The 142,484-nt window shown below is 46.5% G+C and overlaps 3 protein-coding genes and 1 long non-coding RNA gene across 12 annotated transcripts; 2 read left to right on the top strand and 2 right to left on the bottom strand.

Annotated features, from left to right (window-relative positions):
- Window positions 1-13,830: 13,830 nt before the first annotated feature.
- Window positions 13,831-20,825, bottom strand: NCR2 (natural cytotoxicity triggering receptor 2). The gene is made up of 5 exons (XM_042937289.1): window positions 20,771-20,825; window positions 20,283-20,624; window positions 14,835-14,964; window positions 14,615-14,727; window positions 13,831-14,026 (listed from the first exon to the last, which is right to left on the bottom strand). The coding sequence occupies exons 1-5, from the start codon at window positions 20,823-20,825 to the stop codon at window positions 13,896-13,898; spliced, it is 771 nt and encodes a 256-aa protein (XP_042793223.1). The 3' UTR covers window positions 13,831-13,895.
- Window positions 20,826-76,665: 55,840 nt separating this feature from the next.
- Window positions 76,666-124,558, top strand: LOC122219891 (trem-like transcript 2 protein). Of its 5 annotated transcripts, none has more exons than XR_006202597.1 (9): window positions 76,666-76,773; window positions 80,048-80,401; window positions 82,003-82,213; window positions 94,217-94,332; window positions 106,192-106,293; window positions 115,367-115,687; window positions 119,607-119,990; window positions 121,041-121,147; window positions 121,452-121,541. XR_006202597.1 is itself a non-coding variant. In XM_042938702.1 (9 exons), the coding sequence occupies exons 1-9, from the start codon at window positions 76,725-76,727 to the stop codon at window positions 121,544-121,546; spliced, it is 1,773 nt and encodes a 590-aa protein (XP_042794636.1). In that variant the 5' UTR covers window positions 76,666-76,724; the 3' UTR covers window positions 121,547-124,558. The 5 variants fall into 5 exon arrangements, 4 of the variants coding, with proteins under 4 accessions (XP_042794636.1, XP_042794637.1, XP_042794640.1 ...); XM_042938702.1 differs by having other exon boundaries at window positions 119,607-120,024; window positions 121,452-124,558; XM_042938703.1 differs by lacking the exon at window positions 121,041-121,147 and having other exon boundaries at window positions 119,607-120,024; window positions 121,452-121,565.
- On the bottom strand, window positions 103,135-115,360 carry LOC122219893. 3 transcript variants are annotated; one of them, XR_006202599.1, is made up of 4 exons: window positions 114,350-115,360; window positions 113,827-113,938; window positions 111,018-111,167; window positions 103,135-106,149 (listed from the first exon to the last, which is right to left on the bottom strand). It is a non-coding gene; the product is annotated as an uncharacterized LOC122219893 (long non-coding RNA). The 3 variants fall into 3 exon arrangements; XR_006202598.1 differs by lacking the exon at window positions 114,350-115,360 and having other exon boundaries at window positions 113,827-114,070; XR_006202600.1 differs by lacking the exons at window positions 113,827-113,938; window positions 114,350-115,360 and adding an exon at window positions 112,555-112,786.
- A 125-nt stretch (window positions 124,559-124,683) lies between the features above and the next one.
- Window positions 124,684-135,163, top strand: LOC122219892 (trem-like transcript 4 protein). 3 transcript variants are annotated; one of them, XM_042938707.1, is made up of 6 exons: window positions 124,689-125,390; window positions 125,584-125,916; window positions 127,511-127,586; window positions 128,905-129,023; window positions 130,983-131,089; window positions 131,963-135,163. In XM_042938707.1, the coding sequence occupies exons 1-6, from the start codon at window positions 125,330-125,332 to the stop codon at window positions 132,209-132,211; spliced, it is 945 nt and encodes a 314-aa protein (XP_042794641.1). In that variant the 5' UTR covers window positions 124,689-125,329; the 3' UTR covers window positions 132,212-135,163. The 3 variants fall into 3 exon arrangements, with proteins under 3 accessions (XP_042794643.1, XP_042794641.1, XP_042794642.1); XM_042938708.1 differs by having other exon boundaries at window positions 124,693-125,390; window positions 130,983-131,080; XM_042938709.1 differs by lacking the exons at window positions 127,511-127,586; window positions 128,905-129,023 and having other exon boundaries at window positions 124,684-125,390.
- The last annotated feature ends 7,321 nt before the right edge of the window (window positions 135,164-142,484 follow it).

Below are 142,484 nucleotides of genomic sequence, written 5' to 3'. Positions count from 1 at the left end.
ACTACAGTTGGTCAGTGGAAGGGCCTTTGGGCTGTCTCCATTTGGGAGCAATTATGAATAAGGACATTAGGAGCATTTGTGTCTGGGTTTTTGTTTGAACATAAAGTAAACCCACGTGCTGGTTGTACGGTAAGTGAGAAGTCAGGGGTGGGGCGCAGAGCTGGGCTTCCACTGGTCATGTTAAGCGCGCTGGATGTTGGAGGGGATGAAACAAATACACACTTCAAGGGTGAGGCAACCTACGAGAGCACGTCTTGTGGAAGATGAGCCTCCGGAGAGGACACTGAGACCATCCTGTCACCATGGGACATTGTCGGGACAAGATGCACTCATCCCTCCCCTGCATTCCTGGGGGCAGGGGTGGTGGTACCAATCTGCCGTGACCTCTGGCTTCCTCGTTGTCCACTGGTTTCAACAGTCAGGAAAAAATTTCCATCTTATCCTACTCAAGTACACTTTACTGTGAAAATATTCAAACAACACCGAATACCCAGTAAAATGTGAAAGTCCCCCTTCATGCCCACACACCCCCTACCCAGATTTGACTCCTGTTAGCATGGGATCCTTGCGCGCATTCTCTCCTGGTTTTACACACACACACACACACACACACACACGCACTCTCTCTCTCTCTCTTTCACACACACACACACACACGCACTCTCTCTCTCTCTCTTTCACACACACACACACACACACACACACACACACACTGTATCTATGGATACAGCTTTCTCTTTGTATCTTTTTAACTTTCATTAATGAGGTACCATGACATGTCTCATTCAGTAGCTTGATTTTTTTTTTTTTTTTTTTTTTTTTTGGTCCATGCACATCAGTACACATGGACCAGCTTCATTTCTTGTAACCTGCCACACAGTACCTGTCCTAGAGATGAAGCATCATTTATTCTTCCTTTCCTATTCATGGCCACTTTAATTTATCTCAAAGCTTCAGTGTTACGTAGAACGTTGTGACAAACAACCTTTTAAAAATTTTTTTTTTTAACGTTTATTTTTGAGACAGAGAGAGACAAAGCATGAACGGGGGAGGGTCAGAGAGAGGGAGACACAGAATCTGAAACAGGCTCCAGGCTCTGAGCTGTCAGCACAGAGCCCGACATGGGGCTCGAACTCACGGACCGCGAGATCATGACCTGAGCCGAAGTCGGCCACTTAACCGACTGAGCCACCCAGGCACCCCCAAACAACCTTTTATATACCGCTCTGTGCACGCATGATTCTATTCTGCCACCTAAGCCCCAGAAATGATTAACTTGTTTGTAGGAAAGGGATGTGCATTTAATGTTTTGATAAATCTGGACAAATTGATTTCCTAAAAGGGTGCGCTAATTTATATTCCCATCATTTTTTTCACAAACTTATCACCACTGGAAATGACTAAACTTTAAAATTCTTATTAATTTAATGGGAGAAAAGTGATCCTCCCTCCATTGTTTTTAATTTTTGCCCTTTTAATTTTGTTTTAATTTGCACTTTCCCATGTATTGATAACATTGATCCTGCCACATATGAATTTTCTCTGGGTGTCAACTTTGGATTGCAGTTTCTATCCTTTTCTGTTTCTTCTAGTGAGCTGTGGCCCTTTTCTTATTGATTTTATACATTCTTTATACATTCTGGATATTAATCTTTGTGTAACATATACTATTTTCTCTATCCTGTCACTTCAAAAAATATTATTTGTGGTATCCTTTATTATACATATTGTTAAAAAATGAAATTCAACTGAGTGATTTTGAAGATATTGGCTTTATTCAGCGATTCATGAATTGGGTGGCATCCCCTTTAGCAGCTGGAAAGGAGCTTCCAGAAGCTGTATACAATGTGCAAGATGCTTTTCTAGGCAGAAGGGGGCAGAAATAGGAAGTTTCTGGTAAAGAGAGTTTCAGGCAAGGTCACCTTTCTGTGGCGGAAGGTGTGGTCTATCAAGCAATGCTCGCCAGCCAGTGCTGACCAGGTAACTCCATATTGACTGGTTCCTAGGAGGCATGGAAACTAAACTTCGGTTAGGTATTAAGCCTTGGTTTGCTGATGTGGGGCTTAGCACAAGTGACTCCATTTTGTGTCTGTTGTTTCTGTATTAACAACAAAAATCGGTCCTTCAAGAAATCTATCAGTGTTTTTGTCCCTGGCTTCTGTGGTGGGAGACCTGTTTGGAGAGGGCAGTCCTCTGGGGAAAGGGTGGGTGAGTAGCATTCCTTTCCAAAGACTGAAGCCTGTGGGGACCCATTTCCTCAGAGTAGGTGTTTACCTAGGAACACCCAGAATGACTGTGAAAATACGGACAGCTGCAGGGAGCACTGAGTTTCCCTTAAGTGTGCCTGAGCTTGCCTCTTGGAACCCAGTTAGGGTGTACATGAAGCCAGGCATGCTCTTCTGGGTTCAGTCTTGCTTTGTGCCAGTGACCAAGCGGTCACAGAGATTTGCTGAGACTCCCTGTCCCGAGAAACCTTTCTCATTCCCTCAGGCTCCAATCTCTCTCCCCAGCAGCCTGCAGTAGAAGGCCTCAGGTCAGGGGCCCTGTGGGGCTGGGGGAAAGGAGTGGCCTGCTTTGTGTCCATAATCAGAACATACCTCCTGCCTGGCCCCCTGGCTGTAGGGTTGCTTCTCCTTGCCCCAGCCCCCTCCTATCCCCCACCTTCTCTCCTTTCCTCTTCCCCAAGCCCTCATCTCCTGTCAAGGGCATGGGCAGGCCAAGTGGAGGTGGTTTAGCAGCAATAGTAGGAGCAGAGGTCTTCCCAGACAAGCTGCCCCTCTCCTTGGGCTCTTGGATGGGAGTGGAGGAGCTGGGGAGATGATGTGGTCCCTTGGAAATGGGTCTGAATCATAAGGACTCCCCAGCACCGCTGAGAAGGAAGGATTGAGGAGGACAAAGGCCTCCTTCGGGGAGGTGGGAAGCCTAGGCTGGTGGGAATAGGGGGCCAAGAGAACCTGTCCCCTAAGGTGCATGGATGGTCTCTGGGTCCTGAGGGGCATCAGCATCTCCCCCAACCCCGGTCGCTGCACAGCAGCTGCAGGAAACGTAGATGCTCTTGGCTCCCCTGTGCCCAGCTTTCCCCTCCCCGTTTAGGACAAGCAGGAGAGGTGGGTGGGCAGGGGAGGAGCTGAGAAGTCACCAGAGGAAACTGTGGTCAACTCAGCACTGTCCTACTCTTTCTCTTCTCTCTCTCTGCACATTGTGTCTCTGCAAACTCTCATTTCCTGGATGTTGGTTTTACCCCTCTCTCCCGGAAGGATGGGCTAGAGACATGACAGGGTCAGAGGGTCATTTGGGTCCTGACTACAGTCCTAAGTCCCATTCGGTCTCATAGGAGTCACATCCAGGTCTAGGTGGTGGGCCAGTGATGTGTTTCCACCGTGGGAGGTTTTGTGGGCACCGGAGGGGGGAAGAGGGGCGGGGTGGAGGATGGGAGGTGCAGGGAGGGGCTGGGGCGAAGGTGGGGAGAGGAGAGCTGAGAGCAAAGGGGGTAGAGCGTGCTGGGCAGTGGTCCCCAGGGGGGCTGGTGGGAGGGGGTGCGGCTGGCTCAGGTGGATGGAAGCAGCCTGGGGCGCTGGGGCCACTGCCAGTACCTCAGTCCCTACTACCCCCAACCTCCCGCGGCTTGTCAAATATCACCTGAGACAACAAGTAGTTGAAAGAATCTAACGTAGTTTCCTTTAATGAACTCCAGGGCTTTGAGAATCAAGAAAATGTTGATGTTTATACATAATCTACAAAGAAAAGAGAAGAAAAAAACAAAGAAACCTGGTGTGGTATGTGCAATTCTAGGCGCAGCCCTTGCAGAGATCCGCTGACCGACATCAAGCTCAGGGCTTCACAGAGATGTGAGCACATCACCAGGACTGTGGCTTCGATGGTGGCAGCATTTGCTGTCATCTGATGACACCCAGATGGAACCCTTGGGCTCATCGGTCATCGGGGCTGCCCAGGGGCCCCAGCGGGGCTGAGTCAGGCCCCGGAAGTGGGTGCGTTTTTCTAATCAGCGGGCCTAGGAGCATGCTTTTTTGTAATCTCTCCATGGGAAGGGGGTTTGGGGCGGGGGGAACATCTGTCTAACTTCCAGAGAGGAGACAGATGTGCCTACGGCAGACACTCGTTGGAGCTGAGTCCAAGTACTCCACTCCAATTCTTTATTTTTAACTCACTGTATTTTTTATGAGGAAGTATTTTAAAATAAATTGCAGATATCCTGACACTTCACCCTTAAATAATTCAGTATGCAGTTCCGAAGAGAAGAAGAAAGAACTTCTTGCTACATAGCAAATTAACATGATCATAGCCAACGTAATTAAAAATAATTTCTTGCGGCGCCTGGGTGGCTCAGTCGGTTAAGCTTCCGGACTCCTGATTTCGGCTCAGGTCATGATCTCACCGTTTGTGAGTTCGAGCCCCGCATCAGGGGCTGACAGTGGGGACCCTGCTTGGGATCCTCTCTCTCCCTCTCTATCTGCCCCTCCCCTGCTCTCTCATTCTCTCTCTCTCTCTCAAAATAAATAAATAAATAAACAAATAAACAAATAAACAAAATAAAAATAAAACACAACCCCCTCTCCCCCATTTCCTAGTAGCTTGTACTACCCAGTCTGTATTCAGATTTCTCCAGTATGTTCAGCATTTCCATTATGAACAGAAATTCAGGTCTGCCCAAGCAAGTCTGCTGACTTCACCAGAATTTCCCACATTGGGCCTGGTATGGATCCTGGACCTCAGAGGAGCCCAGAAGGAAGGCTGAGGACTGGGAAACAGAGGTGGATTTCTGAGAAAAAAAAAAAAAAAAAAAAACAACAACCCAAAACCTGGGAGCCTGAACAGTCCCTGGGTATCAGCATGCTACCAGACTCTTAGGGGTGAGTGGAGATGAGACAGGGGGCTCCAGCGCCTTCCTGGGACTTTGTGCTCTCTCTAGGGAGCACGTGAGGTGATGGCCACTCCAAAGACTGATGCGACTTCATAGCAAAGTTACTCATTAAGCTGTGAGTTTTTTTCCGTACCACCAAGTAATTCGCACAGTTCTTCATGGACACTGGCTGGGTGTCCCACACGTGACCTTGACTCTGACAGTATTGACCTGGAGTTAGCATCAGATCCCGCAGGTGAAGGGCTCGCCCCCACTTCAGATATCAGTCACAGGTCTTGGACTACAAACTGGGGGTTCCCATAACCCCTCTTCAGGCTCGACTAATTTGTAGAGTGGCTCACAGAACTCAGGAAACTTGTTTACTCACTAGATTACTGGTTTATTACAAAGGATTACCAGTCCGTTCCAAAGGATATTAAAGGGTACGAATCAACAGCCAGATGAAGCAATACATAGGTGAGTTTCCAATCGCAGGAGCTTCTGTCCCCGTGGCTTTTGGGCCCGGGACAGCGGCATGTGGGGGCATTCTGGTTCCCCAAGGTAAGGCTCCAGAAGCCCCCTCCTTTCTTGTTGGAGGCTCCGTTACATAAGCACAATTGATTAAATTATTGGTTGTTGGTGATTGATTCAACTTTCAGCCTCTCTCCCCTCCCGGGAAATCAGGGGATGGGATTAGAAGTTCCGACCCTCTAATCATGGTTGGTTTCCCTAGCAACCAGCCCCCTTCCTTTGGGGATTTCCAAATACCACCCTGTTAGCATAAACTCAGAGGTGGTTGCAAACGGCTTGTTATGACTAACAGGGCACCCATGTCACCCTTATGGCTCTGAAGCCATTTTGGGAACTGAAACCAAGAGACCAGATGTGACAAAAGATACTTCCATTTCAGGAGCAAATGAGGCTTTGATCACTCAGGAAATTCCAAGGATTTCGGCAGCGGTGAACAGGAACCATGAATAAAGATCACAATACACATTTATTATAAATTGCAATATCACACCCATCCTTGCTGGGATCCTTCTGCCACTCTCTGATGCCCACTAGTGTCCTGCTTCTTCCATCCCTCCCCAGCCACCTCCTGTCCAGCTTTGCTCCTACACCAGTGCTCCTTCCCTCAGCCACCACTGGAATCTTCCGCAGGGGCCCCTGGACTCGAAGCTGTGTTCAAGAGCTGCTGGCTCTTTTGTGTCCCATGGTGCTCTGTCTTCGGCAGCCCTAGTTGGGCACCAGAAAGTGTCTGTATCATGCTCATCAGCTTAGCCTCCTGTGGAAGGGGCTTCAGAACTGATCTTTATCCCCTTCTTTTTCCAGAGAAAGAGACAGAAGTTCAGAGAGGGATGGTGACTTGCACCAGCTTATGCGGGGCTGAGCCCAGAAAATTAATCAGGGTCTCGTTTCTAAGCCTTGCTCACCTGTGTCCCTCCATTCACTGGGCTTACATGCAGCGCCTGTCCCTGCTCGGAACAGTACCCACGGGGGCTCCAGGGCATCCAGGGGCCAACTAGAGAACTGAGGATAAAGAAAAGCAATGGTGGAGGGGCGCCTGGGTGGCTCAGTCGGTTGAGTGTCCGACTTTGGCTCGGGTCATGATCTCACAGCTCGTGGGTTCGAGCCCTGCATTGGGCTCTGTGCTGACAGCTCAGAGCCTGGAGCCTGTTTCGGATTCTGTGTCTCCCTCTCTCTCTGCCCCTCCCCTGCTCACGCTCTGTCTCTCTCTGTCTAAAAAATAAATAAACTTAAAAGAAGAAGAAGAAGAAGAAGAAGAAAAGCAACGGTGGAGAAAACAAGGCAAAGCAGAAAAGTTGGTCCCCTGGAGATCAAATGTGCGTATCCAGGACAGTTTTAGAATTGGAAGAAAACTTAGGAAACAATATATATTAACATAATTTTATAATTTGCAAGGCTTGTCCACTTGCACTGTTTATTTAAATCCTCACAGCAGTGTGGTGGTAATATGTATCTCCCTACAGGTGAGGAAATGGGTCTGGAGAAGGTCAATGACCAGCTGAAGAAGCAGGTGTCTTAACTGGCATCTGGGCTCCTGAGTTCCAGCAGGGTTTCCAGTGCATTTCCCACTTGCAGCCAGAGCAGGGTGGGGGGGCAGGAACTGCTACAGAATGGCACCAGATTCAGAGGCAGCCCCTTCTTTGTCCCGTTACACCGGGTTGGTCACCACAGCCTCCTGGCAAGGAGGAAGGCTGCCACTTCTTCTTTTTTTTTTTTTTTAACATTTATTTATTTTTGAGACAGAGAGAGACAGAGCATGAACGAGGGAGGGTCAGAGAGAGAGGGACACTCAGAATCTGAAACAGGCTCTAGGCTCTGAGCTGTCAGCACAGAGCCCGATGCAGGGCTCGAACTCACGGACCGCAAGATCATGACCTGAGCCGAAGTCGGATGCTTAACAGACTGAGCCACCCAGGAGCCCCAGAAGGCTGCCACTTCTGGCCACTGTTGGCCAGAAGAGGGGTGGTAGTGAATATGCATGTGTTCTCAGCCCAGGCTGGTCAGTTTCCTCACCCTAATTCTTTCCTGTGTTCCCTTCTGCTCTCCACCAAGAAGACTGGAGTCCATTCCCCATAGGTTATCTGTCCCTCCAGCCGAGATCAGCTCTGAGTTGCCTCTGCTGTGTAACAGGTGGGTCCTCTTTCTACTCTACCCCACTGCCTCTGAAGCTCGGCCTTTGTTCAGTGTCCTCCGTATGCCTGATGCTTTATGAGTATATCTTCCTACTTAGAAATGTAAATAGCTTGGTAACGTGGATATTATGTTCTCCTTTTTCTACTGATACAGACCTTAAGAATGTTCTCCAAACTCGCTTAGCCAGTAGCAGAGAAGGAAAAAGGATCCTTGCGATGAAGTGGCAGAAGGTTTAGCAGCACTGCCACCTGCAGTAATGTGGCACGTAGAAAAAATACCTAATGAACTGGGTTGGTGTAGCCGAGATTTCCGGTCGAAGTGTTGAGGATGCTGCCTGGTTTCTTCTTGTGGCTTATTGGAAATGTGAGAGCAGGGACATAAACTATAGGCAGGGTTATTCAACACGAAGGAGCCGGAACCTGATGGCTTTGGAAATTCTCGGTATCTTTGGACAGTAATGAGGTTAAAATGAAATCCAGAGTGCTGTCAGGAAAATAGGGTCTAAAGATGAAACCAAAGGTGACTGTGAAATCCCTTGTTGAGACCTTAGGAAGAGAAAGGTAATGCCCTCGAAGGATCTTGACGGTATGTGCCTCACAGATTCTTTCAATGAAACTAGAGGGCTTCTAAAGAGTTAAAAGTCATTTTCCCTCAGCTTCTCAGCAAAAGCCCAAGGTATGGAAGAGACATTATCTTCACAAATGAAGACATTTGTGAGTGTGGCTTTTGTCTAATTGAGTGGATTTCAATAAGATTCACAGGAGACCCACACATTTTTAAAAGAAAATGCTATTCACAAAACACTACCAGTGTGGACTGAAAGGACCAGAGTATAAAACTAAGAAAAAAGACCCTTGTAGACCCTTGTGCCCCCCAGATTCTATTGGAAAGAAGCAGTTGAGAAAACTATGAAGCTGTACATATAGGCTGCCTTCCTGGAAGGTGAAGGATGCTTCAGAGGGCAGAAGCAAGACCCCAGGGGGTGGAGCCAAGACCCATGATCAATTATTCCCAGGTACATGTAGGCCAGAGTCCAGATCATGGAATTTCCAACATCTGCCTGGCCGAGCTCCAGTTTTTCTGTGGATCAGTGCTCCATTTGCCTCCAGTCTCCCCCTCTTTTGACCAGGGATGTCTCTTGGTGCTATCCTAGGCCCATATCACCATTGTATGTTGGGTTTGCATCTGGCAGATAACTTGTCTCTTCAGCCCACGGGTCCTCATACTGAAAACTGAGGAGCTGTATGCCAGGGACTGTCCTTGAGGTTCCTTTGCCATACCTGGTCCTGATTTATACGACAGTCTTCTGGACCTAACGCTGATGCCACAATTGGGTGAGATTTGCGGAGGCCTTTGTGGGAGGGGATGTGTGTATCTTTTTCATTTTTACCTTTCAACTCCTTTCACCCATGAGTGTATTTTGAATGTGGGAGAAATGTCAATAATTTGTGGCCAGAGTATATACGGTGTGGTTCTGTATCCCTTCCTTCAAGAGATGGAGTCCAATCTCTCTCCCTTTGAGTGTGGGCTGGCCCCAGTGACCAGCTTCTAACGAATAGAATGGCAGAAGTAACGATGTATGACTTCAGGGACTAGGTTATGAAAGGCACCATGACTTTCCCCTCAGTCTTTCTTGGATCGGTCACTCTGTGATCTCCCACATCATGAAGTAAGGCTCACATGGTGGGAAACTGAGGCCTCATCTTGACAACCGTGTGGGTGAGCCATCCCCATTGGGTGAGCCATCTTGGAAGTGGTCCAAGATGTCAAGTGTTCCTATGACTCCAGTTCTCGCCGATGTCCTGACTGCAACTGCATGTGAGATTCTGAATCAGGAGCACCCAGTTAAGATGTTCCCAGATTTCTGACTCCCCCCAGAGCTGTCTTTGAGATCATAAACATGTCATTTGTAGTCTTATTCTACCGAGTTTTTGGGTAACTGATTACACAGCATCAAATGAGTTGGGAGGCAAACATGATTTTGTTGCTGGTTGTTGGAAACCAAGGGAACAAAGCATTTCAAGAAGGGGGTGTGGTGGGTCACATCCAGCACAGTTCATCTTTCCAATATGATGAGTTTTGAGGACTGGCCTCTGGAGTTAGCAATGTGGAAGTCACTGGACACTGTGGCAAGATGTTGCAGGGAGTGGCACAAGGGCCCGATTGGAAGGGGTTCAAGAGACAACAAGAGGAGATATATTGGGGGCTGAGAGTGTTTCCACTCCTTTTATGGTTGGGTTGTAAAGAGCAATAGAATGTGGAGGAGTAGGTAGAGATGCTATGGGGTCAAGAGAGGGTTTTTAAATATGTCATAGCCCATTTATTTTTATTTATTAAAAAAATTTTAATGTTTATTTTTGAGAGAGAGAGAGAGAGAGAGAGAGAATGCACACAGGGGCGGGGCAGAGAGAGAGAGAGAGAGAGGCCCACAATCAGAAGCAGGCTCCAGGCTCTGAGCTGTCAGCACAGAGCCCCATGTGGGGCTTGAACCCACAGACCAATAGGTCATGACCTGAGCTAAAGTCGGACGCTTAACAGACTGAGCCACCCAGGCGCCCTTAAGCCCGTTTATATTCTGACTGTTGTGACATGTGAGAGGGCAAAGAACTTCTGGAGTGATTTTCTTGTGTAGGCAAGAGAAGATGGGATGGGTCTTATGTGGAGAGGTTGGCCTGCATTGGGAACAGGGAGAAGAGAGTGAGCCTGGGGTAAAGAAGGGGGATGATTGACAGGTGCAGCGGGACCGAATAGGCCTCATTGTTTTTAGTGAGTTTGGGTGCAAGGACACCAGCAGAGGGTGAAGAGTGGGCACTGGAGTTTGAGGGACCAGAGGACGGCATGGAATAGAGGCCTAGGGTGGAGACCATGTGGTTACAGGGAGACACTTCAGCACGATAAGTTGCTTTTCTCCGGCCACATTCAGCCTTAGGACAAGCTGCAGGATGGAGAAATGGAAAGCTGGATACAACCAGGGCTGGAGGTGTGCCAGGGGAGTTCAATGACAGCAGAGGGGGAAGAGGAACTGAGACTCTGTGCCAAAGAGTGATTGTGAGTATAGGCCATGGAATCCAAGGGAAAGGAAGGCACGAGTGAGGTAAGGGAGAGGGATGAGCTGGCAGGACTAGAGGGTCAGGGATCCCAGTGGTGTTGAACAGACACCATGATCAGGTTGGCTTGAGCTAGAGAGACAGGTGGGGGCTGGCAGGTGGGTGCTCAGAATTGAAACCAAGGAGGGGTGCTGCTATTCCTGCTGACCATCTGAATGGGAGGCTGAGGCAGAGAAGGGGATGAGATCATTGCAGGAGAGGAGATCAGGAACCAGGTGGCCAGGGATTTGGAAGGATCATCTATGAGTCCAAATGGGCCTCAGCTCACCAAGCATTGTGACAGTAGCCATGGGAAGTTACAGTGAGCCAGGGGTTAAGACCGGTGAGAAGCAGGGGGCTCCCGATTATATAGAGATGCCACACTGATGGACGTAGTCTACGGTACAGTCCGGTGGCAGGAAATCAGATTGTGGGGCTGCTTTAGGGAGGATAAAAAGGTAGGAAGCGGCAGTGAGGAGTGAAAAGGACCCCCCCTTCCCCCGCCCCGGCCTAGTGGTGAAGGAGAGTGAAATGCCACCGTGGGCCAGAATGACAGACAGAGCAGTGTTCTCCTAGCAGACGCAGATTTCCATGAAAGTAGGAAGGTGATGTTCAGAGAGGTTGAGCTCACAAGGGCTCATGTTTCAGAGGGCAGAGCAAAAAGATGTACGAATTTGGGGAAGAGTGGGAAATGGGGCTCATCTGATGAATTCATAAGGTCTTACTGAGATGCCATCCTGGGTGATGAGGGCGGACCAGGGAGCCCCCGGCTTTTGGGACTAGGGTGAGCAGGGAAGGAAGGAATGAAGCCGCAGGTCTGGGGGGTCCCAGCACTGGCTGTGATGGAGGGTGGAGAAGAGGCCAGGAGTCTTTACAGGAGCAAGTGGAGATCTGGGATCTCGCTCTTTCCTGCCCAGGGTGGTGGGAGCTGGAAGGGGTGATTGGATGGAAAATTTGAGGCCCCTCTGCTCCTGCTGAAGAGATGGGCAAGCTGTGTGAGGGAAGTGGTGATAAATGGGCAAGAATTGCATAAATCCATCCTCAAGGATGAAGGGAGAGCTCCATGGAAGTCTTAAAGCTGGGTAACATTTGGACGACTTTAATGGACCAGAGAAACGTGGGGGAGGGAGACATAAGAAGCAAGTCTTTTTTACCTTACAAACCCAGGAAGCCTTAGGAATCGGAGGCGGGGGGACCTCAAGACGCAGACTACAAGCTGGGGACTAGGGTTGAGATGCAGTCTGGCTCCTAGCTTCTCTGCCCCCCTGTGAGACAGAGTGGGTCAGCTGCCCACATCCTTTCTCCCTCCTTGCTCTCTCTCTCTCACCCGACAGAGAACCCACAGGTTAGTCTCTGACGAGGGTCTGTCACAGAGATGCCCTCCCAGGGCACCAGGCACCTTGGAGAAGGACACTGTGTTCCACCTGGGGCCCGAGTGAGTGAAAATGGAAGTTGCTTTGCCACAGCTGGTGCCTAGAACCAGGCTTATATCCCCAGGAGGACGGTTCAAAGCACCTTTTTGGAGACACTGAGCTGTCAGAAAAAAACGAAGCGGTGCTTGTCTTAGTCTGCTTAGTGGCTGAGACAAAAATGCCATGGACCGAGGGGCGTCAGCAGCTCTTATTTCCCACAGTTCTGGAGGCTGGAAAGTCTGAGGCCAAGTTGCTGGCAGATTGTGTGTCTGGTGAGACCTTCCTGGTTCCTATAGGGCTGTCCCCTCACCACGTCGTCACAGAGTAGAAGGAGCCAGGGAGCTTTGCAAGGAGCTTTGTAAGGGCAGAATCCCATTTGTGAGGGCTCCTCCCTCATCACCTTGGGAGTTGGGATTTGAACATATAAATGGAGGGGGGCACATAACAGCCCGTAACAACACCCTTGCCAAATCAACGTAGAGTCCACAAATCTCTGTAACACGCACAGGGCCTCCAAGCTTTTAAATACCGGTGCTCTGCCAAGAAGCAGCAGAGGCTTCCAGAAAGTTCTGAGGAAAGACAGCGGTCAACGAAAGGAGAAAACGAAAGATAGAAAAAGGTATTTGGGGGAAACAGAAAACAGACAAGGCTTAAAAAAATAAACCACCACAACCCTCAAAACGTTAAAACTTTAACACTGCCCGAGAAAAAATGGCGTCGCCAAAGCAAACACGCATGTCGTAAAGGAACATTCGGAGAACAAATAGACCCTTTAGACATTTTAAGGTGTGAGAGCACAAACGGTAAACCTTTGAATAGAAGGACCGGAATGCAACCTTGAGAAACTTTCCCAGAAAGTAGGAATAAAGAAAAACAGAGGAAGGACAGGAGAGAAAAGATAAATTTAAAGGCTCCGTCTGGGAAGTCCGACACCGAGATAGTAAGTGTCAGAGACACAGCAGTCTACAAGGGGCAGTGCCTCGGGTCAGACCAGGGTGGTCTCCACTGTGGAGCCTCCCACTCAGCTTGTGCAGGACAAGGTGGGGTGACTCCTCTCCAGAGCCTGTGGCCATCTTGGTGGCTGCAAGGGCAGTAAGTGTGGAACATAGTGACGTGGTGATGGTGACCGGGGTGGCTGAACTTGGCAGAGCAGAGGCCCCCACCTCCTGTGCAGTAAAAATGCACAGAAGTGTTGTTGAGAAAGGACGGATAAGGGGGAACAATCTAGGAGGTGGAGACCAAAGGCAGGACACCAGTTAGGTGACTGAAAGAGTGGCCTGGGTACAGGTGCCAGGTGCTGGGGATTTGCAAAGGGGGAGGAAGAGGAGGAAGAGGCAGAAGCCACAGAGAGAAGCAGAACAGAGGTCTTGGCAGAGTGTGGCTGAGCAAACAGGGATGGAGAGAGAAATGCTGGGGGTGACCTGGGATCCTGGCTGAGCTGTGGGGCCACAGACAGGAGGGGAAGAGGAGGAGGAGGAGGAGGAGGGAGAGGAGGGGGAAGGAGAGGAGGAGGGGAGGAGGAAGAGGGGGAAGGACAAGAGGAGGAGGAGGAGGAGGAGGAGGAGGAGGAGGAGGAGGAAGGGAGCAGGAGGATGAGGGGGAGGGCTAGGGGAGAAGATCGTGGGGGGAAGAGTCAGAGTGGCCCGCTGTGGTGGCTCCAGTTTGGTGGACAGCCACTGCACTGTCTTCGGCTCCCATCCCTGGATGGTGCTGGACCAGATGCCAGCTGTGTGTGAGCAAGCTGTGGGCCTGGACCTTGGGAGGAGGCCAGGCTGAGAAATCCTCAACACTGGAGTGAGGGGTGTAGCCAAGGGTGTTGGATCAAGTTCTGGGGGACTTCCGCCTTTTCTTTGCAAGGAGCGAAGGGTTCAGAGGTCAGGGAGGTGCCCCTGGGGAGCCTGGGGGATACTGGCCATCCTTCTTGGGCCCTGAGGCTTGGAGTCTGGACCGAGCTGGGTGCATCAGAGACCTCCCTCTGTGTTGCGCATGTCGACTCCTTAAGGCCCTAACATGGGAGGGGTGAAGAAATACAGGAAGTGACTCAAACCCACTCTTTGAGTCTGTTGCCCTCTCCCCACAGGCTGTCCCCCCTTCAGCAAGCCTGCGCTCTGCCTGATGGGTCCCTGTCCCCACACCTTTCCCTCAGCCCAACCTACCTTTGCCTTGTGCATCCCCTTCTCCTTGGATGTGACCCTCTCTCCTGTGCATACCCTCCCTCTGTCACCGCTTGGGAAGGGGCTGTGCCCTGGGTTTGGGCAGGCATTCCTGGAAGGGCAGGCAGTGGGAGGGATTTCCTGGTTGGACAGGTCAGTGATACTGAATCAGAGGGGGAGAAGGGTAGGGGAAGGAAAGGAGGAGGAGAAGAGGGGAGGAGAAAACAGGCGGAAATATGTGGACAAAGCATCTGAGTTTTGGAAAGACAAAGGTGATCTTGTGGTGAGCAGGCAGTTAGTGAGGGTCTAATTTGGACAGCCCTGCTGGGGATCATTTTTCTTGCCTCTGTGTTCACTGGCTGATTCCCTGTCTGACCATCTGTCCAGGGACGGAAGCCCCTCCCTGCTTCATTCTCTCCCAAGCCCAACCCAAACCCACTCACCAGACAAGCAGGGCTGACAACACCACGCTCTTGGCCAGAAGGAGTCCACAGAGCACGGAGACCAGAGTGCTGGGGGTTGCAGGGTGACAGTGGAGGGTGCAGTTTTGTTGCCTGGAGAACAGAAAACAGAGGGGAGGGGAGCTGGTTGGGGTGGCAGCTCTCTGCTGTGGGCCCCTGAGCCAGGGCCGTGTGCGTGAGGGTCCCACCCTTGAACTCACTGTGAAGGGGCAGTGACGGCAGAGGAAGCCCTGGGGGCCTCTCTGGCTCTTCCAGTGGAGGACACACAGCTCTGGGTCTGTGATGACATCAGGTCATGGGAAGCCCGGGTGGCCTGCGTGGAGGCAGAAGCTGTCAGGGAAAGAAAAGGAATCTGAGTTAGCTGGAGGGACAGCACATCTGTTCTAGCTGGCAGGAAAGCTGGAATGGGGACCTGGGCTGAACTGGGAACAGAAGCTCAGAGCCTGGGAAAAAACCAATTCTGGGGTCGGGACTGGGCTATGAAGTCCCATGGCTTAAGACTAGACAGATCTGTGGTTTAGGCTCTATTCAGTGCCTGTGGAGGTGTTCTTGGCTCCAGGAAGAGCACTGGAATGGGAGTCAGGAGGCCGGGGCTTCTCTCCAAGCATGTCTACACGTTTGGAAGGGCACTGTCTAGCTCCGAGCCTCCCCAAGTGGGGAAACAGTCACTGTCTTTAAGTGGCTCTCATCTCTGACATCCCTTCCCATTCTCGTACTTCTGGTGCTATTAGGGGGAAGGGGCCCCTCCCGGGGAACTTTCAGACCGCTTTCCCACCCCTGTCCTTCCTGGTTCTGCCGCAGAACTCTGGGTCCCTCTGCAGACCCCACTGCCTCAATGACCTGGGTAAGTACATTTTATGGGGTCTCCTCTTGATTCTGAAACTTTTGCAAGCTCCCTGTCCCCTACCTCCACTGCCCTGCTTTTCCAGTAAGACCCCAGACCTACCAGTGGTCAGAGCTCTTGATGGAGGCTGGTGGGAGGCCATCTCTGGAAAGGTGATGGGGGCTATTAAGGATGAAGAGAGAATAATGACTACTGGGGGTGGGTGAGGCCCAGAAGGGAAACGAGTGCTGTCAGCCCCAATGCTGTGACAGGAAGTGGGGACTCTCGGTGTCCTCAGCTAGGTCTATATACCCATCCACCCAGGATCCATGAAGGGAACAGCTGAGGGAAGGGCTGGGAGAGGCATGGGGGAGAGGGTACCTGATGTTGGGACATCCCATGGCCCAGGGGCTTCCCTGGAGAGAGTCCCAGGTCAATGGACATGTGGCCATGACCCTGTCCCACAAGGGCACTCTCTCTGAGGCTGCCCAGAGTGACTACTGGGAGCAACCCGTGTGCCCAACCTAGAAGAGGTTCTCATGACACTCAGGGAAAATTCTAGTCCTGAGCTACAGCATGTGATCTGTGGGTGGATGCTGGTCCACAAATTATTTATAACCTGCCTGCACAAGGTAAATATAGAAATCGGGAGTAAGGATCTTGGAATTTATCAATCTGACATTGCCTCAAGGTCCAAGCATGTGATTAGTAAACCGGTCTGGTGGAACAGGATGTCAATCAGTTTAGGTACTGGCAAACTGTCACGGAGAATCACGCATGGGGCAGGCTGCATGACAGCAGCAGAGCAGGACCATGATACCTGAAGGTTCGTTGCTCGACTATAACCCAAAAGTGTATCAAGACCTGAAAAAGTTATTTTTATAAATTTTTATAATCATTGACATTTTCAATCTATCCGTTATGAATTTATTTTTAAAAATATTTACTTATTTTGGGGAGAGCACAATCAGGGGAGGGGCAGAGAGAGAGAGAGGCAGAGGATCCAAAGTGGGATCCATTCTGGTGGGCTGGCGAGCCCGATGGGGGGCTCAAACCCACGACCCACGAGATCATGACCTGAGCTGAAGTCAGAAGCTCAACCGACTGAGCCACCCAGGTGCCCCTATCCATTTTTTTTTTTAAATTAGAGTTTAACATGATTAGCTAATGTAGAGTAGTGATTAGTTAATTCGAGTACTAAATTAACAGAGAGCAAAACAAAGTCACTGAGCATTGTGTCAAGAAAAGCCCCATCTTTTCGGGATGTAGCAGTAATAATAAACCAAACGGTGATAGCGGAATTAATTCCAAAGATACTTTTCCTTCTGAGATCATTCCAAAGGGTTTGCATTGGTTATGTCTGAACATGCAATCCTTCACTATGGTAAAGCAGAACACTGTCCACTTCCTAATCTCAGGAGCCCGTGAATGTCACCCCACAGGGCCAGAGGGGATTTGCAGATGTGATTAAGGTTAAGGACTTGAGGTGGAGAGATATTCTGGGCGAACCTAAGCTAATGATTAGTATTTAAGAGCAGAGAATGTTTCCCAGCTGTAGTCAGAGAGCAGTGCAGCTTGAAAACGGCTTCTGGCTTTGAAGACAGAGGAAGGGGGCCACAAGCCAAGGAATGTGTGGAAGCGGCTAGAAGCTGGGAAAGCTCTCAGTTATGTAGCCTGTGAGAAAACGGGACTCTGGTCTTATTAGCTACAAGGAACTGAATTCTGTCCAAGACCTGAATGCGTGAGAGTAGATTCTAAGAGCCTCCAGAAAGGAATACAGCCTGCTGCTGATACCTTGATTTTAGCCCAGTGAGACCCATGCCGGACTCTTGATCTATAGAACTGTGAAGTCATAAATTCGTGTGGTTTTAAGCCACTACATTTGTGGAAATTTGTGATGACAGCAACAGGAAACTATGGCACTCATAAATAGCATGAGGTTTGTAGTTCTAATGAATGGTGAGGCACTCAAACCCATTGAGTTCATTGTTGAGGCTCAGTGAAGAGGCTAAGGAACAAGTACATCATGAAAGCAAGTGACATTTACAAAACATTAAACCACAAGTTCAAAATGAGCTATTTGTTTTTAAAAGAGTCCTGAATTACAACTTTCTTCAAAGCAGTCAGTATTTCACCTAGTAACTCTAGAGTTCTGTGGGCTTCTTGTAAAGTAATGCTTTGTGTTGCTAAGACAAAATGTCTACCTACAGGTGTCAAAACATTATCGAAAGACTGTAACAGAGGTGTCTGCTCTACCTTGTTGAGCTAGTCTGTGGCAAAGAAGGGAAATTAAATATCACTTTATTGACACATTAGCTCAACATACTCAGGAATTGGCTAATGAGGAGGAAGACCAACTCCTGGGACAAATAAAGTTAGCAAGGTGTTTTTCACGGCAACTTGAGCAAAGCACATCGCAAACATAGTTATTCTTTTTAGACTATGTGCAATTTGAACATGATGATAGGAAGGTATTCCTCTGTATCATTTCGTTTCATTGTCAAAAACACAACTAGCCCTGAGCTGAATAGAACTATGAAGGATTTTATTATCGACCAGTGGTTTGTGGCTCCAGTTTCGCATCCGAGTATGTTCTGATAGCTGCTATGTGACAGGAAAACACGCGGGAGCAGTCCTTCAGATGAAGGAGCCTTGCACCAGAGTGTAAGCCAGTGCACCGCCTCCTTCAAATTCTTGCTCTGAGAAAATATCAGCTGAGCTGCACGCGTGCCTACCAAAGTGGGAAAAATCGTGAATTACATAAAGATGAACGCGTTGAATTTGAAATCGTTCTCTTTATTATGTGATCATGTGGAAACCCCTCAGAGTTGTTATTGTATGCCAGGTTGCAATGATTCATTACTGAGGGTGACAGTTCTGTTGAGAACATTTGAGCTACGAAAAGGACTCCCACTATCTTGGCAAGATAGAAACCAGGTCAGTACTAACTTTTTAAAGATGGGAGTCACATGGTCAGGCTTGGTTATATCACAGCTTTGAGGCTATTCCATGCCAGGGAAGGACGCAACATATTTTTCAACGGCAAATGAGATCTAAGCGCCCAAACAAAAGTTAGAGGCTTAGAAGGATAGTTTCTATAAACTTTCATGACATGTTCTTAATTCAGTAACAATTATCAGCAAAATAGGTGATCTTGTCTGCAAAAGTGCTTGTAGAGAAACCTGGATAGTTTGATGGAATGTTTTGCATTTTATTATCTGTCCAAAGAAGATACATGGTAGGAAATTCATAGAACCAGAGACCATTTTTTCATCAAAAGGTATTTCAAATGTAAACAGAACTCTATAAAATAAAAATTTGGAACTAGCCCCTGACGAAGGATCAAGGATGCATTTTGAAAATATAGCACCGCTCGCTTCCTTTTGTAAAAATTAAAAATAAAAATATTGAGCTTGTAGGAATTGATTTAGAATTCCTTCTTGGATTTCAGCTATAATGTTAACAACAACATCCATCACCCACATGCATACTTTCAATAATCAATGGGAACCGTTTTTATAACTGAACTTTTTCCCCCTTATGTTTGTTCTGATTGTCTTTGTTGAAAAGTAATTTTATGTCTGTAAAATCAAATCAGCATTTTGGGCTTGTGCTTTGTATGTGTGTGTTTTTCTCTCATTTAATTTTTCTAGTAATTCATTTCTATTGTGTTTTACCAGGAGATAGTCATTGATGGATTGGAGATGTTTTGAAAAGGTCCTCCACCACTGTCTTAGTCTGCTTGGGCTGCCATAACAAAGTGTCACAGCCTGGGTGGTTTGGAAACAACAGAAATTTATTTCTTACCCTGGAAGCTGGGAGTCTGAGGTCAGGGTACCAGTGTGGTGGGGTTCTGGAGAGTTCCCTCTGCAGGCTATCATTTTACATGGCAGAAAGAGGAGGAGAGAGCTTGCTGGAGATCTCTTTGGTAAGGGCACTAATTCCACTCCTAGGGGCCCCACCCTCATGACCTCATCACCTCCCAGAGGCCCCACCTCCAAATACCATCACATTGTAGGTTAGGATTTCAACCCATGACTTTGTGGGTTGAACATTCAGTTCGTTGCAACCACAGATGCTTTGAGAAGCTCTGATTCAGACTCATGTTGGCCAACTTGTTTGTAAAGGGCCAGAGAGTAACCACTTTAGGCTTGTGGGCCATATGGTCTCTGTTGGAACAGCTGCTCCTGTAGCATGAAAATGGCCTTAAATCATATATAAACATATGGGCATGGCTGTATTCCAAAAAACCCTTTATTTGTGGACACTGACATTTGAATTTCCTGTAATTTTTGTGTGACACAAAATATTATTTTTCTTCGACTTTTTCCCCCCGACCATTTAAAAATCATCCTTAGCTTTCAGACCAGAGTTTGCTGACCTCTGATCTGGGCCAGGAAGAATGGACAGACCAACATGATACCAACATGGTGGGGCGGGGGGTGGTTTGTGGCCAGGGCCACACATTTACTGAACACGTACTCTGTGCCAGGTACAGGTGCCTTCTCTAAGAATGCCAGGCAGTCTCGGGCTGCCCTGTGGCCAGGTCATATGAGCTCAGGGTCAGAATGCTCCCATGATCTGTTTGGGCACCTTTGATGAGGCTTGTAAATCATCAAGACAGTGAGTGAGGGGTGTGTGTGTATGTGTGTGTGTGTGTGTGTGTGTGTGTGTGTGTGTGTGTGTACATGTATTCAAGTCCCTGGGACACCTGTTCCCAACAACCTTCCCAGGAGATCTGAATGGGGGGGGCAGCCTGGCTTCATGACTAAGAAACTAGAAGGCACCCAAAGGGAGCCAGGGGACCCCCTAGGAAGAGGCTTACCTGGAGACACCGTCAGATAGAACCTTATGGACTTAGAGACAGAGTTGCCGGAAGCATGGTAAATTCTACACCAGTAGTGTCCTGAATCTTCCTCCTTCAGCCCAGTCATGGTGACAATGAAGAGGCCGGTGCTAGGGTTGTCCCAGATTGAGAATCGAGAGGCTTGAGCCAGCCTGCGGGGACCGGAGCTGGTGACTAACCTGGTGCACTTGAACACCGATAGCTCCTTACACCAGCTCTTCCTCTCGTAGGGCCAGCCCTTGGGGGGGTACTGGCATCTCACAGAAAGCGTCTGCCCCACCACTCGGTGAAGTGGCTGTGCCTCTGGTACAGCCCACGAGCCTGGAGAGGAGGCAGCAGGTCAGGGCCACACCAGGACCTGCTCCTCCAGCAGCCCCAGGCCCAGAGCACTTGCTCTGGAGCCCGCGGTCCTGTAGTCCCTGTGCCACCCTCGCCTCTCCTCCCCAGGCTCTCGCCTTCCTCCTCACCTGGGATCACCAGTGACAGGAGCAGCAGGGGTGGGAGCGGGGCTCTCTGGACCATGTGGCCATTTCCTCTCGTGCTGGTGCCAGGGGACATGGGGGACGCTGGGGAGAGGGAACCTGGAGCTGGTCTGATTCTCCTCAGCTTTCCCAGCACCTCCAAGATAGATAAAATGAGAAAGGCCAAGGGCAGCTTGGGGAGTGGGAGACCCGGGGAGCGCCGACCTGGCCGGCAGAGGCAAGCGGAGACCAACGGTGGCAGTTGTAAATCCGGACCAGGAGGGAACAGCCCTGCGTGGCGCACAGCTCCTGGGTGTCCATAGAGACTGCTTCTCTCCTCTGTGCCCCACTGCCCCTTCCCCCTCAGGGCCTGACCTTGGGGGAGGAGCTGGGACAGCCAGGAGGAAGCTGTGGTCACGGGCTGTCCACTCTCCTCCCTCTGTGCACTGCCTCTTCTTTGCAGGACCCTGGCTTTGCCCCTCTCTTCAGGGCGAGCCACGCTGAAGGTGGGTGACCAGCTCAGGGGCACTTGGAGATCTGTGCAAGACTCCACTAAACCCCACTGACCCTGGGGGTCGTCAGAAACTTCAAGCCCGGTCCTGCCTGGCGGGTCACTGACATGTTTCCTCCCTGGGAGGCTTTGTGGGTGCTGGAGGGGAGAGGGGAGGGGTAAGAAAGTATAGGGAGAGTCCCTGGCAAAGGAAGGGAGAGTGGAGCTGGGGCAAAGAGAGCCCGGCTGGGTGGAGGGATGGGTCAATGGGGGATGGAACACAGGAGCCTGGACCACCAGTCTCCTATAAATCCTCGACTCCTGCCTGTGGGCACTAGAGCGCTGTTTGTGTCATTGATGTGTAGATAGATGCAGGGCTCCAGCATCTTTAGGGAACCTACTTTTAAAAAATGACGCGGGGCGCCTGGGTGGCTTAGTCAGTTAAGCGTCGGACTCTTGATTTCGGCTCAGGTCACGATCTCACGGTTCGTGAGTCTGAGCCCCTGCCTCAGGGTCTGTGCTGAGAGAGAGGGTTCTCTCTCCCTTCCTTTTTGCCCCTTCCATGCACTCTCGCTCTCTCTCTCTGTCAAAATAAATAAATAAGCTTTAAAAAATGATGCAGTTTACAAAGAGGTTTTATATAAAACATACAAACAAATGTTGGGAGAAAGAAGGGATCGAGAGAGAGAGGGAGAGAGAGAGAGAGAGAGAGAGAGAGAGAGAGAGAGAGAGACATCAGGACCCACAGCCCTGTGCTAACATGTAACTCCACATGCAACCACCAGGGAACTCTACTCAGAGCTCATGCCTGAAGAGGGAATTTGAACGTATTGAGGGTGTTAATTCCAAGTCCCCTGCTCCCCTGCACCCCGCCCCCCACTCCTGCCCTCCTTTCTGCCTGGGTGCAGAGCCCTGCTCCTGCAGTGAGAGGGGGCAGAGACTGAGGATAAGGATGTAAGGGCAGAAAGAGGACGGGCATGGGAGGCACCTGACTCTTTCCTAGAAACGACCAGGGAAAAGCAGGATGGGGTTGTGGCACCGAAAGGACTGCTCAAGACGATGCCCACTACCCGTTTGCACCCATCAGTGCACTTAGGGTGTTCGTGTGTGCTTTCTCCTAATTCCACAGTGGGCAGGGAGGTGTGCTTTGTTTTCCCCCCACGTGGGGAAACTGAGGCCCAGATGGGTCAGTCTGACCTGCTCAAAGTCACGTGATGATGTAAAGATGTAACCAGACCAGCTTCCTGACTTCTGACGGGGACTTTCTGTTGAAGTCTGGCCCGGGGACAGGGCAGGAAACCAAAGCGTACACCCTTGCAGAGGCAAGCTCCTGGCGGTTCATTTCCTGGCATTCAGCCGGGCTCAGTGTTTCCTCTCTTGACCTAATTACAGACAAAATGCGGGGGTGGAGGGCACCCTTCTGAGGGGGAGGAAGGAGGCTCTGGCCCCGGCGGGCATAGATGTGTGTCAACTTGTGTGAGGGTGTGCAGCCACTGGTTCCCACACCAGTGTCCCCTTTGTCTGGTCGCTGCTGACCCCTGGGAAGGGATGCCTCCTCCTTGCAGTCCCCCAAGATCACTCTTTGCCCACATACCACTATGTCTAGGTGCCTCCAGCTTGGGGTTGGCTCTGAGCTGTTCTCTGCCAAGTCAACATGGGTCCGTGGTGCCCAGGGGAAGTTTTTGAGGAAACTTCTAAAGCTCTAAAAGTCTCAGTTTTTTCCTTTCTTGAATAGATAACAATGGATCACTGATATGATTATTCTGGGAATAAATGATTAAGCCCTTCCATTTATAGAAGTGCCTGTTACATGGTATTAATGAATGTCTGCCATCATTAGTAATCAACATTCACAATATCATGTTTCCTTGACTTTTAATTATATACATATATTTAATATATAATTCGATGCCTATATATATATAGACATCAAATAGCAGTACAGCAAACTTCTAAAAGGAAATAAAAATAAAAGTTATGTCATTTAGAGTAGAACATTCTTCTTTTAAATATATTTTTTAAATTTTATTTATTTATTTATTTATTTATTTATTTATTTATTTTTAATTTTTTTTAACGTTTATTTATTTTTGAGACAGAGAGAGACAGAGCATGAACGGGGGAGGGGCAGAGAGAGAGGGAGACACAGAATCGGAAGCAGGCTCCAGGTTCTGAGCCATCAGCCCAGAGCCCGACGCAGGGCTCGAAATCACGGACCGTGAGATCGTGACCTGAGCTGAAGTCAGACACGCAACCGACTAAGCCACCCAGGCGCCCCTTTAATTTTATTTTTTGAGAGAGACAGACAGAGAGAGCAAGCAAGGAGGGGCAGAGAGAGAGGAAGAGAGAGAATCCCAAGCAGGCTCCACGCTGTCAGCATAGAGCCTGGTGCAGGGCTTGAACTCATAAACCGTGAGATCACGACCTGAGCCGAAAGCAAGAGTCGGATGCTTAACCGACTGAGCCAGCCAGGCCCCCCTAGAGTAGAACTTGCTGATCATGGCCCCAATGCCAGAAACGATATAGGGAAAAATGCTGGGTCATCCTATATACAAATTAATACCTGGACATTATAAAAAGATATGGCAAATAACATTTAAAGGCAAATCACAACTCTGAGTTAAGGTTTCCTTCCTAATTGGCAGATACAGGGTTATTCGAGTTCATATAAAAAAAGTTTTTTAAATAATAAGAGAAAATGAATATTTCAATAGAAAAAAGGAGTGAGGTTATGAGCAAGTACTTCCCTACAGAAGAAATACAATGAACCACGTTAAGGAAAATCTATTCAAAGTGGACATTGTTAAGACAAGTGCCAAACTACTCTTCTCCTCAGAGTGACAAAAGTTAAGAGAAATGATGACAACCAGGGTTGGGGGAATTTTAGGGAAAAAACAATCACCTATTCTGCTGGGCAAACATACTGATGCCACCTTTCTGAAAGACAGTGTGGGCGGATTAATTAAAATCCATTTTGAAAAAGAAGTCATCGTGACTCAGTTCTACATCTAGGCACAGAAACCGGGCACAGTGGCTGTCGCGGTATTATTTTGTTTTGAAAATTCGTCAAAAGAATGCACATACATATCTTCCAAACTTGCAGCTCCAAAAATTGTAGGTTTATAAACTCATATTAATAACAATGCGTCAGTTTTATGCCCCAACAGTCTACACCCCAATCCTTTTCTTCCTAGAGAGAACTTTGTTTTTTAAGTAATTAATTAATTAATTAAATGTCTTATTTATTTTTGAGGGAACGTGGGGGGGGAGGGGCAAAGAGGGGGACAGAGGATCCAAAGCGGGCTCCGTGCTGACAGCAGAGAGCCTGATGTGAGGCTTGAACTCACAAGCCACGAGATCATGACCTGAGCCAAAGTCAGATGCTCAACTGACTGAGCTACCCAGGTGTTCCCTTAGGGAGTCATTTTGAAGTATTTTTCGTATTTACCCTGATACTGATATTTCTCTATTAGACAGGGGTAGGTAGTATACATGAAATGTGCCCTGTGGAAGAATGAGGGATCCTCTCTTTCCCATCATGCTCCTGTCGGTCCCTTCCCTCACCTTTATTCTCCCAGTAGTCAAATAGAGTTACTGATAGAATTAATTTTTAGATTTTATACTTTCTGACCATGTACATATATTTTTCAGAGCCCAGTCATGTAGTTTATAATAATTACATTTCCTTTGTGGTACAGCTTTTTACTTTCTGTGAAGTTATTAGTTACCTTATTTTATTATTTTGTTAAAATTTTTTTTTCATGTTTATTTATTTTTGAGAGAGAGAGAGAGAGAGACAGAGTGCGAGCCGGGGAGAGGCAGAGAGAGAGGGGAGACACAGTATCTGAAGCAGGCTCCAGGCTCTGAGCTGTCAGCACAGAGCCCGATGCGGGGCTCGAACTCACGGATTGAGAGATCATGACCTGAACTGAAGTCAGACGCTTAACCGATGGAGCCACCCAGGTGCCCCAACAGTTAATTTTTTTAATGTTTATTTATTTTTGAGAGAGCGAGCAAGGGAAGTGCAGAGAGAAAGGACAGAGGATCCGAAGCAGGCTCTGTGCTGACAGCAGAGAGTCCGATGTGAGGCTGGAACTCATGAGCCGTGAGATCGTGACCTGAGCTGAAGTTGGACGCTCAATGGACTGAGCCACCCAGGCACTTCTGTTGATTGTTAATTTTTTTTAAAGGACCAACAAATGATGGTGGTTAGGGGCACCTGGGTGGCTCACTTGATTGAGTGTTCGACTTTGGCTCTGGCCATGGTCTCTCAGTTCGTGAGTTCGAGCCCTGCATCGGGCTCACTGCTGTCACTGCAGAACCCACCTCAGATCATCTGTCCCTCTCTCTCTCTGTCCCTCCACCACTCACAGGCTCTCTCTCTCAAAAATAAGTAAACATTAAAAAAAAAATAAAAAAATAAAAGGACTAATAAATGGTGGTGAGACAAATCCAGAGAAAGAGGAATTTCCCTAATTATGGCATCTTGGTGATAAAGGTGACCACAAACAATGTCACTATAAAATCATATTTTATAATTGCTTATTTTTTGTGAATACATGTGCAATTAATTTTTGTATGTAGATCTTCTGTCTAGCTAAAATAATAATCTATTATTTCTAATAATTTGATTATACATTTATGATTTGTTATGTATTTAGTTGTAACATAAATCAGAAAGTTACATCAGTGCAATTAGTGTAAATTTAAAATGCATATAATGTTAAATATTTTACAAGAACATATTTATACTTAAGTATGTATACATATAAAATAGATAACATAAACTTATAGTGAAAAACAAGACTGTCCATCCAGAAAGAAAAAATTTGAACTAAAATGAAATGAATAAATAGGCTGCTGGAAAAAGATTTTTAAAAGGAAATACTTCTATGTTCCCTTAAGAGTGACAAATTGGTTGAAATCACAAATATGAAATGCATTAGAAAACACTGAATGAATGAATGAATGAATGAATGTAATTCTTTAATTGCAAAATTGAAAATGTAAAAATCCTGATTGGATGACCTTTCATTTCCTGGGGCCACGGTAACAAATCACCACAAACTGGGTTACTTAACAGAAATGGAGACCCCAAGTCCAGCATCAAGGTGTTGTTAGGGCCACTCTCTCTCTATAAGTTCTAGGGAAGATCCTTCCTTGTTTCTTTCAGCTGCTGGTGGCTGTCTGCATTCCTGCGCCTGTGGCCCCATCATTTTGATATCTGCCTCTGTAATCACACTGATTTCTCTGTGTGAGACTCTGTCTAACCCCCTCTGCCTTTCTCCTATAAGGAGGCAAGTGACCGCATTCAGGACCCACAAGAGAATCCAGGATAAAGGCCATTTTCAAGACCCTTAATTTACTCACACCTTTGGCCATAGATAAGGGCAATACTCATAGATTTTGGCGATGAGGAAGTAAATGTATCTTTGGGACCATTTCTTCTGCCTTCCAGAAATGAGTTTTTTAAGATGAAAATATGAGTTATAATTAGGTCAAGATTTAAAATCATCAGCTGACAATTCACCATGGATGATACTTGTATGGGTGTTAAAAAATCCACCTACAAATCAGTCTACGTGCTGATTTAGGGGTAAGTCCCAAGATACTTTCAAGAGACAGACAGTGCTCATCACATCTGAGCTGTTACAAAGAAGCAAAAAGATGAAATGCTTCCTGGCAGATAATGACAAGATAAAAACAAGTTTAAATTCTTACAAAAACTTGACCAAAAAAGAAAAAAGGCCCAAATTTATACACACACACACACACACACACACACACATATGGCAAATTAAAAACACAAGTATATGGAAAGAATAATATATCATGACTAAATATCTTGTATTATGTGAATATAAGTGTGTCTGGCTATCAAAGTTAGATCAATGCTTGATTCTTTTTTAGTAAATCAAAGGAGAAAATGATATGAAGATATTGATCAATGGGAGAAAGGCATTTGGTAAAATTCAACATCCATTCTAGACAAATCTTTTTACTATTGTATGCATAGGAAATTGTTTTCTTAACAAATAAATGAGTTATTGAATTAATCAGCTAAAATCACACTAGTGAGGAGTCACGTTAAAGGTTAGAATCAAGATAAAAATGCTCAATGTCAAAAGTATTGTTTAACATGTTTCTGAAGTACCAGCAACTATAATTACATAGGAAAATAAAATGGAAAATATAAACTTAAAATAAGAGGCCAAGTCACCATTGTTGGCTGGTTGTGTAGTTATCTCCCTGAAAAACTCAAGGATGTTAGCTGAAAACTCATAAGAACACAAGGAGAGTTGTCAAAGAAAAACCAGAGCTGGGCAAGTCAAGTGGTAAAAAAACCGATTTTATTTAGGAACTGTGGCAGTAGGAGAAAAGAGACCTCAGTACAGCCTCAATTCTGAATACAGCCCGGGCTGCTGGGGATTTACAGCCAGGGAGCAGGTGGGGGTCAGTGCATGGAACATTTTTGAGAGAAAACACCAAGAGTAATGGGGGATGGGAGGTTCTGGCTAAACAGACTTGACCTGACAGGATTCTTTGCTGAGGACAGGCTGGGGTGACCAGAGATAACAGCGGTGATGGAGGGGGAGGAACTCTATCAGATGTCAAGGATATCCATGCAGGGTCTTCAACGGCAAGGTGGGCTACATGTCCTGTACCTGGGCCCTGGAGGACACAGAATCAATGTTGAGCTTTAGAAGGAGTGTAGAACAGTGTGGAAAGAGCAGGATTCTCGCTAAAACTGCACTTTACGGGGAGCCTGGGTGGCTCAGCAGGTTAAGTGTCCGACTCTTGATCTCGGCTCAGGTCATGATCTCACAGTTCATGAGCTTGAGCCCCATGTTGGGCTCTGTGCTGACAGTGCAGAGTCTGCTTGGAATTCTCTCTCTGCCTCTCTCTCTGCCCCTCTTCCCCTCCCCCCCCTCAAAATAAATAAATAGACATTAAAACAAAACGGGATTTTAAAGGATGGGCCTAGGAGAAGTTTCAGGAGCTTAACGTTTGGTCAAGTGAAGACTCTCTCAGTGTTTACTCGTTCATTCACACCTACATTCAACAAATATTTACTGAGAGCCTACCATTTCAGACACAGGGAATAGACTGATACAGCTTGCAGTCATGCAGCCTATATTCAGAGAAGGGTGTTTAGCAGGATGGGGAAGGCAGAAAAGAGAGAAGAAATTAACATACAAGTAAACAAATAATAATAAAGTCATAGTTAAGAGTAAGCACTATGCCAAAAATCATAATACAGTCAATACTGAATTAAACATTTAAAATAAATAATAATCTATTATGACAACAGGAACTATTTCAGACATAGAAAAATTTGATAGAATTTGCCAGTGAGAGCCTCTGGGCCTCTAGCTCCAAGAGAGGCTGAGGAATTAGTTATTTAGCAAGACAAAATGCCACAAATCTTTAAGACACACTATGAAATTTAAACTCTTTAAGGAAATAGACAACACGTCCCAACTTATTTTATAAGGCCAGAATTACGCCGATAAGAGAAAGGAATTAGAGGATGGGGAAATGGCCGACCAATATCTCTCATGATCACGCATATCCTGAGCAAAATATTAGCATACTACATTCGACAATATGTACAAAAGATAACAGACCTGGATCAGAGGGGATTTTTCCTATGCAGCGGCCTGGTGGAGTCCTGTGGCTGGGTGAGGCCAGTGACAGCCGGTGGTGACAGTGCTGGCCCCCGGAGCCCGGACCAGAGGGGACCTCACACCCTAGCAGATGGCAGTATGAGGAGGGAAAAAGAGGAAGAAAAGAGGAGAAAGCCTGACCTGGTACGAAGCTAACCACACCAAAAGACAGGCCCTTATTCTCTCTGCCCCAGACCTGTCTTAACAGTTTCACTGACAAGAAAGTTGTGTGCTTGCTCAGATCAAAGTAAGGGCAGGCTCATTTCTTTAAATGACTGCTCAGAGTGCCTCACACACATGTTTTAAGACCATTCTCATGATGGGGCACCTGGGTGGCTCAGTAGGTTAAGCGTCCGACTTCAGCTCAGGTCATGATCTCACGGTTCGTGAGTTCGAGGCTTGAACTCACAGAGTCAGGCTCTGTGCTGACAGCTCAGACCCTGGAGCCTGCTTCTGATTCTGTGTCTCCTTCTCTCTCTGTCCCTTCTCCGCTCATGCTCTTGTCTCTCTCAAAAATAAATAAAACCTTAAACAAAATAAAAACAAACCGTTATCATGGTCAAGATGGAAAAAAATGGAAAAATTCTATAATTAAGAAAAACCCCTCAAAGAACTTGCGTTTTCCTCTATTGTACGATATTGTAAAACTTGGATAAATATCACATTTGAATCAATGGTGCTAGAGTTTCATATCTGTCCCAAGTTTGTGTCAAACTGGAAAGTTATAAGGGCTTTCAAATATATGATATCCTTTGTCACCAAACCCAGCAGACCTTTATCAGTGTCTGGAATCCTTGCCTCCTCCTTCTACCTAAAAGATAACAAGAGCCACCCACCAGACTCCCACCATGCAGGGTCTTACCTGCAAGTCCTGTACCTGGCCCTGGAGGACACAGAATTAAAGCTGAGCTTTCGGAAGTATGGGAAGATTGATCAGCCTGACCGTGTGTGTGTGTGTGTGTGTGTGTGTGTGTGTGTGTTTGGGGGGCTGGGAGTGGTGGGAGGGGTTGGGAAACAAGAAACTCAGACTCGCTCAACTCAGACATTTGGCCCTGAACATTCTTCTGGACTGCTAGAAACCTCTGTAGGGACCCCAGACCAGAGGGGCCCCAGGCAGGAAAACCCAGGAAAAAGCACCCAGGGAAAGGCTTTAGAAGTTTACCAGAGCTATTGACCTCATGGACTTGATGGGACAGAAGGTGCAATTTTCTTGTTTTATAGCCAGGGAAACTGAGTCCCTGTAGAGAGACAGGGCCTAAGGGTGCGGTGACGAGAGAATCACAGAGCAGGGGGCTAAGACTCTCCAGGAGTCTCCTGGCTCAAGCCTTTTTTATTTTTGCCATTTGTCTGATAACAGCAAGCACATACAATGTAGTATTTGGCATCTTGACAGGCCGTGCACCTGCAGGGTATTCCATACTGGGTCTTGAGTACGTCTGGCACCAGACAAAACATTCTTATCCCAGGCCTGGTGTCCGTATGATGTCCTTCTGGAGAGAACGAGCAGTCCGGCGGCCTTCTGTCCTGGGAATGAAAGTGCTTTCAGTTCCTTGCTGCTCCGTCCCTTCCCTTCAGGACATTCTTATGGTGCCTCCGGCTTCTTGTTCTCCAACGTCTCCTTTTTGTTTGTATACAATGACTGTAGCAGGACATTGTATAACCTGAGCTGTCAGTTGGTCCGTTGACAAGCTCGTTGTCCCCGGCACCAGACTGCACATGCATGGATAAATACACTGCCTATTAATACAAACAGACTAGCAATAGAGACTAAAAATCTTAATATGCTCTACAGGGTTTAATTTTCTCAATCCATCTGATATACTTTCTAAGATCCAAGAATTGGATAACATGTCCAGATTTGTTTTGAAAGTCTCATATATCTCTGCTTGCAGATGTTGAGTGTCCCTGGACACATTAGATTGCCCGAGCAAGTGCCTCGTAACATCATTCCATGGAAATTCAGTGTTATTAAGTGGTAATGGGGTTACACATATTGATGTAATGTCCCAATCACATTTTAATGATTTTTGTGTCTGTAGGCTCACTAATTGATCCCCCAGCAATATCACAGCCTGTTGTAGGCCTGCAATCTCACTGGACAGTCTACTGTCAATATCCCGCTGTGTCTTCCAAAATCGGCGTGATTTCTCATGCCATTGTTGTGCAATCGTAACTGTCTGCACAGATTGGTGCAACGAGACAGCCTCAGTAGCTGTGGCGGCAGTCACAGCAATAATGTTTATAATAGCTGCAACAAGCATTCCAGCAAGCCATCGGGATCGATGAAGAGCCGTAGAGCGTGGTCCATCAGATGCATTTCTGGAGAATGTTGCCGTGGTCGAGACATGTGAACCGGCAGCCACAGGCCAGTTTGTACTGTAAGTAAATATAAGCTTTCGGATGACATATTGAAAGGTATAGAATTGTTGAGACAGGTGTATAATGAGCAATTAATATAAGTTATAAGGGACTCAGAATCATTCCAAACTATCTGTCCTGTCAGTAGGGCGAATGGCAAACGGACACAAGCCTGTATGTACTGGGTACTATGGACCATGAAGGGCAAAGTAGAAATATTGCTGGAGCTGTTGTTATAATATGTGTCCTTCCAGGGATGTAAAGGGTGGAGGGCAGCAGTTAATTTCCATATATGCTTTTGTAACGGTCCTTGTAAATGAGGACTGGGTGCAGAAAATCCCCCACCGTGCCAAACGATTGAGTCATTGGCAGTGGTGCTGACAGTATGATTATGAATACACCATCGTAGATTTTGTAACGAATTTTTAAGGCGAGCTGAGCCCATAGGGCTCCAATCAATCACTGGGATCCCATCCATCCCATTCTGACAATGTACGAGTAGCACAAGACGGAAGCATTGGAGGAGTGTCATTAATTGTAAGATTGGAGCCAATGAGAGAATGGGCTGATAGCAAGAAAATATGTTTGTGGTGGGTCCCATTTTTAATAATAGATAGCCATACTTGAGGCTTACTTTTGAGGCAGTGTTTCCCATAACCAAAACATATAGGAGGACCTTCAATCCCTATAGGAAAATTATCCATAACAGTACATTCTTCGTTTGGCCTATGTGGTCCTCTGCTGTCAAATGGCCCAGATGTCCATTCAATGTTGTTTGTATATATTGGCATGGAGAAGTCATACCAATTTACACCCTGACTGAGAGGTGGATGAGGGATATAAGCCCAGTAAGCATAGTTAGCAGCACTTACCGTAGTAGTGATGGCCGCGAGTGATGACTTGCGGGCTGCGAGTCTGCATCAATATTTTTTCAGAATCATGCGTCAGCCTCTTAACTTGTCCCCAAGTAGGAGGTTGAGCAGTCCTAGTGCACCTTGGGAGAGGGCGTGGTGCATTGGGCACATCCAATTCTGGATGGACATTCTGCGAAACTCTTCGACTGGTGGGGTCATGTCGAACTGAGGTTGCTTGGATTGGCTCATGCCTGGGTTTCAAGCCATGACTGGGTAACCACTGGTAGCCTTGATTTGTAGAGACATAAGCACACCCTCTGCCCCACACAACAACCTGTCCCTTTTCTCAATGTCCCTTCTCATCTTTCCAATATACCGGCTGATGAACAAGGGTGACATTTTGCCTGTGGCAGTGTACTTCAGCAGCAGAACATGTATGGGGTCCTCGTATGTCCAAGAAATTTAAAGTATATAAGGCACGATGTAATTGTTCCTGTGGTGTAGGTCTAAGCCCTTCTTCTTCTCCCCCTTTTTGTTTAATTAACATGTTTCTAAGCACCTGATGAGTCAGTTCTATGATCCCTTGACCTTGAAAGTTATAGGGCCAACTAATCTTTGACAAAGCAGGAAAGAACATCCAATGGAAAAAAGACAGTCTCTTTAACAAATGGTGCTGGGAGAACTGGACAACAACATGCAGAAGGTTGAAACTAGACCACTTTCTCACACCATTCACAAAAATAAATTCAAAATGGATAAAGGACCTGAATGTGAGACAGGAAACCATCAAAACCCTAGAGGAGAAAGCAGGAAAAGACCTCTCTGACCTCAGCCGTAGCAATCTCTTACTCGACACATCCCCAAAGGCAAGGGAATTAAAAGCAAAAATGAATTACTGGGACCTTATGAAGATAAAAAGCTTCTGCACAGCCAAGGAAACAACCAACAAAACTAAAAGACAACCAATGGAATGGGAAAAGATATTTGCAAATGACATATCGGACAAAGGGCTAGTATCCAAAATCTATAAAGAGCTCACCAAACTCCACACCCGAAAAACAAATAACCCAGTGAAGAAATGGGCAGAAAACATGAATAGACACTTCTCTAAAGAAGACATCCGGATGGCCAACAGGCACATGAAAAATGTTCAACGTCGCTCCTTATCAGGGAAATACAAATCAAAACCACACTCAGATATCACCTCACGCCAGTCAGAGTGGCCAAAATGAACAAATCAGGAGACTATAGATGCTGGAGAGGATGTGGAGAAACGGGAACCCTCTTGCACTGTTGGTGGGAATGCAAATTTGTGCAGCCGCTCTGGAAAGCAGTGTGGAGGTTCCTCAGAAAATTAAAAATAGACCTACCCTATGACCCAGCAATAGCACCGCTAGGAATTTACCCAAGGGATACAGGAGTACTGATGCATAGGGGCACTTGTACCCCAATGTTTATAGCAGCACTCTCAACAATAGCCAAATTATGGAAAGAGCCTAAATGTCCATCAACTGATGAATGGATAAAGAAATTGTGGTTTATATACACAATGGAATACTATGTGGCAATGAGAAAGAATGAAATATGGCCTTTTGTAGCAACGTGGGTGGAACTGGAGAGTGTGATGCTAAGTGAAATAAGCCATACAGAGAAAGACAGATACCATATGGTTTCACTCTTATGTGGATCCTGAGAAACTTAACAGAAACCCATGGGGGAGGGGAAGGAAAAAAAAAAAAAAAGAGGTTAGAGTGGGAGAGAGCCAAAGCATAAAAGACTGTTAAAAACTGAGAACAAACTGAGGGTTGATGGGGGGTGGGAGGGAGGGGAGGGTGGGTGATGGGTATTGAGGAGGGCACCTTTTGGGATGAGCACTGGGTGTTGTATGGAAACCAATTTGACAATATATTTCATATATTGAAAAAAAAAATAAAAAGAAAATCCAGGAAAAAAAAAAAAAGAAGGTTATAGGGATTGCCAGTAAGATGAGTAATTTGTTGGGCTGCAAAGAAGCGGGGTACCTTATGAGATATATACACAGGGCCATTATCAGTTTTAATGCGTTGTGGGATACCTAGAATTGCAAAGGCTTTAAGGAAATGAGCAATAACGTGTATAACCTTTTCTCTGGTACCTGTTGTGGCCCACATACATCTGGAGAAGGTATCCACAGTAACATGCACTTAAGAGAGCTTACCAAATGCAGGAATATGGGTAACATCAGATTGCCAAAGTTCATTTGCCTGTAGTCCACAAGGATTCAGTCTGGAGGTGTATGGAGCCACAGTGAGGGGCTCGCAAGAAGGACAGGCACTAACGATGTCTTTTGACTGAGCATATGTTACAGCGTGTCTATGGGCAAGTCCTCGAGCATTAGCATGGTGAAGCATATGCTCCTGTTGTGTCATCTGTAAGGTGCCTTGTAATAAGTCATCTGCAATGGAATTTTCAAAGGCTAATGGGCCAGGAAGGTTAGAATGACTGCAAATATAAGTGATACATAAAGGGTGTGGCCTATGTCATATTAATTCTTGTAAATGCAAAAACAGATGATGTGATTCATTTCGTGGAACAACATGTGCAGTTTCAATATTTAGGACTGTGAGCCACACATATTGTGAATCTGTCACAACATTGAGGGAGGCAGGTACAAGATGCAACGATTCTATAACAGCTGCTAATTCAGCCTTTTGGGTAGATATATAGGGTGTCTGCCAGGCCTTAGAGATAGGACTGTGTATAGAAGCTCTACCATGACCATTTCCATCTGTAAAGTATGTGTCAGCATCTGCTAAAGGCCGGTCTCAAATTATCTTTGGCCAAATCCACGATGTAACCTTGAGAAATGACAAAATTTTGTCCCTTGGATAGTGACTGTCTAATTTCCCTACGTAATCGGATAAAGCTATTTGCCATTGTATATTAGTTTGGTAAGCCATATCAATTTGTTGATACGATAAGGGAATAACTATAGAGGAAGGATCACCACCATTAATCACACGTAATTGGGATTGGCCTCTCCAAATTATATTCCCAATTTTATCCAGCTATATGGTAAGAATTTTAGTGTCCTTATTTGGTAAAAACCGCCATTCGATGATTCCCCCATCCTGCCATAAGACTGCAGTTGGAGAATGTGGAGCAAGAAAAATCAATAATTGAAGAGGAACATTAAGTCGAATACGAGTGAGCTGTATATGATTTTCAATCCATTATAATTCAGCTTCTGCCTCTGTGAGGCCCCTAGGGCTGTTAAGGTTGGGATCACTGGCTAATGTTAGGAAAAGATGATAAGGTATAAGTCGAGATTCCCAAAGCAGGTCGCAACCAATTTGTATTTCCTAGTAACGTCTGGAAAGCATTTAAAGTTTTCAAAGTATCTCGGCAAATCTGTACTTTTTGGGGAATGGTGGTTGCCTTATGAATTTTTGCACCAAGATAAAGGAAGGGATCTTGGGGTTGCACCTTTTCCTCTGCTATTATTAGGCCATATTTGGGTAACAATAATCTAGCAGCCTGATAAAGATCTACCTGTGTAGGCATTTCTGCGGCAAAAAGAATATCATCCATGTAATGGATAATCAACACCTGTGGAAACCAAATGTGTAATTGTGAAAGCGGTGGATTAACAAGATCCTGACACATAGTAGGGCTATTAAGCATACCTTGCGGAAGTACTTTCCATTGATGGCGTTTCACAGGAGCCATATGATTGTATGAAGGTATAGAAAAAGCAAATTTTTCCTATCATCTGGCTGTGGTAGAACTGTGAAAAAACAATCTTCTAAATCTACTATAATTAATGACCAGTTCTGAGGAATCATAGTAGGAGATGGGAGCCCAGGTTGCAAAGATCCCATAGGTTGTATGATCTCGTTTACCTTCCTTAAGTCAGTCAACATTCTCCATTTCCCAGATTTTTTCTTTATCACAAACACAGGAGAATTCTGTGGACTGGTCGACATTTCTCTATGGCCTGCATCCAATTGTTCTTGCACTAATTGCTCTAAAGCCTCTAATTTCTCTTTCGGAAAAGGCCACTGTACCACCCACATGGGGGTGGTTGTTAACCATTTTAATGGTGAGACATAACGTAGTTCAGGAACAATGGCCTTTACTCTAAATTTGAATTCTGTACAGGATATCCCAGCCCTATATAAGGAGACTGCATTTCGGCAATAATTGGCTCCATATGCCCATTTTCTTGTTGTCCAAGCCCTTTTAATGGATTATAATTCATTTTGGACATAATATTGGTTGCAGCAGGAGAAACATAAGGTGTAGTAATATATGCTCCCCATTGACTTAATAGGTCTCTTCCCCACAGATTAGAAGCTATTTCAGTAACATAAGGCTGGATAGTAGCAGCCTGGCCTTCAGGCCCTTTACATAGAAAATTTTCAACACTGTTGGATATCAATAGCTTTTCCTATACCCGTAAAGACTGTGGATACAGGTTGAAGTTGCCAATTCTTAGGCCAAAACTCAAACATCAGCTCCTGAATCTAGCAGGCCAGTAAGTGATTTTCCGTTAATTTGTAAACTCATCTCAGGCCTTCTGTCCTTTAGAAATGTTTGCCAAGATACCTGTTTGCCGGGAGATCCAAACCCTCCCTGCTGTTCTATGGGCATGGAATTTAAAGCAATGTAAGGCAAAAACAATAGTTGAGTAATGCGATCTCCTGCCATGACACAATAAGGAACAGAAGTACAATCATTACTAAAATTTCATCCTTAAAACCAGCATCTATAATTCCGAAGTGGACATGAACTCCCTTGGACGTAAGACTACTTCGTCCAATAAGAAGGCCAAGGAACCCTGAAGGAAGAGGGCCATAAATCCCAGTTTTAACCTTGTAAGTTCCCATGGAAGGTTCAAGGACCAGAGAATCTGGGGCTGGGATATCTAATGCAGCGCTCCCTCCTGTGGCCTGGAGGAGGTCATGGATTTGCCTGATAAGTCCCGATGCTCACAGGATAACAATGTGGAATCTGATTCCCCACATTGTTTACATTTGGGCCCTGGGTGGGGGTGGGGGGGCGTTATCCTGTTTCCCGACCCAGACTGGCTGGGGACCTCCATTCTTATGGAATTTAGATCTACATTGATTTGCAAAATGATAACCTTTATTGCAGGGGCAGGGGGCTTGGGGAGGGGGCGCATAACCCAGGAGGTTTAGTATTTTGTTCTGGTGGCCAAGGTGGATCACCGGAATTGTTAAGACTAGGCTGTTGACAATCCCTTTTGTAATGTCCCAATTTGCCACAGCGAAAACACTTGGACTGTTTGTAAGGTCCAGTGCCTTGAATAGCCGCTGCCAGTAGCCCCATTTTATAGACCTCTGAGCTGGTATCTTGACAGGCCTTTAAATCATCAGTTAAATCACCTCCTTGAGCCTTCACTGGGTGTAAAGCTTGTTGGCATTCCTTATTAGCATTATCAAAAGCCAGCAGCTGTTAAGAGATCAGGTAAACCCATCTGATAACATCCGTTAGTCCAGGGATGAAATCTACATAGGGCTCCTTAGGACTCGGTTTAACTTGAACAAAAAAAGGATGTAGCTTGTCCCAGGGTAGCTATTTTCTCCCAGGCACCAAGGAAGCACAATCTAACTTGTATCACGGCTTGATCATCGTACTGAAGCTGAACCTGTATGCCAAAACCATTGTCCAGCCTGGTAAGTTGTTCCCGGGTAATGGGCACAGGAGCATTGATGGTGGCATCACGCCGGGCCTGTGTCTGTGCTTCTTCATCCCACCAAGTTCTAAATTGCAAAAATTCAGAAGCACGTAGGACAGTGCAACCTAGGACCTCCCAGTCCCGTGGAAAGAGTCGCTTTGAATTCGCTAAACCAGACACCAATCCCAACATATAAGGAGAATTAACACCGAATTGTGTGCAAGCCTGTTTTAAATCCTAGATTACCTTAAAACTTAAAGGAACCTGATCAAATTGTTGCCCTCCGTGCGGATATTGATTAGGAGGAATTTGGGTAATGTTAACGGGATAAACTGCAGGCATACTAGCCATTAATTCAGTGTCCCCCGCAGCCTTAGCTTGTTGAAGCATCTGCATCATGGGGGAAACAGGAACTGTGATGCTCCAAGCAGAGGTATCAACAAATGGGTTTTCTGAATAAGCAGAACATTTAGTTTCCTCAAAAGGATTGACCTGCTCAGGACCGTGGGGCAGTGTGGGAGGCAGGGGTGCGGAAGCTTGAGCTGCAGCTATCTCTGGGCCATTAACCCGGGACCCCCGAAAGTTTCTGTCACTCTGGTGGTGGGCCTAGGGGCTGGGCTCCCAGTCCTCATTATCCACAAGCTCATGATCACTTTCAGCCAGTGAGGGGTTGCGAGGACCAACGCCCCCATCTTCCTCCGATTCTGACTGCAAGGGCTGTAAAGTCAGGGAAATTAAATTACATAAAGACCATACGGGAAGAGAGAGAGGGATGGCTTCTCCTTGTTGATAAGTGCAGTGCAAAGCACAGAAAACCAAATTCCATTGTTTCTGATTCAGAGCATTTTTGCCAGAGGGCGTAAACCAATAACAATGATTCTTTACCAAATAAAACAAATCCTCAAACGCAGAACGGTTCATTCTTACCCTTGAGCTCTTTAATAAAGTCTGCAAGAGCTGAATATATGAGTCCTAACTAGGTGAGGTAGAATTCCCCATATTTACCCTGCAGAAATCCCGAAGGATGAGCTTCCCCGCTCCAAAGTTCCCTTCGGTTCCCGTGGCACTTCTTCAGCCGTGTGGCAAACGGCCACCTTCAGGTCCCTGTTCTGGAGCCAGCTGTAGAGAGACAGGGCCTGAAGGTGTGGTGAGGTGAGAATTGCAAAGCAGGGGGCTAAGACTCTTCCAGGAGCCAAAGCCTGGGTCCCCTGGCTCAAGCCTCTTTTATTTTTTGCAAATTGTTTGATAACAGCAAGCACATACAACATAGTATTTGGCATCTTGACAGGCCGTGCACCTGCAGGGTATTCCATACTGGGTCTTGAGTACGTCTGGCACCAGACAAAACATTCTTATCCCAGGCCTGGTGCCCGTATGATGTCCTTCTGGAGAGAACGAGCAGTCCGGCGGCCTTCTGTCCTGGGAATGAAAGTGCTTGCTGCTTTCCTTGCTGCTCCGTCCCTTCCCTTCAGGACATTCTTATGGTGCCTCCAGCTTCTTGTTCTCGACAAGTCCCTGTGTCCCTGCAGCCATGCTGGGAGGGAGGACTAGGCAGGCGGAGTTGCCTTTCCTTACCTCTCCTGGGACTATTGTGGTTCTCCCAGTTTCTTCTCATGTCCTGAATCTTGGGTTTGGAGGAAGAAGGCAGGTTCTCCCTAGATGGTCAACAGAGTGGGATTCCAGAGGTAACAGGGGCCACCCAAGGCTATTTCCTCTACCAGGGCCACCGACAGCACCATTCACTGACAGCGAACCCTAGTCCCACACTTCCTGGCCACCTCCCAGAGCCCAGTTCCCACACAGTCCTGTGGCCCAGGCTCCTCCCGGGAGAGAGAGAGCTGCATCTCTGAAGAGGTGACCTTTCCAGAATTGGGGGCCAGAGATTGATTTGGGGTCCTGTCTCTGCTGTTTTCATCCCTGGGGATCCCACTGTGCTCCGGCCGGGCCAGGTCTGAAGGCCCAGATGCTGTGCACTGTCTGCACCCTCGGGGAATCTAAGACCCCCGACTGAGACACTGGTGCGGAGCCCCCAGCTCAGAGAAATGGTGACGCCACCCTCCAAGTGCTCCCTGTCTGCTGCGAAGGGGGGATCTCCTTGTCTCACAGCAAAGAGCAGGTTAGAAGGGCTGAGGGCCACGGGGAAGGCAGTGTAAGAGGAAGGTGACCTTGGGACAGTGCAGGGAGGGGGAAAGGGAAGACTCTAGAATGTCATATGTGGTAATGGCCCTCTCCAGCCAGCAGGGGGCAGGGCAGCCCATCTGTCTCCGCCAAGCTCTCTCCTGACTTCGGTGGCGCTGCAGGATAGCCCAACTCCTAATGTGCTCCCTGTCTTGGGGTGGGGTGGGGGGGGTGAGGGGAGGAGGGGGAAGTGAGGGGGGCCAGGGTAGGTGGCCCTGGCTGCAGAAGGAGCTCTGCGATGCCAATTCACCAGGGAACCTTGAGGAAATCACCAAGATTCCTCGGGACTCAATTTCCCTATGGTGAAATGGGGTAGCGACTGCTTCCCAAGGATTTTGTGGAAATTAAATTAGATCCCTGGTTCCCAGACTTGTCTACACACTGAGGTCACGCGGGCAGCCTCACCAACACTGATGCCTGGGCGCATCCCCACTGGGCTAGGTTCCTTGGTCTGGTGGTGGCTTGGACCTTGAGAGTTTTTTCAGGAGCCCCCGGTGATTCTAAGGTGCAGACAAGTTTGGGAACTCCAGAGTTAAATACTCTCGTGACCAGGCTTTGGAAACTCGACGTCGCAAATCTGTTTTTGCTCTTTTTCCTCAAGTCCCTTTTCCCCTTGCTTTGATTCCATAAAACTGAAATCCCATCCCCTCTCTCCTTGTACCTGCTGGGTAACGCCTCAGAATGGAAAACGCAGATTTCCCTCACGATCTGGACTCCCACTACTCAGACATTCCCTCCTAGCACCTGTGCAAAGTTTGTCCAAAGGGCACTGATTAAAAACTCGGATCTGACAAGCCTCCTGCACCAAGGGAGACAGGGTGCTGTGAGTCCAGGAGGGAGTCGGGGGTCCGCCGCCCGGTGTCTCGACTGTTGTCCCCCTGGGATCACGGTCAGAGGTGGATGGTTCAGGTGCCTGGGGGCGTACCCAGCCCAGGTCCAACTTATATAAAATCTTAGTAGCTCTAGCTGATTGCTTCACGCTTATTTCCACCACAGCAGTCACTGTTTATGACAGTGTAGAAGGGAAATGTGCTTTGTATCCAATATCATGTGGAGTCCGGTGATCTTCCTACAAACCTACTCACCAAAGAGACCACTAAACGCGACATCATGTGGGATTTGGCATATGGGCGTTTAATACGGTGCCATAGTTGTTGGAGCTGACCTTTAGGGTGTGTGAGAAGGGTGCGTGATAGTCGGGGGAGTTGCCTTGGGGTTGGACTGCCTGGGGACCTCTTCCTATGGCTCCTATTTGTCACGATGGATCTCAGGGGCTGTGAAGAGTCTACCTGTAGGTGTGCCTGGGTCGTTTCAACCATGCCCTGCAGGCCAGGCAGGGCCTCTCTGCTCTCCCTGGAGACCACAGTTACTTAAGGGCTGGTTCGGCCTCTAATAGTCCCTACCTGCCTTCGGCCAGTTCTTCCCTGGCTTGTGGGAGGTGGGTGGATAAAGTCAGGTGTTTCAAAGGATGAAGGGAAAGGAACAGAGATTGTAAGAAGTGGGATGGTCTCTTATTTACCTAGCTTCCCCTGTAAGTGCTAGGTGGGGTGTGGGGTGGGCAGGGGGAGCCAGCAACAGCCACAGTGTCTGGGCCATCCGGCTGAGCTGAGCGAGGCTGAAGCAGGGATCCCCCCTCCCTCAGCGGCTGGAGGTTCCCCCACGAGGCCCCCACCTTCTCACTGCCCACAGAACCCACCCTGCAGGCCTCATACTTACCCAATCAAGACCTTTCCTTTCTCAATCTTGTATTCAATATGCTGGGACATCTGGGCACGGTCAGACCTGGCTCCTGGGTCTCTCCATCCCGTAGCCACCATGCACACCCCTTCTTCCATACACCCTAGCACAGGGAGAGGGTGGTATGACCTGGGAGGCCCTACACCTGCGGCTCGTCCTGCTGCTGCTGGCCTCAGGTAAGGGACAGGGGGAGGAGGTGGCTCCAGGGGGACAGGGTGAGGGAGGGAGGGAGGGAGGGAGGGAGGGAGGGAGGGAGGAAGGAAGGGAGGTTGGTGAGGAGAGGTGTGCAGTGGACTGTGGGATGGCGGGACAGGGTGGCAGTGTGGTGCTGGGGCTGGAGGGCCATCTGGGCTCTTGCTCTGAGTGTGGCTGTGTCCCATTCCCTAGCCTCACCTGAGGACTTGTTTCCTAGTCTCCTGGGTGCAGAGCCAGAAGGATGAGACCAGGTACTCTCTGTGAAATGCCCATCCGCCCCCCTGCTAGGTGAGCATCAGAACAAAACCTGGTCGAAACCCGGTTATTGCTTGAAGTTAGTCACCAGCACCAGTCCCCAGGTAATGGCCCAAAGCCCTCCACATTTCATCTGGGACAACTCTGCTGCTGGCTTCTTCCGTGTCATCATAACAGAGATCACGAAGAAAAGTTCAGGAGCGTACTGGTGTGGAATAGACAGAGGTCCTATGAAAAGCATCACTATCCTCAAAAACATCAGCCTGGTGGTGACTTCAAGTGAGCTTTTTGCAGAGAGGGGAAGGGCCTGCCTGGGGTGTCTGGTGGGGGAAATGAAACCGTTCACCTCCTTCCCTCACTTCCTTCCCCAGATCCCACCAGCTCCCTCCTCCCTTCCATACTGACTACGGGCAGTTAAGTCCCTAGTCCCCATATTCAGGCCATTGCCTCCATCCTTGGGTGTCCTGTCTCAGCAGGTATAAGATAATTTGGGTCCCACTGGGCACAGAGCCCTTGTCCACACAATGGCTCAGACCCAACCTCAGCCACCGACCCCCAGAACTGGCCACCCTGTATAGGCACGGGGTGTCTGTGTGGGGTCCTGTGGCCTAGGTCTCTCCCAGGCCAGACACGCTGGTTGCTCAGGACCTTGGTTCAGACCAGAAGTGTCTTGAGACTCTGATGGTGAAAGGGCCATACCTTTGGGACAAGTGGCTTGTGCCTTTTCCACAGGAGGGCTCCTGACTCTCCCTGCTCTTGGGGGTTTGGGGACCCAGTATTAGGCTTCTCTCTCAGCCCAGGCCTCCCCTAGCCCCTGCTTGTCTCTTTCTACTAGCTCTGGGAAGCTCCCTAGCTTGGACCCCAGTCAGCCCTGGCCTGAGGGACCCTGGGGGCTGGATCTGGCCCCTCCCCCTCTTCCTCTCAGGCTTTGGGGGCTGACCCTTCTCCCTCTGGGGACTCTAGGCTGCTGCTGCCTTCTCTGTGGTCATCAATCACACTTACTTTTCTAGTGACAACCATTTCAACCTTCATCAATGGCTCTGAGGACTGGTAGATCTGGGGTCCCACCTGAAGGGAGGGGGCTGGGAAGCTGGTGACTCGTACGGGCTCTGATTCAGGAGACCAGGGGGACCTAGACATCTGAAAGGGGTCCCAAGGTCTCAGGTCTCACCCCAAGGGTGAAGGAATGACTCTAAACTTCCCCCATGATGGAGCAGAAATAGCTACATATCAGAATGCAACATTTTCCATTAGTGCTGATTCACAGGCAAGAAGAATGAGGCCTGTCCAGAGTTACTCAGCTACTTCAGGCCCAAAGCAGAACTAAGATCCAGGCCTTCTGTCTCCTGGTCCAGTGCTCCTTTGGGGCTTAGAGATTCTCCATGGGCACCTCTGGGTGCCGGTTATAGTTGTGGGCGCTTTCTCCCTCTGCTTTTCCTTCGGGACCAATGGCCTTCTCCCTGTTCATTGGAGATGTGGCATGCCCTGATAGCATCACCCAGAGAAATGAGAACTTTGATCATTGCTTACTTCCTGGCTAACCTCTCCCTGCACCCAAGGTTCCTGCGTTCTCAGGATTCTGTTCCAGGCAGTCCCTGTGGCTCACCCCAGTGAGCTGGGGGTGGGTCTGGCCCATAAACAGGCTGCAGCCCCATGCTGAGTTCAGGGGCTGCTCTCCCCAGCCTGGATCCTCCCCTCCTCCTTCTCCCTTCTCCCACAGCCTGCCTAACAGCACTTTCGTGGTGCTGTTGTGTGGACTCCTTGTGACCAAGATCATGGCTTTGACAGCCCTCCTCCTGTTTCTGACCTACAGAGCCCAGGTGAGTGGGGCCAGTGGGGCAGGGGGAAGCTTGTCTCCTGGGAGAGAGGTGCTGTAGGACAGAAGTAGCCAGGAGTCACACAGGTGGCATTGTTATCAATTGTAACTTATATCAATTTAAATGTTTCTTTCAAATGTTTCTTTCACCTCGTCTGTCTCTGTGAACTCATTTGGTTGTTATAAGCCACCGTCTTCTCTGACATTCAAACTCATGCCCTTGGGGTCATGTCTACCCACAGCAGCTGGGTTGCCCAGTTTTGAGGCTGGTCTCAGGCATCCTCCCCTAACCATGCTGATGTACCAGACACACGCACATGCGCGCGCGCGCACACACACACACACACACACACACACACACACAGGTATTCATCACCTCCATCAGAGACAAGACCTACACACCCCGAAGTCCCTTCTAAGGGTCATCCTAACCCTTGAGCCCTTAGCTCATGCTCTAGAACTCCCACCCCAGGACTTTGTATCATTCTGTCCTGAAGGGAAAAGCGTGGGCAGGGAGAAGAAGATGAGGGCCTGGTGACAAGGGGAGACTTCAGGAATGGACAGGGGATGGGGCCGGAAGCAGGACAGACGAAGGAGGCACGGAATAGACGGTGAGTGTGTTTCTGAACCCCCTTCCCTGCTTCTCAGGTCTCCGCCGGCATTGTGGGAGTAGCAGAAGTGGCTGCCCCTGGCCCCACAAAGACCCCAGGGCCCTTGAGCACTCCCCACTGAGCCTACAGTCCCCCCACCTCCTCCTGATCCTCCATGACCACTGAGACCTGGGGCCTCCAAGAAAAGTCCATTCCTGTGTTTCCGGAAGATACCTCCCAGCACCTGAATCTACCACTGTGGCGGCACCTCTCACCCCAGAGCTGAGGACCCCCCCATTGCCTTCTCCAACACCATGTCCACAAAGCAAGAACCCACCACCTGTGAGACTCTTCCTGGGCATCCAGGCTGCCCCTTTCCCACCCAGTGGACCAAACCCAACTGGTAGGCACCCTCCCCCTAACTTGTGCCTCTCCCTCCTCTCCTGGGTTACCTGTTTCTCTGCCAGCTCATGGTTCAGCTGGTCTCCCGGTCACCAATGCCCACTGCAGTCAGCTTCGGTTCCTGTTCTTCCCGATATGGGAAATATCCTTCGTTCATACCACATACAAATGTAATATTTGCTATTTCCAAAAATGACGCAAAATTTAAAAGTATACAACCATGAATGAAAAGTGTTTCCATCCTATATGTCAGATGAAAGGGTCAATAGCTTTCGTGCCCGAACATCTTCTTTCTCTTAAATAAGTAAGAATCAGGCAAATGTTTCCATTTTAAAAGGGCTAAGGCTACGAACACATCATTCATTACAGAATAAGGAACGAATGAATGATATGTATGAACATGTGTCCAAAATGGCTGATAATCAAAGAAATGAGAAATGAAGCAAGACCCCATGCTTTGCCTGTTAGTTCAAAGAAGATTAAAATAAATATAATCATATTCCAGGCTGGAGATGTGTAGGGAAAAGGGAAGGACATAATTGATAGCGTCTTCCTGGAGGGGCAGTATGGCAATGAATTAAAAGGCAGAACGAGTAATTTATTCATCCATTCCACTGTTCATGGATATTTGGGTTCTTTCGCATTTAGGGCTGTTGTGAATAAAGCTGCTATGAACAATAAAAAAAAAGAGGCACCTGGTTGTGAAGAAACAGTTTTAAACACTTTTCTAAGTAATTTGACATGTGTCATGATTGCTGTTGTTTAAAAAGCAAAATAATGGTATGTCCCCTAGATGTCAGTTTTAAAAAGTATGCCAACTATACTTGAGTAAAAAAAGTAAATAAAAAAATGAAAAGGCAAATAATTGTACAAGACTTGAAAATCCAAAGCAGTCTCACACTGTACCCCTGTGTGCCCAGGTCCCATTCCTCTGAAGGAACATCTCTTATCTGTTTATTCTGATATTTACGTCTCTGCTTGTGGAAGATAAGAAACAAATCTTAAACTGTTATTTGCTCATTTTCCAGGTTTTGATATTATCTACTAATTTATTTATTTTGAGAGAGAGAGAGCATGCATTGGAAGGGGCAGAGAGAGGAGAGAGAATCCCAAGCAGGCTCTGCACGGTCAGCGCAGAGCCCAACGCGGGGCTCGACCCCATGAACGGTGAGATCATGACCTGAGCTGAAGTCGGACACTTAACCAACTGCGCTATCCAGGCGCCCTTTCAGTATAATTTTTGATTATACCCCAACTTGCCTTATTTTCATTTATTTTATTTTCTGCATATTCACCATGGATTAATTTCTAAACTCTCTACCAAAAGTGTAAAATTCATTTCGGAGTTTCAAACACATGAAGTCATCCATTGGATCATTCCCTTGAGACACCCCAGAACTGCCAGGCATCTTCCTGCTGTGCTGGTTTCCCTGTAAGCCCGATGCACAACCTTCTGTGATTTCTCCTCGCCATCTTCTTGGGCATGCCCTTGGCTTCCACTTGGTGTTGGACGTGCTCTCTCCTGAATTTCCTTTCTCTTTCTGAGTTTATCCTTTTTATTGGAACATTCCTTCCAACATCTTCCCTTACTTTTGAGAAGCCTGATGCCATTTATATTTCCAATCCACTGATGATGAGTTTTGTTTTTTTTCTCTTGCTCTTGGGCTTTTAGGATTGTCCCCCCTCCCCCATTCTCCTCCAGTGCTCTGAAATTCCATGCTGATGTGTATTGATGTGGATTTTTTTTTTTTTTGCCATTTATTGTGCTGAGTGCCCAGTGGGCCTCTTCAGTCTGGAAAATCATATCCTTAATTCTGAGGTGTATTTTCTTTAATTCTTTTATAATCTTTCTTCCATTTTCTGTTTTTTTTTCTCTTTCTATGAAATTTCTATTACACAAACGTTAGGCTTTATGGACATATCCTCCAAGTCTCTCATTTTTTCCTTTTCCTTTTCATTGTTTTTGTTTACGATTTTATTGAGGTTGACATTTTTAATTACTATCTTACATACAGTGAAACAAACAGATCTGAAATGTATAATTTGATGAGCTTTGGCAAATGTACAGAACCCGCTCCCATATCAATATATAGAACAGATTTGCTGCCAGAGGCAACCACATTACTCTGATTTCTTCCACATGATTATTACCTTTGTCTCTTCTAGAACTTCTTAGAAGCACAATAATAGAGTACATGATCTTTTGTGTGGCATTTGCATTCACCACAGTGTTTCTGAGTTTCGTCTCTGTTGCTACATGCGTTCATTTCTTTATGTTCCTAAGTCATATTCCACCATATGAATATACCTCATTTGTTTATCCCTTTAGCTGTTGACATTTGAGTGATGTGGCTAAAATGAAATCATGTTTCTGTGATCATTCTCAAATAAGTCTTTGTATGGGCATACATTGTAACAGTTTCCCAGGGCTGCCAGAATGAAATGCCACAGACCGGATGGCTTACATGACAGAAATTAATTTTCTCGCAGTTCTGGAAGCTAGGAGTCTGAGGTCAAGGTATGAACAGGACTGGTGTCTTGAGGACTCTCTCCTTGGCTTGTAGATGACAGTCTTCTCCCTGTGTCTTCACGTGGTTATTCCTCTGTACTTATCTGTGTCCTCCTCTCTTCTCATAAAGACACCAATTTTGTTAAATTTTGGTCCACCCTAATCTACTGACCTCATCTTGGCTTAACTCTTTAAATACCCTAACTCCAAATACAGTCACACTCTGAAGTACAAGGGGTTAGAACTTAAACATATGAATCTGGAGGTATTCAGTTTAGCTTATCACATGCATTTTCTCCCCTTTGGTTAAATACCATGGAGATGGAATTGCTGGGTTGTAGAGTAAGAGTATGTTTAACTTTATGAGAAAGCTGCTAGGGGAATTTCCAAGTTATTGTACTATTTTCATACTCTCTCATCCCCCAACCAAACAATATATGAGAGTTTCTGGTTCCTTTACATCCTTGTCAACTTTTGGTATTGACAGTGTTTTTAATTTTGGCTATTCTGGTAAATGCATAGAGAAATCTCACTGTAGTTTCTCTTTGCGTTTCCCTGATGAGTAATGATGATGAGCATTTTTCCTGTGCTTATTAGCCACTATCATATCCTCTCTTAGGAAGTTCCTGTTCCAGCTTTTGCCCATTTTTCATTGGATCTTTTTCTTTCTAGTATTGGGTTCTAGGAATCCTTTAGATATTCTGGATATAAATCTTTTTTCCAATCTTTGAATTGCACATATTTTTTCTTGGCCTGTGACTGGCCTATTCATTTTCTTAATAGTGTCTCTGGAGGAACAAACAATTTTAATTTTGATAAAGTCCAATTTCTTTCTTTAATGTTTTCTAAGTCCTAAGAATCTTTGGCCACCCCAAATGTTATAGCAGCATTTTAAAATGTTTTTCTTCTAGAAGCTTTAGAGCTTTAGCTTTTATGTTTACATCTAAAATCAACATCTAGTTAGTTTTTGTGTGTTGACGTTCATTTATTTTCATTTGGATATCCAGTTGTTTCAGATTTTCCTCCTCCATTGAGTTGCTTTGATGCCTTTATAAAGATCAGTTAAATACACAAAATAGATCTGTGTCTGAAATCTCAATTCTTTTCCATAGATATATTTATCTTTTAGCTAATACGACACTCTTTTAATTACTATTGCTTTATAGTAAGTCTTAAAATCAGCTAGTGCAAGTCCTCCAAGTTCTTTTTCCACCACTTCTTGCTGGTTTTTCTAAGCCCTTTGCTTTTCCATAACATTTTAGAATCATCTTATCAATTTCTACAAGAAAATTCTTTATGGGGCATTATGTTGAACTTCTAGAACAATGGGCACCTTAACAGTGTTGAGTCTTCCAATCCGTGAATATAGGATGTCTCTTCATTTATTTGGTTTCTTGGGTTGGTGGTTCATATTTCTCATATTTTCTCTGTTAATTTTCACCTCTTTTTGCTTTATTCTTCCCCAAACATTTTGCCAGTGTTATCTTCCAATTATTCTATTGAATTATCTTATTGTCATTGTATGTTTAACTGCAAAAGGTACTATTTTTATTCTCAGAAGAGCCTCTTTGTCTAGTATTCTGTCCTGGTTTCATGGATGTCTTCTCTTTTCTTTCTAAAGATATGATGTATAAGGCTTTCAAATTGCTTAATTCAGGTCCCTGCATTATTTATTTTCCTCATGTTCCTTTATATATGTTAAAGTCTTTGTGCTATATATTAGAGGCTTTCTTAAGATGTATTGTTACACATATTCATTATTATTTATATTTTGATGTATATTTGTAAATTTTTAAAGATGAAAAGTTAGAGAAGAAAGACTGCAGCATAAAAGTGATAGGGAATTTGCATGTGTGGGTTGCTGAATGTTGCTGCAGACTTTCTCAGCTTTGGCACTATTGACATTTTGGGACAGATAATTCTTTGCTCTGGAGGCTGTCCTATGCTTTGTAGATGTTTAGGAGCACCCCTGGCTTCTACCCACTAGATGCAAGTAGCACCCACCCCCTCAGTTATGACAACCAAACTTGGCTAAACATAGACAAATTTCCCGTTGGAAGGCAAAATCACCCCCAGTGGGAACCACTGATCTAGATTAATCAGGCTAAACCGCTTTTCTTTTTGAAGGACACCCCACTCTCAGTATCTGTAGTACTTTTCTCATGAACTGGCCATTCCCCTTTAAAAATGAATCCCTGTAACATTCCTACGTGGGGTGGGGAGAGTGTGTGAGCCTAGCTGCCAATATTCTTGAATCACAGTTGCTCCTTTGGTTAAGTCATCATGATATAAAATACAGATATTCGTTGACTTACGGTGGGATTATGCTCCCATAAACACATTGTAAGTAAAAAATGAATTTAATACACCTAATCTGCAGCATATCATAGCTTAGCTTAGCCTATCTTAAAAGTGCTCAGAAGACTAACATTAGCTTATACTTGGACAAAATCACCTAAGATGTTGTAAAAGAAATTTGAAGTGAAGCAAACAAACTGCATGTACTGATCAAAAGGAAAAATCAACTTAAAGAGATCTGTATCTTATGGTTAGGATAGGCTCCTTCATGCTGGAGCAAAAAAAAAACAACCGCTAACTTTTAGTGGCTTCCCAATGCCAAAGATTATTTCTCTCCTGTGCAATGTCTCCTGAAGGTCTAGGCACACGATCAGGGTATTATCCTCCAAGGTTAGCTCTGCGTTCCAGGCTGCTTCAATCGTACCATCCCTCCAAGTCAACAAGTGCTTCAACAGCAGGGGAAAACTGCCAGAAAGATCAGCAATTCTGCACTCTCATCTGGAAGTGCATTTCATCTACATTTCTTTGAGTAAAACAAGCAATATCGCCTTGTCCAATTCCACGGAGGCTGAGAAATATGATCCTCCCAAGTGTCTAGAAATAAAAGTAAACTGAATACTGCTGAATACTAGTAGTGCCAACCATATTCTTCTAGGCATATCTAGCAAAAATTTTTTTCTATGATAACTAAGAAAAATCTATGAGCATTAATGTGGGGAGGGGAAGAAAGGGTTACTTCTAAAGGACTTAATAGCAATCTTGGTTTCAGAGTTTTCTGCCGCTGCACTAAATGCTAGAAGACAACAAATTATCCTTTCTTGAGAAGAGGGGAAAATATTGTGAGCCAGTAATTTTATGCCTCATTAAATTGTCCTAATTTTATAAAGACAACCCAAAGAGTTTTCATATGAAAGAACCTAGGGTAACTTTCTTTGAAAGCATAGATTGGAGACTTGCTTCTGTTTACTGAGGTAAAAAGAAAAAAATGAGATGAAAGATGAGGCAGCTGTAGTTAAAAATACGGAATAAATCAGAAGGCAGTCAGACTATAAAGACAAGCTTACATAGCTGCTGTAATTCTGTGTTAAAGATAAACACAACTTACACTCGTAATCGTTACTGGTGAATGGAAACAATTGAGTTTTGTATTTCTATTTTATATTTGTTGACTTGATACTTTCTCTTATTATTTTGGATGATTTATTGTATATGTTTTTGGAATTTCTACGTAGATAATCATATCACCTGCAAACAATGTTGAGTTTTAACACCTGCTTCTGATCCCTATGCCTTCTGTTTTTCTTGTCTTAAGTCATTGTCTTGGCTTTTCAGCACAAAGATGGCTGGAGGAAAGGAGAATGAGGATGCTTGTCTGGTCCCTGAATTGAAAGGAATAATCTCACATTTCAGGAAGTACTCCCACTTCCATTCCTCTGTGAATTTCAACCACAAGTTATTTTGAAATGTGGTTTTAATTTTTCAAATATCTACTTTCAGCCATATTTTTGTTACTTATTTTTAATCTAATTTCATCATGGTTGCAAAATGGGGGCAATATTCTGGGGGTGTGCTGTGCCCAGATTCCCTTGTGGGTAGAGGAGGTTATTTTACTGAGGTTCTACCAGGGTGCTAGAGGTCCAAGTGTTCAGTGTGAATTCCAGGCAATCTCAAGAAAAAAATTTGTCTTTCTCTTCATGCACTTTTGTCCCATGCAGTAAGCCATTACTATTTCCTTTTCTGTATGACAATTTGTCTTAACTGGAATTTAAATAATTGCCTATTAAAATTTTTATTTTTTTATGTTATGATATAATTCAGCCCCCCAATTCTTGGCCACGTGTCTGAATCTCCTCTCAAGACATGTCAACTTTTCTACTGATTCTCCTCTAAAAAATGTCATTCCATGGGGCGCCTGGGTGGCTCAGTTCTTTGAGCGTCCAACTTCGGCTCAGTCCATGATCTCATGTCTCATGAGTTTGAGCCCCATGTTGGGCTCTGTGCTGACAGCTCAGAGCCTGGAGCCTGCTTTGGATTCTGTGTCTCCCTCTCTCTTTGTCCTTCCCCTGCTCATACTGTCTCTCTCTGTCTCTCAAAAAATGAACAAATGTTTAAAAAAAAACTTTAAAAATGTCATTCCTGCTTCTGTGGCCCCAGTGTGGACACCCTGCCCTCAGCACCTGGTGCACAGCCATCATTCAGGGTCTCTCTCCCTCATGACCCCGGGGGCTTCTCTTTTTCTTTCCTGTGCTATATTTTTTTGTTTCCAGTACCTGTGTTTATTTCTTTGTACTGGTGGGACACAGCTGTTGACAACGGAGAAAGAAGAAATGGAAAATACATTTTGAGACCATTTAGATCTAAAAATGTCCTTTTCCACCCTGACATTAGTAGTTTGACTGACCTAATATTTTGAGTTGGAAATCATTTGTCCTCAGAATTCTGAAGGCTTTGCTCTACTACCTTCTAGTTTCCACCATTGTTAAAAAGGCTGAGGCCATCATGAGAACTCTGACCAGTGATCTATCGTTTCCACTTTGCTATACTTGTCTTTGCTCCCAGCGCCCTCCAGTGCCACAGCAAGGAGACTCAGAGCAGGTCTACTTCCATCCGTTTGTTCCGCACAGCGAGTGGCCTTTGCAATCTAGAAATTTCCTGAGTTTGATGAGGGATGGTTTCCTCCTCTGTTTTCTCTGTTTGTCTTTCTAGAACTTTCATCTATCATCTATCTATCTATGTATCCTTTTTACATTTTTTATTAAAAAACACTAGTATAGATAACATACAGCGTCATATATAGTTTCAGGTGTACAACACAGTCTAGAACTTCTTTTATTCAAATAGTAGCCTTTTGGACGAGCTGTCTTCTTTTTTCTCTGCCATTTCTCTGCCTTTCTCATTCCCTCTCCCATTCCCACTCTCCTTATCCCTTACTTCTACTTTCAGGGAGATTTCCTCAACTTACTATTCCAGTCCTTTCGTGGGTATTTTAATTCTTGCTGGCATCTTTATTTTTTAATTTCCAAGGGCTGTTCTGTGATATCACAACCTGTCAGTCTGGTAGTAAAACAAATATGTGCCCTTGTGGTTTTAATTTGCATTTCTTTGATCACTAAGGTATGTTGAACAATTTCACATTGGCTTTTTGTCCGTTTGTATTTCTTCTCCAGTGAATTCCTCACTGATGTCTTAGATCCCTCTTCCATTCATGTTTATATCTTTCTAGTTGATTTCAAAGACATTACATATTACATGTAACAATGCTTTGGATATTACATGTTCACATATAGACTTTTTTCTTAGTTTGTCCTTTTACTTTGTGTTGTAACTTTATTTTATGTTATAACTTCTTTTTAATGTTTATTTCCTGTTTAGAGATAGAGAGAGCACAAGAGGGGGAGGGGCAGAGAGAGAGAGGGAGACACAGAATCTGAAACAGGCTCCAGGCTCTGAGCTGTCAGTGCAGAACCCCATGTGGGGCTCGAACTCACGAAGTTGGAAGCTTAACTGGTTGAGCCACCCAGGTGCCTCTATGTTATAATTTTTTAAAAGTTTATTTATTTATTTTGAGAGAGAAAATGCGAGAGCAAGCACGCATGAGTAGGGGAGGGGCGGGGAAAGAGAGAGAGAGAGAGAGAGAGAGAGAGGCTCCAAGATATCAGCATAGAGCCCAATGCAGGGATCAATCCCACGAACCATGAGATCATGACCTGAGCCGAAATCCAGAGTCAGACGCTTAACCGACTGAGCCATCCAGGTGCCCCTGTTATAACTTTTTCATACCATCAGATTTTCCAATCTTTCTTGTATGGTTTCTGCCATTGGGTCATGCTAAGAAAGTTCTATTACCAGATTCAGCACATGTTTCATGTAATTTTCTTCTAGAACTTTTCTAACTAGTGTCCTTCTAGGAAAGAAGAAAATAGTTAAAAACCAAGCCAATAACTGGGGCTACACTGTACTCCACCCTCTTTCTCTCATGGCCTATATCGAGTCCCTGAGGAAACCTTATTGTTTATCTGGTCACCTGCCACCACCTCTACCGGGCCATCATCATTTCTCACCTAGATTTTTGCAATAGCTTCCCAGCTGATTTCTCTGTTTCTACCCTTATTTCCCTACAGTGCATTGTCCCTACAATAGAAATAATCCTTTTAAACTGTTGATCAGCTCCAAACCATTCAATGGCTTCCCTTTTCAGAGTAAAAGACAAAATTCATAAAATGGCCCACAAGGTCCCCTGGGATCCAGCCCCTCCCTATCCCTGACCCCTCTCCAAACACTCTTCCTTTCCAGTTTGGCTCAGACTACTCACCTCTTTGCTGTTTATTGAACACACTCCCATCCCCGGGTCTTTGTACTTTTCATCCCTCTGCCTGAATGCTCTTCCTCCAGAACAGTAGATGCCTTGTTCCTTCCTTTCTTTCTTTGCTTAGATGTCTCCCTATCAGTGAAGGCCTCTCTGTCCCCTGTATGAAATAGCAGCTTCCCACTTCCAGATGGCACCCTCTGATCAGTCAGGCCATGTTTGGGGAAGTGGAAGCATCTCGAATAATTTGGGATTATGGAAATTATACGGCACAGAATTTACACAATGGTGAGATCTGGGGAACAAGTCTGTGAGGTGAACTTGGCAGCTGGAGTTTGGCCTAACGTCACTGTGTGTCAGCAGTGCTGACAACTGAAAGAAAAGTTGGACTTGAAGGAAGGGAGAGTGAGGACAGATGGAGACCCAGAAAGACAAAGTAGGGCCGGCCATTGCCTTTCACTGCCTTCCAACCTCAGCGGCGAGGGTGGCCTGCCAGAGGAGCTGTGGCTCCAGGCCCAGGACTCTGGAGGCTGAGTCACAGGAGCTATGGACCAGGAGCTGCCCCACATTGACCAGGTGAGTGTAGCAACACCAGTGCTGGTGTAGCCCCGACACCAGCCTTCAGGGCACCATGTCTGCTGTTTCACTTCTTCCAAATCTCATGCAGGTTGCTCTTGTGACAAACCCTAACCTGGATCCACAGAGGGAACTGAGTTTTGAGAACTGCAATTCCAGCTGATCGGAGTTAATAACAGTATAAAACCAGGACACCTTCCCTTTCCCCACTTTCTCTTTTTTCTCCCTAACACTTGTCAGCACGTTATATTCCATTCCCCTCCACTGGAAAGTAAGCTCTCTGAGGACAGGGACTTTGTTCATCTTGTTTATTCTGGTATCCCCAGCCCAAGAACAGTGCTTGACCTATAGCGGTAGGTAGTAAATATTTACTATTTCCGGATCTGGAATTTATTGAATAGTATGTACCAGACTCTGTTCTAAGTCCTTTCAAATTTTTTTTTTTAATTTTTAGAAAATTTATTTGAGAGAGAGAGAGAGAGAGAGAGAGAGAACATGAGTAGAGGAGGGACAGGAAAGAGAGAGAAGGAGACACAGAATCTGAAGCAGGCTCCAGGCTCTGAGCTGTCAACACAGAGCCCAATGTGGGGCTCAAACTCACAAACCATGAGATCATGACCTGAGCCAAAGTCGGATGCCCAATCAACTGAGCCACCCAGGCACCCCTGCTCTCAGTCCTTTCAGGACATTAATTCATATAATCCTTAGAAACACCAGTGAGGGAACCATCAACTGATGTTAAACATTTTGGAGATGAAAAATCAAACACTTATAGAGGTTTTGCAACTTAATTCAGATGGCTCATAAAAGGTGGAGTAGTAGAACTATAAACCTAAATGGTGGGGCTCTAGAGGAATAGGGCTTTGTGATTTAAGTGCCATGAGAACTAAAATTCAGCAGAAGTGTATGGGACTCTATATGACTCTTCTCCCATTTCATACATTTATTTCTAAGACAGACATATCATACAGAAAATAACTTTCTAATCTGGGAAAAGGGGCTAGAGCACTCACAAGGGTTGAGTTTGATAATTTGCATATGATATACTGAAAACTGGATAAACACTCAGTATAAGTAGGAAAATAGTAAAAACTAATGGAACAAAATTTACTTCTGAGCTACTCAAAGTTTTACCCAACAGAGGCAGGACCCAAGCATTTGCAAAAATCTTCAAAAGAGCTACACCCACAATACTTTGAAGGAAACCACTACTACGTTTGATATACATGTTTCTCAGGAACAGTTCTCAATAAGCAAATTGATCCTCAAGGGAGTAGGAGGTCAACTTTAAACTGCTCTGCTCTTGGGAACCTGTGGTGGGGGTGGAGGGCTTTTCTGGAAGTCATGTGACCCCAAGTTTTCACTATACCTTTCTTGGGACTGGAGGCACCTGGGGAAAGCAATGCCCAAGAATATTCAAACATGGCTTGGGACACTGACACTTCATCCTGTGAGGGTGGCCTGACCCTGTAGGACACTCACCAAACTGGAGGCCAAGCCTGGAAAATGGTGGTGGTCCTCTCAAGGGTTCATCTTCCCAGTGACCAGAGAGCATGGTGCAGATCCCAGGAGAGCTCCTGATCACTGGTAGCTCCTCTGTCAGCTTTCCCTGTCCGTCAGCCAGACTCCTAAGGGTTACCATCCTGACCCAAGACAAAAGGCATGTTCTCCCACAGCTCACATATATCCTGCTTTCATCTGGAATGTTTTCATTTCCTCAGTTTTACCAAAAAAACCCGCACACTCAACCCACTCCCCATGGGCTTCAAGCAATGTTATGTTCAAGGCTCTGAGAGTAAGGATATACAAACACCCTCACACATATACCACACACCCACTCATGTATGCACACACACACACACACACACACACACTTTACACAGATGCACACACATACTTATGGGCTAAACACAAACACACATTCATGTGTACACATCCACATGACTTTTTCCAGGCACACATATCACTACTATATTCTGTGCTTTTCCTATGTTATATTCTCTTCTATTCCCATTTCTGCATGTGGGGTTGAATCACACAATGGGAAAAACATTCATGGCTGACCTTTGCATGTTGACATTACAAGGCCAGAATGGATGGGGCATTCTCCAAAATCTTTACAGCTTTCTACTCCTTTGTGGATCATATATTAATTTCTTAGAACAAAAGGTGATCAAGTTGAATAGTGGTTGAGTCACTTCACAGATAAAGCCATGCCAAAGAGATAGAAACTTCTTCTAGTAGCAGTGAGGCATTATGAGAACTTATTTACATTAAATGCCCTTAAAAAAATAAGACTTCTGGTATCCAGTCTGGCATATAAGGAGGGTGAAGTTGTCATTCATCTTAACAGCAATCTTGAACAAACTAAAAAAATCAGCAATTCTTTCTAGATCTGTCAGAGAAGCGAGGTCCCAGAGTGAATGCTGTCCCCAAATCAGAGAGGCATACAGGTGGATACAAAATACAAAAAATCACAACTTACAGAGTAAAACCCCAAGGGCAGAAACCTTTGTTGGGACCAGTACTAGGGTAGGAAAATCTGAACAATCATTGATGAATTGCCGGAGGCTCAGTGTGGACAAATCTGTGAGATAAAGGTTCCAGGGGGCCACTACTAGGGAGGTCTCACAATTTAGTGAGTTTTACTTTCAGGATCTATACCAGGTTCTTGCAGGAAATATTGGAGAAAAATTCCCTTGTGCTCTAGTAGGGGGAGGGAAAAAGGAATCATTTTGAAACATACCAGAGCATTCTGTTCTTCCTTGAGATCTATTCTCAAGAGAAACCATTTTACCAGAGCCTAAACTGCTGGGATTTTATCAGAGTCCAATTACGCTGAGGGAAGGAAAATACTCAACTCCAGTGTCAGGATGCTTTAGCCTTCTCAACTGTAGCTGCCTTTAGCTATCCTGTCCCCGTTAAGGAGGGGAGCAAAAACGGAGAACCAGGTGTGAAGTTCACAGTCTAAGGGCATGAGCTCACTAAAAGACTGAGTTCTAATCAGTCTTGCCCTCCTCCTACAATTTACCACCACATTACTAAAGCCCTCTTTACCGGGATACTTTTACTCAGTACATTATATCTATCTATCAGGAAAAAATTACAAGGCATACTAAAAGGCAAAAATGCACAGCTTGAGGAGACTGAGCAAGCACCAGAACCAGACTTACATATGGCAAGAATAGTGGAATTATCAGACCAGGAATTTTAAAAACTGTGATGAATACGCTAAGGGCTGTAATGAAAAAAGCAGAAAACATACGAGAACAGTGGGAAATATAAGGAGAGAAATGGACATCCTATGAAAAAATAAAAAAGAATTGCTAGAAGTAAAAAACATTGTAACAAAAATGAAGAATATTTTCAGGGCGCCTGGGTGGCTCAGTCAGTTGAGCGTCCGACTTCAGCTCAGGTCATGATCTCGTGGTCCGTGAGTTCAAGCCCCGCGTCGGGCTCTGTGCTGACAGCTCAAGAGCCTGGAGCCTGTTTCAGATTCTGTGTCTCCCTCTGTCTCTGACCCTCCCCCGTTCATGCTCTCTCTCTGTCTCAAAAATAAATAAATGTTAAAAAAAAATGAAGAATATTTTCAATGGACTTCTTGGTAGACTGGACATGGTTGAGGAAAGAATATCTGAGTTTGAGGATATATCAAATAGAAACTTCCTAAACTGAAAAACAAAGAGAAAAAGGAAAGACTGAAGCAAACAAACAAAACCAGAGCCAATATCCAAGAACTGTGGGACAGCTACAAAATGTGTAATGTGTGTAAAAGAAATACCTGAAGAAGAAGAGAGAAAGAAATGAAAAATAGATTTGAAGCAAGCAGGACTACCCATACTAATTTCAGATAACGCAGGCTTCAGAGCAAGGAAAATCATTAGGGATAAAGAAGGAACTTATATTATGATAGAGGGGTCAATTATCCAAGAAGACACAATAATCCTTACCATCTATGCACCTAACAACAGTGTCAAGTTACGTGAGGCAAAAACTGATAGAACTGCAAGGAGAAATCGATACATCCACTATTATAGTTGGAGAATTCAACACCCCTCTATCAGAAATGGACAGATCCAGTATGGACATAGTTGAACTCAACAACCCCATCTATCAACTGAATATAATTGACATCTATACACTACTTCATCCACCAACAGCAGATACACATCCTTCTCAAGCTTACACGAAACATTTACCAAGATAGACCACATTCTGGGCCATAAAACCTTACCCAATTAAAAGAATGCATAAATTATACAATGTCTATTCTCAGATCACAGTAGAATTAAACTAGAAACCAATAACAGAAAGATAACTGGAAAATCCCAAAATACATGAGCTCAAACAACATACTTCTAAGTAACACATGGGTCAAAGAAGAAATCTCAAGATAATTAAAAAACTATTTTGAACTAAATGAAAACACAACTTATCAAAAGTTGTAGGATACAGTGAAAGCAGTGCTGATAGGGAAATTTATAGCATTTTTTATTTAAAAATTTTTTTTACATTTATTTATTTATTTTTGAGAGACAGAGAGACAGAGCACAAGTGGGGGAGGGGCAGAGAGAGAAGGAGACACAGAATCCGAAGCAAGCTCCAGGCTCTGAGCTGTCAGCACAGAGCCTGACACGGGCTCGAACCCACAAACCGTGAGATCATGACCTGAGCTGAAGTCGGACGCTCAACCGACTGAGCCACCCAGGCACCCTAAGAAATTTATAGCATTAATTGCATATATTAAAAAAGAAGAAAGACCTAAAATCAATAATCTAGGTTTCTACCTTAGGAAGTTAGAAAAAGAAGAGCAAAGGAGAAGCAAATTTTGTCTACGTAAGCAGATGAAAAGAAATAATAAGAACTAGAGCAGAAATGAACGAAATTGAAAAGAAATCAATAGAGAAAAGCAGCAAAACCAAAAGCTGATTCTTTGAAATGATTAATAAAATTGACTAGCTTTTAGCCAGGCTTACTAAGAAAAAAAGAGAAAACACAAATCACTAATAGCAGATATGAATGATGGGAATCACTACAGATTTCATGGACATCAAAAAGATAATAAAAGAATGCTATGAACAATTCCATGCCTATAAATCTGATAACCTAGATGAAATGGATGAATTACTTAAAAGACCCAATCTGCCAAAACTCACACAAGAAGAAATAGACAATATGGATAAGCCTATATCTATTACAGCAATCAAATCAATAATAACCTTCTAAAACAGAAAGCACCTATTTAAACCATTTGTTTAAACCCCAAATGGGTTTAATGGTGAATTCTACCAAACTTTTAAGGATGAAATTATGCCAATTCTCTACAATCTCTTCTGGAAGACAGACTCGGAGACCCTACTTCCTACTCATTCTATGAGGTTAAAATTACTCTCATCCTCAAACCAGACAAAGAGATCACAAGAAAACTACAGACCAATATCTCTCATGAACATGAACATGAATGAAGATTTTACCTTCAATAAAATCTTACCAAATTATATTCAACAATATATGAAAATAATTCTATACCATAACCAAATAGATTTACTGCAGGAATATAAGGCTGGTTTCAACATTTTAAAATCATTTAATGTAATTTATTACATCAATAGGCTAAAGAAGAAAAATCACATTATCAGATCAATAAATGGAGAAAAAGCATTTGACAAAACTCAACACCCATTTATGAAAACTTTCAGCAAAGTAGGAATAGAAGGTAACTTCTTTAACTTGATTAAAAAAACGTTAAAAACACTGGCTTTCATCATACTTAACAGTGAGGAGTGAATATTTTTCTCACTAATATTAGAAAAGGGCAAAGATGTCCCCTCCAACTACTGCTTTTCAAATTGTACTGGAAGTCTTTGTTTATGCAATAAGACAAGAAAAGGAAGCAAAAGGTATATAGATTGAGAGGGAAGAAAAAAAACTATTTCCAGATGATATGATCATCTATGTAGAATATCTGAATCAATAACAACAATGAAATTCTCCTGGTACTAGTAAGCAGTTACAACAAGGTTGCAGGTTGTAAAGTTAACATACAAAAGTCAATTGCTTTTCTATGTATCAGTGATGAGTGAGTGGAATTTTAAACTAAAAATACAATACCATTTATATTATCACCACCAAAAACGGATACTTAGATATAATATAACAAAGTTATGTACACAATCCTTATGAGAAATACTACAAAACTCCGATTTAAAAAAAATCAAAGCAGAGCTAAATAAATGGAGAAATATTCCATGTCCGTGTATATATCAAGATTCAATATTGTCAAAATATCAGTTCTTTCCAGCTGGTCTATAGATAGATTCAATGCAGTCTGAATCAAAATCCCAGCAAGTTATTCTGCGGATATTGGCAAAATGATTCTAAAACTTATATGGAGAGGGAAAAGATTCAAAATAGCCGATACATATTGGAGAAGAAGAACAAAATTGGAGAACCGCCACTACCCAACATCAAGACTTGCTATAAAAGGCTACAGTAATGAAGACAGTGTGGTATTGGTGAAAGAACAGACAAGTAGGTCAATGGAGCAGAATAGAGAGTTCAGAAGTAAATCCAGGTGAATATAGTCAACTGATTTTTAACAAAGGAGCAAAGGCAATATAATGAAGGAAAGATACTCTTTTCATCAAATGGTGCTAGACAATCACATGGAAAAGATGAATTGAGAAACAGACATTACACCTTTCACAAAAATGAACTCAAAATGGATCATACACCTACATGTAAAACATAAAATTATAAAACTCTTAGAAGATAGCCTTGGGTATTATGATGACTTTTTAGGTACAATGTTAAAGACATGATCCATGAAAGAATAATTAATAAGCTGGACTTTATTAAAATTAAAAGCTTAGGGGCACCTGTCTGGCCCAGCCAATAGAGCATGAGACTCTTGATCTTGGGGCTGTGAGTTCAAGCCTCACACTGGATACAGAGCCGACTCAAAAAAAAAGAAACCTTATGCTCTGTGAAAGACACTGTCAAGAGAATGAAAAGACAAGTCACAAACTGTAAGAAAGTATCTGCAAAAGATATATCTGATAAAGAACTATCATATAAAACATACAAATAATTCTCAAAAACCAACAATAACAAATAACTCAAAAATGAGCAAACGACCTAGGGGCGCCTGGGTGGCACAGTTGGTTAAGCGTCCGACTTTGGCTCAGGTCATGATCTTGTGGTTTGTGGGTTCAAGCCCCGTGTTGGGCTCTGTGCTGACAGCTCAGGGCCTGGAGCCTGTTTCAGATTCTGTGTCTCCCTCTCTCTCTGCCCCTCCCCCACTCGTGCTCTGTCTCCCTGTATCAAAAATAAACACTGAAAAAAATTTTTTTAAAAAAATGAGTAAAAGACCTGATGGACATCTTCTCAAAGAATATGTACTGATGGCAAATAAACATACACAAAGATGTTGACATCATATGTCATTAAGGAAATGCAAATTAATAATATTAATAATTACTTAATATTTAATAATATTAAAATTAATAAAATTCACTACACATCTATTAGAATGGCTCAAATCCAAAACACTGCCAATACCAAATGCTGGAAGAAGGTGGAACAGGAACTCTCATTCATTGTTGGTGGGAATGCAAAATGGTACAGCCACTTTAGAAAACTGGTGGCTTCTTACAAAACTAAACATATGTTTACCATAGAATTTAGTAGTCATACTCCTTGGTATTTACCCAAAGGAGTTGAAAACGTATGTCCACACAAAAAGCTGCATATGAATGTTGATAGCAGTTTTATGTATAATTGCCAAAACTTGGAAGCAAACAAGGCATCCTTCAGTAGGTAAACAGATAAACTGTGGTACATCCAGACAATGAAATATTATTCAGCACTAAAAAGAAATGAGCTATGAAGCCATGAAAAGACACGTAGGAAAATACATATTGCTAAGTGAAAGACGCCAATGCGAAAATGCTACATACCGTGTGATTCCAACTACATAACATTCTGGAAAAGGTAAAACTATGGGGACAGCAAAAAAGATCAGAGATTGCCAGGGGTTAGGTGGGGAAAGAGGGATCACAGAGATCCTTCACAGAGATTCCACAGAAGACAGTAAAACTATTCTGTGTGATACTGTAATAGTAGATACATGTCATTACACATTTGTCCAAATCTATAGAATATAAAACCCTAAGAGTGAACCCTAATGTAATGTATGGACTTTGGGTGGTACTGATGTATCAGTGGAGGTTCATTGATTGCAACAAATGTACCACTCTGGTGGGGGATGGTCATAATGGGGGACTCTGTGGGGTGGGCAAGAGGTATATGGGAATTCTCTGTGCCTTCTGCTCAATTTTGTTGTGAACCTAAAGATTAAAGGTTATTAAAAAAAATTCATGCACATGGTGACAAAAATTTCCAAACAGTTTAGAAGTGTACAATGAAAAGTAAAGATCTTTCTTGTCCTTCCCTAAAACTTGTAGATTTCCTCCTCAAAGGAAACCTCTGTTAACTGATTTTTATGTACTCTTTCAGAAAATGGCATATCTTTCTAAGAGCATATACTCCTACCTTTTTTCACATTTTTTACACTAAACACACCACGCAATATAGTCCTGCATTTTTATTTTATTTATTTATTTATTTATTTATTTATTTATTTATTTATTATTGGGCCTCGATCTTGGAGATTGCTCTTTATCTACACGTGGCAGTTAGACTCATTCTTTCTATCAGCAGCAGGGCATTTTGTTGCAATTCCATCAAGCACTTCCCTAATGATTGTGCAAGTTTTAAAAGGCTCTTACCAACAGTGATGCAACAAACTTCTTTGCAATTTTGCGGCACGTCTATAGGCAGATTTCTAGCTGGGTTGGTGGGTATGTGCATTTCTTTCGATGTTGCCAGAATTGTTCTCTTCGGGGGTTACACCAGCTTGTACTTCTAACAACCAAAGGTGCACGAGGGTGCCCCCCCCCCCTTGCTAATGCTAAATGGTATCACCTTTCCAGTTGTTTGCTAATCTAATAGGTCCAGATCATATTGTGGCGTTGTTTTGTTTTGCATCTTTTCAGTCGTAAGGAAGGGTGATCCTCTTTCTGATGTCGACAGACTGTTTACATTGCTTTTTTTCTGTGATCTGCTTGTTCATGTCCTTTGCACATCTTTCAGTAGGCTAGTAGCCTTTTTATTATTGACTTCTTTGAACCGTAGATAGTTTCAAATAACTAGGTAGAGATATGCTTCAGGAACATTGGTCTGAGAACTGTGAGCAGCCTGAATTGAAGCAGACAGAATGTGAAGCAAGACCAGCTTCTGGAGGCTCCAGTGGTGGCCTGGGGAGAGGTGACAAGGGAGTAGATGGGAGATGGGACCAGGGAAGTGGCAGGAGGAGGCAAGAGCATTAGGTTGAGATAGAATTGACTGGCCATGGCAGTCAATGAGGGAGAGAACAGGAACTGTAGGTGACTCCAGCAGTAGCTGTGGTGACTGGCAGATTTATGGAGCCAGAGATAATAGAGGGAAACCCTGCAGGAGGGGGTCCTCCAGCCTAAGGCGGAGGTCTGAGATTCCTTGGTCTGGGGGAGGAATGCATCACAGGTGCTAGAGGCACACAAGGTCTGGGACTTTGCCTTCATGGGAGCTGTGTGGCTTATTGGTCAGGGGCTGCCCAGTAGAAATGCATGGGAGGGGAGCGAGTATGCATCCTGAATGTCCAGGCTTGGCTGGAAATGCTCATGGATCCCGTGGTCCAGACTGAACTAGAGGCAGCGCCACTGATGTTCTCCTTTCATTTCTGCATGACCTGAAGAGAAAGGAGGAGGAAAAGTTCAGAATATGGAATGAATCCATTCCCTGACCTGGTCCCCTGAGCCCCACAAACCTGCCCTTCCTCACCAAGCCTGCACCTTTCCTCGGTCCCTGTCCCTATTTCCTGATTTTTCCTTCCCATTCTGCCTCTGTCCCCTTCTTTTGGACCAGGGATCCAGGAGCAAAGATGAGAGGAAATCTATCTTTCTGTGACCAGCCCCTGCATCACCCTCCCAGTACTCTGGTCTGTGTTCTCAGGGCACTTGCCCATAGTCCAGAGATCCTCCCTAGAATGCCAGTCATGACCATGTCTAAGAGCATTCCTGACCTTTACCTCAGAGTTGGTCTGGTGGTGGGAGGTTCTGGAAAGCCCTGAGCAGCCAGCAGCCAGTGCTAAGAGTAGTAGGTGTCCCTTTGGCCTCTGATTATGACTTGCCTGGGCAACTGTCAAATATAAAGCGGACTAATTAGGAGCATGTAGAGAGGAATGCCCTGTGGATTTTAGAAGGATAGAAATGACTGATGACAGTTCAGATAGTGTCTCCAAGTCTAGGAAGACTAGCAGACAATAATTGCTATAGATAATTTTCAGATGCTCTACAGTCTCAAGAGAAAGAGAGGAGAGGACCTGGTCTGATTCTCACCATGGCCAGGATGTAAATTAGGGCTAGATAATTCCTCCAGACTCTGAACCATATGTCCCAGAAGTGTGGATTCCTCAGACCAACAGCACATCATAAAATACGTTGCACGCTGACATAAGGGCAAATTTTTATTTTATAAAAAATCACTTCCATAGTCTTTGATCATCATTTTCTGTAAAGAACAGGCATTTTGAAATGGTGACTGTTGCCTTAGATCATGAACATAAGAACCACATCTGGGGATGGCAGCACACTGAGCTGGAGGAAACACGAGGCCTGAAAAGTTTGGGGAGCACAATCCCCATCCATCTCTGAGACAGCATAGCTGTCTCATTACCTGAGATGGGAATAAATCTCTAAGTTGGGTTAAACACTGTTATTTGGAGGTTTTTTTTTTTTTAAGTTTATTTATGTATTTTGAGAGAGAGAGAGAGAACACATGCACAGGGGAGGGGCAGAGAGAAAGTCCCAAGCAAGCTCTGCACTGTCAGCACAGAGTCCGACACAGGGCTTAATCTCACAAACCGAACCATAAGATCGAAATCAAGACTTGGACGCTTAACCGACTGAGCCACCCAGGTGCCCCGAGTTTCTCTATTCTTATAGCTGAACCCAATCTTAACAAAAACAGCTGTCACTCTTGAGAGTTTTGTTAGGTATACAATTTTAGTTTAAGTTATTTTTCCCAACATTTTGGTGATTTTATTCCATTGCCTTCTGGCTTGCATTATTGCAGCTGAGAAGTCTGCCATTTAATGTTCTTCATAAGTGGTGGCTGCTTCGTCTCTGTTCTGGGCTCTTTAATTTCTCAGCAATATGCTAAGATGTTGGTTTCTTTTTGTTTATGTTGCCTGGTTGATGATAGCCAGTGTCTGTGGCTTACCGACTTTTCATAGCTCTAGAAAATTGTCAGCCAGTACATCTTCACATATTGCCTTTCAAGTTGTTTATGCCTAGGATATGGAGAGCTCAAAGGGGTGGGTAAGAACAATTCAGCTAAGAATTGCTTCCCCTAGTGGTGACTTCAGCTTTATACCAGGCTGTGATCTGAGGGGATTTGTTTTGTTTTTGGATCTCTACCCCAACCTCTGCAAAAAAATCTGAGTTTGGAAATTTTTAACCTAATTTTTAAAACTTTATTCCTTTTGGGGTGCCTGGGTGCCTCAGTCCGTGAAGCGTCCAACTTTGGCTCAGGTCATGACCTCACGGTTCGTGGGTTCGTCCAACTTCGGCTCAGATGGGTTCGTGGGTTCGAGCCCTGTGTTGGGCTCTGTGCTGACGGCTCGGAGCCTGGAGCCTGCTTCGGATTCTGTGTCTCCTTCTCTGTCCCTCCCCCACTCGCATTCTGTCTCAAAAAAAAATTAAAAAAAACCCTTTATTCCTTTAAAACAAGTGAGCTTGTGTTCCTTTTATTTGATAATAGTGTAGTTACTGTGGAATGAATGACATTTTTTTCCCCCACTAAAACTTACACGGCTGAGGGTTTCTGACATATTTTATAAAAAAAGTTTAAAGTTGCCATTGTCAGACTGGTTACTGTATAAATAACTAGTGTCCGTATAAATTGTTTCTTATCATCTATGTAAAATTGAGAATTGTGTAGCACAGTGCTATCATTCTACTTGGACCTTTTAGTAAAGTTTTAAAAACATAGTATTTCTATAATAATTCTTCATATAATTGAATTGTTAATAATAATCTAGTCATATTTTATGAACTTATTTAAAAAATTTTTTTAATGTTTATTTATTTTTGACAGAGAGAGAGACAGAGCATGAGCGGGGGAGGGGCAGAGGGAGAGGGAGACACAGAATCTGAATGCTGACAGCTCAGAGCCCGACGTGGGGCTCAAACTCACAAACCACGAGATCATGACCTGAGCTGAAGTCGGACACTTAACTGACTGAGCCACCCAGGTGCCTCCAATTATTAATAAAGTTTGGACTAATGCAATACTGGGAAAGTGAATACTTCTATCTAAAAAATTTTTAAGCTTATTTATTTATTTTGAGGGGTGGGAAAGGGCAGAGAGAGAGGGAGAGAGAATCCCAAGCAGGCTCCACACTTCCAGCACAGAGCTCAATGTGGGACTGAACCCACGAACTGTGAGATCATTACCTGAGCTGAAATCAAGAGTTGTATGCTCAACCAACTGAGCCACCCAGACACCCCTATCTAAATATTTTTAAGGAAACTAAAGTTCAAAATTAAAATGGATTGTGGTCAAAGAAAATAATACTAGTATATATTAGGGACTGAATCCAAATTAAAGATCTAATATATATTATATATGTAATGCACATATACAAAGACATATACGCATATGTACTTTTGACCAATGGAATAAAGAATAGAGAAGATTTTAATTTTTAAAATTATTATTATTTAATAACGTTTATTTATTTTGAAAGAGAGAGTACACATACACATGAGTGGGGGAGGGGTAGAGAGAGAGAGGGAGAGAGAGAATCTGAAGCAGGTTCCATGCTCCATGCAGAGCCTGATGCAGGGTTTGATCTCAAGACTGTGAGATCATGACTTGAGCCGAAATCAAGAGTCAGACACTTAACCAACTGAGCCACCCAGGCACACCAAGAACTGAGAAAATTTTAGATAAAGCTTCCAAAACTTGTTCTTGTCTGTTTTTTCTCTTTCATTTATCATATGAAATTATCCCTAAAGTGATTAGATGCTCTCCCTAATCCATTCCTGAAGGTAGACTAGAAGTGTTTCTTTACAGTTTACTGGTACTGTGCAAAGGTCATACTAAAAGGGAATATACTCTGGACAAATACCATTGAAGTAAATGTCCAGATATTTGGGCCAAGAATTAGGAAGAATAACTACAGTCTTTGTACCATTCCCACAAGTTCTATACTTATGTATACTTGTCAAAATATAAACATGCTGCTTCTTCCTAAAATGCAAGATGGAAAAGTAAGGAAATAAATCTATAGTGGACATTATCCACAGTAGAGAGTTGGTGGATAGAAGCTTCTACAACCACTTTAGAGGAAAAGGAAATGTGGTGAATTCTGTGCTGACTCTTAAAGCCTCATTCCAACTGAGATGTGTGGTTTTTGCTCATAATTCATTGACCAAAGCAAATCACATGCCATACTTGCTTCAAAGGGCACAGGGCACTGCAATCCCACAATGTGCCAGGAAAGAAGAGAGACCAAGAATTTGTGAAGCATCCTAATGTTACCTTATGTTTGGCACAAGTATAATTCAAATATGGGATGGCAGGACAATATGTGACGTTTTAAGATTAAGAAAATGTTTTTTAAAAGCAAGAAAAAGAGATCATGAAAGACAGAAATCTAATTAATGTGATTTTATATCAAGATTCAATAGAAAATGACAGTCAAGTTCAAGTGGATTTGGATACATCTAAAAGTGCATTTCAGGATTATATATTCTATTTTCTGTTGGGTTTGGCTTGGTATTTGCCATTAATCTTTTTTTTTAATGTTTTATTTATTTTTGACAGAGAGAGAGAAAGAGAGAGAGAGACAGAGTGCAAGCAGGGGAAGGTCAGAGAGAGAAGGAGACACAGAATCCGAAACAGGCTCCAGGTTCTGAGCTGTCAGCACAGAGCCCGACGCGGGACTCGAACTCACAGGCCACAAGATCATGTTCGATCCCATGGACCATGAGATCATGACCTGAGCCAAAATCCAGTCAGATGCTTAACCGACTGAGCCACCCAGGTGCCTCTATTCCTTTGTTTTCTTCGAAAGTTTTATAACTTTAGCTCTCACATTTACATCTTTGATTCATTTTGAGTTAAGTTTTGTATATGGTGTGAAGAAGGGGTTCAAATTTGCACTTTTGCAAGCCAACTGAAAGACTACCCTTTCCCTATTGAATTGTCTTAATCACTCTTGTTGAAAATCAACTGATCACAGATGTCTGGGCTTACTGCTACACCATCAATTCTAACCTATTGATTTATGTGTACATATTTATATACTTGCTGTCAATTTCTGCAAAAAGAAAGTTAGAATTTTGACAGGGATTTCATTTAATCTGTAGATAAATTGGGGGAATATTGTCATTTAAATTATGTGAAGTCTTCCAATCTATGAATAAGGATGTCTTTCCATTTATTCTGATGAAAATTTTTTTCAACAGTTTTGAAGTTTTCAGTGTACAAGTCTTGACTTTCTTTTGTTAAATTTATTCCTAAATATTTATACTCCTAGATGCTATCATAAAGGAATTGTTTTCTTAAGTTCAATTTCAGATTGTTCATTGCTAGTGTGTAGAAATACTAGTGAATTTTGTATAATGATCTTGTATCCTGCAGCTTTGCTGAAATTGTTTACTAGTGCTTCTTTCTTTCCTTTTTTTTCTTTTTTTTGATTCCTTGGAATTTTCTATGTAGAAGATCCAGTCATTTGTGAATAGATATAGTTTTACCTCATTTTTTTCTAATATGAATGTCTTTTATTTCATTTTCTTGCCTAATTGCCCTGGCTACAATCTCTAGTACAGTATTGGATAGAATTAGCAAGAGAGGCATCCTTGTCTTATTCCTGATCTTAAGAAGAAAGCTTTAGTCTTTCACCATTAAATATGGTATCTATCAGTCATGGGTTTTTCATAGATGCCCTTTAGTAACTTGAGGAAATATCCTTCTTTAAAAAAAATTTTTTAAGTTTATATATGTATTTTGAGAGAGAGAGAGAGAGAGAGAGAGAGAGAACATGCATCAGCAGAGGAGGGGCAGAGAGAGAATCTCAAGCAGGCTTTGTACTGTCATTTCAGAGCCCAATGTGGAGCTCAAACTCACGAACTGTGAGATCATGACTTAGCTGAAACCAAGAGTCAGACACTTAACTGACTGAGCCACCTAGGCACCCCTAGGAAATTCCTTTTTTATTCTAATTTATTGAGGGTTTCTTATTTTATCCTGAAAAGGTGCTCGATTTTATCAAATGCTTTTTCTGCATCTGTTAAGATGACCAAGTGGGTTTTTTTCTCCTTTATTCTATTACATGGTGTATTACATTAGCTGATTTTCGTATGTTAAACCAATCTTGCATTCCTGGAATACATTCTGCTTGGTCATGTTGTATAATTCTCTTTTATATGTTGTTGCATTCAATTTGGTTGTGTTTTGTTGAGGACTTTTATGTCTATATTTATAAGAGATATTGGTCTATAGTTTTCTTGTAATGTCTTTGTCTGGTTTTGGTATCAGGGTAGTACTGGCCTCATAGAATTAATTGAGAAGAGGGGTGCCTGGGTGGCTCAGTTGGTTAGGCATCCTACTTTGGCTCAGGTCATGATCTAATGGTTTTGGGTTTGAGTCCTGTGTCCGGCTATGTGCTGACAGCTCAGAGCCTGGAGCCTGCTTCAGATTCTGTGTCTCCCTCTCTCTCTGCCCATTCCCTGCTCATGCTCTGTCTCTCAAAAATAAAGAAATGTGGAAATGCATTTAAAAAAAAAAGATTAGTTGAGAAGTGTTCCCACTTGTCTATATTTTGGAAGAGTTTGTGAAAGATTGGTGTTAACTCTTCTTTAAATCGTTGGTAGAATTCACCAGGGAAGTCATCTGGTCTTGGGATTTTCTTTACGGGAAGTTTAAAAATTATTAATCCTTTTTTTTTTTTTTTTTTAAAGTATTCTGGCTCTTCCTCTGAAGCGGCTTAAAGCAAGATTGCATCAGGGGCACCTGGGTGGCTCAATCAGTTAAGTGTCTGACTCTTGGTTTTGGCTCAGGTCATGATCTCATGGTGTGTGAGTTTGAGCCCTTCATTGGGCTTCAAGCTAACAGTGTGGAGCCTGTTTGTGATTCTCTCTCTCCCTCTCTCTTTCTGCCCCTCTCTCGCTCATTCTCTCTGTCTCTCTCTCAAAATAAATAAATAAAAACCTGAAAAAATATTAAAAAATAAATAAAGCAGGATTGCATCAGTAATAATAATACTCATGAGAAACAACTAATAGTTTTTACTTGGTCCCAGACATTGGTTCCTAATATTGTTCTCCTCTTAAAGCCTTCTCAGCTTTTTGGAGGGTGGTTGACTCCATGTTTGGGAAGAGAGAACTCCAGATTGGCTTGTGCCACCTTGGTGTTGTCAAGTGAGGACGTATTTGACATCCTGTGTGGTGGTAAAAGGCACAAAAGCCAGCTTAAAGCATCCCCCCCCCCCCACACACACACAAGTGGTCAAACTGTCACTATGTGAGCATCAAAAATGAAATAGTTTATTAAGACAAATTGAGTCTCAAAAAGCTGAGTATCTTATTGTATTCAGGAAGAACTAGAATGGATTTTCTTTACAAAATAATGAGTGCTACCTAGAGGTTGATTTTTTTTCACCCAGAGTTAAAAAAATGTTCACATTTAATTGTATGTGTGTTTTCAGAGCGGGCAGAAGAGTTTTCACGTCCAAGGCTGTTCTCCGCTCAAAGTCACTGTCAGCAAGTCTCATGAAAGATTCCCATACCATGACCCGGGGGAGGCTTGTTTGTTCATTGTGAGCAAGCTGGCTATTCAACAATCATCTCCCAGATTAAATCTCTCGCTATTCTGGTCTGAGCTGAGATTCTGAAAGTAGACTTCTTTAGCTGCTGGTTCCCTGTTGTGCTCTGTCAGTAGAGAGGCTGGAGGGAGACTGGGGGACTGAAGGAGGGGGACAGGATGTTTGCATCCTACTCCTCTGAGTGTCGCACAGCAATGCATTTCATCAGGGCAAGGGCCGTGGTTCCAGTGGCCACAATTGGTCCCAGTGTGCAGATTTTTCCACTCCCAGTAAAAGACTCATTGAGCCTTAGAGACACCAGCACCAGATCTGAGAGATCTGTGTCCTAGACCCCGTGGAGCCCTCTTTTGAGCCAGAAAAGAAAATAAGCATCATTTCATTGTTTAAAAATGTCACACATACATTCCAGCTAGGTTAGAACAGATATGCACTTAACCAATCCATATGAAGAAAGAAACTGCTACCTTACCCCATCATGACGATTGGGACATATTGACTTTGGCCACTTGGTGAAGAAAAAAAAAAAAACAGAATAATATTTGTACAGGCTTTCATGATAGTGTTGAAAATAATGTTTGACAAGGAAATAGAAAAAGGCTCACGGTACCTTAAAAATAAACCTTCCTGGTGCTCTGGCTGCCAAAGGACTAAGTGTGAAAGCAAACTTTTGACTCAGCTTCAATGAAATGAAAAGAAACCCCAGGTCACAAGTCCCAAGATGATTAAATGAGAAGCCTTAAGAGATAGCAGCCTGATGGGAAAGCTAGTTTGAGAATTAAAAATTCTCCATGTTGGGGCGCCTGGGTGGCTCAGTTGATTGAACATCCGACTTTGGCTCAGGTCATGATCTCACAGTCCATGAGTTTGAGCCCAGTGTCAGGTTCTGTGCTGACAGCTCAGAGTCTGGAACCTGCTTCAGATTCTGTGTCTCCCTCTCTCTCTATCCCTCCCCTGCTCATGCTCTGTCTCTTTCTGTCTCTCAAAAATGAATAAATGTTAAAAATTTTTTTTAATTGTTTAAAAAATACTTTGGGTCATCCAACCATTCAGAAAACTTGGGGATAGAGGAGTAGAGGATATTTACATTATGTGTACCTCAAATGCACAAAACGAACAGACAGGACAGGCAGAGAAAGATTTTATTCTCATTAAGTGCTCTTGGGTGCTACCTTCAGTTAGGATGGTGTAAAGGAGCAAACTGCTTCTTGTGATAGTCAGGGCTAGTTAGAAATCCTCCTCGGGCTGTTTACAGAGAGGTTCCCCCACGGAAAACAGACGAATGAGAACCAACAGGAAAGAAATAGAAAGCAAGTCCTAAAGAGTAACATATCAATAATTACCTTAAATTTATTTATTTATTTTTTTTTGTTTTATTTATTTATTTTGAGAGAGACAGAGACAGCACCAGCGAGGGAGGGACAGAGAGAGGGAGAGAGAATTCCAAGCAGGCTCCACATTGTCAGAGCAGAGCCTGATGTGGGGCTCTAACTCATGAGCCGAGAGACCATGACCTGAGCTGAAACCAAGAGTCAGACGCTCAACAGACTGAGCCACCCAGGTACCCCAATTACCTTAAATTTAAACTGTTGAAATATGCCCATCAAAAGACAGAGATCGACAGAGTGGAGAGATCACAATTACCGGATACTGCTTATAAGAAACTCCCTTCAAAGTCAACAATCAAGTAAGTTGAAAGAAAAAGAATGGAAAAACTATACCATGCCAACATGAAGTTAAAAAAAATTTTTTTAACGTTTATTCATTTTTGAGAGACCCAGTGCGAGCAGGGAAGGTGCAGACAGAGAGGAAGACACAGAATCCGAAGCAGGCTCCGGGCTCTGAGCACAGAGCCCAACGTGGGGCTCGAACCCACGAACTGTGAGATCATGACCTCAGCCAAAGTCGGATGCCCAACCTACTGAGCCACCCAGGTGCCTCAACACGAAGTTTTTAAAAAGCAGGAGAGGCTATATTTATATCTGATTAAAGTAGACTTCAGAGAAAAAAGAATATCTACAGATAGATGCTGTATAATGATAAAAGCATCAATCCACCCAGAAGATTTAATGATCTGAAATGTACGCACAGCAAATAACAAAGCCTCAAAGTACACGAAGCAAAAACTAATACCACTGAAAAAAAATTCTCTCTTAATCTCGTAGGAAATTGACTCACAAAACAAAGTATGTAAAGACACAAAAAATTAGAAAGTGTTGTGTTATTTATTTAAGTGTGGAATTTGTTGTAAGAAAAGGGATTCGTTAAATGAACTGTACTAATCTGCCTCAACCCTGTAAAAAATCACGTAGGCTCCTCTCTGAGTCAGAAAATTTCAAAACCTCCATCCACTTTTCCTCCTTGTGGTCAGAAGGAGTAAAACAAACAGTGGGTCTGGCAGATTTCAATCCAAGCACAGTCTGAAGACTGGATCCTGATATTATTTATAGAACAAGAAATAGAAGGAACTTTAGTAAAACCTTAAGTACAATAATCTTTGCAGGGTGTCATAATGTGATTTCAGTGTCTCTATTACTATGCATATTTTATAAATTGCTACATTAAGCAGTTTTAGTTTAAAAAGTCAAAGTTGGGGCACCTGGGTGGCTCAGTTGGTTAAGCCTCTGACTTCGGCTCAGATCATGGTCTCACAGATTGTGAGTTTGAGCCCCATGTCGGGCTCCATGCTGACAGCTCAGAGCCTGGAGCCTGCTTCAGATTCTGTGTCTCCCTCTCTCTCTGCCCTGCCCCTGCTTGCACTCTCTCTCTCTCTTTCTTTCTCTGTCTCTCTCAAAAATAAATAAACATTAAAAAAAAGTCAAAGTTAACCTTGGATTTTTTTCTTAATTTGCAGACATAACCGTACCTCTTAGTTGTTTTTATACTCGAATAGCAATCAGTGTGGGCATAAAATTCTAGTCCTAATGTTCTTTATACATCATCCCACTGCCTCTTAGCATTTGTTGCTTAGAAAAGAAGTCTGAGTCCTGTTCATTTCAGTTCTTTTGAAGGAATCAAGGTGTTTTCTCCCCTCTTTGTTTAGCCACAGGAATCTTTTTGTTTTTCAAGTTTTTATTTAAATTCCAGTTAGTTCACATATAGTGTATTATTAGTTTCAGGTGTACAAGATAGGGATTCCACCCTTCGACACCACACCTGGTGCTCATCACAAGTGTATGCCTTACTCCCCATCACCCATTTAACCCACCCCCCTGCCCACCTCACGTCCAGCAGCACTCTGTTTTCTATAGTTGACAGTCTGTTTTCTGCCTCTCTCTTTCTCCCCCCGCTACGTTCATCCGTTTTGTTTCTTACATTCCATATATGAGTGAAATCATATGGCATTTGTCTTTCTCTGACTGACTTATTTTGCTTAGCATTATACTCTCTAGGTCCATCCATGGAGTTGCAAATGACAAGATTTCGTTCTTTTTGATTGCCAAGTAGTATTCCATCGCGTATGTATACACAATGCACATCTTTATCCATTCATTAGTCGATGGACATCTGGGCTCTTTCTATAGTTTGGCTATTGTCGATAGTGCTGCTAAATATTGGCGTGCATGTGCCCCCTCGAATTTGTATTTTTGTATCCTTTGGGTACAATACCCAAAGGTATTATTTGGGTAAGTACCTAGTAGATATGCAATTGCGGAGTCTTAGGGTAGTTCTATTTTTAACTTTCTGAGGAAGTTCCCTACTGTATTTCAGAGTTCCCAGAGTTCCATGTTGCAAAAAACCTTTTTATTGAAATTAAAAGTTTTCACCTGAAAGCTTCCTTGGTCTCCCTTCATGAATTTTTTCCTTGTCTTTGTTGGACTTTCAATCTCCAATTCCAGATTTCTTTTCAGATCTAGCAAGTGTTTTTTTTTTTTTAATTGAGGTATCATCGACATATAACATTATATTAGTTTCAAGCATACAATATAATAATTCAATATTTGTATTATTGCAAAATGATCAGCATGGTAAGTCTAGTTAACATATGTCACCATACACAGTTACAGAATCTTTTGTGTGTGATGAGAATTTTCAGATCTCTTTTCTTAGCAACTTCTGAATATGCAATATGGCATCTTGAGTGTGGTTGCTATACTGTGCTGAAGGTATTTATATACATCCTCATTTATGACTCACTGTCCCATATTATAATTCAGGAGCACCTCTTATTTGTAGACCATTTATTGGATTTCTAGGACTCTCCCTGTAACGTATTTCTGAGCTCTTCAAAATGTCTATATTCATTTCACATTTGGGTGTATTTCTGAAGTGACTCTTTTCTGTTATTTATTGGATTTTCCACAACATGAAATTTGCCTTTTATTGTTTCTAGTATGACAACTGTTGAATTTTTCCTTCTTCCATCCCTGTCCTGTCCTATATCCTTGTTTCCGTTAAAAAAAAAAAATCTGAGTCTATTCTTGTTTAATAGCGGCCATGTCCTCTCCAATCATATCTGGAGTTTCCTACACTTATGTGAGCTCCGAGGCCACGTCTGTGACAGGGGGCTGAGGGCAAGTGCAGGGTGTGGGACAACTAGGAGGAGAGGGGGTGAGCCTCCAGTCAGAAAAAGCCAAGGGAATCAGGGTGGGGGTGAGTAAGGACAGGATATAGAAAAACATGTGCATTAGGTACACTATTGGGCACTTTTCACAGGGACCCCATTTCATCCTCATAATAGCACTAAAAGTGAGGCATTATTATCCCAAACCCACCCCTCCATGTACCTGGTGCACTTATCTACACTGAACTGGATGGAATGGAGACCCGGTCTCGAGAGAGCAAGGTGGCCCTCTAGTTCCCTGATAATAGTGACACATTACTTTTGCTTACAGCAAGTATTGTTCTCACTAAAATTTTGTGAGATTGGCTGAAAAGGTAATTGTCAATATCTCCCGAGAACAGGAAGCTGGGATTCAGAGAAGCCTGAGACTTGAGCCCTGTCTCTGGATTCCTGTGTTGTCCTTGACATTTGGAACCAAGGCAACCAGTGACGGAAACAGAGCATCAACCTCAGTACCTCCCAGTAATGGCTTCATATCCTGTTGTGCAACTTTCTGGAGCCTCTAGGTCAGAATGTCCCAGGCACCACCGTGGCTGTTGGGGTTGGTGCACATGAAGGATGAAGAAGGCTGGGCTCCGGGGGCTGCTGTGGATGGTCTTCATCTCAGGTAAGGTGAAGAACCCAGTAAGGCTTCTGCCCAGAACCTTGGGGATCCCACCACAGGAAAAGCTTCCCTTTTCTTTGGAAGCTCCAGGGGAAGTGGCCACCCAGGATAGAGTCAACCGGTAGACATGCCAGACTGGGTTTCTCTGCCCAAACTTAACAGAATTGGGAGAATATAGAGGGCCTGAGAACAGAAATAAAAGGGGTTGAATTAGGGAAACGGGCTATCTGTGTGTTTTGATGTTGTCAGAGATATGCAAAACCCTGGATGGGAAAATGATAGAGCAAACCTAAATTTGACATGATCCGAGATAATGTTTGAGTTTGAAACTTTTGTTTTTTATAGTCCCTCATGATGCTTTTGATGTTGACCATCTATTTTTTTTAAGTTTTATTTATTTTGAAAGAGAGAGAGAGAGAGACCATGAGCAGGGGAGGGGCAGAGACAGAGGGGGAGAGAGAGTCCCAAGCAGGCTCTGCACTGGCAGAGCTCATGGGGTTCAAGCCCATGAATCGCGAGATCATGACCCAAACTGAAACCAAGAGTTGGTCACTTAACTGACTGAGCCACCCAGGTGCCCCTGATGTTGACCATCTATTAACCCTAAAAGACATAATTAATTAAACAAATATTTCCCAGGGGCCACCTATGGGCTGGGAAATCTGCTATTGCTGAGGCATAGCAGAACAGAAGTGAAGAGAAGGGGCCTGGTGCCCATTTTCATGGGAGCTGTAACCACAGGTGGCTGCTGTCTACTGGTGTTGGAGGGTATTGTTGCCCTAACTTGGTGGGTTTGCCCCATCACCACACCCTCACTTCTCTTGTGGTACAGCTCATGCTTTCACTAAAGATGAAAGCATTTGGGACTTTAGTTGCCCTCCACCCCAATCCTTATGAATAAATTGGGATAAAACCAGAGAGAGGGAAAACGTCAACAGCAAGGAAAAGAAGGCTTTGCCTTGGAAAGATTATAAGGAAAGGGTGTTTTTCGGGAACCAACTACTTTGAGCAAGGTCACAGACACTCACCATGCAGAGCCTGCACACACACGGCATGCTGCATCTGCTCGGAGCTGGGGTGATAACTTAGATGGGCAGACAAGAGCTTGGTTCTCATTCCCTTGTGTCATATTCATGTTTCTCCAAAGGAGAACTGGGAGGAGATGGAGGGTTGATGCTTGTGTATTTGTGTGGGAGAAAACCAGCCCTGTATATGTCATTGTGTCCTATGGGGGTGGGTTGGGGGTGACTTAAAAACTCCATCTAGCTCCAGTATCCTAAAGAACAGAATTGCTAGGTACCTATTCAGGCATTGGCTGAGACTGCTCTCATCCCAACCAGACAGCTTCCTTGGCCAACCTATCTCCGAGGTTTGGAGCTAAGTCTAGGGTCAGACTATTCAGGCTTGAATCCTGACTCTACCACTTTCTACTGTGGAACTTTGGGTGAATCACTTAATAACCTCTGGGTTATGAAATCACCTTTCTGTGCCTCAATTTTCTTATCTATGAAATAGGAATAATGACAGGTATCAACCTTATCTGTTTTGAAGCTTCAGTGATGAAGCCAGGGAGATGAAACAAGATAGTACTTTTAAACACTTAGCAATAAAAGGTATTTGTTCTTTGTTATTTGTTCTTTGTTACTAACATCAGGTATTCCTTTCTCACAGTGGTGTAAGACATGGTGCACACATAGCACTCCAGCACTGATTCCTTACTGTCTCCTCTCACAAAGGACAGGCAAATTTGTGCATAATCTCAGACTCCTGTAACTCCCACTCTCTTCGTCTGTTTGAGCTACTCTAACAAAATACCACAGATTGGGTGGCTTATAAGCAACAGGTACTTATTTCTCACAGTCTGAAGGCTGGAAGTTCAAGATCATGCTGCCTGTCTGGTTGGGTTTTGGTGACGGCCTTCTTCTGGGTGGTAGACTTTGGACTTCTCACTATGTCCTCACAGGGTGGAGGGGATGAGGGAGCTCTCTGGAGCCTCTTTGATAAGGGCACTAATCCCGTTCATGGGATTAATCATGACCTAATCATCTTCTAACACCATCACCTTGGGGGCTTGGATTTCAACATATGAATTTGGGGAGGTGGGAGACACACACATTCAGAGCATAGCATCCACCTTGTCCAGGCAGTTGGCAAATAATTTATCTATAACCTCTTACATTAATGTTACAGAGGGTGGACAGAGGAGGTGTGTATCTTCCTCAGAGCCCAGCACAGTGCCTGGCACACAGCAGGCTCTCAGCCACACATTGATGAATGAGTTAACCAGCCCCCTTGCCTGTCTCTTGGAGGAACATTTCTGACCAGAGTTCATGGGACTTTCCAGGGAGCTTGCTTTTGAGGTTTCCTTAGGAACTGCAGTCTGGTCCCAGAAGAATTGGCCTGGTTTCATTTTCAAAATCCCCAGGAGTCTCTGAGTTGAGACTTCTTAAGGTAAGGCGGAGGGCCCGCTGGAACTCTTGGCCCACGCTGGGATGAACATACAGGTGGGCTGTGATGATAGCCCAGGCGCTCCATCAAAGGGGCAGCTGTTGGCATTTTCCAATGGGCATTCTCAGAGCTATTGCCTGAGGATATGAGTGTGTGTGCATGCGGTAGTATTAATAAAAGCAGTAGTAGTTGTAGGTAGTGGTAGCCTGACCCACAGCGTGACCCAACATTACTGTCCAGCCCATTACTTGGTGTTCTAAAGAAGAAAGGAACCCAGGCTTGAGTGGATAAACCGTAGACCCCCAGTAAAGTTACAGAACCCTGTTGTGTCCAGCCGAAAACATAGATCTGCATCTTCCTACTTCCACTCAACTTGGCCCTCCTGTTGGCAAAGCTTCCTTAGACCAGACCAGAATTGATCTCTGTCCCCTACTTAGATGCAGTTCCCCTAGTTGTTTGGAGGAATCACTCTCGGCTAGTATCATGCCTTCATGTCCACTCATCACTGTGTATGCCCTTCTCTATGATCTTCCCTTCTGTCATACCCCTGTCGTGCATGGTCTTGGCACATGTCTCATGTTCCGTCTCCAATCAGGCATTTTTTTCCTCTCAAAACCAATCATTTATGAAAGTTTGCACAACACCATGCAGTCTATCTCTTGGAGTAAAAGAAAAATTACTCACAGTAAAAAGATCTGGAGTCTAATGTGGCTCGCAGGGAAGGTTGCATGTTCTCTGTAGGCCTTGAGGATCTTATCTGAAAAATGAGTAGTTGAACCCGAAAAAAAAGGATTCCTCACAGGGTCTAACTCTGCTTCCCTGCTTACAGAACTCCAAGCTGAAAATGAATCAACAGAAGAAAAATTTATAAAAGAGGGAGAGACCCTGAATGTAAATTGTCCCTTCTCCACCGAGAAGTACTCTTACAGCCAGAAAGCTTGGCAGAAGCTGATAGATGGAAGGAAGCCTGTGACGCTGGCCTTAACAAAGAGTACTTCAGGCGATCCTAGTCAAGTCCGGGAGGGCAGGTACTTCCTAGAAGACATCCCCAGTGAGGCCATCCTGCACGTCCAAATGACCAATCTTCAAGTGGAGGATTCAGGATTGTATCGGTGTGTGATCTACTACCTTTCCAAAGAGCCGGATGTCCTGTCCCCCCTTTTCCACCTGGTGGTGATCAAGGGTAAGTGACCTGGAGAGAGGTAAGAGGATGGGGAAAGCCAGGGCAGGTGGGGGTATGGGTGGTGGTGGTGGCACCAACAGGGTCGTGGCTTAGGATTTCTAGCATCTTGGTTTCTCCCAGAAGTTCCTCGTCTCTCATCTGAGGTCTCTGAAAGGCATTTGGTCCAATAGTAAGAAGGGCCTTCTATGTATGATTCCTCTTGGGGTAGCAGAGCTTTATTTGGGCTGCTATTGTAGGAAGTGGGGTACAGTGAAAGATGAGTGGTAGACTTGGATAACTTAGTCTCATTCCGTAGGTCCCCATGTGGAAGTAATTTCTTTGGAAAGCCTCTGTGATCTGCTATTTCCTTCCCAAGGGTGCATCTGATGGCCTTCCTGTGTGCTTCCAAAGCAGTGCTTCTCAAACTTTACTGTGTGCACAAACCACCTGGGGATTTTATTTCAAAAGAGTAGTCTCTGACACCATAGGTCTAGGGAAGGACCTAGATTGAGCATTTCTTTTTTTTTTAATTTTTTTAAATGTTTTTATTTATTTTTGAGGCAGAGAGAGACAGAGCATGAACGGGGGGGGGTCACAGAGAGAGGGAGACACAGAATCTGAAACAGGCTCCAGGCTCTGAGCTGTCAGCACAGAGCCCGATGCGGGGCTCGAACTCACGGACTGTGAGATCATGACCTGAGCCGAAGTTGGACACTCAACCGACCGAGCCACCCAGGCGCCCCTAGATTGAGCATTTCTGATCTGCTCACTGGTGATGCTGCCACTAAGGCTGCCTATGGCTCCCATTTTGGGTAGCAAAGCTCCAGAGCTCACCTTGGGTCCCCTCTCATAGGTGATGCAGTCTCACTGGATAGTAGTGGCCAGTTTACTTATCTGCCTCCCATGCTCATCTCTGAGCACCCTGAGAAAATGGCCTGTGCCTTTCTCAGCTCTGTATCCCTAGCAACTAATGTAGCGTCTGGCACACAGTAGGGCCTCGGTAGATGTTAACTGGAGAAATTAAGGAAGGAGAGGAAAGGGAGGAAGTTTCTAGGTCCTAACACCTGGGGAATCCTAAGCCTAAGGAATGCAAAGTTCATATGCAATCTATTACTAAAAGATAATTTGAAAAGCAATATGCTACAGGTTCTGGTGATTGCAAGGCAGAGAATGGTATAAGGTCAAGTAATTGGGGAATTATTCTTGAAGAAGGTGGCGGCAGATGGACTGGTGAAGGCAGACAAGTGCAATTGCAATGACAGGAGTAGCTTGACAGTTCCCTTTGTTCCCTCTCTCTCCCTCCTTACCCTGCTCCCTCCCTCCTCTCCTCTCCCTCTTTCTTTTCGTCTCTTTCTTCCTTCCTTCTTTCCTTTTTCCTGTCTCTGACCCACGCTGACCTCACACTAATTCTTTAATCTTAGCAAAAGCAAAACTTGCTTCATGAATGACCATGTTCATTTCCCTCCTCAGTTTCATTTACCCTGCCATCTCTCCCTCCTTCTTTACGTCCTTCCTTCCTTCCATCCTTCCTTCGTTCCTTCTTTCCTTCCTTCCACCCACCCACTTCCTGACAATTCATTCATCAATTTATCCATCTGTTTATCCAATGTGCCTTCTTGCAGATCCTTTAAGCACCGCTGCCTCGGATAAGAATCATACCTGGAAACTGCAGATTTCCACCTTTCCTCCTACCACCACCAGAGCCCAGGGCACTCTCGTTGACAGACCCAGGACTGTGACCAAACTCCCGCCCAAATCAACTGCTGACCTCTCCTCTCCTGGCTTTGGAGTCAACATCACAAATGTGACAGATGTCACCAGCTATGTTTTCAGGTCTCTGGGCCCCTGGTTTGATTCCGAGTCCGTGTGCTTGAGAAGATGTGGAGAGTGATGGATGGGGGACAGGGGAGGGCAGGCACAGACCTGAGTCCCCTAAGTCTGGTGAAACTTCCTCGAGGAGGAAGCAAGTGGTGCTAGAGTGGGCCGGAGGCTGTTGGAGCGGCTGCCACTCTCCCCAGTTCACCTGTTTCCTTGCACACTAGAGGAGTAAGAAGAGGGAAAGGGTGTCTTTGCTCAATTCCCATGGGTCTCAGCCAACTCCATGGGCCTAATGGTGTAGTGGAGAAAGCACTCAGAGTGAGGGCCCCTGGATTCCAGTGCCAGCCAGATTGATTGGCTGTGTGACTTTGGGTGAGTCACAAACCCTCTCTGGCTTGTTTCCTTGTCTAATCAGAAGTAGGGAGGCTAGAAAATGTGGAGCTGGAAGCCAGAATCTAGCCCAACTGCTCTCAGCAGCTGCTATGTGTTAGGATTACCTGGAGTGTTTACTTTTGCTTTGATTTGTGTTTAATACCGATGCATGTGCCCTCCTGTAGGCCGATAGACCAGAATTTCTGGAGATGGGGCTGGTCTCAGTATTTTTATGAGAACTTCAGGAGATTTCTTAATATGCAGGCAAAGCTAAGAACCATTAGCTTTGTATGCATGCCCCTCTTTACAGTTTATTATTCAATGTAGATTTATCTTTGAATGTGTTTATCATTAAGTATTGAATTAACAGAGAAATATTCCCACTGATCTAACACGTCCGAACTCCACATTCTCTTTCTAGTCTTTCTTCATGTTCATACATATTTAACATGGCAGTAATTCTAATTACAAACTTGCCATTATTTTTCCATGCTAAAACTGTTCTTTGATGTTGCTAGACTTTGTGATTGTCATCTCAACAAATGCATCTTTTTCTATCAGTGGAAAAGCCAGAACTTATGTCGTCACTTGTCTGTCTATAGACACTGAGATTGTTTTTATTTTTTTAACATTTAATTAATTAATTATTTATTTATTTATGTATTTATTTTTGAGAGATAGAAAGAGAGCATGAGTGAGGGAGGAGCAGAGAGTGAGAGAGACACAGAATCTGAAGCAGGCTCCAGGCTCTGAGCTGTCAGCACAGAACCAGGCGTGGGACTTGAACTCACAAACTGCGAGATCATGACCTGAGCTGTAGTCGCATGCTCAACTGACTAAACCACCCAGGCACCCCATCTTTTTTTTTTTTTTTTTTGATGTTTATTTTTAAGAGAGAGAGACACAGTGTGAGCAGGTGAGGGGCAGAGAGAAAGAGACAGAGACAGAGTCCGAAGCAGGCTCCGGGCTCTGAGTGTCAGCACAGAGCCCAATGGGGGGCTCAAACTCACGGACCGTGAGATCGTGACCTGAGCCGAAGTCAGTCGCTTAACTGACTGAGCCACCCAGGTACCTCATCATTTTTGAAAGTATTGATAACTCTGAGATAAACATTTTTGCAGACATCCTTTTTCTTCTTTTAAATGATTTATTCAAAAGAAATTCCCTTCAGAGAATGTGAACGTTTATATCACTCTGTATCCATATTGCCGAATGGTCCTCCAAAGATTGGAAGCACTTTGTGTTGCGATCCACACTGTATAAGTGAAGCAGTTATCACTGTGGGGATCCTTTGCCTATAAGGATTTAGTATGTGGAAAATATTCCTGCTAAATTGGATGTGAACTGACACCTGCTTTCAGCTCTCTCCTACCATGCACGAGGAGCTCCAGGAGGGTACAGGCACTGCCTTCCTCCCCACACCCCTAATGGTTGTTTTGCTGGTACCAGCCTAAGTGCTTGGTACACAGTAGGTGCTTATTAAACCTTTGGGGGCTAAATACACGATCTAGTGAGAATGAATATTTTTCTTTTCTTTTCTTTTTAAGTTTATTTATTTATTTTTGAGAGAGAGAGAGACAGAGAGAGAAAGCACTAGCAGGGGCGGGGTAGAGAGAGAGGGAGAGAGAGAATCCCAAGCAGGCTCCATGCTGTCAGCACAGAGCCCGATGAGGGGCTGGAACTCACAAACCTTGAGATCGTGAACTGAGCCCAGATCAAGAGTTGGATGCTTCACCAACTGAGCCACCCAACAGTTTTCTTTTTATATTAGTTTGATTTTCCAGCATGGAAATTGAGAGTGCATACTTTTTGCCCACTTTGTTACCAGAAGCTGCGTCTCTTCTATTAACTTTATTAACTAATGTGAACAATTCTATCAGTCAGGATCCAGCCAGGGAAGCAGGAGCCCTTGGACTGTTTGAAAAAAGAGATGATTTAGTACAGGAGGCTGTTTGCCCAGGTGATGGGAGAAGTGAGCTTCCAATCTGGGGCCAGATGGGGGAGCATCTCAGGGGAAGACACTGTCCCCCTGCCTTAGGGTGCGTTCCCCAGAAGCAGACAAAGAGAAAGGTCTTGTACAAATATAGGAAGCACAAAAAAAAGGGCAAAAAGAAGGAAGCCTAGCAAGGGTGTCATTACCACGCCCTGTCCCACAGTGGGGAACTCTGGGACTCAGTCCCGCAGGGGGTTTCTGGTGGAACCCATGGGCCTTGAGTACATCAGGGGTTGTAGGAGCTGAAGAATTTATACTCCTGAATTCCCAGTCTTCCCTCAGGCATGGCCCAGGGGCACACGAATTCCCAGGCACTGGGTGGGGGGGGGGGGGGGACAGTGGTCGGGCAGTCTGTGTGCAGCCTCAGAAAGGGGTGCGGTGGGCGCTGGCCTTCAAGAGTGGATGCCCTCCAGGCGCTCCGGGCATGAGAGTGTGATAAGGCTGGGAGGGTAGAGGAGACTTGAACACCCAGTTAGCCCAGCTGAGCAGCCGGCTGTGCCCGCTCCAAGTAGGGCGATATTGTAACCGCCAGCCACAGAGCCCCACAGAGCACCAGGGACTGAACCTGACCATTCTCTGGGAGGTGTAGCTCCAGGTGAAGGAGGAAGGCTCCCAGTCCCCTGGCAGCGTAAAGGGGCCTCTGCCTCTTTCCACGGCCATTCTCTCATTTCTCCCTTTGCCAGCAAGTTCGCGCATTCGATTTTAAGTTTTGCGTGGGCAGATGTGTTGATGTTTAAACGATTGCTTTGTTTTATTCCTTGATGTGCTCGATGCTATTTCCTTGATGTTATTTTTTTTCCCATTTTATTTAAATCTTTAGTCCCTCTTGAGGGGGGGGGGAGGGATGTATTTTGCTGTATGTTATAAATTGTATAAAAGATGACTTTTTCTTCATATTGCGATCCAGATGCCCCAAGATTAGTTCCTAAACAATCCTTGACTTCCTCCTGGGCTGCCAATTTCCTTAGATGTTAAATTTGTACATCACATTAGGTCCACAGCTGGGCTTCTGTTTGTTTCACTGCCGCCTATTTCTTTTTTTTTTTTTTTAAATTTTTTTTTTCAACGTTTTTTATTTTATTTTTGGGACAGAGAGAGACAGAGCATGAACGGGGGAGGGGCAGAGAGAGAGGGAGACACAGAATCAGAAACAGGCTCCAGGCTCCGAGCCATCAGCCCAAAGCCTGACGCGGGGCTCGAACTCACGGACCGCGAGATCGTGACCTGGCTGAAGTCGGATGCTTAACCGACTGCGCCACCCAGGCGCCCCTCACTGCCGCCTATTTCTTTTGACCCTGTGCGTTATCATGCAGATTAGCTGTGCTGTAATCTGTTTCCATATCACTGTCTGTCTAGACAGGTCAAGTTTCCTCACTCATGGGCATCTCTTTCTTATGGTATCCACTAATGCTTTTCCAGGACTTTTATTTATGTATTTATTTTAATGTTTATTTTTATTTTTTGAGAGAGAGAGAGAGAGTGAGCGCGAGTGGGAGAGGGGCAGAGAGAGAGAGACAGAGAGGGAGACACAGAATTCGAATCAGGTTCCAGGCTCTGAGATGTCAGCACAGAGCCTGATGCGGGGCTCGAACTCACAAACCATGAGATCATGACCTGAGCTGAAGTCGCTTAATAGACTGAGGCACCCAGGCGCCCCTCCCAGGCCTTTTAGAATCATTATGCAAAAATCTGTAAAAAATCATGGTGGGATTTTGGTGAGGACTGGCTTCTGTTTACAGATGGGGAAACAGAGGCCAGAGCAGTGAGGCCCTCCAAGGAACTAGGCTCTGCTGCTGAGACTAGAAACCAGGTTTCCTTTCTGGAACTTGGCTCTCTGCTGCATCTCAGTGAGGAAGAGGAGCCCAAGCTGGCAGCCCTCCCCTCCCCTCCCTCCATCCCACCCCAAGCCTCTTCTGCACGTGCCCTATGCTCTTTACTAGATATATTTTTAGTCAGCAGTTTTAGGCAATGGGACACACTAAAGGCACAGGGCTGGTCAGTATGGGGACAGGTGCTGGGAGGACCTAAGCAGCTAAGAGAAGGGGCGTGAAGGACTTTTGTAAACACTCAAGTGTGAGGCGTGCATCAGTGGTAGCAGCTTCATTGTCTCTTTTTCCCCCAGGGTCTCTGTGACCAGCATCATCATTATCGTGTTGTGTGGAGTCCTGAGCAAGAGCCTGGTCTTCACGGTCCTGTTGGCTGTGACAAAGAGGTCATTTGGACCCTAGGCCTGCGAACCCATGAGAGTAACCTCTGACCTCAATTTTGCCTGAGGAGGGGTGTGAGGAGGAAGGGAAGGAGGGACAGTGACAGGAGTTGAATCTGTGACACAGGTTTTCTCTAAGGCTCAGGTCCCACCTTCCCAGCTCGGTTAATTCACTAATAACCTTGGATGTGTGAGTTCGTCCCCTCAGAAGAGAAGATTCAATTGCAAACATGCCCATTCTACCAGCGGCTCCAGATTTGCCTTAAATAAAGACAGAGTCCAATGCTCTTCAGTGTCGCTGTCTTGTGGGGGTTGTGCGGTGTATGCAGAGGGCACTGCTGCTAATTCTGCCCTTGTTCTTGCCCTGGGCCATAACATTTAGGCCTGACCTGGAAGGAGCTCTCACTACAGAAGCATCCTGTTCTCCCTGCCCCTGGGCCTTCCTGTCCTCTAGAATCAGGTGCATGAATTTCTCTTTTCATCTGTGGCCCTTTCCCATACTTCCAGAGAGGGGGGTTGAAAACCATGGAATGAGAAGACAAGACACCATGGTGAGAATTCCTTATTTGGGATAGAGAAACCAAGTCAACCAAAAGGTTGTATCCTGGGAAGGTATGGGATGAGATAAGATCCAAAGCATAGGACTTATAGAGAATCTCATTTGTCGATTGGGTGCATTGTTAGAGGAACATTTGATCTCTGGATCCTTAGAACATGCCCATGAAGGCCAAAACGTAAGTGCGTAGAAATATACCTCAACGTAATAAGGCCTTACATAAACACCCCAGAGCTAACAATATACTCAACGGGGGAAAACTGAGAGCTTTCTCCCTAAGGCCAGGAACAAGAGAAGGATTGTCTACTCTCACTGTTTTTATTTGACATAGTACTGGAAGTCCTAGCCACAGCAATTAGACAACAAAAAGAAATAAAAGGCATCCAAGATGGTAAGAAAGAAGTAAAACTTTCACTATATGTAGATGACGTGATACGCTCTATAAAAAGACCCTAAAGAGTCCAACAACAAAAAACTGTAGGAACTGATAAATGAATCTAGTAAGGTCCCAGGATACAAAATCAATGCACAGAAATCCATTGTCTTCCTATACACTAATAATGAAGCAGTAGAAGGAGAAATTAAGAAAATAATCCCGTTTACAATTGCACCAAAAATAATGATACCTATGAATAAATGTAACCAGGGGTGAAAAACCTATACTCTAAAAACTATAAAACATTGATGAAAGAATTTGAAGATGGCATAAAGAAATGGAAAGATATTCCATACTTGTGGTTTGGGAGAACAAATATTGTTAAAGTGTCCATATTACTCAAAGCAAGCTACAGATTTAAAGTAACCCCTATCTAAACACCAACAGTCTTTTTCATAGAACTAGAACAAACAATCCTAAAATTGTACAGAGACACAAAAGACCCTGAACAGCCAAAGCAATCTTGAAAAAACAAAACAAAACAAAACACATCACAATTCCTGACTTCTATATTACAAAGCTGTAGTAATCAAAACAGTATGGTACTGGCACAAAAGTAGATACATAGGTTAATGGAACAAAATAGAAAGCCCAGAAATAAACCCATAATTATATGGTAAATTAATCTTTGACAAAAGAGGCAAGAATATGCAATGTGAAAAAGATAGTCTCTTCGACAAATGGTACTGGGAAAACTGGACAGCTCCATGCAAAAGAATGAAACTGAGCCACTCTCTTATACCATTCACAAAAATACAAAATTGATTAAAGACCTAAATGTGAGACCTGAAACCATAAAAACCCTAGAAGAAAACACGGGCAATAATTTCTCTGACATCAGCCGAGGGAGGGGAGCAAAAAAGCAACTATTAAACTATTGAGACTATATCACAATAAAAACCTTCTTCACAACAAAGGAAACAACCAACAAAACTAAAAGGCCATCTACTGAATGTCATTATTTGCAAATGACATATCTGATAAAAGGTTAGTATCCAAAATATACAAAGAACTTACATGACTCAACACCAAAAAACCCATAAATAATCCAATGAAAAAATGGGCAGGGGCGCCTGGGTGGCTCAGTTGGTTAAGCGTCTGACTTTGGCTCACGTCATGATCTCACAGTTCATGGTTTCAAGACCCGCGTCAGGCTCTGTGCTGACAGCTCAGAGCCTGGAGCCTGGTTTGGATTCTGTGTCTCCCTCTCTCTCTTTCTGTCCCTCCCCTGCTCACTCTCTGTCTCTCAAAAATAGATAAAAACATAAAAAATTTAAGAAAAAAAACGGGCAGAAGATGTGAACAGATATTTCTCCAAAGAAGACATACAGATGGTCAACAGACACATGAAAAGATGCTCAACATCACTCATCATCAGGGAAATGCAAATCAAAACCAGAATGAGATATTACCTCACACCTGTCAGAATGGCTAAAATCAACAACACAAGAAACAACAGGTGTTGGTGAGGATGTAGAAAAAAGGGGAACTCTCTTGAACTGTCAGTGGGAATGCAAACTGGTGCAGCCACTGTGGAAAACAATATGGAGGTTCCTCAAAAAATTAAAAATAGAATTACCCTATGATCCAGGAATCACACTATTAGATATTTGTCCAAAGAATACAGAACACTAATTTGAATGGATACATGCACCCCTAAGTTCATTGCAGCATTATTTACAATATTCAATCTATGGAAGCAGCCCAAGTGTCCATCCATAGATGAATGGATAAAGAAGATGTGGTGTAGATACACAATAGATATTACTCAGCCATAAAAAAGAATGAAATCTTGGCATTTGCATCAACAAGGATGGACCTAGAGAGTATAATGCTAAGTGAAATAAGCCAGTCAGAGAAAGGCAAATACCATATGATTTCACTCATATGTGGAGTTTACGAAACAAATGAGCCAAAAAAAAAAAAAAAAAAAAAAAAAAGAAAGAAAGAAAGAAAGAAAAGAAAAAAAAGAGAAAAAGAAAAAGAAAGAGCCAAACCAAAGAATAGACTCTTAACTATAGAGACCAAACTGATGGTTACCAGAAGGGAGGTGGGTGAGGGGATGGAGGAAATAGGTGATGGGGATTAAGAGTACACTTATCTTGATGAACACTGAGTAATGTATGGAACTGTTGAATCATTATACACCTGGAACTAATATAACACTGTATGTTATCTACATTGGAATTAAAATAGAATAAGCTAAGATAAAATAAAATAAAATGTTAAGTGAAAAAAATAGAAGTATGTGACTAGAATGAGACCACATGAGTAGTAAGTCACTACTTACTAGCAAGAACAAAGGCTAGAGTTCCTTTGCTGAAGACCAAGGGCCTCGAAGCCATAGAGAATGGACCATGGTGGAATTCTGCCTATGTCTAAATGCCCCTTGTCCTTGTGTCACACGAGGGGTAGGGATGGTGGCCCACAAATAGGCCCCTCTCCCTTTCAGAACAGAAGAAGTAGAAAATCAGAAAATACTGATTTAAATCTGTTAGAGTTTGCAAGACATGGCTGGGCCTGAACATCTATTTCATGGGTGAGCATGGGAGCTACAGGGGAGTTATAGAGCAGACAGAGGAGGAAGGCAGAGTGAGAATAAAAGTGCACACAGGGACAGACTGCAGAAGTCTACCTAGGGAAACCAAGAGGCAACAGACTGCAGAGGCCACAGTTAAGGTCATAGCATGAGACAAAGGGTTGGATCACCGATTAGAATTCTGCACCAAATTCCAATGTGTGTGTGTGAATGTTCCGGGAGGGGGTGGTTTCCCCACATCAACAGGCAATTCTGGGACACCAGCTGGGTGTCCTGAAATTCAACTCAATTCTGATACTATCGACCCAGAGATAGCATCAGATTCCACAGATTGAGGGCTCAGTCCCACAAAACTCTCCCTCCCCATCTTTAGATGCCATTGACAAGTGCAGGCTATTACTTGTGCTTCTGATCTACCTGCTCTGGGAGGTTCCAGTGATCCCCTCCTTGGATTCCATCAATTTGTTAGAGCAACTCACAGAACTGAGAAACATTTTACCTACTAGATTACTGGTGTTTTATAAAAGACTATTAAAGGGTATGAATCAACAGCCAGAAAAATAAATAAGGCAAGGTCCTGAACAAAGGGGTTTCTGTCTCCATGGAATTTGGAGCCCAGCACAGTGGCACATGGAAACATTCTGGTTTCCCAGCCTGGAAGCACTCCAAACCCCCTCCTTTTTTTTTTTTTTTTTTTTTTTTTTTTTCATGGAGGCTCCATTACACAGGAATGATTGATGAACTCATTGGTCATTTGTGAGTGATTCAAGCCCTTCTGCCTTCCCCAGAAATCAGGGGGTGGAACTGAAAGTTTCAACCCTTGTCACAAGGTTAGTTCCCCAGGAAACAGCCCCATTCCTTCCAGGATTTCCAAAAGTCACCACATTGACAAACTCAGAGGTAGCAGCAAGGGGCTTGTTACGAACAACAGGACATCCATGACACCTTTATGGCTCTGAAGTGTTTCCAGGAAGTGAGAACAAGAGACCAAATATGACAAAAGATGCTCCCACTGTTCTAATGGCTCATGAAATTTCAAGGACTTTGGGAGCTATGATCCAGACGATGTGGATGAAGTCCAAATATATATGAGAAATATATTTCGATGATCTGAATGACCAAACACATATTTCTTATAATTCACAATGTCACACAATCTAGTGATGTTGCCATTGGTGCCCCTGCCCTTGCACTCTTGAAGTCACCCCGTCTTTGGCACCATGTTTTTCCTGGGCCCTCAGTGCTTAAACTTCTTCTGTGACAGCCATCTCCAACTGGCTCTGCATCTTGTATCACACCTTCGGGATCCAGAATCCTGCACAGGATATTGCGTCTGGCCAAACTTAGGTCAAGTCACATGCGTGGCACATAGATGTTGGGGAGAGGGGCGGGAGAAATCTCTGCCTCCACCCTCAATAGTAGAGGAAGTAGAGCTCTGTGCCCTAGTGAGAGTCGTGCACTGAAGCATGTCCCCCAGGTGGAGAAGGTATTGGGTGCTGGAGAACCAAAAGATGACAAATATCTGATCTGTCGTGGTTACTGCTAGCACTGTCATGTTTGTGGGCTTCATGCCTCTGCCTGGGCTGGGAGCTTAGGGATGCGCACAACTTGCACACAGGACGGGTACCTGACGAACGCCTCAGGGCCCATCTGACCTCAAACGTAGCTTTTGCAGGCATTGTCTATTTGGACCACTTGCCTCAGAAACCCTTGGGCTGCTGGTTAAAATGCAGATTCCAGGGCTTTCCCAGACCGAGCAAATTGGAATCTCTGGGGGTTGGTGCTCAGGCATGTGTATGTTTGCCAGCCTCCTGAGTGATTTAGCCACGTGCCCATACTTGAGAACCGTGGTGTGGAGTAAGATTAAAGAAGGCAGATCATCAGAAAGGTTTGAGCTCCGTCTTGGAGGACAAGCCAAATTTGGATGCATGCTGTCATTCCAGACAGGGGGAACTGGTAGGGGGGGTGCAGGATGTAGTGGTCAGTGGCCAGGGATGGAATGTCCTGGCAACCTGAGGAAGTGAGTGGAATGGAGGGGTGGGTCCAGACTTGGCATGGTGGAGAACAGGACGCTATTGAGTGTTGACTAATGGGCAGTGACGTAATAGCAGCAGGAAGGAAGATGTCACAAGGGCAGTGTTTGCTCTTTTCTCTTCTTCTGCATTTTCCTGAGCTGCTCTCTCTTCACACTTCCCTTCTCAACTGCAAAGTAATAGTCAAGCCTCTCCGGGAACATGGAAGACATCCCTGAGGGGCAACATCCTCCAACAATGGGAAGAGCCCTGGGACAGCCAGTACCCAGTGGATCCTGGGATAGGATGGAGGGGACAGGGCTCTGGGGTGGCCATGGCTACTGCTGCTGCTGCTGCTGCTGCTGCTGCTCTGAGCCTCGGGTAAGGAGATGCAGGGGGAGGGATGGAGATGGCCAAAGGGGTACTGCTAAGAGGGGTTTCTCTCACTTCTTTAGGAGAGACTGAATGGGATCAGGGTGTGGGCTAGACACAGGAAAGGGAAGAGAAGGTAATGGATGAAGACTGTTGGTTAACCGTGTCCCAGCAGGAACTGGGTGATGAAACAGAATCTGGAGCTTTCTACAGTATACCGTGAAGTTAAGAAAACTACGTGAAGTGAACTGAACAGTCTCTTATCGCTGTCCTGGGAGGTGGAAAGTGTAAGATACAGTCTCTCCTTAAAGGAATCAGGCACTGAGGTAGACGAGGCATTAGTAGAAGGCAAAGGTAAATAACAAAAGGGCAAAGCCACAGCATGAACACAAAAATATGGTGGAAGTTCCTCTAGCAAGGCACAGGGAGGCAGTGTGGAAAAGAGGGTTCAGGAATCAGACAGAGCTGGGTTCAAATCCTATCTCTGCCACTTTCTACATTTGGGCTCTCAGGAAGTCCTCCAAACCCTCTGAACCTCAGGGTCCTCAATATTTATTTGTAAATGGTACCTAAGTGTTGTCCTAAGGGGGTTGTTCCTAAGAGTTAAACAGCAGACTGATGTACAATTCTAATGATCAGTATTTAGAGCATAGTCAGTGCTTAACAAAAGTTATGGTGGGTGATGATGGTGGTGGGGGTGGTAGTGGAAACAGGGGCAGGGTGATCAAAGGTATTGAGGGTTGAAAAGGGAAGGAGATGAGCGCAGGTGGAACTGTCCAGGTAGACTCCCTCTAGGACCAGAAGGGGTGGATGTGGGTGGAGAAGAGTGGGGGAGAGCACTCAGCCTGGGGACGGCAGGGGCTGGGATGAAGTACTGGGTGCTGGAAAGCCAGGGCTGTGTCTGGGGAAGCACAGGTAGAATAGAACATGGGTTGTAAAACGGGTCAAGTTCTCTTTCACTTTTTTTTTTTAACCATTTTATTATTAAAATTTCTCAGTCTACAAAATACGGAGACAATAGCCACCGTAAACTTGTTACCTAGATCAAAACATTCAACCATAATTGATATTTTGCATTATTTGCTCCATATGTGTGTACATTGCTGAGATACATATTTATAAATATGTTAATTGTAAATATAAATGTGTTTATTAATTCATTACATATATTAACACATATTATGTATATTTATAAATATGTATGTTTATATTATATCATGATATATAACTATACAATTGCATATCATATGTATGTATATATAAAATTGCTGAACCATTTCAAAGTAATTTACAGAAATCCTAAATTATTTATTTAAATAATTTTATTTATTTAATATTTAATATTATAATTATTAAATATTAATATTAATATTTATAATTATAATATTAAATATTAATATTTAAATGTTTAAGTGCTTGATGGAGCTGCTAATACTTTTGATCTGCGACCTTGTATCTGTGGTGGGGTCTGTGGATGTAGGGATGGTGGAAGGAACATTTGCTCAGTGCAACACTTTGACTTCTCATTCTAGGATTCCAAGCTGTAGGCGAAGAGGAGAAACAAAAGTGACTGCTAGATGGAGAGACCTTGACCACAGCCTGCTCTTAAAGTGTCATGCTCTACTCCAGCCTGAAGGCCTGGCAGCGGGTGAGGAGCCAGCGCCCCCCAGAGACAGTGGTGTGCTCTTACACTTAGAAACAAAGACCCAGGGGCGCCCGGGGGGGGGGGGGGGGGGGGGGGGGGGGGCTCAGTCAGTTAAGCTTTGGTCTTGGCTCAGGTCATGATCTCGCGGTTTGTGAGTTGGAGCCTTACATTGGGCTCTGTGCTAACAGCTCAGAGCCTGGAGCCTGCTTCGTCTATCTGTCTGTCTGTCTGTCTGTCTCTCTCCAAAAAAAAATATTAAAAAAAAAAAAAAAAGGAAAGAGAAGAAAAGAAAGAAACAAAGACCTAAACTGGCCCAGACCAGGGATACCTGTTGAAGGTTGTCCCACGGAACCCATATTCAAGGTCACAATGGCAGGGCTCCAGTGGCAAGACTTAGGGCTGCACTGGTGTGTGGTTGACCTCAGAACCCCCATGTCCTGTCCAAATGGATTTGGCTGATACAGTGCAAAGGCGAGAAGCAGCGAGACCCTGGACAGGAAAGGAATGGCTTTTTCGGAGGCTGGCCTCAGCCACAGGCTGAGAGGGCTGCTTTGGATGCCAGGTGGCACAGAGAGAGCAACTGGAAAAGCTCCAGACCTGAAAGCAGTGCACCGGGTTCTTCCACGCCCACTCTGTCAGTTTGCGAAAGTCCTACCTAGCTCCTCTCTCGGCCTCAGCTTTCCCACCTGTCAAGACAAGAAAGTTGGGCTAGGTGATCTCAAAAATCCTCTTACTCTATGTCAGAGAACCTGCTAGAGGAACTAGACACCTGAGCAACGACTTTGTGCCAAGTGCTTGGTTCATCCATCTCCCTTCTATGAAATAGGTGCTGCTGTCCCCATGGTACAAGGGAGGGAGGCTCCAAGAAGTCAGGTTACTTGCTGTATCTTTCAGCGGGTGCTTGGTGCAGCTGGGATCCTACAGAAACCCGCCTTGACTGGATGGTTCTTGGTAAATCCTGGAAATGGGCCCAGTTTGCCAATAGAAAGCTGCCCCCTTTCTCAAGGGATTTAAAAAGTAGTGGATGAGGGATAGATTCTAGAGAGCAAAATGAAGGGCCTTTCACTGACCTTGAGTTGCTTCTTATTGGTGGGGGCACCGCCAGTTTATTGGAAAGCCCACCTCCCCACGTGGGGAGACAGAGCTGGGAAGGTGAGGCCGACAATTTTGCCTCAAGCTTCTTGAGAAACACTCCCCTTTGGAGCCGGTGGGCTGGAGGGGCCTCCACCCCACAGGACACTGCTGGCCCATGCCCTGCTAACCCCAATATGTGACTATCACGAGAGGGCTGGGCTTAAATCGGACTGCAAAGTATCTGGAAATAAAGAGTTGACCATGCAAACTGATGGGGCTGTAGGCAGGACGGAGGGAAGCTATTGAGCCCACGTCATAGAATATAGTCATTCCCCAGGACTTTAGAAACATCCAGTGACACCCAGTAATTAACCGGCTGGTTGCAAAGGATTTATGCGGTCAGTTAAGGGGTTTCATTGCCCTCTACTCAGGGACATTTTATTTTATTATTATTATTTTTTAAAGTTTATTTTTATTTATTTGTTTAGAGAGCTAGAGAGAGAGCAAGCAGGGGAGGGGCAGAGCGAGAGGGAGACAGAATCCCCAGCAGACTTTGCACCGTCAGTGCAGAGCCTGACACAGGGCTTACACTCATGAACCATGAAATCATGACCTGAGCTGAAATCAAGAGTCGGACGCTTAACCGACTGAGCCACCCAGGTGCCCCAGGGACATTTTATTAATTTGGTCTTGGTGTCTGGACGCTGGGGAAGCACTAACACCTTGCTCTTCACCCAGGGAGGTGGGGGCTGTAACAGGACAAGGGGAGGTGTGCTGGCCCAATTCCCATTCTCCCTGTGCCCTGAACATCCTCAGTGACCTTGAGTAAGTCTCTCACCCCTTTCTGGCTTCCTCCACGGTGATACTCAATGGCTCCATTTCTCTGGGTTCTTCTGTATTTATTGAGTTCAGAGAAACAAAGGCCTTATATTTTACACTTGGCAGAATTCGCCCACCCCAGACACCAGCAGATGGCATGGGCCCACCAGGTCCGAATCCATCCTTCCGCCTGGTTCCTTTACTCAAATCTTAATAAAGACAATAAGAAAAATAATCAAGAGTGACTGAGCCCAGAATCTTGCATGAAAAGTGTATCAAGTTTAGTACAGGATAAATGTAAACATAATTACTTTCATCAAGCCACAAAAGATGCTGTGGAGGACTAATAAATAGTAGCTTCATCCAGTAATTACAGAGAACTTCAGGCTAATGTGGCTAAGGAAACCGAGTCTAGTACAGATTGCTCCTGCCTGAAGGAATTATTAGTCTCACAAGGGAAACAAAATATAATCTTCTAAAAATGTTTCTTTCTGGGGAGGGGTTTGTGTGCCTGGAGATAGACTTTCCCTCAGTGGATTGTGGGGAGTCCTTCTTTATTCTTCTTGACTTTTTCTTTAGTTTACCAGGTGAGGGAGGGCATGGCAGTTGCCAACCACAGAAAGAAACTTAATATATTGGGGAGGGGGGGAATATTTGGAGGAGATAACATTGTCCACCCAATCCCACTGTAGGAAGGGAGGCCTGAAATGGGAATTTGAGAGGACAGAAGGTGGGCCCTGGAGGGCAGGAGGGAGGTTCTTGGTCTCATGGGCAAGTTCCATGTTGGGACAGAAGCTAGGGCGGAAGGACTATTGTGGCAGATGAGCAATCACGTGACTGTGATGGTCTGGGAGGGCGTGGGTGCTGAGAGCTGAAAGACCCTGAAGGCTGAGACCAGCTGTATGTCACAGGATATATAGGAATGGAGTCAGGAAATGAGGGTCCCAGTGCTGGTTTTGTCTGTTGAGTGACCTTGGGCACTCCCTGTTACCTTGTTCCTTGGGGGGTTGGAGTGGATGCAATTGAACGCCCCTACCTTTGACCTGCTAGGACCGTGTGAATGTTTCCCTCCCAAACAGAGTCTAGTCCCATGGCAACGAACTTGGGAGAAGGCCACTCAGCATGTAGGAGAAGAAGGGCCATCTCTGGCTCAGACTGAGTCGGCTGGATTGCGCAGATAGGCTGGCAAACTCAGGATATGTTGACCCATCCTCCTCAAGCATTATCTGGGCGCCCAGTAGGAACCTAGTGTCAGTCAAGGCTCAGAAAGGCTTTTTATCTCTTCTAGAAAATGGCACTAGCCAAGAGAACCAACAAAGGCAATCTGGATCCAGGGTAAGTTGTGTCTGAATGAGGGTTGTTACATGGAGGCCAGAGTAAAGCAGTGTAAGGGCTTAGTTGGGGCCCTTAGCTCAGGCCCCACGTGTGGACGCCGGAGAGCCAGGCTGGACCACACGGAGGACTTTCTCCTGCTCCAGGTGGGCCAAGGGAGTCCTGAACCCTAGCAGGAAGAATGACCTTTGCTTCTATTTCTATCCTGAAGCCCCAGTGCAAGCCTTGAATGTCATCACCTCAAGGCAGCAAAAGTCCCATCCACCAGCCCCAAAGGAGAGGAGCTGGGGGTTGGGGAGCTAAGGACATACACCACCTGGAAAAAGTGGCCCAGGTGCAGTGGAATATGAGTAATCAAGAGCCTCTTCCTTCCTTGGAGTCAAAGGAATGGGATCAACAGAAGTTCATCCCTACCCAGACTTGCTGGGGAGTGGGGGCCAGAGGTGGGGGTCAGAAAACACTACCTGGAGGAGGAGAAACACTGAAGGCACAAAGGGAGTGGTGTTCCATGCTAGGGGCAAGTTGTGGGAACGCATGCACAGAGTGTGCTGCCTACAGAGGTAGACAGTTGGGCTGAGTGGCGAGAAGAGGGTAAGGTTAACGCAGGACCATAAATTCAAATTGTGGAGAGCTTTGAAGGCCATGTAGTTACATGCACTTTGTCCTATAAGCAATGGGGCACACAAAGGGCTTTTCCTAGGTCCCCTGAGGGGAGGAGTGAGGGTCTGGGTGCAGAGTGACCCAGCAGCTATGCAGGAAGTCTGGAGAAGGGAGGTGTTAGGGGCAGGAGACCAGGTAGATTCCTTTGGGGTGAGAGTCAGGGTTAAGATCCTGGGAAAAGTAGAGGCCTCATCTTCAAAGGGTGCGAACCCCTGTGTGGCTGCTCTCATGGCCAGGAGCAGGCAGATCCCCACCCTTTTGGACTCTGGGGGGTCAAACCTAGGATTCCAGTGCTCGCCCTTTCCCAGGACCTGCCGGTGTTGGCGACTGTTCTGACATGTGGATTCATCTTGTTCTCAGTCCTGTTTGCCTCTGTCCAGAAAGCCTGGGGCTCGCTCAGGCGAGTGAGGGCCAGGGACAGGCTTGGGTGGAAATGAATGAGATGAATGAATGGACACAGGCAACAGCTGCAGATGTGGGTTTAGAGGTTCCCAGGTGTTCCCCAGAACCCATCCCCTGACTTTCCTCACTTCTGTGCTCAGAAGTCTTTGGAGAGGAGGCAGGGCCCGCCCCTGGGGGTGACGTGAATGGGGTTGGGCTGGCTCCCTGGAAGGGTGGAAGGGGCAGGGTGAGGATTTTTGCTACTGGCAATCCAGCCTTCCTTCAGAGGAGGGAGGAAGATGCAGGCTGGGGCTGACATGGACGCATCATTTTCAAATACTGTTCATTTCTGTCCCTCCTCAGGCAAGGCAGCCTCCTGGAGTGTCCCCAGGACACAGCACACCCAGGGAAGCAGACTTAACCTTCCAGGAGCTGACGGGCATGCCTTCCTCCCCTAACAAATACCACACTCCACTCTGTTCAGTGGTAAATAAGAGGCTTCCTGAACTTCTCTTGTGAGATCTCTGCCCAGCCCCTCTCTTACCCAGAGGGAGAAAAGCAGTACCAGGTGGGGGAGCGTGGAGGGCTGGGTGCAAAGAAACCCAGGGAGAGTCATCAAGACCAAGGGCATGGCAATTGATTTCTGTGTTAAGTACAACTGGGACTCACAAAGTGTAATTCAGATGACACTTATATTTGTCCTCTTACTGCCGTCCAGCCTTGCTTGGCTAGAGACCTCATTGGCCCCCTGCTAAAGCCTATGGCAAGACCATCACTCTTCTGGGCATTAAAAAAAATAGACTTTATTTTTGAGAGCAGTTTTAGGTTCCCAGAAAAACTGAGTAGACGGTACAGTGTTCCGCTCTAACCCCTGCCCACCCCTCCATACACCGCTTCCCCTGCCATGGACATCGTGTCCCTGAGTGGTAGAATCAATGAATCTACATGGACACATCAGTGCCACCCAAAGCCCATAGATCACCTTAGGGCTCACGCTTCGTGTTGTCCATGCTATGGGTTTGGACAAATGTGCACTGACATGTACCCACAGCTGGAGTACCACACAGAGTAGTTCCACTCCCTTCAAACCCCTCTGTGCTCTGTCTATTCATCCACGCCCTTCTGGGCATTTCTAAACAATATAAAGTTTATTCCCAAGCTGGCTTCAGTTCAGTCAACCGACTGACTTACCCAGGCACCCGATTCACATTTCATTCTATTATATAATAGAATATAATGTGCACATACAGAAAACTGCATTGTCTCTAGCACACTCTCCCTTGGGTTCTCTGTTTCTGATTCTGTGGGAGCTATTTTATAGTTATGTAAGTTGTAGGTAAGTGACAGACATGCAGATTCTGTCCTTTTCTTCCTTCCCCTGCTGTGGATGGAGGTGGGGGAGGGGCGGGAATAAACACCAAACTGGTTTCCCCTTGTTATTCAACATTGCTTTCCTCCATATAAGTATATGCTTCTTGAATTCCTTTTCTTTTCTTTTTTTTTTTAAATTAACGTTTATTTATTTTTGAGACAGAGAGAGGCAGAGCATGAATGGGGGGAGGGTCAGAGAGAGAGGGAGACACAGAATCGGAAACAGGCTCCAGGCTCCGAGCTGTCAGCACAGAGCCCGACGCGGGGCTCGAACTCATGAACCACGAGATCATGACCTGAGCCGAAGTCGGACACTTAACCGACTGAGCCACCCAGGCGCCCCTTGACTTCCTTTTCTAACCAGATCTAACATCTGCCTGGTTCACTCACTGAATATGAGTTTAAAAGAATCTTTAATGCATGTTTATTTTTATTTATATTTTTAAATATTTATTTATTTATTTATTTATTTATTTATTTATTTTGAGAGAGAAAGTGCATGTGTGCATATGTGCATGAGTGGGGGAGGGGCAGAGAGAGAGGGAGAGAGGGAATCTCTCTGTGATGTCAGCGCAGAGTCCCACGGGCTGAATCTCATGAAGTGTGAGGTCATGACCTGAGCTGATCCAGGTTGGACCCTTAACTGACTGAGCCACCCAGGTGCCCCAACGCATGTTTGTTTTTAACTGTAGTTTTGAAAGCTATAACTCTGTTTATAAATTTCACTCAATCTTGCTTCTGACCCTGTCCTTGTTACTCTATGTAAATCTAAATCTTTGATTTTTTTTAATTTTTATTGCTATGTATGATTCCATTGTGTTGAAACACACCCATATATGTTGTCGCCTGATTACCGCACAGGTGCCTCTGATTCAGTGGCAAAGGTTGGTCTTCCCAATAGATGGTGATGGTTTATGGGATAGTCACTTGGGGCGGGCGGTGGCGGGGGTGGGGGGGAAGGCTTTTACCTTTCTCTCACACCATACACAAAATTAACTAAAATGGATCATAGACATAAAAATGAAAGGTATAAACAATAAAGCTTCTAAAAGAAAACAGAAAATATGACCTTAGAGTGGGCAAATATTTCCTAAACAGGACACAAACAATAGTAACCACGATAGAGTATGCATTCAGGAGTTGGACACTGAATGTAGGATAGTCACACATTTATTCCACGTGGAAGTTCCAGAACTTTCTCACATTTTCATCAATACTGAATCTTACTCAACTTCCTAGTTCCTGCCAGTCTGCTGAGTACAAAGTGAAAGCTCAGTGTTTTCACTTGAGTGTTTCTCTGATAACTCTGATAACTAATGAGGTCAAACATCTATCCGTGGGCTTCTTAGGCATTTGGATTTTTACTGTTTTACAACACTTTCTTCTGATCATTTTGCTGTTGAACTTCCTTTCTCCTGCTTGCTGATTCTTTAAAAAAAATTTTTTTAATGTTTATTTATTTTTGAGACAGCACGAGCAGGGAAGGGGCAGAGAAGGAGACACAGAATCCAAAGCAGGTGCCAGGCTCCGGGCTGTCAGCACAGAACCCGATGCCCGGCTCGAACTCAACAGACCGCGAGATCATGACCTGAGTTGAAGCTCAACTGACTGAGCCACCCAGATGCCCCATGTTCTGCTTGCTGAGTCTTAATAACCTCTTGGCTCATTTAGATATTCATTCATAGTCAGTTGTAGACACTGCAAATAGCTTCCCTCAGGCTCTCATCTGTTACCTGGCAACACACATCAAGCCAAGCCCAGGCCCAAGCCTCAGGGATTTGGTGCAGAAGATACAATGAGTCGTGGGGTGCCTGGGTAGCTCAGTTGGTTAGCCATCTGACTTCGGCTCAGATCATGATCTTGCAGTCTGTGAGTCTGAGTCCCGCATCGGGTTCTGTGCTGACAGCCCCGGAGTCTGGAGCCTGCTTCAGATTCCGGGTCTCCTCCTTTCTCTGCCCCTCCCATGCTCATGCTCTGTCTCTCCATAATAAAGAAATGTTAAAAAAAAAATTAAAAAAAAAAGAAGATAGATACAATGAGTTGTGGGGTCCTTGTCCCATACACCAAAACAAAAGGGGTCAGAGAACTGCCTCGAGCCGTGTGATACCCCGCTGCTGAGGAACCCATTGGCGACTGCCACTCAGGGGTGTTATGGCCTGCAGCTCTGTTCTGAGGGGTCAGCAGAATGCCTCTTCCCTTATCACATTACGGGAGGTGATGAGAAACTGTCTCCCAGGGGCATCAGGCGGTGGTGAGTGGCCTGTGTTCACCGACATTCTCTCTCATTCTAGGAAGAGACAAGTGCGTCCGTCCCGACTCTGAGTAGCTGTAGACCTTTACCCGCATGGCTCCTGTGTGGCTGCAGGCAGGAGGCCAGGGTCCACATGGAGCTGTTCGCCAACATTGCTTTTGTCCACGATAGCCTTCGCTTGGAAAATGAATGTTTATGCTGTGAGCGTAAAGTGCTTGTAACTACAAGCCACATCTTCGCCACATCTCACCGTCTATATTAACGCGCCTTTGCTATTCCACTGTTCTGGTTAGTATTACTTTACTTTTCCAGTCATTTTCTCGCCCAGGCAAATGGTTTCATTGTTCATTATAGAAACTTCCTGGAAGATCCAGTGACTCTTCAATGTGGCGAGCATCAAGAGGTCGTTTGCAACCAATCCTGGAGTGTTGTATTGCCATCTGTCCCCAGTCCTGGTGCAGCCCCTGCTATGCAAAGCCTGCCTTGAACTGAACTTCTCAATAAATTCTGACCTTGCCTTCCTCTAAGATGCTGCCCGCAGCTCTGCCGAGGCGATGTTCTCCCTGACCGCCACCAGCAATAAACTCAGCTTTCTCTTCTCTGAAGGTCATGTTGCTGATATTTGGGAAGCCAGCGGGTGACCATGTAATTAAATCCACCTGTTTTCCCTTTATGACTTGGGTTTGATGATCTTATTTAAGATGTACTTCCCAATCTGCAGCACGATAATATTTTGAATATAGTCTCTTAGAAAATGTGCAAAGAGGGGCGCCAGGGTGGCTCAGTTGGTTGAGTGTCAGATCTTGGTGTCAGCTCAGGTCATGATCTCCAGTTTGTGAGTTTAAGCCCCACAATGGGCTTTGCGCTGACAGCTCGAATCCTGCTTGGGATTCTTTCTCTGTCTCTCTGTCTTTCTCTCTCTCTCTGTCTCTCTCTCTCTTGGAAATAAACAACAACAAAATTTAAAAAAAAGAAAATGTGCAAAGATATTCTCATACGTGATCTTCTATTAGCTTTATAGTTTCAACTTTCACAAACAGCACACGACAAAGAAGTCTGCCCGTCATTAGCAGGGCAGAGTGTTGTTAAAATTGACCTCAGTTATTCAAAGCTGTGCTAACACTCTAGCCACCAACCACACGTGGCTATTTCACATTTAAGTTAATTAAATTAAATGAAAAATAAAAATTCAGTTCCTCAGTGGCACCTGCTACATGTCAGACGCTCAATTGCTCAATGACCACATGTGGCTATTGGCTATGGGGCTGTGCCGGAAGATTTGGGACATTTCCACCGCAGCAGGAAATTCTGTCAGACAACCCTGCTTTTAAGCTTTTTCCTTCAACAGAACCAGTGGGTTAACAAAGCTTTCAGTTCCTTGTTATAAATTTAGCTTCTTATTAACATGGATTAAAACTTTTATAGCACGTGGTACTTTTACACCTGGGTAGTTTGGTTTATAGTTTCCATTCAATTAAAGCAGTAAAAAGAGACTCACACTTTTTCTCAAAGAAAGGGCGCATAAGCTCATATTATTTTGGTGCCTCGATCCTTTCCCCTCTTTCCCCACCGAGTGTTCCCCAATGCTGCCTTGTCCTTGGGTCTGCAAGGGCAAATAGAGCCCATTTGGAGGAGGGATGACAGGGACACGCTGCCAGAAGCCAGGGTGGATGAGGGCCGCTTATCAGTGAGCAAAGCACTGGGTGTGTGTTGGGGGCTAGGGTTCAAATGCACCCTAGCTCAGCTGGGACATCTCCATGAGACCTTGGACAAGTCACTGACCTGCTTTGCAGCTCAGTCTCTGCAAGAGGCTGGAGATGTGCTCCATGGTCCCTTCCCCATCAGATCAAGGGGCATGTCTGGACGATGCCACAGCATTGAGCAAATCAAGGCTCATGCAGTAAATGAAAAAAGCTGCCTGGCCTTCAGGGGACTCACAGTCTGCCTGGAGAGGAACGAAGAGTGTCCACAGTAGGGCAGTGACAGAACACAGCACAGGGTCAGGTACCGTTGTAAGCAGCCAGACACTGCATACAGGCAGTGGGGTGGTGGCTGCAGGCCAGAGTCCTCTGAACCAACTTCTTGCAAGAGGACCCCCTTGGGGCCTGACGCCTGTGAGGCTAGTTAGGGAGCAGCTTTGGGAGGCATTCAGCACGGTTTTAGGCAGGACCAGCATGGCGGTCAGGACTAGGGCTATGGGGGGACCAGACACACTGGGGGCTAGAGACACAGGTGGGCACAGACTGTGGGGTCTTAATGCAAGCTGAGGCCTCTAACAGAGTCTAGAAGTCCAATTAATGAAGGGTAGCTGAGCGCTCACATTAGCTCCGTGGTGAGAGCATGTGGTCACAGACAGGAAGTGGCTGTAGACATCTCCTCCATCTTGTCCCCTCTGATCTGGGCCAGTGAGAGCTTGGGCTCCAGGCCTCCTTCTCATTTTCTTCAGAGATTCCAACTTCCCACCTCCTGCCTCTGCTGTTACTCTTTTCCTGGGGGCTCTCTGGGGCCTAGTTCCACAGCAGGACCAGGGCAGAGAGGTCCAGGAACATGTGCGGTCTTGAGCAGACCAGGGTGTCCACTCGTTTCAGGGAGGTGAGACAATCCTGTTTTACCAGAACAGGACTCTCTGAAGACTGAACATACCTAGGAAGAGCTAGGTTATAACCAACTGGGAAAGCCAGCCATGTGAGTTCAGCACACCCTGGGCCCCACACATGGTCGGTGTGCTGACCTTAGATAAACTCGTCCCTTACATGGCCGCGTTTGCTGTCCTTTGTGCCTCAATCAAACCAAGTTCTTAAGAAATACCTGTTGTTCATTTGAGACTTGTTTGATATTTTCTCTCATGGGGCTAAGGGTTTGGGAGGATACCACAGAGGGAAATGCCATTCTCATCAGATCATGGTGGCAGTACCTACGACCCACGTGATTATCACGGTTGGTCTTAATCTCGATCATGGGGCTGAGATGGTGCTTGCCAGGTTTGTCCACTGTGAAGTTATTCTTTCCCTCTTTCCACGCTGTTCTTTTTGGAAGGAAGGCACCACAGACAGCCCACACTCAAAGGGTGGGGGTTACGCCCTCACCCCCCCACCCCCCCACCAGCTTTGAGGACAGAGTATCTATATAAATTATTTGGAAGTCTTCTTTGGAATTCACTTATCTGTAAATTTATTCAGTCATTCATTTATATCAATATGGACTCACGGATAGTTATTTTACACTTTACCACTTTATTTATCTCGTTGCTCAGTTCATTCCAACGTTGGCTGTCTTTTCTTCTGCATGTTTTACACACACATTTTTCATCTTTCACCCACTCAAGTTTTGTTCCAAACAATGTTGGTGGAGCACCTAGAGGGAACGAGAAGTGATGGAGCTGGTGCTGAGCTCCCCTCCTTGGATCCATCCCTTCCGCCTTCCCCTCTGATACCCATGCTCAGTGCTTCTCCTGCCCTGGCCCCCACCTTTCCCGGGGACCATCCTAATGATGAAACCCCAGGATGAAAACACATCATTGACTCCATGCCTGGGTATGGAGTCCCTGTCTTGCTCTGGGTACCAGGGGGATGCCATGGCCCCCTGACCACCTACAAGCAGTGCATGGAGAGAAAGAATAGAGGAATGGCCTCTTCATTCACTATGGTTCTCTTCTTGGGCATTCTCAGAGCGTTTTGCAGCAACAGTGGAGGAATGTGATGGGGTGGAAGGTGTGGCATGACAGACATGGGGAGAAGCTGGGCAAAAGACAGCCACTGAGACAGGACTGAGGTCTCTAGGCCCAGAGACAGACCCTGCAGGTGGTGGCCCCCTACTCAGGCCTGGTTGCTCCTCCCTCCCCTTTCCCCGCAAAGCCTACCTGTCAGGGTACTCACTTCTCCAATCAAGGTGTTGGTCTTTCTCGGTTCTTCTGGCTCAGAGATGCTGGGAAGCTGGGGCAGAATCAGGCTTATGTTATGCTTCCTTCTCCCCAGAGGCGCCCCTTCTCTCATCTTCAGAAACAGACTGGAGTAGCATGGCTTGGGGAGCCCTACACCTGCTCCTGCCCACCTGTCCTGTTGTACTCCTGGCCTCAGGTGAGATGTAGGGCGTGAAGGTCAGGGTTGGGGCCAGGAGCAGGGTGGCTCTGTGACCAGAGGGCTGGCTGGGTGTCCTAGGAGGCAAGTCTATCCAGGAAGACCCTATACCGTCGTGTCCTAGCCCTATCCCCTTGTTTCCCACCAGCTCAGGGGAGAAACTGCTCTCTTTTGAGCCCAGTGCCAGTCTGGACTTAAGCTGATTACAAAGATCCCAGGCATCAGTTACCCTTGGCCTGAGGGACCCTAAAGAGCTAGCTGTGTCCCCTTTCCATTTCCTCTCAAGGTTTTTGAAGGCCAATAGTATTCTCTATTCTGGTTCCCTGAGCATTAATTACCTTCTTTGTGTCCTCCTTAGTTCTGATCACTTCTCCAGAGGGAACCTCTTACTCACCCTCTCTCAATGGCTCTGAGCTCAGATAGGCAAGGGTCTCACCAACACCAGAAGGGAGGGTCCTGGGAAGGGATGGCTAGATAGCTCATGCACATGTGTCAGAGTCAGGAAAAGGGGACCCAAGTATTCTTTCCAAGGTGGTTGAAGCACAGGGTGCTACAGAGGAGTCCCCAGGGCTCAGATTCAAAATTGGGGAGAGAGGAATAAGGAGGAGGATACAGGTCATTAACCTGAAAGCACTGTAGAAAATTCAGTTAGACATGGGATTTTTGGAATGAGATCAGTGGAACCCACATAATGTGGAAGCCAGAGGCTGTACTGGCATGCAAATGGTAGGTGTAGAAAGTGACCACAGATGGGCAGATGGTAGCCAGAAACATAGCAAAAAAAACAGGTGAGAAGAAATTTTTGATTTCTGCTCTTGACTCTTGCAGTCATGAGCTTTGAGACCATCATAACCTCCCCTTCATTGTAGAAGCAGGCTGAAAAAGCCTAGGTCACAGGTGCTCTAGGGGATCAAGTGGCCAGCAAAAGCAGTGGAGTATTGATGAAGATAGATGATCAACTGCCTATGGGCATTTGATCCCTAACCCCTTCATTCTCCAAACTCCAAGACAGGTGGGTTAGAAACTAAAGAGGATCTCCCAAAGTGTTTGAAGGTGAAACCCTGGACAGAGGATGGGAATGGCAGCAATGTGGGTATATAAGGGGTACCCTTGTGCTCTAGGGCTTACCTATCTCACTTTTTTAAAATGTTTATTTTTGAGAGAATGAGAGAGAGAGAAAGAGAGAGAGAGAGAGAGAGAGAGAGAGAGAGAGAGAGAGAGAGCACAAGCAGCAGAGGGGCAAAGAGAAAGAGGGACAGAGGATCCAAAGCAGGCTCTGTGCTGACAGCACAAAGCCCGACTCGGGGCTCCAACTCACGAACCGTGAGATCATGACCTGAGCTGAAGTCAGAGGCTCAACTGACTGAGCCACCCAGGCCCCCCCTCCCACTTTTAAAGTTTACTAGGTAGAAGGATTTAGCCTTCCATTCTTCTACTATCACCAGACTGGGCATATGATCACCCCAGAGGAATCTGAATTCAAAAGTCCAAACAACTTGGTGTCTTAGGAGAACTACTACCTTGAAGAGTGACACCATACTAAACAAGAGAGACCATCCGAAGGAGAACTATGACAATTGACAGCACAATAATTCTAGGTAAATATTAGTGGTATGCCTAAAAGGGTAAGGGAAGATATAAATTACATGAATCAAGAGCAAGAACTATTAACACTGCTAAATTAAAATAATAGTTGTGAAAAATATTATGATTGAAATAAAGACCACAATATATGTGATATATAAAGAGCAGGAGCACCTGGGTGGCTGAGTCAGTTGAGCATCTGACTCTTGATTTGGGCTCAGGACATGATCCCAGGGTCGTGGGAGCGATCCTGTGTCAAGCTCTGTCCTGAGCATGGAGTCTGCTTAAGAGTCTATCTTTCTTGGGGCGCCTGGGTGGCTCAGTCAGTTAAGCATCCGACTTTAGCTCAGGTCATGATCTGACAGTCTGTGACTTCAAGCCCCGCGTCAGGCTCTGTGCTGACAGCTCAGTACCTGGAGCCTGCTTCCAATTCTGTGTCTCTCTCTCTCTGTCCCTCTCCTGCTCATGCTCTGTCTCTCTCTGTCTCAAAAATAAATAAAAAATATTAAAACAAAAAGAATCTATCTTTTTCTTCCTTTGCCCTTTTCCCCTGCTTGTGCTCTCTCTCTCTCTCTAAAATAAAAAATTTTTAAAAAATTAAAAATTAAAAAAAAAAAGCAGATGTGGCTGGAGCATGAGCTGGAAGAAAAGTCGAGGAATTCTCCCAGAAAGCTCCTGTAAAGCATTAAGAGATTAAAGAATCAAAGAGAATCAAAGAGGAGTGAAGAGACATGAAACATCCAACATATGGTTACTAATAATCCCTGTGAAAGAAAAAGGATGGAAAGGAAGAAATATTTGAAGAAAAAGTCAATATAAATCTCTCAGAATTATAGAAAAAAGAAAGATCTCAGACCAAAAGGACTCAAAATTTGCCAAGAGGGGCAAATAGGAAACACATGCACACACACACAGCCCTAAACCCATCAAAGAACATCCCATCTTGTGTAAGAACATCAAAGACAAAGAGTAAATTATAAAGAATTTCAGATCACTGACAAAAGAGTGAGAATTAGATCTACATTAGACTTCTTAAGAGGAGCACTGGATGCCAGAAGACAGTTGAGTAAAATTATTAAAGGACTGAAGAAAAGAAGTTTATACCTAGAATTTTCTATCAAGCCAAACTGTCACTCAAATATGTGACCGTAATACTTTGGGACTTTGACAGTATAATACTTTGGGCCTCAGAAAGTTTGCCACATGTGGGGAGCCTGGCTGGCTCAGTTGGTTGAGTGTCTGATTCTTTTTTTTTTATGTTTATTTATTTGGGGGGTGGGAAGGGCAGAGAGAGGATCCGAAGCAGGCTCCAAGCTGTCAGCACAAAGCCTGACATGGGGCTCAAACCCACGAACCGTGAGATTGTGACTTGAGCTGAAGTCAGATGCTCAACCGACTGAGCCATGCAGGTGCCCCGAGTGTCTGATTCTTGATTTCAGCTCAGGTCATGATCCCAGGGTTGTGGGATTGAGCCCTGTGTTGGGCTCTGCACTGAGCGTGGAGCCTGCTTCAGATCCTCTCTCCCTCTCTCTGCCCTTCCCTCTCTCTCTCTCTTTATCAAAAACAAATTAATAAACATTTACAAAAAAAGAAAGAACTTTTAAAAAAAGAAACATTTGATTCATATTTTATACAAGATGCTTGCAAAAAATAAAAAAGCAGCAAAAGCTACCCCATTCATTTCAAGAAGCTAATGTCATCTTATCTTGAAACCAGTAAAAGGTAAAACAAGAAAATCAAATTATAGGCTTATATCTCTGATGAACATAGAGTAAAAACCAAAATAAATATTAGCTAACTGAAGTCAACAGTGTGGTAAAAAAAAAAAAGTGAATGCTATGATCATGTGGGGTTTATCTCAGAACCAAAAGGACTGTTTAACTTCAGGAAATCTAAATGAACTAAATCAATAAACTACAAGAAGAAAGCAAACTGATGCATAAAAAGCATTCGGAATAGTTCAACACATTTGTTATTATTTAAAAAAACCTTAATAAACTAGAAATAGGAAGAAATAATTTGGTCAAGACTGTATAGCAATGACTACAGTAAATATAACTAGGTAAAGAAAGTATACATTCAAATCAAGGATTTCCACAGCTACCACCAATGCCTCATGTAGTATTAGAGGTCTTGGCCAAAGCCATAAGGAAGGCTGAAGCCAGGAAGAGGGACACCTGTCATGATTTGAGATGCTGGCATCATCTACTTAGAAAAAATAAGTAGAATCCAAAAGCTATTCAATCTCATGAGTGAGCTTAGCAAGGTTTCCCGGATATAGGATCAACTGACAAAAATCAAAAGTGTTTATCTACACTAGAAATAATCAGCTAGAACACCTAATCAAAATAAGATACAATTCATTGTAGCAACAGAATCTATGACGTATTAAGGAAGAATTAATTTAACTTTGATCTGAATAAATACAAATGATCTATGATCTTGAAAGAGACAATAATATTATAAGATGTCAAATTCCCCCAAATTATAAGTCTCTAACTGTAATCTGAAACACACTTTCAGTTTAATATTTTATTTTATTTTATTTTATTTTATTTTTTATTTTTTCAAAGAAAGGCAGACTGACACATGCACCTCATTTGGATGTGTCTGGAGTCTTGGAAGCTTGACCACCCTACATTCTCCTTCAAATAGACCTTGAGAGTTTGTTTGGAGCCTCTAGCAGGGGAGCACAGCTACTCTATGCCCTTGAGGGAAGAACGGGCCTCCGTCCTCCTCTTTTGGTGAAAGTCATCCTCTTTGACCAAGCAAGCAGCTTCAGGAGGGACTGCTCACGGAGCAGTCAGGGAGGAAGGGAACACCCGCCTAGCCAGCCAGATCAAGCAAATCAAACCTGGTGATCGGTGGGGTGACATATCGCAGCCAGATCGCCCCACATCCCCGTTTAATTTTTAGAGAACTTGATAAACTTACTGTAAAATTATATGGAAAAATAAAGACGCATAAATAGCTATGTCCATTGTGGAAAAAAAAAAAAAGATAGGACTCATCCTACCAAATATTAAGACCTACTACTAAGTAATACAATTGACATTAGGTGCTGGAACAGCAAGAAATGACAAATGGACAATGGCACAGGCTAGACTTCCAGACAGCTCCATATATACACGGGAACATACCTTATAAGGAAGCACCATGAATCGATGGGGCGAAGGGCCCATTATTTGGTAGACATCCTTGAGAAAACTGGCCGAGTCCATGCAGCCCAAAGCACTGGATCCCTGCCTAACACTAAATACAAAGATGGACTCCAGGCAGATTCAAGACATCTATGTGAAAAAATAAAATCACTAAGTTAATGGATTCTGTGATTAACCACTGTGATTAAGTTAATAAAAAAAAAAACCCTGCAGATGAATATCACTGTGATTCCAGGCAACACGTCCCCGCGAGAGATAACTAGGACCCCCCACTCCTGAAACCACTTCGTGCTGAGCTGGAGGGAAGGAAGGAAGGAAGACACCATGTGCTGGAAGGGCAGATAGCCTTTGAACGCCGGGATCTGAGGACTGAGAAGAAGTATTAAAAAGGAAGGGCGAATAAGGAAAGTGTAACACGTCTAGTGCGAGCTGAGAGGTCTGGAGTGACAAGTGTACTCATTCCTATACCCCAAATGCCAGGCGCCTTGCGTGGCGTGTAAGATTGTAGAGACGAACGAACGAATGAATGAACGGAGAGTAAGTGAAGAGACTTAAAGTTTGGAGTCAGCAAAAATCAAACGTCCTTGGTCTGGGATTTGGGAGTTCAAGCTCAGTTTAAGACGTGTTACTGAGTCCCGTCCAAGGAGAAGAAAGTTGGCATGGGTGAGTAGGGGGAGCACACACTATCGTGTAGGTCCCCTCACCCCCAAAGCAGCGGATGACACAGCTCCTGGATGTCAGAAGGCTGTCCTCCTGATTCTTAGCGCTTGGGACTGAGTGAAGGGTGGGGTCCTGGGCCAAATGCTGGGTCATTTCGGCTGCAGCCTGGCGGCTGTCTGGGCCAGATAGGGTTGAGGGAGAGGAAGTCGAGTGGGCATGCGCGTGCCTGCGGGGGGCCCGGGCAGAACCCAGGGTCTGGGGGCGTGGTTTCTGGAGAGGCGGGGGAGGGGAGCCTGCGGGAGGGAGGGGGCGTCGGGAAAGCTGGTGGGCGGTTAGACCGGATGGTAGGAGAGCTGGAGAAAGGGATAAAGGTTAGGAGACATGCGTGTAGTCAAAAGGAGAGACAGCTTGTGTGTGTGTGTGTGTGTGTGTGTGTGTGTGTGTGTGCGCGCCCCCACCTGTGACAGCACAGAAGCGCCTCCCTGAGTCCAAACTGCACTGTACAATTTGCATCTTTTCCCCCTGTCACTCTAACCGTGACAGAAGTAAGATCGCCTGTGAGCACGTAAGGGGTTCTTCGCAAGTGTGAGCGAGAAGGACTGTTCTGACCAGCCAGGAACCTGGAAGAGAGGGGGAGGGGCAGGGCACCGCCAGAAACGCTTTATGAGAGGGCTTGCATGAATGAGTGTGAGTTTACACGAATCTCCTTGTGAATGTGTTTTGGAGAAAACTGTGTGTGTGTGTGTGTGTGTGTTTAGGAACCAAGGTGCCCTGCCCTAGCCCCAAGCCCCTGCCCCTGGGTCTCTAAGCCCAGGGAATCCCAGGGAGTCTGTAGCTCAGGGTCCAGAAAACTCACCCCAGCCCCCTCGACGGATCCCCTGCTTCAGACTAGGGGGCACCCCCGTCAGCCAGTTTCCGGGAGGGGGTTGGAGACGGTGGGGAGTCTTCTGACCCCGAGAACCTTCCCGGGCTGGGGGGATGGGGTGGGCCCAGACTGGGTGGAGCAGCCACACCTGCCCGAAGTTTCGGAGAAGAGGGCGTAAACAGCAACCAGCGCCGCCCTCGCCCTCAGTAGACTCTGCGGGGCCCCACGGTCTGCCGATCACAGTGGGTCCTACAACTTCCTCACTTCCCTAAATGGGCAACTGCGCTTTCAGAACGCCTGGTCCTTCCCTGGCAGACCTAAGTGGCACGTCCTGCAGCGGCCTGGGGCCCTAACCCTGGAGCGGGGGTGTCCCTGGCCCCCTATTGGCCTGTGACTGTCCCCAACTGGATGGAGCCATGGCTCCCGCATTCCTGCTGCTGCTGCTGCTGCTACTGTGGCTCCAGGGCCCTGTCTCAGGTGAGAGAACCAGAGGGCAGGAGAGCTGGCTTGGGGGTGGGGGTGGGGGCGGGGCGGGGAGAGAGTGGCCTTTTCCTAGACCCTCCCCGCTTTCATGCTTTGTGGGGTTGGAGGAGGAGAAGGATGGGGCTGGCCTAGAGGCTCCTGACCAGAGAACAGTGAGAAGGTTGCATCCCTATATTTGGCCCCAGGCAAAGCTACCACAGGCCTCACAAACTAAGATAAAGCTCCAGACCCTCTCTGGTTGGGCCCCTTCATCTGCCAGGCCTGCTCAGGACCTCTGACTGTGGACACTCAGTTTCCTCACACAGAAAGCCTCCCTCCCTTGTTGGGAAAGGGCTGTTTGGTTCTTACAAGAATCATTGCACCACGTGTGTGTGCTTTAACTCCCTCAGTTGTTTGTGCCACTACCCCCTGTCCCCATCCCCCTGTCCTGAGCGGAAGCGATTTCTGAAGGCCTCGCCCACCCCACAAAATGCTCCTTGAGGGGGCCTCACCCATTCCTGCCTCCCTTATTGCCATGGCAACCAAGTTACCATTTCCTGTTCAGTTCTGGTGACTGCCTGTGGGAGGGGTGGAAGGTGGGCTCAAATGGGCTCCAGCACCTTGGAGACCCGTTCCAAGGGCACCCCACCCATGCACCTCCCCTAGGGAGCCTCCTCCTTCTGCTCCTGTGCGGAGCAATCTTGGGGTCCCCCAAACCTCCCTCTCCCCAAATAATTTAGTTTGGTCCTTCCTTTCACTTTGTGCAGGGCAAAGTGATGCTTAGAGAGGGTGTTACCTTACCCTGAGCCTCAGCTCTCCTGTAGCTGGGTTGGAAACAGGCAGATGTCTCAAATCCTGTGCCGGGTCCTTGGCTATCACAGCTCTGGGCTCTACTGGAGAAGTCTGGAGAGACCTGCATTTTAGAAACGGAAGCATGTGATGCACTGGCTACGTTCCAGGCACTATCAATGGTAGAACCAGGGTTTTAACCCATATTTTTTTATTCTTATATTTTATTATTATTATTTTATTTTAAGAGAGAGAGAGAGAGGGAAGGGGCAGAGAGAGAGGGAGAGAGAGGATCCCAAGCAGGCTCCACGCTGTCCGCACAGAGCCCCACAAGGGGTTCGATCCCACGAACCCTGAGATCATGACCTGAGCCGAAATCTAGAGTCGGACGCTTAACCTACTGAGCCGCCCAAGCGCCCACCCATATATTTTTAGACTCTAAAATGTGTGCTCTCTACTCTGTCCTGCTGGGGAGAGACGTGTGTATGTGTGCAAAAGGCTCTGGGGGTGTGAAAGGAGTAAGTACTGAGCTTACCTTAGGCAGAGGGGTGGAGGGAGCGCACCACAGCTTTCTCTCCCTCCCTGTCCCCTGATTGCCCACCCCCACTTCTAGTTCCACTCTCTTCCTGCCAGGCTGTGGATTGTGAAATGCACGGACCACATCTTGTTTCTAGGCCGAGACTGTAACATGCTGTAGACGAACAGTGAATTCTTTGGTTTACACCCCACTGAGAATTGAGATGCATGTTTGGGCATTTGTAATCTATGGATTTTATGCAACTAGAACGTTTTAAAATGAAATACCACGTGAAAGGAACTAAGACAACTTGCTATTTAGAAGATAACTAAAACGAACTTCTTGGTGAATCATTTTTACTCTGAATTTTTTCAAATGCAGGACTTTCTTATCTACTTGAGTTGCTTGTGTTCTGGAGTTTTATAACTTAGTGACTTCTGTTTGCATCTGTGCATCTGTCTCACTGTGCACCTGTGTCAGTGCCTCTGTCTCAAAGACGTGGGTCTTTCCCACAAGACCCTGCAAATGGGGTTGTTACCTTCCCTTTGGGCTAGAAAATACCATGAAGAAAGGGGCTGTGTCAGTTGGAGCTCCCTGAGTGTAAGGGCTGAGTTTCTTCCATTAGTCTGGGGCTCCCTGAGGGCTTTGCCTGTGTCCCCACCATCAGACTGGGACTTCCCTGAGGGCTAGTCCTATATCTTTTGCACCATTCTAGGACTCCCCAGGGGCCCACGACTATTGTCTTCCTCCTCAGTTTGGGAACTCCCAGAGGGCAGGGCTAATGTCTACTCCAACTGACTGGAAGCTCCGTGAGGGAGTGGCTTGTGTCTCCCCTCTCAGACTGGGAGCTAGCTGTTGGCCATACTCGTGCATCTCCCCTTTCTGACCGGGGGAGCTCTTTCAGCGTAGGACTGTGTCTCTCCCCACAACTGTGAGTTCCAGGCAATATCCACCTCCTCTCCCTTCACCTCGACCTTCAAGAGGCCTCCTTCCCCGCCTCTGGCCAGACCTCGCTCACCAGTAGTGTTTCCCCAGGTGTCCCCGCCGAGAACGTGTACACTAAAGTGCAGCACCTTGAAGGGGAGACTCTGTCTGTGCAGTGCTCCTACAAGAGCCGCAAAAACCACGTGGAGGGCAAGGTATGGTGCAAAATCAGGAGGAAGAAGTGCGAGCCTGGATTCACCAGGGTCTGGACGCAGGGGCCACGCTACCTGCTGCAGGATGACGCGAAGGCCAAGGTAGTCAAGATCACCATGGCGGCCCTCAAGCGCCAGGACTCGGGCCGGTACTGGTGCATGCGCAACAGCTCGGGGACCCTGTACCCTCTGACGGGCTTCCTTCTGGAGGTGTCTCCAGGTGAGCTGGCCCGCCAGGGCACGGGAGGGGAGAGGGTGTCCTCCCTGCCCCAGTCTCCGTTCGCAGCAGATATAGTAAGAATAATAATCCATCTATGGGCCTGGGGTGGCGCAGGGTTTTCGCAATTTTTACTGACATCTTCATGGGCGTTATTGTCCCCATTTTACCGATGAAGAAAATGAGATCTAAAAAGCCCTCTGTGGGGGTGCCCGGGTGGCTCAGTCGGTTGAGTGTCCAACTTCAGCTCAGGTCACGATCTCACAGTCCATGAGTTCGAGCCCCGCGTCGGGCTCTGGGCTGATGGCCCAGAGCCTGGAGCCTGCTTCCGATTCTGTGTCTCCCTCTCTCTCTGCTCCTCCCCCGTTCATGCTCTGTCTCTGTCTGTCTCAAAAATAAATAAACGTTAAAAAAAAAATTAAAAAAAAAAATAAATAAAAAACCCTCTGTGGATCTCACCTTGTCCAGGGTCACAGAGCTAGCAGGTGACAGAGACAGGATTCATACTTAGGGTGCTGTGTGCTTTGTTTTTATTCCATCTTCTGTTAAATATATATTCACTGCGTCCCTAGCTATGTGCCAGGGACTGTTCTAGGCTCTGAGGATAGAGGGGTGAGCAAAAGCAGACACAGCCCTGCCCTAGGAGAGATGACAGGCAGTCGCACATCATCAGACAAATAATTGTAGGTAACCATAAACGTTCTTAAGAAAATAAAGCAGGTCAGTGTTTTATTCAGTAATTCAGTGGCAGAGGGAGCCATTGAGGTGCTGGAGACCAGAGAGGACTCTCCTGAGCAGATGACATCAAGCAGAGCCCAGCGTGATGAGAGCTTTTTAGCCCTGTTGAAATATGGGTCCTTCAGAGGGTATTCTAGGTGCATGTGCAAAGGCCCTGAGGTGACAAGGAGCTGGGCCTGTATAAGGCAGGCCTGTGTGGCTGGTCCATATTGAGTGTGGGGCAGAGTGGCAGGAGATGAGGCTGGAGAGTCAAACAGCAGCTGTAAAGTCTCTGATGTGGAGTTTGAGTTTTATTCCAAGTACAATAGGAAGCTATTGGAGAATTTAGAGGGGTGTGTTGTGGCTTGTCTTTAAGAGCCTAATGGCTGTTTTGTGGAGGATGGATTGTGGAAGAGGGTAAGAGATGGGCACAGAGACCGCTGTTGGGTGTTCTGGCTGAGAATGACAGTGTCTTAGAGTAGGACGTGGGCGCTGGAGGCGGGGAGAAGTGGAGGGGCTCAAATCTATGATGTTCAGACCTCCTGCCCCCCGCCCTGTACACTCTGGAGGCAAGACGGGAATCTGCTCGTGTGGGAGGTGAGCGAAAGGGACGAATCAGGAGTGACCCTAAGGCTTTCTGTTCCATCAGCGAGGTGCATGACGGTACCATTTATTGAGTAGGGTGAATCTGGAGAGGAGCTGGTTTGGAGGAGAAATACCAAGAGCTATATTTTGTCCTGTTAAGTTTGAGATGCCTCCTGGAGCCCCAAATGGGCAGTAGATGTGCAGCCTGGAGCTCAGGTGAGAGGTCAGAGCTGGGGATATACTCGGAAGTATCTCTGTGAAGATAGTTTAAAGTCTAGGGGATTCGAGAAATCCATACAGACAGAAAGCAGATTGGTGGTTGTTTAGGGCGGGGGGGGGGGGACAAAAGGAGGAGGTAGAGGAGTCACAGCTAAAGGGTGAGGAGATGATGCAAATATTCTAACACTGGCTGTGGTGGTGGTTGCGGGACTCTGAATATACTAAAGACCATTGAATTTGGTGCTGTAAATGGGCACAGTATGTGGGATGTGACTGGTGTCACAATGAAGCTGTAAAAAAAATCAAGGGAATGTAGGGGCCTCCCGGGTGGCTCGGTCAGTTGAGCGTCCAACTTCGGCTCAGGTCATGATTTTGCAGTTCGTGAGTTCGAGCCCCACGTCGGGCTCTGTGCTGACAGCTCGGAGCCTGGAGGCTGCTTCGGATTCTGTGTCTCCCTCTCTCTCTGCCCCTTCCCCACTCATGCCCTGTCTCTCTCTGTCTCTCAAAAATGAATAAACGTTAAAAAAAATTAAAAAAAAAATCAAGGGAATGTAAAAGCTCTCCCTTGAGTGTGGAAAAGGAGAGTTAGGGCCAAGCCCCGAGGTAGCCCCCCCCCCCCGAAATTTATACGATAGGAAACGGCGAGGAACCAGCAAGAAAATCTGAAAAAAAAGCAGCCAGTGATGACGAAATTTGTTATCCACCCTTCCGCATTCTCCTGATCCCTCTGTATCTCCCTTTTCTGTGGGACTGAGCCCGGGCAACTACTGTCTCTGAGATGTGGAGCCAAATCTCGATCCCCCCTCTCCAGTTCTGCTTCAGACCCAGGGAAGAGTGGAAACCAGTGTAGTGAAGTCTGCCTTTGTAGGGATACAAACACGGAATGGTTTCACTTTTCTCTTTGCGCACCCCCTCCCCTTGTCAGATCTCACGTTCCACCTCTTAAAGGCCATTTGGGGAGATTCCGACTTTGCAGACCTTTTCAGTTATCAGGAAAACAGAAAAATCCACAGCCCGTTTAAAAACTCTAATCTTCTAGCAATATATGCCCCTCCACTCCTTCCTGAAGACCAAGCCACCTGGAGTGGGGAAGGGGGTAGCCTGCTGCCTAACTCCCTCTCCTTCGTCTCGGCAGGTAGGGAAGGTGGGGTTCTTGGCAGTCCGCTCTCCCTGCCATCCCCTGCCAACCCCCTGGTGCACCGAGGCAGGGGCGGAGGCAGGGGAGTGGTAGTGTGTCTTCACTGCCTGCTGTAGGAGTTCTCTCTCCGTGTCGGATGTCACTCTTTTGTACCCAGCCCTTTGGGATCCTCTGTGAGGTGGGTGTCCAGATGCTGGCCCTCCCAAGGCACCTATGCATGAGTTCTCTGGAGGGTCTTTGGGGGTGTCCCCACTGCTGCGTAGGGTGATGGTGGAGATCTGGCTCCAGGTCAGCCTCTTCCCCTATCCCCACTCTCACCAATGTTGCTTGTTCGGGGGTCCCTTGCCCAGAAAGATGGGCACCTTCCATGGTGGCCATTTGGCCCTTTGGAATGTGTCCGTGTGATGCACAGTCATGTCATGTGACAGCGCACGGCAGCCCTCTCTCTCCCCCACTGTTTCTCTCCAGTTCCCTTGTTCTCTGAGGATATAGTTTCCACATTGCCCCAGATGGGACCTGGAGCCTCCTGCAACCCCCTCCTCTTCCACCATCCAGTCGCCACCCTTCTCGAAAATGGGATGTAAAAGGCTAAGGTGATGGGTGAGGGTAGCAGGTGTCTCTTCGTAAGCCCCTGAGAAGGGCATCTGACTCTGCTGCTTGAGGTGTTCTGTGGAGTTTGGGCCTTTAGTGCTTCCCTGTGTTTTGTTTTTTAAGTTTGTTTGCTTATTTTGAGAGAGACAGAGACTGTGCCAGTGGGGGAGGGGCAGAGAGAGAGAGAGAGAGAGAGAGAGAGGGAGAGAGAGAATTCCAAGTAGGTTCCACTTTGCCGGCGCAGAGCCCGACACGGGGCTTGAACCCACAAATCTGTGAGATCATGACCTGAGCCAAAATCAAGAATCTGACGCCGAACTGATGCCCAGTTGCTTCCCTGTCTTCAGTCCCTGGGCCCTACTTGCCAACTATGGAGCACCTGGAAAAGTCCCTGTTCAACATCATAGTGAAGAAGCCTCTTTGGCCCACAGGAATGAGGAGGGTCTGGAAGTGACTGGAGAGATGGGGGCGGGGAGGAGAGTGTCCTCTGGGCCCAGGTGGCCCGACAGGGCAGGCTAAAGAAACAGAAAGTCTCTTCCTTCTCCCTGACCAACAGCTGGTCACTCAGCAGAGCAGAGCCCTGGGTACAAGACCCAGGAGGGGAGACAGGGATCCGCTCCCATCAGCGAGACCCACTCCTGATCTAACGTTCCTCCCTCTCTGTCCCCTTAGCCTCCACCATCAAGAGAAGCACTCCTCTTCCACAGCTGGCCAGTATCCTCCAGAGTGGAATTGTCGTCACCGAGGGCCCAGCCCCCACCTCAGGCCCCAATGCCCCTTTCACCACCAGTGTGACAGTGCTCACACCTGGTCTCTTCACCATGACCAGACTCGTGCCCTCCGCTGCCTCAGGGTCCATCAGACTGCCCTCCATGACAGGCTACAGCTTCACCAGCGCTGGCTCCTCTACCATGGGGCCCGGGAGGACCGTGGGGTCCCAGACTGTGACTGTGCCCCCCAGTGATGCCGGAGCCTCCTCTGCCGGCCCAGTGTCTGTGTCTACCAGGGCTGGGCCCCCGCGTGCCAGATCACCCACCACGGGAATGTGCCATACCAGTGGGTCTCTCATCAACAAATTATCCCCTGACAGGTACCCGGGGGTCGTGGGGCTGAATGACGTTTGACCGGATATGGCGGCCATTCTTGGGGCCTCCACTTAGAGCCGACCTTCCCTTTCAGGAGGCCCGTCTGGCCTGCTGCTGAATGGCGGGTGGGTAGGACGCCAGAAGCTGGGAAGGAGTGGTGCCATCCATACGGGCTGGCAGTGGGAAGTGAGGGTGAGGAGGGGTCAGCCTAAGAGTCTGTGGTTGAAGAGGAGAAGGTAGGGGCAGGACAAGGATGGGCCTCGGGAGTAGGAAGTGGGAAATGGGGGATGCTTTAAATTGGGTTCCCCCGGAAGCCACCTCTGGGACCAGGAATGCTGGAAAGAGCACGGGGAAATGAGACAGGGAGCCAGTAGAGAACCTAATCAAGCCACCACCACTGTGGGCAGCGGAGCTCAGCCCATGGGGTGGGCTCTGGGGCCCTGTGTCAGACGCCCACCTGAAGGGCAAGAGAGCTGTGGTATTAATACACCTACTCCCACTGGCCATTGGTAGAGGGCTGCCTGTCCTGGGTGGCAGAGAGGGCTCCAGTAACAAGAGAAAGTCCTCAGGCCAAAAAATATTTGAATGGAGGTGCCGAGGGCTGGTGTACACGGAGTGATACAGGCAAGGGGTTACAGGCTGTGCCCCTCCCGCATCAGCTGCAGAGGACAGAAGAAGGAAGGGCCACCACGAGAGGCTCCCACTGTGAGGACAGCAAGACTCTCAGTCTCCTCTGTCACAAATGGGGGTCCCTTAAGAGTCCTCGTCCTCAGCAGTGAGCGGGTTTGGGGAAACAGTGGAGGAGATGCTCCCCTCCACCTGGGACTCTTCCCCTGACCCCCAATCTCCTCACTTCCTCCTGCCACAGCTGGGTTCCCAAGGAAGGGAGGCCATCACCCCGGCCAAGACCTGTCAGGATTTCTCCAGGTCTGGCTCCTCTCCTGCCGCACGCAGGAAGACATGGGTCTGGGAGGAGGGAGCCAGGTGCTCACCTCTTCCCCGCTCCGTCCTGTCCCTTCAGGCACCAGGATTCGTATCCCATTGTGCTCCTGGGGGTGCTGACCTTCCTCCCAGTGCCTGTGATGTTGATCGTGGTCTATGGGTTCTGGAAGAAGAGACACATGGGGAGTGAGTACAGCCCACCCTCCCAGCCTCCTGAGGGCAGAGCACTGGGGCTTGACACGCTTTCCAAAGCGCCCGCCTGCACTCCATTCCCAGGCGGTGTGTCCTCACCTTTGTCGGCCAGAAGGACTGCTTGGCGCCCAGGGGAGGGAGGAGGGTGGGTGAACAGGAAGGGTGCCGCATGACCCTCCCGGGGCCGACCCAGCAGAAAGTGGAGGGCAGAGCCAGAAGGAGGGATGGACTGGCCCAGGAGGGTAGGGGGAGGGGAGCACCAGAGCCCTGCCCTTCATCTCTGTCCTTGTCCTTCCAGGCTACAGGGTGTGCAACAATCCTGCTAGAGCCTGGAGGGACCCACTTGGAAGCCCGGAGCCTCCGTGGAAGCCTGCTTGGTCCAAGGCCACTTAACTGTGGAGTAGGAAAGCTGTTCCTGGAGGGGCCCAAGAGGCCAGGGGAGGATTAAGATGGGGACCTGTGTGAACCGGAGCCAGACCGATGCTGGACTCAGGCCCCCCACCCTGCCCCCCGCAGAACCAGAGGCTGCTCTTGGCCCGCTCAGACCCCTTGGGCTGCCAAGAACCTGAGAACGCTCAGAATGGAGGGCACCAGGCCGAAAACCGCAGGGCAAGCCACCGAGGGGACCCTGAGTCCCAGGCCCCCACTGGGTGGCAGAGAAGCCTTGTAGTGAGCTCAGGAGCCCCTTGTATGCAGCAGAGGGGAGCAGACGGGTGGGCCGCTGCTCTCTCCCCATCCCGAACCCTGTGCCTTCAGCCGCCTTCTGCTCCCCTCAAGCTTCCCCACGTGCTTGGGGAGGAGAGAGTCTCAGAGGCAGCCGGTGTCTCAGGGGCCCCGCCCTGGAGGAGAAGAAGGAACAGTGACCAAGAGTTGGAGATCCACAGGGGTTTGGCAGCAGGGGACCCCAGAGCGGCCTAAGCCCCCCACCCTTGGGGCCCCGCGCCCTCTGATGGGCCTCTGGATGTGCCCTGCCTTGACCGCAGTGCCTGTCCCTGAAGTCCTGGGAGCCAGCCAGCAGAGGCCACCAACCCACTGCGGCCTGTCACCCATTGGCAGGCCCTCTAAGGACAGTTGTGACCAGGCCGCCCAGAGCCCCTTGGCTGCAGGACCAGCCTGTCCCCGGACGGGGGCTGTACTCAGGGCTCTTCCCCTCGGTTCCCAGCTGCGTGCCTGAGCTCTCACAGAAGGCAGAGGGCCCTCCAAAGTCCACCGCAGGGGAGGCCATGGCTCAGAAAAGGGTGGATCGCCCACCCGCCCCAAGGACTCATTGTCCCCTGGGAAGAGAGGAGCCACGTGGGACCCAGCAAAGACAGCTCGGAGCTGAGCACAGCCTGGAGGAACGCCTGGGGCTGGAGGAGGGCAGGGAGTCTGGCCTCTGCTTCACTGGCCTCCGCTCAGACTTGGCCTCGCCTGCCGTGAAGGCTGGAGAGTATGGGCTGGATTCCTCCCCTGGAGCAGGGGCCCTACTAGTCTGGAGCAACTGGAATAAGCACCTAGGGATCAATGTGGCATTTCCACTCTCCCCCTGGAGCAGGGCCCTCCCAGGAAGGACAGCAGATGTCATTGTCAGGAGAGTGACACAGCCAGGGCCTCGATGGGTGGCTGGGGGGCCACTCCAGAATGGAGGTGGGGAGACAGGAAGGGACAGAAGGTAATCCTGGAGGACCGCAGGGAAGAGGCATCTCTTTCCTGCGTCCAGAAGGGGGCACTAGAGGAGGGACTCAGATTGACGAACCCACAAGCCCGGTGTCAGGACGTACACACACGCGCGCACCCAGAGTGATATCGGTCCTCTCTACCAGGAGGGCGTGCCCACGACCTTGGTGTGCAACTAGGAGGGGGTTCATTTCCCTGGGGAACACAGCTCCCCCAGAGCCCCACTCCATTCAAGATCCTGCAACAGCACACTTACAGCCCCGCCTGTGGGAGAGCCGCAGAGGGCTCAGGACGGGGACTGAGGGATGCTCCCTGTCACTGTGTGACCCTGTGCAAGTAACTAACCCTATCGGACCTCATTGTCCTCTGTTGTGAAAGAGGACACTAACTCTACCTCCCAAGACTGCTTTCAAGGATCAAGTAGAGTGACAGGAACCTCTTACCACCGAGTAAATGCCTCCTGATTGCTCGTCCCCAAGCTCTTCTCCAGCTCTAGCGTATGGTTTGTCCACACGAAAGCCCTCTGGGCCCTATTTCTCTGTTGTGCCCTAAATTGAAAGGGGCTAGGGAGGGCAGAGGGACACACAGGCAGGCCTCAGGCGGTGGGTGCTGGACCTAGGCAGAGGCCTTCGGCTGTGCCCTGATGTCAGGGTAGCTGTTAGGGGACCCCCCCAACCCTGTTTGCCGAGGATGAGGGGCTCCTGGAATTGGGTGAGCCTGTACCAGGTGCCCACCCTTGGAGCCTGCTCCCACGTGAACTCCCCAGGAAGGATACAGGGTACTGGGAAAGGAATACAGAGCCCCCGCCCCGGGTCTCCAGCCCTGCTGGGGCCTGGGTGGCCTCTTTGGACCTTCAGTGCTCTGGGACATTTTCCTGAAAGCCCCAGCCTTTCATTTTTCTCCTTGTCCTTATCCTTTTTCCCCTGGAGCTGCAGGAGGATCCAGATCCTCAGGACATCCTGGGCAGGGGGTGCATGGTGGGGGGGGGGGGTGGGGGTGGGTATCACACAGGCTGCTGCTGCTGCTGTTAGTGGCTAAGGCAACAAAGCTTCCTGAGCAATCGACTGTGATGACAGGACACGCCCATGGAGGGCTTCTTGCCGTGACCAAGGGCCGGGACACGTAAAGAAAACCCAGCTTGGGGGGATGTCTGCTCTGCGGAACATAGAAGACACATCTGTCACCGTGGGACACACGCTCTCCCGCTGGAAGTCCAGCAAGCAAGCCTCAAGTTCACGGTCCTCCCAGATGGCTGCAAAAGTTTTCTCAGTCTGCATCAAACTGAGTCGGTGTATCGTCCTCCTTCAGGCTGATGGACTTGTTACCCCAGGGCTGGGAATAGGGAGAGCGGAAGGCCTCCTCTGCCCGCCCCTCCCCCCAGGGGGCTGCCTCAGCTGCAGAGAGAGGCCTCACCAAGGGCAGTCCCCCTCCCAGGGTGGCCCGTCACCCCTGACCGGCTGTCGCAGGCTCCAAAGCCCTGGCATCTCCTTGCCACCCTGGAGAGCATCCCGTCTTCAGATCTCTGCAGGCCTGAGCTTCCTGTTGACCTGTCCTTCTCTTCCCGGCTTGGTCCCCGGGCATGTTAGGCCTCCCGTGCTAACCTCCACCTCAGAATCTGTGCCCCCACAAACCCGACCTGCCACACTGCATTTTTACAAGGTGTCCTCCTTTCTTCGTTGTTTATTAACTATACACAGCCTGTGGTGATTGTTTTTCTGTGGCTCTTCTAATGACAATTATTCTTAAAAACATGCTTGATTACTGTGGTCTTTGGACAAATGCTTGGGGAGTGATTATGGCAGGCTGGGAGCTGGGGACATGGGGTGACTGGGGTGGGGAGACTCCCCTCCAACCTCCCCGATCCTCTTCCCCCACCCCCCCCTGCCAGTTATGCTCCCCTGCTTCATTCTTTCCCACCCTTGCCAGAATATTCCCTGATTCCCTGCACCTCTTCCTGGAAATGACTCTCCCTCTCTCTTCTCCTCTGCCCCTCCAGTCCCCACACAACCCCCCCAGCTCCCAGGCAGGCCTGGAGAAGAAGGCTCAGACCACTGGGCACCTCCAAAGTGTCCCCTAACTGGGTCACTCCCCGTCAGCCACTGCTTTACCGGGTGGGGAGGAGGTAGCTGAGGGCTGGGAGGAAGTGGTCAGCTAGAGGAGAGAAAGAAAGGAGAAATAGGTTCTGCTTTCACCAGAGTTTCTTCCTGGGCTTCCACAGCTTTCTACATCCCAACCCCAGTGCGACAAGGAGGAAGAGGCTGAGCACGAGACAGCCACAGCAGTAGCCGCAGAGTCCCCTGGAGACTCAGTCCAGTCTCGGGGTTGACGCCTTTCAGGGCTCACGTGTAGCACCTGCAGCGGGAAGGTCCCCTCCTCCCAGGCCTCCTACTGCCCCGTTGGAGCACGCTTCTTCCCCCGGACCAGCGAGGGTGGCTGTGCTGAATCCCCACCCCTGTCCCCCAGCCAGAAGCTCCCTGTCCTCGGGACTTCCTCTCCCACCCCGGCTCAAGAAGAGGGCCCATGGCCGGGGGGGGCACACACCTGCTGCTATCTGTCCTTCTGATGCTCCTGGCATCACCAGGTGATGAGGACTGAGGGAGGGAACAGGGCAAGAGGAGGGTGAGGTGGCCGGGTGAGGCAGGCCAGAAGGGGACAGGGGCAGGGTGGGGCTGTGGCCTGAGGCTGCCTCTGGGGCCCTTTCTGCGGAGGAAGGCACCTATCTCCTGGCCCCGCAGTGGCAGATGAACTGCTCCCTGACCCGAGTTTCTTTTCAGGCTCCTGGGAACAGAAGTCACTGTTGCTGCGCAAACTGGAAGGGGAGACGGTCTCCGTGAAGTGCCTGTACCCGCCCTGGACAGGTTCAAACATGATGAGAGTCTTGTGCAGGGACATTTCAGCAGATACTTGTATCGTGTTAGCCTCCAACACCAGGCTCCCGAGAGTGTCCGGGGAACCTCGAAACTCTATTCAGGATTATTCCAGTTTAGGCTACTTCATCGTCACCATGACTGAGCTCAGGGTGAAGGACTCCGGATTTTATTCATGTGGACTCTACAAATCCTCAGAGATCTCTGTTCTCAGAAAATTCCATCTGGTGGTATCTCGGGGTGAGTTCTTGCCCTTCTTCGTGTGGTCCTCAGCCTTCCTAAACCACAGGTGTTAGAGCTAGAGAAGACTCTAAAAGCATTTTCTTCTTGGCTCTCACAGCCGAAAACCAGTGCCCTTTGCCCAAGGTCACCGTGAATTAAAGGCAGAACCAGCAGAACTCAGACCTGCTGGCTCACTTGGTTCTTCCTTTCCCATCACATGTGTCTCTGAACAGTTTTGTTGCTACTAACAAGACTCGTCCGTTGATTTCTAATGACTGTAAGGCTCCCTCAAGTTTGACGAGACTGGCTGGTGACTGGGCCGCTCCTGGGCATCCCCACCCCTGACCCTAACCCCTAACCTTCTCTCAAAGGGTTGTGCTTGAGTCCCAGGAAGCCAGTTGGGTTAACAAATGGCGGACAGGCAGGAGGCAGCCAGTCAGTGAGGCAGACGTGGGGCTTCGAGGGTGAGGTTGGGAGGTGCAGCGGCCGAGGGCTCAGAAGACATGGGTCCTTACCCTGGCCCTGCCCCTTATAGTCGAGAGACCATAAGCCTCAGATGGGGAGCTTGGCGGTGCTCCCCATCTGAGGCCCCAGGTGTATTTCTTGAAAACCTCCGAGTGGTTGGGGCACCTGGGTGGTTCATTCGGTTGAGCGTCCGACTTCGGCTCAGGTCATGATCTCACGGTTTGTGGGCTCGAGCCCCGTGTCGGGCTCTGTGCTGTCGGCTCGGAGCCTGGAGCCTGCTTCAGTTCTGTGTCTCCCTCTCTCTCTGCCCCTTCCCCGCTCATGATCTGTCTCTGTCTCTCAAAAATGAATAAACGTTAAAAAAAATTAAAAAAAAAAACAACCTCCGAGTGGCAAACCTGCCCCGCCCCCCCCACCGAGTTTCTCTGTGATGGCTGGAGCCTGAATGGCATCTTCCCAGACCCCTGCCCTCCTTCCAAGCCTGCTCAGCCATTCTGTGAGCTGGGCACCCGGAGGACGCAGGTCAGCTGCTTGGCCGGTCACCGCCTAAGCCGTGGCTCACCGCCCTCCCCCATGTAGGGCAGGGGCTGTGCTCTAGAAGGGGAATCAGAAACCTTGAGACCCACTCCTGTGCTGGAGGAGCCCACAGCGCCCTCCCACCCCAGGAAGGCAGATACATAGGTAAAGGGTTAGGAGCGTGGGTGGTGGGCAGCATAATGGAAGCATGTTGGGTGGCGGCCCAGTGGAAGGGAGAGACCAGGTTGGTGGAGAAAACAGTGGTGTGGATTCTCCTGGAGGACTCCCCAGAGGAGGTGATACCGCCTGGGCCTTACTGAAGGAGCAGGACCCCCAGACAAAAGTGGGGGCAGGTGGGAGGGATGCATTATGGGTGGAAAGTACATGATATGTTCAAAGAACACAGAAAAGACTGTGGAATATAGCCAAGTGATGGTGTAGTCCTAATCTAAAGCCACTTGCACGGTGGCACTTCACTGTGAGGGAAACCCAACATCACTCAGAGTAACACCCCCACTTGGCCCAGGGCCCTGTGTGGGCCCATCCTCCCCAGGGCCACGGGCTAGAAGTGGGGAGCCCGCAATGTGGAGCAAACACATGGGAGTGCTCCTCTCGTGGTCGTGTCTTTCAGCTACAACCACGCCCTCCACCACGAGCACCAGGAGCACTACAGCCTGGACCTCCGCCGCCAGCTCTGTCACCGACAGGTACTGTCACCTGCCTCCCGGTCCTCTCCGTCCTCCACTTCCTCCCCCCCCCCCCCCCCCCCCCCCCCCCCCCCCCGGCCATGGCCAACTGTGCCAAATGCCTCCAGCTACCACAGACGCCTGGCTCTCAGGGGGGCAGAATGCTTCCGGTCACTTGCCTCAGGCCTCTTGGAGCCTCAGTTTTGTCATCTGCAAAATGGGGCCAGTGGACATTCTCACCTTACAGCAGGGTTGCTTACCTTGGGCAAGGCTGACATTTGTTGCAAGGGGTGTCCCGGGCGGCAGCGTCCCTGGCCTCTGCCCATGGGACAGCAACAGCACAAACCTCCCTGAGACCACCCAGGTGTGGCAACCAAACCAAAATGTCTCCGACACTGCCAAGTTTGCCTCGGGGCAGAACCACCGTCTTACGGAGTTGCTGTGAGGATTAAGTGGGATTGTGTCTGGCCCAGTGCCAGGCATGTGCCCAGAGCTTCTTCCTTGGCCTCTCCCCTCTTCCAGCCACAGGCGTCCGGGGGAAGGGGGCACTCTGTCGTTACTACAACCCGCGGCCTGATTTCTTCTCTACCCCTGCCTGATGGGTTCTAGGCCCCGACCCCCCGGGACTGACTTGATAGCCACTCTTATTCCAGACTCCATCCTCCCTGCCGTCTCTCCACCCACCATCACTGCGATGGGAACCCGGGGCTCTCACAAACCATGGTTCCTTGCTTCAAGGCAATATGTCCAGAAACCAGGTGGAGATGGTCATGGAGCTGAGAGGTGTCCCTAAAGTGGCTGCCTCCGGGGCTTAGGGCTTCGACGCTTGCCGCCCTGGGGAGCCTTTTGTGGTGTGAGAAAGCCTGTCTTTGTGTTCTGCCTTCGACTTAAGACAGGCCCTATCCAGATGTGTTTATCATGTGGCAGAACTGTGGGTCACAGGAAACCAGTGTTCTCTGAGAGCTGGGCGCCTCTCACAGGCAGGCTGAGGTGACAGAGCCGGGACCAAGAATAGTTTAGGGGAGCAGGTTGGAGGGGTGAGTGCAGACCCTGCAACAGGGGCCCGGGGGCAAGTCAGGGGACAGCAGCCAGAAAAAGGAAAAGGAGCAAAGACAGCAGGCATTGGTACCATTCCCCTTTCACAGAGGAGGAAACATAGCCCAGACGTGGCTAGACGTGCATGGCTTACGGGGCAGAGGCCTTGACCATGGGACTGCCTCCTGGCCAGCTCAGCGGGAGGGGCTGTCATGATCACCACACGCGTGGGGAGAGGGATGGCTTCCCCGCAGAAGTTTGGCTCCCACTTTCCTCACCCTGCTGGCTGTTCCTTATTCCCAAGCTCCGAAAGCAATTGGCATCTCATCATTCCCACCTCGACGGTGGCCGTCCTGCTGCTGCTGGTGCTCATGGTCCTCATGATCCTGTACTTCAAGAAAGCCCGAGGAAGTGCCGGGAAAGGTAAAGCCCAGAGCTGGTTCAGAGCAGACCACTGAGGGCGTGGCCATGATGTCCTCGTGCCCACGAGCCGTGAGGACCAGGCTTATTGTGCCCATTCTACCACCAAGGAAATTGAGGCCCGCAAGACAAGGTGGCCAGGATCCCCTGGGTGCTCTTGCTTTGCAGAACAGCAGGCAGGATCATTCTCTTCAGAGGCTCAAGGTCAGCTTCCTCTAAGCCTAATTTGCCTAAAATTGGGCATTCTGCTATCATTTTGGGATCGTATAATTTGCCATATTTTTATAGGTAAGGATTTACTTTTTTTATTTTTTAAAAAAGCTCTATTTCTGTTGAGAGAGGGAAAGTGCAAGCAGGGGAAGGGGCAGAGACAGAGAGGGAGACAGAGAGAATCTGCACTGACAGTGTGCAGCCTGACACAGGGCTCCGTCCCACAAACCGTGAGATTAAGACTTGAGCCAAAGTCAAGGGTTGAATGTTTGACTGACTGAGCCACCTATCGTTAAAGATTTTTAAGCAAATTTATCTAAAAACCTTTCTGGTCAACGGTATTGGTTTTTAATTGTCACTATTGTTTGTATTTATGTTTTCTTAATTTTCTTAATGTTTTATTTATTTTTGAGAGAGAGAGAAGGGGGAGGGGCAGAGAGAGAGGGAGACACAGAATCCGAAGCAGGATCCAGGCTCTGAGCTGCCAGCACAGAGCCCGATTCAGGGCTCGAATCCGCGAGCCAGGAGATATGACCTGAGCCGAAGTCGGATGCTTAACCGACTGAGACACCCAGGCGCCCCTGGTTGCCACAGTTGTTTTTAAATTTTGTCTCCCTAAAAGCACAAGAAGGACTTTTTAATCTTCTGAGTTGTAAGTTTTTAGCATTAACATTTGCACAAGGCTTATCAGTTTAGTGCCTTTCAATGATTCCTGCCTTAGTTTTTGTTGTTTGGTTTGTTTAGCATGTATGTGCTGTGTATTTATTAACCATATAATCCAGTGTTGTGTCTGTTGACAAGATTGAAATGTGGAAGCAAGTCAGGGTTATGCTGGGCCGTATTGATTTTAATTTTTCAAGCTATAAAAATCCTAACGTAGTAATGGATTGTAAAATTTAAAAAAAGTTTTTTTATGTTTGTTTTATTTTTGACAGAGAGAGAGAGACAGAGGGGGGCAGGGGCAGAGAGAGAGGGAAACACAGGATCCGAAGCAGGTTCCAGGCTCTGAGCTGTCAGCACAGAGCCCGACACGGGGCTCAAACTCACAGACTGTGAGATCATGACCTGAGCTGAAGTCGGACGCTTAACCGACTGAGCCACCCAGGTGCCCGGGATTGTAAAATTTTCTATCCGTACTTTTCAAACTGTGCAAAGCCAATTTAGTGGGTCGCAATACTATTTCCATAAAACAAAATAAAAAGGTAAAATGTCACAGTGGTTTGTACACTCTGGAAGGACAAATATTTTTTCATTGGACTTTTAGGGGTGTGGGGGGGGGGGGCGCACGTATATGTAGGAGTGTGAGTGTGTGAGTGTGTGTATTTGTATGTGCCGGAATAAGATAAAATGTTTCTCATTGTGGCTCCTGGTCCAAAAATTTGAAAGACGTTATAGATAACTTCCCCAGCAAATAGATTATACTTAAATTGATGTTTCAGTTTGGAACTTTCAGTGACTTGAGTTGATTAAGCTTACCAGTTTTATGCAAATGAGCCACAGGCCGCCAGCTTGATTTGCTCCTTATCACTAACCTCTGTTCTCTGGACACTCCTCTGCACTGGCCAAGGCCTGCGACCCTACTGTGACCTCCCTGCAATGTCCTGGGCAGGGTGGGATTTCTGGGCCGGGGCCCCAGCCCCTCCCCTGCCAGGGTCCCCTCTGCCCAGAGGGGGCCTCCATCACCTCTGCCTTCGCAGGAGACTGGAGCCTAGGGAGCGGTCCCTGCCCCAAACTGGACTCTTTTCTTCACAGGTGAGGACAAACTCCACGTCTATGACAACATTTCAGTCCAGAGGGAAAAGACCACTGAACACCGGAAAGACTCCTCGTCAGGGCAGAGGCGATCTCAGGTTTCCTGGGTATCTGTGTTGTCAGTGTTTACTGTCTTTTTTAGCTCCCCAGCTTGTGTTTACTTGTAGTTTCTGTTCAGTCTGGACCTGGAATCACGTGTGACTCCTCATGTTGCCTCATCTGCACGTACCCATTGCCCCATATTTCCCAATTCAAACCTCTTCAAGAGAGAGAAGTTGACTGCTTCAGCTTTTGACCTTCACCCCCACAGGAGACAGCTATTAATGGGGGTCCATCCCATGGGTCCAGAGCCAGCCTATGGCGTGGCTTCCATCAGTCCAGTTGGCTAGGGGGAAGAGGGCCTCACGGCACAAGCTTGGCTCCCTAAGTGCTCTCTTTTCGGGAGCTGAGGGCCGAGCTGTTGCCCTTGGGTAGGTGTGTCTTGTCTAAAGATCTGAGACTCTTAAAACCACAGAATCGCAGGATTGGGAGGATCTAAAGCCATCTGGTTCAACCCTCTGTAATGCTGGAATCAACTCTACAAATGGCACCCCTACCAAGTGCTGTTCTAGCTCAGCACTACTCAAACTTGAGTGTGCATAAAAGTCACCTGGAAAACGTGTTCAAACAGAATTTCTTGGGCCCCTCCCCCAGAGACCGATTTAATAGATCTTGGGTGGAACCTGAGATTTTAACAAGCTGCCAGGCAATGCCGGTCCATGGATCATACCCAACGTAGCCTTCCTTAGCCTATTCTTAAACATCGTCAGTGATGGCAACTCTGCTGGCTTCAGCTATTCCCAGAGGCTCTGCAAGGTCCATACTCTGTCCCACACCTTATCCCTGTCTCTGTTCTCTACCCAGCTCTGGGCAGCCTGGGGGCCACTGACCATTCCCAGCTATGATCTGTACAATGAACATCTATCTTCTTTGATTCCCAGGGCTCCAATCAACAGATGGGCTCTGACGAGGACTCTGGGGCCATTTGCTATGCTTCACTTACCCACCTGAACAACTTTGACCTTGAGGACTCCATCTATGTCAACACCCACCCCAACCTGAGGCCCACGCCTGACCCCCTTCTGACTGTGGAATATGCCAGCATCTCTGGAAGCAGACCCCAGCCCTCCAACTTGACTGCCCTGGAGGGGGAAACTCAGGAGCTGAAGGCAGACTTCACTGGGCAGTGAGCACTTAACAAGTACCTGTGAGGCGTGGGGTTGCCCTACCAGTGATACGGGGACTTTGGTGGGACAAAGATGGTCCCAAACCAGCAAAAGGTCATCCCTTCCTACAAAGGAGGTGAGGAAGGGGGAGGAGAAGAAAGTCCTTATCACTCCAGAGGAGAGAAACTTTGAGTCTAAAGGCTGTGCTGGACAGGCTCTGGGGCCCATAGAAGGGGTTTCTAGACACCTGCCTGCTCCCTTCCCCAGGGTCTAGGAGGAAGGCTATTAGAGCAAAGTCCAATTAGATAGGGTCTGGATCCCAGTGCCTCCGAGTGACCCAATGTTCTCCCCGCTCTGTGACCCTCACTTCCTTCCTGACCAGGGGCTGTGAAACCCTGACACACTGTGCAAGTTCCTCTTTGGTGACTCTCCTCATGAAACCCCCCCCATCCACCCCCAACTACCTCTCAGGGCTGCTAAGCCAGGCTGGAAAGTTCTTTTCCTCCACCAGAGCTCCTTCCTGACCTCCTGATTTTGATTCTCACAAATGACCCTGCCAGTATGTGGGCAGTGTCCTCCACTCAAGAGTCCCTCCTAACACTTGGCCTTGCTGGGCAGGGGTGGGAGGCATGGGAGCTTCCTTCCCTATAGTGGCCCCCGCAGCCACTGTAGGGAACTGACCTGGGCTCCCTCCCCTTCCATGGAAACCATCAACTACCTTGCTAGCTTCATCTCCAACAGAGCAGGCTGAGGGCCACCTCCTGCTTTGCCCAAGTACACTTCCACAGGGCTCTTACGGAGACATGGGCCCTCTTTTATTCTGCACCTCCAAGGAGTGACTCTGGATCGTGGGAATTCTAAGCCATGGGGACAGAGGGTGCTGTCCTACCATGTCATGGGAAAGATTGCTTGAATTGCCGATTCATTACTTCTTAAGGGTGACATTTAAAGATCATCAAATCCAACTGCCAGTGGGAGGCCAGATCCCTTCTGCAAAATTCCAGTGAGTCATACAGTGTCTGTCCCAGTCTCTTGGAGGACAGGGGATTCACTGCTTATTGGTCAGTGTGAATGGTTTTGTCAGACAGGAACTTGTTTGCCATCAGTCACAGTGAGACATCAGCTTTGCTTCCAGGATGGGACCTGAGGGTGTGGCTGCTTCAGGGCCAGGAAGGGAGAGGGGTTGGAGAGGAAAAGGGTGGGTGGTCTGAGGTCTGGCAGGCTGGGGTGTGATGATGAGGTCTTCTTCAGGGAGGAAGGCAAAGTAATTCCTTGTCACTTGTGACATCCCAGGTTCCCAGTGTTAAGGATGTGGTTCTGTCCCGAGTCTGTGGCTGTTGGGGACATCTAGGAACAACCCCGAGTTGAAAGAGGTGGAGAACAGGATGCTCTGAGCATCACCTTGGCTCCTCAGGTCTCTTCCCTGCCCCTCCAGTGCTCCAGATTTGACTACCAGAGGCTGGGCACCTGCTGTATCCTGACCTCTCACCCTACCCGGCCTTGCTCTGAGAGGGCCATCAGCACTGACCTATGGCCTCATTAGACCTCTGGTCCTCTGTTGTGCTAGGCTCCTGACAGTGCCTCTTGGTCTATATTTTAGTCTACATACCCACTGGGGGAGCCCATCTTCACCATGGTCTTCTCAACTCGGGTTTCCTGGCTATAACACCACGAGCCATCCCAGGGGTCAGGTTCCTTCCGCCACTGTCCAAAACCAAAGGATTTACTCAGACTAGAACCCCTGGAGCTATAGGCATTACACATTATTTATAGGGGCCTGCTGACCTCCAGCCACTGCTCACGGGCGGTGATTAAGTCTAGTAAGCCAACAGTTATGGAGTGTTTCTTATAGCCACATTCCTCTACATACCTTAATGGCTTAAACAACCTCATAAGGTAAGTGCTTTCCCTTCATTTTAAAGATGGGGAAATTGAGACGCAGACAGTTTAGTAATTTCCCAAAGTCTTATAGCTAATAAATGGTGGATCCTAGACCTGAAATTTTAGCCACAGTGCTTTTGGGTCCCTGTTCCCATTGCATGTACGCATGCGTGCACATGCACAGGGGGTAGATGTATGACAAAATAGTAACACCAAGCAATCATGGCAAGAGCTGAAGAATGCTAACGGTGCTAGGAGAGGATGGGAAGTGTGACCTTTTCTGATAGAACTCCAGGAGCCAAGAGGGGATGGTAGGGCTGTGGCTGATGTAGCTGGGGAGTTTGAGGAGAGGGATTCTTGATTAACCAGTGTCCCCAGATAAAAAGGCCTGGGTCCCTCCTGCCCACAGTGCCCCAGGGAGGGGACCACCCCTTCTGCCACCCAAGGCTCAGGCCCCACAGGAGAGAGATGCTCTTCGACCTTTGGGACACCAGCAGGCTTTAGGCACCATCCTCAGAGGGCCTGCCACCCACTGCCAGTTGGACCCTCCCTTCACCTTGCCCCCCACTATGCTCTTTATTCACGCCCCACAGTATGTCAACGTTTTGTTCATCGACTTGTCTGTTTTCTGTTTTGGTCAGTGTTTCAAGCCACTAAGGTTTGGGATAGTTTGTTACCAATAAACAATAAATAATCAAACTGAAGAACCAAGACAAAGTTGAAGAACAAATGGAAAAGGAGATGGTCTTACCTGACCGGAAACCAAGACTTAGTGTGATGTTCTCACAACCACAGTGTGATCCTAGACTAGAAAATCGACCAGGGCAACAGAATTGGGGGGTGAGAAGTGGGAACCTGATTTTCTGCCAGAGCAGGCATATGAAACAGGGGCAGAGGAGAGGAATATGCCATGGTCCAGGAGCAACCATCTATCCATATGGGGAAAATAGAAAATTAGATTCCTGCCTATGTCTTACAGAAGAATGAATTCCAGGTGGGTTACAAATCTCCATGTCAATAGCTGAGCAATAAAATGTTTAGACAAAAATGTAAGCGTTTTCATGACTTCAGGGTACAGGAATATTTCTTGAGCAAGATATCAAAAGTGCAAACCATAAAGGGGAAATGTGGTGTTTGACTATATTAAAATGAAAAACTCGAGTACAAAAAGAAGACACCAGAAATAAAGTGGGAGGAGAAGCCGCCGACAGGGAAATGGAATTTGCAATGCATATAACTGATAAAAGATTAGCATCCAGGATTTATAAATCAGTAAAAGGACACACCGTTTTTAGTGGACAAATTATAGGTGAGAAGAAAATCACACCCAAGAAAATGAAAAACATAAGTAATGGTTAACCTCATGAGCAATCAAATAAATTCAAATCTCAACTAAAAACATTTCTACCCAGTATATTGGTTGGGGACTTCAAATATGTCTGTAATGCTTCATATGTAGATACAGAAATATAGGAACAGATATAGGTATAGATTTAGATATAGATATAGATACAGATATAGACATAGATATATAGATACATACCTCATATTTTTTAATTCTGAGAGTTCATGATAATAATCACAGTCAAAAATCTAGTTCTGTGAATGAATTTAGGCACCCCAAATGGCATTTTCTCTGTAACAATAAAACCACCAGGCAGGTGCTGTTATCAGGTTCCTATTACATCAGGAGGTTATGCAACATACAACAACAGAAAAAAAATGTAAGCATGGCAGGATATGTAAATTTTGGTGCTAAGTAAGTCTACTGTAAATTTTTTTTGATGTTTATTTTTGAGTGAGAGAGACAGAGTGTGAGCGGGGGGAGGGGCAGACACAGAATCAGAAGCAGGCTCCAGGCTCTGAGCTGTCAGCACAGAGCCCCACGTGGGGCTCGAACTCACGAACCGCGAGATCACGACCTGAGCTGAAGTGGGATGCTTAACTGAGCCACCCAGGTGCCCCAGTGAAATAAGTTCTTAATGTAAATTCTAAATCCCAGCACAGCTTCCCGAAGGTCAGAAACTTGGCTGGCCTTCTTTTTCTTTACCACTACTATCTCTTCTGCCTGAGCTTCTTTCTTCCTGGAATCTTTACAGATTTCTCAAAACAAGCCCCTTCTCCCACCCACTGCGGCGGTCATGCATGTAACAAATCCACAAGCTAGATTTGGTGAGGGTCCTTTCAAGGAGCTTCATTCAAGGAACCCCAGGCTAACACCAACAAAAAGTCATCACAACAATCTGAAGCTTTTCTCTGTCCTTCAAGGAAATGCACGAGTCCTTACCTTGCTGTCAATGGCTGGCAGCTACAGGCTGGCTCACCCCCAAACCCTCAGCCAATCTCTCCTCAACTTAGTTTTCCTGGCCCTCCCCCTGGTGGTCATTAGTGTCTTCACTGAAGGAGTATGTCTCCTCAGCCAAAGACTCACAAGTCGAGAAGCCGAGCCTGAGTCGGAGGAAAGAATGGATCCTCCAAATCTCTCTGGTCCCTGCTGTTTTAGGTCTTGTCTTCCAGGCTGAGATATTTGAGTTTGTGGGGAGGGTCTGGCGATGTGGGGTGGAAGGGTGACTAATGGCAGGTTCTGCTACATGACTTGGAACGCAGAAGGAGTGGATCGCAACCCGAAGCTTCCTGCAGCTATAGAAGTGTTGAGATTCACCTCCCAATGCACCACAAAACATTAGCGTTTTAAGAGACATTAATAAGTGTCATGTGAAAATAACCCATGTGAAAATAACCCATGCTAGGAACACATTTTCTTCAAACATTTTAACGTAAGGAAAAGGAAGTTGTGCTTATCACAATTTGCAAAAGTTGGCTCTTAGAAACTCTTTTAATATCCATTAATGGGAGGTTGATTAAGAAGTTATGATACATTCATACCAAGGAATATTATGTAGACATCCGTTGATATGGAGAGATATTCCAGATAGATTAAGTGAAAATGCCACAAAATAATATGTCTAGCATGAACTCCTTTGTGTTTGTGTCTCTGTATGACCATAGCAAAAAGGCTAGATGAACAAACACTAAAATATCAGTAGAAATTATCTCCAGGGAGTGGTATTAGAGTGGAGGAAAATTCCACTCAGTAAGATTAGGCGGACTGGCTCTGGAGCCAGACTGCTCGGATCTAAACCTAACTTCCACCTGTATGAGCTGTGTGGCCTCAGGAAAGTTATTTAACTTCTCTGGATCTTGGTTACCTGGAACAATAATATTACCTACCTCACAGGTAATGGCAAAACACATTTAAGGTGTTTAGAACAATGCCCCACACATAGTAAGCACTCAATACATTCTTGTCTGTTTTTTCTTCTTTTTTTTTATTCTTTAGTTTTTGTTTTGAGAGAGAGAGAGAGAGAGAGAGACAGACAGACAGAGAGAGAGAGAGACTGCAAGTGGGGGAGAGGAGCAGAGGAAGAGGGAGAGAATCCCACACAGGCTCCATGCTGTCAGCACAGAGCCCCATGCCAGGCTTGAACTCACGAACCGTGAGATCATGACCTGAGCTGAAATCAAGATCAGACTCTTAACCAACTGAGCCACCCAGGTGCCCCAACTCATGTATTTTGAGTGTGGAATTATGGACAACTTTTACCTTTTTAAAGTTAATTTTTATATTTTTTCATATAAAAATTAATTGACTACAGTTTTCAAAAGATTTTTAAAACGCTAAGCACATTTTATATAGTTACTATGATAGAAATAAGCTCCCTCTGAATCTGCGCGCTACATGACTGTGGCAGGTGATCCTGGGGCAAATTGCCTGTGGCTTGTGGGTACGATATTTCAACTGCACAAGGAGTATTTACCAAGGAATCATGACATCACCGATGTATTTAACAACCCTATTTAATAAGCGTTTTATCTTGCTGTGATTTCAGTACTAGGTCTTTAAAAATTACCTGATTTTTCTAAATTGTGATTTTAAAAATTCTGCTTAAAAGTTGTTTTGAAAATTATCAAATTTTGCAGCAACGAATTTATCTTTAGGACTGTCATTGCTTTCTACTCTAATCCAGGCATAAATGTAACTCTGGCGCTCCTGTGGATTGTCTGAAAATTTAGAGTGCTTTTAGAAGGGTTTTGTGGTCAGATACTGTTAGGAAGGGCTGGTCTAGATGCACATTGGTCTCAGGATTTACTTCCTTGTTGGTCCCAGACTGCCCAACGTGCTCCGGGTGTAGAGGGAAGGACTTGTGGACTGACTCAGTCCGGGGCATTACAAGGACACAGCACCACCGGGTGGGGTCCACTCAGTGCTGGGGGTGGGAATCCGCCCCACTCGGGAGGAACTGTTTTCTTTCTTTTAGGAAAGGCTGCAATTCTTGGGGCGCCTGGGTGGCTCAGTCGGTTAAGCGTCTGACTTGGGCTCGGGTCATGGTCTCACGGTTCGTGAGTTCAAGCCCCACATCAGGCTGTGTGCTAACAGCTCAGAGCCTGGAGCCTGTTTCGGATTCTGTGTCTCCCCCTCTGTCTCTGCCCCTCCCTGGCTCTCACTGTTTGTCTCTCTCTCTCAAAAATAAATAAACATTAAAAAAAAAATCTAAAGAAAGGCTGCAATTCTCTAATAATTCTCTTTTATTTTTAAGGCATTTTGTTTCTGGCCATGGCAAGACCCATCTTCAGTTGGCAGATCCTTGTGGTCCAAGCCTGGACCCTCACTTCCACCTTAACAGGCGTCCTGACTTCTCAACTCACACTTAGAACAGAGGCCCAGATGTGCCTTTCTGCCTGAGATGACAAGAAATGTCCCCAAGCTCTCTCTGATCACTCATTTGAGGGTCTCCCTTCACTCCCTGAACCCAGGGTATTGTCTTAAAATCCTGCCAATACAGATCTGCAATATCAACATCACTTCCACATCTAGCAACAAAGGGGCAGTGACTCCTGTGCTCACTGCACCTTCCTAGCACCTAGCATGGAGCCTGGCATATGGTAGGAGCTTGGAAAATAGGTGGAATAAATGAATGTGCCCCCGGGAAGAGGGCTCCAGTCTCTCCCACTTCCTGGGTAAGAGGGAAAGGAATGCCCGGGAGGGGATAGTTGTAGGGCAAGTTCCCTTCCAGGACCAGGCAGCAAGCACAAGAGAGTTCAACTGCCGATCATTTTTTTTTTTTAATTTTTTTTTTAACGTTTATTTATTTTTGAGACAGAGAGAGACACAACATGAATGGGAGAGGGGCAGAGAGAGAGGGAAACACAGAATCGGAAGCAGGCTCCAGGCTCTGAGCCATCAGCCCAGAGCCCGACGCGGGGCTCGAACTCGCGGACCGCGAGATCGTGACCTGAGCCGAAGTCGGACGCTTAACCGACTGAGCCACCCAGGCGCCCCTATTGCCGATCATTTTAACAGGGTTCCTACAGAGGAGTGGACAAGGATGAGCGGGCCACCAAGGGATGGCGATGCATCCAAAGACAGGGAGTGTTAACACCCCAACTTGAAAGAGCAAGGAGAGAGAACTGTGTTCTTGGAGCCAAGTGAGAGCGGGAGCCGTGGAGGAGGGACCACCAATCAGAGTTATGGCTACAGAGGAAGGCAGCCACTGTGTGAGCCATGGCAGACATGGAGGGAGTAGGGGAAAGTAAGTACTCCAACTTATCTCTCCTCCTAACTGCCAACCCCTGCCTGTAGCTCCGTTCTGCTAGACCCAGCAGTAGTAAGCCAGGGGGCCAGGCGCTGGGGTGATGGAGTCCAGAGGGGCAGCCTCCCAGGGGCAGAACAGGACTGAGCAGGGATAGCATGGGGCAGGGGTGGGGACAGGAGTGGAGCACGGTCAGCAGGGGTCAAAGGCAGCAGAAAAGTCAGTCCAGGAGGGCTGCGAGGAGGCTATTCATGTCTTCTGGTGATCAGACTCAAATGGGCAGTTGAAGAGCGTGAATAACAAAGCTGTCCCTAAGAAATAAAAAAGCTTCTGCACAGTGAAGGAAACAATCAGCAAAACTAAAAGGCAACTGACAGAATGGGACATATTTGCAAAAGACATATCAGATAATGTATAAATCCAAAATCTATAAAGAACTTATCAAACTCAACACCCAAAACACAAATAATCCAGTGAAGAAATGGGCAAAAGACATAAATAGAAACTTCTCCAAAGAAAACATCCAGATGGCCAACCGACACATGAAAAAACGCTCAACATCACTTATCATCAGGGCAATATAAATCAAATCCACAATGAGATACCACCTCACACCTATCAGAATGGCTAACATTAACAACTCAGCAACAACAGATGTTGGTGAGGATGCGGAGAAAGAGGATATCTTTTGCACTGCTGTTGGGAATGCAAACCGGTGCAGCCACCCTGGAAAACAGTATGGAGTTTCCTCAAAAAATTAAAAATAGAACTACCTTACGGCCCCACAATTGCACTGCTAGGGATACAGGTATGCTGTTGCAAAGCAGCACATGCACACCAATGTTTATAGCAGCACTATCAACAACAGCCAAAGTATGGAAAGAGCCCAAATGTCCATCGATGGATGAATGGATAAAGAAGATGTGAGGACAGGTGAGTCTGTGGCAAGGTAAGCACGGAGGAAAAGGTGTGTGTGTGGTGGTGGTGGTGGGGGCGGTGGGGAGTAGGACCTGAAGACACGGGGGGAGACGGGACGGGTGAGAAAGTAGCTCCTGGGGATCATCCAGGGGAGATACACAGACAGACAGACAGACAGCTAGACAAGATATAGGGAAAGCTGCCATCTTGAAAATGGAAGATGAAATTCTGGGATGGAGATAGACAGGAAGAAGGAAGATTTTAGAGAGAAATATAGGGAAGAGGAAGGAAAATAATTCTAGCCCTTTTCTTTCTTTCTTTTTCTTTCTTTCTTCCCTCCTTCCTTCCTTCCTTCCTTCCTTCCTTCCTTCCTTCCTTTCTTTCTTCTTTCTTTCTTTCTTTCTTTCTTTCTTTCTTTCTTTTTTTTTTCTTTCTTCTTTCTTTCTTTTTTGAGCACTTAACATGCCCTACCTTTACATACCCAGATAGTGAAGCCGGCCCAGAGAGTTAGGAACTTGCCCAAGGCCACACAGCCAGTAAATAACAGAGCTGGGATTAAGCATGGGTCTGTAAGAAGCCCAAACCTGTGTGCTCAATCCCCACTTTGCATCTGTCCCATCCAGCCTTCTAATCCCCACACTTGGCCCCCAAAGGCAGGCTAGGTACCCTCCCCAATCCTGGCAGGATCTGGACCAGTCCTGATCCAGCCGCATGGTAGATGAGGTTCCCTGCATTTCTGTCTCAGTCCTGTGATGTCTGTGATGACCTGAGGCAGGTTCAGTGCCTGGATCCCTGCCTCCTAGCACCTGTGCTATCGTCCAGATCTTCCCTTTGGGCCTGCCATCCCCTAGCCTACTGGCTGCTGCTTGCCCATGACCTAAAGCAATCCCGGCACATGCACTTGAGCGAGTACACACACCCTCACTCTCCGGGAGGTGTCTGCCCTGAAGAGAGGAGGTACTGGTTCTAGACAGGGGCCAAGATCCCCGTCTGAGAAAATATGAGATGCTAAGGATGGGAGAACTGCCTCAGCTAGAAGTGTCAGAGAACAATGGTCCAAATACAAAGAAAGAAGGTCAAGTCTGAGAGGAGTCAGAGGTGAGAGAGAGGTGGGGGCTAGAGAGCAAGGGTTTGAATCCCAGAAGCCTCAGTCAGTTGAGTGTCCGATTCTTGATTTTGGCTCAGGTCATGATCTCACAGTTGGGACACCGAGCCCCGCATTGGGCTCCAAGCTGAGCATAGAGCCTGCTTAAGATTCTCTTTCTCCCTCTCCCTCTGCCCCTCTCCCCACACACGTGCACTGCCTCTCCCTCCCTCTCTCTCTCTCTCAAAAAAAGCAGGCAATGATAAGATGTTCAACATCATTAGTTATTATGAAAATAGAATTAAAACCATAATGAGATATAGCCACAAAATTATTAGAATGGCTTTTCCAAACCCTGACAATATCAAGTCTTGACAAGGATACAAAAATAGTATAGCCATTTTGCAACACAGTGTGGCAGCATTTATAAAGTTAGACACACACTTAACACGTGACCCCTCTTAGGGTTTTAGCCAAGGGAAATGACACATATAACCACACAAAATATAGGTGCATGAATGTCTATGGTGGCTTTTTTCATAATCGCCCCCAACTTGAAACCACTCAAATGTTCATCAGCTGGTGAGTGGATAGACAAGGTATGCATCAGCCATACAATTAAATACTGTTCAGCAATAAAAAGTAAGTGAATTACTGAGGAGCACAACTTCATGTGTGTTGAATACATTATCATAAGTGAAAGAAGCCAAACTCAGAGCTATACACCAAATAATTCCAGGTATAGAACATTCTAGAAAGGGCAGGAAGCCGTAGGAACAGAAGTCAGATCAGTGGTTGCCAGGACCTGAGCTGGAAAGGAGAT

This window comes from Panthera leo, chromosome B2, assembly GCF_018350215.1.
Source record: "Panthera leo isolate Ple1 chromosome B2, P.leo_Ple1_pat1.1, whole genome shotgun sequence".
Lineage (NCBI taxonomy): Eukaryota > Metazoa > Chordata > Mammalia > Carnivora > Felidae > Panthera > Panthera leo.
This window is presented reverse-complemented; position numbering and strand designations above follow the sequence as displayed.

What these genes read in the sequence shown, in the direction of transcription:
- NCR2 (XM_042937289.1), bottom strand. Translation starts at nt 20,825, where the DNA reads ATGGTCCAGAGAGCCCCGCTCCCACCCCTGCTGCTCCTGTCACTGGTG. An exon ending in GCCGTCACTGCCCCTTCACA is followed by an intron (nt 14,728 to 14,834) that starts GTGAGTTCAAGG and finishes TCTGTTCTCCAG; the next exon opens with GCAACAAAACTGCACCCTCC. An exon ending in GTCAGCCCTGCTTGTCTGGT is followed by an intron (nt 14,027 to 14,614) that starts GAGTGGGTTTGG and finishes CCTCCCATGTTA; the next exon opens with GGGCCTTAAGGAGTCGACAT.
- LOC122219892 (XM_042938707.1), top strand. Translation starts at nt 125,330, where the DNA reads ATGGCCGGGGGGGGCACACACCTGCTGCTATCTGTCCTTCTGATGCTC. An exon ending in CCATCTGGTGGTATCTCGGG is followed by an intron (nt 125,917 to 127,510) that starts GTGAGTTCTTGC and finishes CGTGTCTTTCAG; the next exon opens with CTACAACCACGCCCTCCACC. An exon ending in CCGAGGAAGTGCCGGGAAAG is followed by an intron (nt 129,024 to 130,982) that starts GTAAAGCCCAGA and finishes TTTTCTTCACAG; the next exon opens with GTGAGGACAAACTCCACGTC.
- LOC122219891 (XM_042938702.1), top strand. Translation starts at nt 76,725, where the DNA reads ATGAAGAAGGCTGGGCTCCGGGGGCTGCTGTGGATGGTCTTCATCTCA. An exon ending in CCACCTGGTGGTGATCAAGG is followed by an intron (nt 80,402 to 82,002) that starts GTAAGTGACCTG and finishes GCCTTCTTGCAG; the next exon opens with ATCCTTTAAGCACCGCTGCC. An exon ending in GTCACCAGCTATGTTTTCAG is followed by an intron (nt 82,214 to 94,216) that starts GTCTCTGGGCCC and finishes TTCTCATTCTAG; the next exon opens with GATTCCAAGCTGTAGGCGAA.